The sequence below is a fragment of the Ranitomeya imitator genome, chromosome 2 (assembly GCF_032444005.1).
Source record: "Ranitomeya imitator isolate aRanImi1 chromosome 2, aRanImi1.pri, whole genome shotgun sequence".
NCBI lineage: Eukaryota > Metazoa > Chordata > Amphibia > Anura > Dendrobatidae > Ranitomeya > Ranitomeya imitator.
Window position 1 is genome coordinate 269,880,123 of NC_091283.1, and position 118,273 is coordinate 269,998,395.

The window sequence follows — 118,273 nt, forward strand, 5'->3', positions numbered from 1 at the left end:
TCACACTTCCTGTCTCCCCGTCCCTCTCACACTTCCTGTCTCCCCGTCCCTCTCACACTTCCTGCCTCCCCGCCTCTCTCACACTTCCTGTCTCCCCGTCCCTCTCACACTTCCTGCCTCCCCGCCTCTCTCACACTTCCTGTCTCCCCGTCTCTCTCACACTGCCGGTCTCTCTCTCTCATACTTCCGGTCTGTTCTCGTTTCTCCCATTCTTTTTAGTCACTTCCGGTCCTCGGTCTTCTTTTTTCCGGTCCCCGTCCCTCGCACTTCCGGTCCCCGTCTCTCGCACTTCCGGTCCCCGTCTCTCGCACTTCCCGTCGTGCTCTGCGGCTCTTGACAAGTCGGATCCAAGATGGCGTAGAAAGTAATGACAGGTAGGAGCCGACCCCCCCGCCGTCCCTGGCCTCTCGCGACCCTGGCACCTCCCGCCGCTCCTCCCGAGCTCCCGGCGTCACCCGGGGCCTGCACACAGCCGGCGGCTCCGCGGGAGTCAGCGGGGAGGCCTTCAGTGCCAGTGTTTACATTCCCGGCCTGCGGGAGTAGGAGAGCGCCCGGCGCCGAGGACACAGCGAGCCGCGAATACAGGACAGTACACGGGAGCAGCAGCGGCCGCCGGGGGTGTGCGACCCGCTGTCCGGGGGCGACGTCATATACCGGGAGAGGCGGAGCCGGGAGAGGGAAAGAGAGGAGACACCGGGGAGGGGGAAAGAGAGAGGAGACACCGGGGAGAGGGAAAGAGAGAGGAGACACCGGGGAGAGGGAAAGAGAGAGGAGACACCGGGGAGAGGGAAAGAGAGGGGAGACACCGGGGAGAGGGAAAGAGAGAGGAGACACCGGGGAGAGGGAAAGAGAGAGGAGACACCGGGGAGAGGGAAAGAGAAAGGAGACACCGGGGGGGGGGGGGGGGGGGGGGAGAGGGAAAGAGAGAGGAGACACCGGGGGGGGGGGGAGAGGGAAAGAGAGAGGAGACACCGGGGGGGGGAGAGGGAAAGAGAGAGGAGACACCGGGGAGAGGGAAAGAGAGAGGAGACACCGGGGAGAGGGAAAGAGAGAGGAGACACCGGGGAGAGGGAAAGAGAGAGGAGACACCGGGGAGAGGGAAAGAGAGGGGAGACACCGGGGAGAGGGAAAGAGAGAGGAGACACCGGGGAGAGGGAAAGAGAGAGGAGACATCGGGGAGAGGGAAAGAGAGAGGAGACACCGGGGGGGGGGGGGGAGAGGGAAAGAGAGAGGAGACACCGGGGGGGGGGGGGGGAGAGGGAAAGAGAGAGGAGACACCGGGGGGGGGGGAGAGGGAAAGAGAGAGGAGACACCGGGGAGAGGGAAAGAGAGAGGAGACACCGGGGAGAGGGAAAGAGAGAGGAGACACCGGGGAGAGGGAAAGAGAGAGGAGACACCGGGGAGAGGGAAAGAGAGGGGAGACACCGGGGAGAGGGAAAGAGAGAGGAGACACCGGGGAGAGGGAAAGAGAGAGGAGACACCGGGGAGAGGGAAAGAGAAAGGAGACACCGGGGGGGGGGAGAGGGAAAGAGAGAGGAGACACCGGGGGGGGGGGGGGGGGGAGAGGGAAAGAGAGAGGAGACACCGGGGAGAGGGAAAGAGAGAGGAGACACCGGGGAGAGGGAAAGAGAGAGGAGACACCGGGGGGGGGAGAGGGAAAGAGAGAGGAGACACCGGGGGGGGGAGAGGGAAAGAGAGAGGAGACACCGGGGAGAGGGAAAGAGAGAGGAGACACCGGGGGGGGGGGGAGAGGGAAAGAGAGAGGAGACACCGGGGGGGGGGGGAGAGGGAAAGAGAGAGGAGACACCGGGGAGAGGGAAAGAGAGAGGAGACACCGGGGGGGAGAAGGAAAGAGAGAGGAGACACCGGGGAGAGGGAAAGAGAGAGGAGACACCGGGGAGAGGGAAAGAGAGAGGAGACACCGGGGAGAGGGAAAGAGAGAGGAGACACCGGGGAGAGGGAAAGAGAGAGGAGACACCGGGGAGAGGGAAAGAGAGAGGAGACACCGGGGAGAGGGAAAGAGAGAGGAGACACCGGGGGGGAGAGGGAAAGAGAGAGGAGACACCGGGGAGAGGGAAAGAGAGGAGACACCGAGGAGAGTGAAAGAGAGAGGAGACACCGGGGAGAGAGGGGACATAGGGGAGAGGGAAAGAGAGAGGAGACACCGGGGAGAGGGAAAGAGAGAGGAGACACCGGGGAGAGGGAAAGAGAGAGGAGACACCGAGGAGAGGGGAGACACCTGGGAGAGGGAAAGAGAGAGGAGACACCGGGGAGAGGGAAAGAGAGAGGAGACACCGGGGAGAGGGAAAGAGAGGAGACACCGGGGAGAGGGAAAGAGAGAGGAGACACCGAGGAGAGGGAAAGAGAGAGGAGACACCGAGGAGAGGGAAAGAGAGAGGAGACACCGAGGAGAGGGAAAGAGAGAGGAGACATCGGGGAGAGAGAGGGGACACCGGGGAGAGGGAAAGAGAGAGCAGCCACCGGGGAGAGGGAAAGAGAGGAGACACCGGGGAGAGGGAAAGAGAGAGGAGACACCGGGGAGAGAGGGGACACCGGGGAGAGAGAGGGGACACCGGGGAGAGGGAAAGAGAGAGGAGACACCGGGGAGAGGGAAAGAGAGAGGAGACACCGGGGAGAGGGAAAGAGAGAGGAGACACCGGGGAGAGGGAAAGAGAGGAGACATCGGGGAGAGGGAAAGAGAGAGGAGACACCGGGGAGAGGGAAAGAGAGAGGAGACACCGGGGAGAGGGAAAGAGAGGAGACACCGAAGAGAGGGGACACCAGGGAGAGGGAAAGAGAGGAGACACCGGGGAGAGGGAAAGAGAGAGGAGACACCGGGGAGAGGGAAAGATAGAGGAGTCACCGGGGAGAGGGAAAAAGAGAGGAGACACCGGGGAGAGGGAAAGAGAGAGGAGACACCGGGGAGAGGGAAAGAGAGAGGAGACACCGGGGAGAGGGAAAGAGAGAGGAGACACCGGGGAGAGGGAAAGAGAGGAGACACCGGGGAGAGGGAAAGAGAGAGGAGACACCGGGGAGAGGGAAAGAGAGAGGAGACACCGGGGAGAGGGAAAGGGAGAGGGAAAGAGAGAGGAGACACCGTGGAAAGGGGGAGAGATAGAAGACGAGGGGGAGAGGAGACCTCTAGAAGAGGGGAAGAGAAAGGAGACACCGAGGGAAGGGGATGAGAGGAGACCGGGGAGAATAGTAGAGAGATAAAAGACCGGGGCAAAGGGGAGACAGGAGATGCCTGGGAGAAAAGAGAAGGGGAGAGAGTGGAGCCACTGGGGGGGGGGGGGGACACTTAGAAGAGCGAAAGAGAGAGAGGACATCGGGGACAAGGGGAGAGAGAGAGGAGACACCGTGGAGAGAGCGGAGACACCTAGAAGATGGGGAGAGGAGACACAAGGGAGAGGACACACTGGGGAGAAGGGGAGAGAGGAGACACCGGGGAGAGGGGAAGATCGAGTAGACACCGGGGAGAGAGAGGAGACACTGAGGAAAGGGAGAGAGAGAGGAGACTCTTAGAAGAGGAAAGAGAGAGGACACCAGGGACAGGGGAAGAGATGAGACACAGGGGAGAGGACACACTGGGGAGAGAGAGAGGAAACACCAGGGGGAGAGAGGAGATGCCGGGGAGAGGGAAAGATCGAGTAGAGAGCGGGAGAGAGAGGACACACCAAGGAAGGGATAGAGAGGAGACACTGAGGAAAGGGAGAGAGAGAGAGAGGAGACACTTAGAAGAGGGAAAGAGAGAGGACATCGGGGACAGGGGAAGAGAGGAGACACATGGAAGAGGACACACTGGGGAGAGGGAGGAAACACCAGGGGGAGAGAGGAGATGCCGGGGAGAGGGAAAGATCGAGTAGAGAGCTGGAGAGAGAGGAGACACTTAGAAGAGGGAAAGAGAGAGGACATCGGGGACAGAGGAAGAGAGGAGACACAGGGGAGAGGACACACTGGGGAGAGAGGGAGAGGGAGGAAATGCCAGGGAGAGAGAGGAGATGTCGGGGAGAGGGAAAGATCGAGTAGACACCGGGGAGAGAGGAGACACATAGAAGAGTTAAAGAGAGGACACTGGGAACAAGGGAATAGAGTGGAGACAGCAGGGAGGGGGAAAGAGAGAGGAGACACCTGGATGAGAGAGGAGGATATGTGAACGGCCTCGCTCCCTTCCCTGTGGGGGACGTCCTTGTGTGAGCAGCCTCACTGTCCTTCCCTGCGGGGGACGTCCTTGTGTGAGCAGTCTCGCCCTCTGCCCTGCGGGGGACGTCCTTGTGTGAGCAGCCTCTGCCCTGCGGGGGACATCCTTGTGTGAGCAGCCTCGCCCTCTGCCCTGCGGGGCACGTCCTTGTGTGAGCAGCCTCTGCCCTGCGGGGGGACGTCCTTGTGTGAGCTGCCTCTGCCCTGCGGGGGACGTCCTTGTGTAAGCAGCCTCGCCCTGCGGGGGACGTCCTTGTGTGAGCAGCCGCACCCTCTGCCCTGCGGGGGACATCTTTGTGTGAGCTGCCTCGCCCTCTGCCCTGAGGGGGGACGTCCTTGTGTGAGCAGCCTCGCCCTGCGCGGGACGTCCTTGTGTGAGCAGCCTCGCCCTGCGGGGGACGTCCTTGTGTGAGCAGCCTCGCCCTCTGCCCTGCGGGGGACGTCCTTGTGTGAGCAGCCGCGCCCTCTGCCCTGCAGGGGACATCCTTGTGTGAGCAGCCTCGCCCTCTGCCCTGCGGGGGACATCCTTGTGTGAGCGGCCTCGCCCTCTTCCTTGTGGGGGACATCCTTGTGTGAGCAGCCGCGCCCTCTGCCCTGCAGGGGACATCCTTGTGTGAGCAGCCTCGCCCTCTGCCTTGCGGGGGACGTCCTTGTGTGAGCAGCCTCGACCTCTGCCCTGCGGGGGATGTCCTTGTGTGAGCAGCCTCGCCCTCTGCCCTGCGGGGACATCCTTGTGTGAGCAGTCTCGCTCTCTGCCCTGCGGGGGACGTCCTTGTGTGAGCAGCCTCTGCCCTGCGGGGGGACATCCTTGTGTGAGCAGCCTCGCCCTCTGCCCTGCGGGGGACGTGTTGTGAATTCTGCTCTTGGGCTCCCTCCAGTGGTTATGAGTGGTAGTGCTGCGGTAGTTGGATCGCAGCATTTATCAGGTGTATCTATTTTTTGCAATTTGGGCTGGGCTATATAGCCTTGCTTGATCCTTTAGTCAGTGCCAGTTGTCCATTGTTTTTGGAGGATTCACATCCCTTCTGGTCTCTCCTGTTTGCTGTGCTTTTCTTCAAAGATAAGTCCTGGCTTTGATTTTGCAGTCCACCTGCTGTGGACCTTATAGTTCTGTGCATTTTCATGTTTTTGTCTTGTCCAGCTTAGTCTGTGAAGGATTTTTTGCAGCCTAGCTATTTCTCTGGAAATGCAGATATACCCTCCATGTCTTTAGTCAGATGTGGTGTTTTGTATTTTCTGTGGTGGATATTTTCTAGTGTTTTAATACTGACCGCATAGTACTCTGTTCTATTCTTTCTTTTTAGCTAGTATGGCCTCCTATGCTAAATCCTGATTTCATTTCTGCGTATGTTATTTCCCTCTCCTCTCACAGTCAATATTTGTGGGGAGCTGTCTTTCCTTTGGGGATTTTCTCTGAGGCAAGATAGTTTTCCTGTTTCTGTCTTTAGGGGTAGTTAGTTCTTAGGCTGTGTTGAGGGGTCTAGGGAGTGTTAGGTACCCCCCACGGCTACTTCTAGTTGTGCTGTTAAGTTCAGGGTTTGCGGTCAGTACAGGTTCCACCTTCTCCAGAGTACATCTCATGCTGCTCCAAGGCCACCAGATCATAACAGGACGTCCTTGTGTGAGCAGCCTCGCCCTCTGCCCTGCGGGGGACGTCCTTGTGTGACCAGCTACGCCCTCTGCCCTGCAGGGACATCCTTGTGTGAGTAGCCGTGCCCTCTGCCCTTCAGGGGACATCCTTGTGTGAGCAGCCTCGCCCCCTGCCCTGCGGGGGACATCCTTGTGTGAGCAGCCTCTGCCCTGCGGGGGACATCATTGTGTGAGCAGCCTCGACCTCTGCCCTGCGGGGGACGTCCTTGTGTGAGCAGCCTCGCCCTCTGCCCTGCGGGGGGACGTCCTTGTGTGAGCAGCCTCGCCCTCTGCCCTGCGGGGGACATCCTTGTGTGAGCAGCCTCGCCCTCTGCCCTGCGGGGGGACGTCCTTGTGTGAGCAGCCTCGCCCTGCGGGGGACGTCCTTGTGTGAGCAGCCTTACCCTCTGCCCTGCGGGGGACGTCCTTGTGTGAGCAGCCTCTGCCCTGCGGGGGACGTCCTTGTGTGAGCAGCCGCGCCCTCTGCCCTGCAGGGGACAGCCTTGTGTGAGCAGCCGCGCTCTCTGCCCTGCGGGGGACATCCTTGTGTGAGCAGCCTCGCCCTCTGCCCTGCGGGGGACTTCCTTGTGTGAGCAGCCTCGCCCTGTGTGGAGATGTCCTCATGTGAGCTGCCTCGCCCCCTGCCCTTTGTGGGGACGTCCTCATCTGAGCTGCCTCCTGCCCTGCGGGGGACGTCCTTGTTAGTGGCCCTTCATGTGCCGTCCTCACCTGAGTGGTTTTTCCTGTCCTGGCGTGGTTGTCTCTGAGTGTTCCTGCCCAGCGGGGTATCTCTCTCTCTAGTGCCTGGCTGGGGATGTCTGTTGCCCTGTGGGGGGATATATCTCTCTGTGTGGCCCTTCCTGGCGAGGGATGTCTCTCTCTGGCCTTGCCCGGCGAAGTTTGTGTCTCTCTGTTTGGCCGTGCCCGGCAAGGGTTGTCTTTCTGTGGCTCTGCGAGGGTTGTCTCTCTTGTCTAAGTGGCCTTGCCTGGCAGGGGATGTCTCTGTGTGAGTGACCCTGCCCGGTGGGGGATGTCTCTGTGTGAGTGACCCTGCCCGGCGGGGGATGTCTGTGTGAGTGGCCCTGCCCGGGGGGGATGTCTCTGTGTGAGTGACCCTGCCCGGCCGGGGATATCTCTGTGTGAGTGACCCTGCCCGGTGGAGGATGTCTCTGTGTGAGTGACCCTGCCCGGTGGAGGATGTCTCTGTGTGAATGACCCTGCCCGGTGGAGGATGTCTCTGTGTGAGTGACCCTGCCCGGTGGAGGATGTCTCTGTGTGAGTGGCCCTGCCCGGTGGAGGATGTCTCTGTGTGAGTGACCCTGCCCGGTGGGGGATGTTTCTGTGTGAGTGGCCCTGCCCGGCGGGGATGTTTCTGTGAGTGACCCTGCCCGGCCGGGGATATCTCTGTGTCAGTGGCCCTGCCCGGCGGGGGATGTCTCTGTGTGAGTGGCCCTACCCGGCGGGGGATGTCTATGTGAGTGACCCTGCCCGGCGGGGGATGTCTCTGTGTGAGTGGCCCTGCCCGGTGGGGGATGTCTCTGTGTGAGTGGCCCTGCCCGGCGGGGGATGTCTATGTGAGTGACCCTGCCCGGCGGGGGATGTCTCTGTGTGAGTGGCCCTGCCCGGTGGGGGATGTCTCTGTGTGAGTGGCACTGCCCGGCGGGGGATGTCTCTGTGTGAGTGGCCCTACCCGGCGGGGGATGTCTCTGTGTGAGTGGCCCTGCCCGGCGGGGGATGTCTCTGTGTGAGCGGCCCTGCCCGGCGGGGGATGTCTCTGTGTGAGCGGCCCTGCCCGGCGGGGGATGTCTCTGTGTGAGCGGCCCTGCCCGGCGGGGGATGTCTCTGTGTGAGCGGCCCTGCCCGACAGGGGATGTCTCTGAGTGGTCAATACACTATTATTAACCCCTTTACCCCCAAGGGTGGTTTGCATGTTATGGACCGGGCCAATTTTTGCAATTCTGACCACTGTCCCTTTATGAGGTTATAACTCTGGAACGCTTCAACGGATCCCGGTGATTCTGACATTGTTTTCTCGTGACATATTGTACTTCATGATAGTGGTAAAATTTCTTTGATATTACCTGCGTTTATTTGTGAAAAAAACGGAAACATGGCGAAAATTTTGAAAATTTCGCAATTTTCCAACTTTGAATTTTTATGCAATTAAATCACAGAGATATGTCACACAAAATACTTAATAAGTAACATTTCCCACATGTCTACTTTACATCAGCACAATTTTGGAACCAACATTTTTTTTTGTTAGGGAGTTATAAGGGTTAAAAGTTGACCAGCAATTTCTCATTTTTACAACACCATTTTATTTTAGGGACCACATCTCATTTGAAGTCATTTTGAGGGGTCTATATGATAGAAAATACCCAAGTGTGACACCATTCTAAAAACTGCACCCCTCAAGGTTCTCAAAACCACATTCAGGAAGTTTATTAACCCTTCAGGTGTTTCACAGGAATTTTTGGAATGTTTAAATAAAAATTAACATTTAACTTTTTTTCACAAAAAATTTACTTCAGCTCCAATTTGTTTTATTTTACCAAGGGTTACAGGAGAAAATGGACCCCAAACCTTGTTGTACAATTTGTCCTGAGTACGCCAATACCCCATAAGTGGAGGTAAACCACTGTTTGGGCGCATGACAGATCTTGGAAGCGAAGGAGCGCCATTTGACTTTTTAATGCAAAATTGACTAGAATTGAGATGGGACGCCATGTTGCGTTTGGAGAGCCCCTGATGTGCCTAAACATTGAAACCCCCCACAAGTGACACCATTTTGGAAAGTAGACCCCCTAAGGAACTTATCTAGAGGTGTGGTGAGCACTTTTACCCACCAAGTGCTACACAGAAGTTTATAATGCAGAACCGTAAAAATAAAAAATCATTTTTTTTCACAAAAATTATCTTTTCGCCCCCAATTTTTTATTTTCCCAATGGTAAGAGAAGAAATTGGAACCAAAAAGTTGTTGCACAATTTGTCCTGAGTATGCTGATACCCCATATGTGGGGTTAAACCACTGTTTGGGCGCATGGGAGAGCTCGGAAGGGAAGGAGCGCCGTTTGACTTTTCAATGCAAAATTCACAGGAATTGAGATGAGACGCCATGTTGCGTTTGGAGAGCCACTGATGTGCCTAAACATTGAAACCCCCCACAAGTGACACCATTTTGGAAATTAGACCCCCTAAGGAACTTATCTAGATGTGTGGTGAGCACTTTGACCCACCAAGAGCTTCACAGAAGTTTATAATGCAGAGCCGTAAAAATAAAACAAAAATTTTTTCCCACAAAAATTATTTTTTAGTCCCCAGTTTTGTATTTTCTCGAGGGTAACAGGAGAAATTGGACCCCAAAAGTTGTCGTCCAATTTGTCCTGAGTGCGCTGATGCCCCATATGTGGGGGGGATCCACCGTTTGGGCGCATGGGAGGGCTCGGAAGGGAAGGAGCGCCATTTGGAATGCAGACTTAGATGGAATGGTCTGCAGGCGTCACATTGTTTTTGCAGAGCCCCTAATGTACCTAAACAGTAGAAACCCCCCACAAGTGACCCCATATTGGAAACTAGACCCCCCCACGAACTTATCTAGATGTGTTGTGAGAACTTTAAGCCCCCAAGTGTTTCACTACAGTTTATAACGCCGAGCCGTGAAAATAAAAAATCTTTTTTTTTCCCACAAAAATTATTTTTTAGCCCCCAGTTTTGTATTTTCCCAAGGGAAACAGGAGAAATTGGACCCCAAAAGTTGTTGTCCAATTTGTCCTGAGTACGCTGATACCCCACATGTTGGGGTAAACTCCTGTTTGGACACACGGGAGAGCTCGGAAGGGAAGGAGCACTGTTTTACTTTTTCAACACAGAATTGGCTGGAATTGAGATCGGACGCCATGTCGCGTTTGGAGAGCCCCTGATGTGTCTAAACAGTGGAAACCCCCAAATTATAACTGAAACCCTAATCCAAACACATCCATAACCCTAATCCCAACGGTAACCCTAACCATACCTCTAACCCAGACACACCCCTAACCCTAATCCCAACCCTATTCCCAACCGCAAATGTAATCCTAACCCTAACTTTAGCCCCATCCCTAACTGTAGCCTTAACCCTAGCCCTAACCCTAGCCTTAACCCTAGCCCTAGCCCTAACCCCAGCCCTAACCCCAGCCCTAACCCTAACCCTAGCCCTAACCCTAATGGGAAAATGGAAATAAATACATTTTTTTAATTTTTTTTATTTTTCCCTAACTAAGGGGGTGATGAAAGGGGGTTTGATTTACTTTTATAGCGGGTTTTTTAGCGGATTTTTATGATTGGCAGCCGTCACACACTAAAAGACGTTTTTTATTGCAAAAAATATTTTTTGCGTTACCACATTTTGAGAGCTATAATTTTTCCATATTTGAGTCCACAGAATCATGTGAGGTCTTGTTTTTTGCGGGACGAGTTGACGTTTTTATTGGTAACATTTTCGGGCACGTGACATTTTTTGATCGCTTTTTATTCCGATTTTTGTGAGGCAGAATGACCAAAAACCAGCTATTCATGAATTTCTTTTGGGGGAGGCGTTTATACCGTTCCGCGTTTGGTAAAATTGATAAAGCAGTTTTATTCTTCGGGTCAGTACGATTACAGCGACACCTCATTTATATCATTTTTTTAATGTTTTGGCGCTTTTATACGATAAAAACTATTTTATAGAAAAAATAATTATTTTTGCATCGCTTTATTCTGAGGACTATAACTTTTTTATTTTTTTGCTGACGTTGCTGTATGGCGGCTCGTTTTTTGCGGGACAAGATGACGCTTTCAGCGGTACCATGGTTATTTATATCTGTCTTTTTGATCGCGTGTTATTCCACTTTTTGTTTGGCGGTATGATAATAAAGCATTGTTTTTTGTCTCGTTTTTTTTTTTTTTTTTCTTACGGTGTTTACTGAAGGGGTTAACTAGTGGGACAGTTTTATAGGTCGGGTCGTTACGGACGCGGCGATACTAAATATGTGTACTTTTATTGTTTTTTTTTTTTTATTTAGATAAAGAAATGTATTTATGGGAATAATATTTTTTTTTTTTTTCATTATTTAGGATTTTTTCTTATTTTTTTTTTTTTTTTTTACTCACACACTTGTAAAAATTTTTTTTTTACTTTTTTACTTTGTCCCAGGGGGGGACAATACAGATCGGTGATCTGCCAGTTTGCACAGCACTCTGACAGATCACCGATCTGTCTGAGAGCAGTGCAGCGTTACCAAGTGCCTGCTCTGAGCAGGCACTTGGTAAGCCACCTCCTTCCCTGCAGGACCCGGATCCGCGGCCATCTTGGATCCGGGACTTTCTGCAGGGAGGGAGGTAGGAGACCCCCGGAGCAACGCGATCACATCGCGTTGCTGCGGGGGTCTCAGGGAAGCCCGCAGGGAGCCCCCTCCCTGCGCGATGCTTCCCTGCACCGCCGGCACATCGCGATCATGTTTGATCGCGGTGTGCCGGGGGTTAATGTGACGGGGGCGGTCCGTGACCGCTTCTGGCACATAGTGCCGGATGTCAGCTGCGATAAGCAGCTGACACCCGGCCGCGATCGGCCGCGCTCCCCCCGTGAGCGTGGCCGATCGCCTATGACGTACTATTCCGTCCGTGGGAAGTAAAGCCCACCCCACATGGACGGAATAGTACGTCTAATGGCAGAAAGGGGTTAAATAGGGTAAAGATGTGATACGATGTTTCTTTTGCTCGGATACAGTGGAGATACGATGCTGGTGTAGATACACTGTGTCTGCAGCGTTGTCACCGGCACTCAGTGTAATTACTGGGATCATCGGTCACTTGTCATCTCTGGTCACATTCCAGATCTTTGTGATCCTGTGTGTAATCCCAGTATCATCTATGGATCCCTTCGGAGTGTCTGCCACACTTGTCACATCTCATCCTCCAGGTCTTTTATTAAATAAAATAAAAATACTTTACATGACAATAACTGTGATACATTACAAATAAAACACAACAGAACATAAGAACAAAGCTCCAATCAGACGACAACAAACGACAAAAGCCACAAAGTAATAAACCGGAAATGGAACAAAAATGGAGAAAGTTCATGACCTACAAATCAAGGACGTGAAAGAAAAATTCCAATAACATAAAAAAAACAAAACTAAAAGTCAACAAACAAAATACTCATAACTTACGTGAATACCTGTAAAAAATTATAAATAATAAATAGTATAAAATCATGTAAGACCCCCGGCCCAGCTTCATTCATACTACTATATACAACCCGAACTACATTCACACCGTCCTATATACAATATTATATACAATATATACACTGTAAACACATTATACTAAACCAAACACTATACAACACCACAAACACAACAAAACCCTGCTGGTCCCACTGCCTTACCTTACAGCCCCCCTTACACCACCACATTCACCCTACAACAAACCTAAACACAACATAGTGTACAACATTAACATTTGCTTTTTTTTTTTTTTTTAAATATATATACACACACCTACTCTAACTATCCCGCCACCCCTGATCCAGCTCTGGCCAAAAAGTTCAGGAATCATCCGAGCTAGGATCAGGCCCCAAAGTTTTTCCCCAGACGGGGCCTGGGCCAGGCCAGATCAGTCTCTTATCACCGCCGTTGAACCCCCCAATCCCCCACCCAACCTAAGACACTCTATTATACACACTATATACAATATATACAATACACTATATACAATATATACATAAACCAACATCACAGAACACAACCTACATTCTCACCACCCGAGGCTCAAGTTCGATGCCTGCAAACCTTCTATTCAGGGAACAGAAATACAAAACAAAAGTCTAGGGTGTTAAGACATCAGCCCACCACCAGGATATAGGAGCGCTAATGGACTAAGGCACCCTGAAGGAGAAACCCTTCCAGAGATGGGCTGCCCTCCGGGCACCCAGTCTTTCGCACTCCAGAGAACGCACCTTCACCAGGGCACCTAGGATGCTGCTACAAACTTCATCTACATGGAGGATTTTACTCTGCGTCGAAACTAAAACTCGTGCGTTCCACGTGAAATACCTGACCACTGCGCTGACTAAGAATAAAGTGGCTCGGTCCCTTCTCCCGAGGTCTCTGAACGCTCCATAGGCCCACTCGGCATAGGACAGAGTGGCCAGCCGCGGCCAACCAATGGAAGCGCCCACCCCGTTGTACACCTCTGTATTAAAGGGACAATGAAGCAGGAAGTGCTCCATGCTTTCCAGCATGGTAGCGCAAGCCTCACGGGGACAATTCCTGTCCACGGAGCTCCTGTGTTTCAAATGGTCCCTCACATACAACTTACCTTGGAAGCAGCGCCAAGTCAAGTCCCAATACTTCTTGGGGATCCTGCTAGAATTTAACAAACTCAACCCAACCTCTAGATCCCGACTCGGGCAGTCCTTGAGGACCAATGGTCTCTGAAAATGCGAAAGCAAGACCCGCATGTCGAGGAGTTTCCTCGGGAGGGACCTCACTTCCCACATTCCCAGACCCCACCGGCGCATCATTTTCAGAACCGGGGTAACATAAGCCGGGAGATGCCCGTGGGGTGTGCGAAGATCCTTCAATCTTCCCCCTGTCTCCCATTCCTGGAAGAAAGGCTGAAACCATCCTTTACAGGAGAATACCCATGGAGGAGCCCTCTCTTTCCAGAGGTTTGCCACGTTAACTTTCAAAAAGGTGTTCACTAGAAACACCACGGGGTTCACCATATTCAACCCCCCTAGTCTCCTCGTGCGATAAGTGACCTCCCGTTTGACTAGGTTTAGTCTATTCCCCCATAATATCTGGAAGAACAGACTGTAGACCCGTGTCCAGAGAGGCTCCGGCAAGACACAGACGCTGCCCAGGTAGATTAGCAAGGGGAGCAGGAAAGCTTTGCACAGGTCACCCCTTTCCCTCAGGGTCAAAGACCAACCCTTCCATTGGTCCACTCTTTGGGCGACACCTTTGATTCTGCCTTCCCAGTTTTTCGTGGGGTAATCACCCTGGCCAAATTCGATGCCTAGGACTTTGGCATGTTCTTGGGGTTCGGGGAGGGTGTCCGGAAGATCAAACGTGGGATCCCCGCCTCCCAGCCAGAGACTCTCACACTTGTCCTGGTTGAGCTTGGACCCGGATGCCTCCGAGTAGCTCTCCACTTCTGACATCACCACCATCGCCTCCTCTTGCGAAGAAACAAAGACTGTAACGTCGTCGGCGTAGGCCACTACCCTGAGGATAGCCTCTGGCGCCAACCCGCCCATCCCCCCCCCCCCCCGCCAACGGTCCACAATCAACCCTTCTGAGGAAGGGATCGATCGCAAACGCGTAAAGTAAAGGGCTAAGAGGGCAGCCCTGGCGGACACCAGATCCCACCCCGAAAGGTTGTCCAATCCACCCGTTTACCAGAGGGAAAGTCTCAGCCCCTGCATATAAGGTCTTAAGCCAGTCCACAAACCCTCCAGGCAGACCATGCCTCAAAAGAGTGGACCAGAGGTACTCGTGGTCGACCCGATCAAAGGCTTTTGCCTGATCCAGGGTCAGCAAAAACCCCTTCCAAAGGCGTGCCCTGCCCCGCTCCACGGCCTCTCGGACACCCAGAACAGCACTGAAAGTGCTACGGCCAGGAACGCAACAGTGCTGGGCCTCCGAAAGGAGCCGTGGCGCAAACTTCACCAGCCTGTTGAAGAGTATCTTAGCCAAAACCTTCCTGTCCACATTGAGAAGTGATATGGGACGCCAATTCTCAATGCGTGACAGGTCCTTACCCTTTGACAAAATGATCAAAGCCGACCTCCTTAACCCCTTTACCCCCAAGGGTGGTTTGCACGTTAATGACCGGGCCAATTTTTACAATTCTAACCACTGTCCCTTTATGAGGTTATAACTCCGGAACGCTTCAACGGATCTCAGTGAATCTGACATTGTTTTCTCGTGACATATTGTACTTCATGACAATGGTAAAAATTGTTTGATAGTACCTGCGTTTATTTGTGAAAAAAACGGAAATTTGGCGAAAATTATGAAAATTTCGCAATTTTCCAACTTTGAATTTTTATGCAATTAAATCACAGAGATATGTCACACAAAATACTTAATAAGTAACATTTCCCACATGTCTACTTTACATCAGCACAATTTTGCGCCAAAATTTTTTTTTGTTAGGGAGTTATGAGGGTGAAAAGTTGACCAGCAATTTCTCATTTCTACAACACCATTTTTTTTTAGGGACCACATCTCATTTGAAGTCATTTTGAGGGGTCTATATGATAGAAAATACCCAAGTGTGACACCATTCTAAAAACTACACCCCTCAAGGTGCTCAAAACCACATTCAAGAAGTTTATTAACCCTTCTGGTGCTTCACATGAATTTTTTGAATGTTTAAATAAAAATGAACATTTAACTTTTTTTCACAAAAAATTTAATTCAGCTCCAATTTGTTTTATTTTACCAAGGGTAACAGGAGAAAATGGACCCCAAACATTGTTGTACAATTTGTCCTGAGTACGCCAATACCCCACATGTGGGGGTAAACCACTGTTTGGACGCATGGCACAGCTCGGAAGCGAAGGAGCGCCATTTGACTTTTCAATGCAAAATTGACTGGAATTGAGATGGGACGCCATGTTTCGTTTGGAGTGCCCCTGATGTGCCTAAACATTGAAACCCCCCACAAGTGACACCATTTTGGAAAGTAGACCCCCTAAGGAACTTATCTAGAGGTGTGGTGAGCACTTTGACCCACCAAGTGCTTCACAGAAGTTTATAATGTAGAACCGTAAAAATAAAAAATCATATTTTTTCACAAAAATTATCTTTTCGCCCCCAATTTTTTATTTTTCCAAGGGTAAGAGAAGAAATTGGACCCCAAAAGTTGTTGTACAATTTGTCCTGAGTACGCTGATACCCCATATGTGGGGGTAAACCACTGTTTGGGCGGATGGGAGAGCTCGGAAGGGAAGGAGCGCCGTTTGACTTTTCAATGCAAAATTGACAGGAATTGAGATGGGACGCCATGTTGCGTTTGGAGAGCCACTGATGTGCCTAAACATTGAAACCCCCCACAAGTGACACCATTTTGGAAAGTAGACCCCCTAAGGAACTTATCTAGATGTGTGGTGAGCGCTTTGACCCACCAAGGGCTTCACAGAAGTTTATAATGGAGAGCCGTAAAAATAAAACAAAAATTTTTTCCCACAAAAAATATTTTTTAGCCCCCAGTTTTGTATTTTCCCGAGGGTACCCCATATGTGGGGGGAAACCACTGTTTGGGCGCATGGGAGGGCTCGGAAGGGAAGGAGTGCCATTTGAATGCAGACTTAGATGGAATGGTCTGCAGGTGTCACATTGCTTTTGCAGAGCCCCTAATGTACCTAAACAGTAGAAACCCCCCACAAGTGACACCATTTTGGAAACTAGACCCCCTAAGGAACTCATCTAGATGTGTTGTGAGAGCTTTGAACCCCCAATTGTTTCACTACAGTTTGTAACGCAGAGCCGTGAAAATTAAAAAAAAAATCTTTACCCCAAAAATTATTTTTTAGCCCCAGTTTTGTATTTTCCCGAGGGTAAGAGGAGAAATTCGACCCCAAAAGTTGTTGTCCAATTTGTCCTGAGTACGCTGATACCCCATATGTTGGGGGGAACCACCGTTTGGGCGCATGGGAGGGCTAGGAAGGGAAGGAGTGCCATTTGAATGCAGACTTGGATGGAATGGTCTGCAGGCGTCACATTGCATTTGCAGAACCCCTAATGTACCTAAACAGTAGAAACCCCCCACAAGTGACCCCATATTGGAAACTAGACCCCCCAGGTAACTTACCTAGATGTGTTGTGAGAACATTGAACCCCCAAGTGTTTCATTACAGTTTATAACGCAGAGCCGTAAAAATAAAAAATCTTTTTTTTCCCACAAAAATTATTTTTTAGCCCCCAGTTTTGTATTTTCCCAAGGGTAACAGGAGAAATTGGACCCCAACAGTTGTTGTCCTATTTGTCCTGAGTACCCCATATGTTGGGGTAAACCCCTGTTTGGGCACACGGGTGAGCTCGGAAGGGAAGAAGCACTGTTTTACTTTTTCAACGCAGAATTGGCTGGAATTGAGATCGGACGCCATGTCGCTTTTGGAGAGCCCCTGATGTGCCTAAACAGTGGAAACCCCCCAATTATAACTGAAACCCTAATCCAAATACTCCCCTAACCCTAATTCCAACGGTAACCCTAACCACACCTCTAACCCTGACACACCCCTAACCCTAATCCTAACCCTATTCCCAACTGTAAATGTAATCTAAGCCCTAACTGTAACTTTAGCCCCAACCCAAACTGTAACCCTAGCCCTAACCCTAGCCCTAACCCTAGCCCTAATGGGAAAATGGAAATAAATACATTTTTTTAATTTTTCCCTAACTAAGGGGGTGATGAAGGGGGGTTTGATTTACTTTTATAGCAAGTTTTTTAGCGGATTTTTATGATTGGCAGCCGTCACACACTGAAAGACGCTTTTTATTGCAAAAAATATTTTTTGCGTTACCACATTTTGAGAGCTATAATTTTTCCATATTTTGGTCCACAGAGTCATGTGAGGTCTTGTTTTTTGCGGGACGAGTTGACGTTTTTATTGGTAACGTTTTCGGGCACGTGACATTTTTTGATCGCTTTTTATTCCGATTTTTGTGAGGCAGAATGACCAAAAACCAGCTATTCATGAATTTCTTTTGGGGGAGGCGTTTATACCGTTCCGCGTTTGGTAAAATTGATAAAGCAGTTTTATTCTTCGGGTCAGTACGATTACAGCGACACCTCATTTATATCATTTTTTTATGTTTTGGCGCTTTTATACGATAAAAACTATTTTATAGAAATAATAATTATTTTGGCATCGCTTTATTCTCCGGACTATAACTTTTTTATTTTTTTGCTGATGATGCTGTATGGCGGCTCGTTTTTTGCGGGACAAGATGACGTTTTCAGCGGTACCATGGTTATTTATATCTGTCTTTTTGATCGCGTGTTATTCCACTTTTTGTTCGGCGGTATGATAATAAAGCGTTGTTTTTTGCCTCGTTTTTTTTTTTTCTTTCTTACGGTGTTTACTGAAGGGGTTAACTAGTGGGCCAGTTTTATAGGTCGGGCCGTTACGGACGCAGCGATACTAAATATATGTACTTTTATTGTTTTTTTTTATTTTAGATAAAGAAATGTATTTATGGGAATAATATATATATATTTTTTTCATTATTTAGGAATATTTTTTTTTATTTTTTTTTACACATTTGGAAAATTTTTTTTTTACTTTGTCCCAGGGGGGGACATCACAGATTGATGATCTGACAGTTTGCACAGCACTCTGTCAGATCACCGATCTGATAGCAGTGCAGGCTGCTTCACCGTGCCTGCTCTGAGAAGGCTCTGTGAAGCCACCTCCCTCCCTGGAGGACCCCGATCCGCGGCCATCTTGGATCCGGGCCTGGAGCAAGCAGGGAGGGAGGTAAGACCCTCGCAGCAACGCGATCACATCGGGGGGCTCAGGGAAGCCCGCAGGGAGCCCCCTCCCTGCGCGGTGCTTCCCTGCACCGCCGGCACATCGCGATCATCTTTTATCGCGGTGTGCCAGGGGTTAATGTGCCGGGGGCGGTCCGTGACCGCTCCTGGCACATAGTGCCGGATGTCAGCTGGGATAGGCAGCTGACACCCGGCCGCGATCGGCCCCCGTGAGCGCCGCCGATCGCGCTGGATGTACTATCCCGTCGGTGGTCATAGGGGCCCACCCCACCTCGACGGGATAGTACGTCCGATGTCAGAAAGGGGTTAATGATCTCGGCAGAGTGCCCGAGGAGAGACACTCATTAAACACCTGAGTCAAGAGGGGGACCAAGGAGTCCCTAAAGGTCTTAAAGAACTCGGATGTTAAGCCATCCGGACCTGGCGATTTTTTTTGGGCCGGAGCCCATCGATCGCCAGTCTCACTTCCTCTTCCTTGATCGCTTCTGTCAAACCGCCCAGCGAGAGGTCAGCCCCTGGCTCTGGAACAGCTTCAGCCAGGAAAGCCGACATCCTGTCACGATCCAGTTCCTTCCTTCCCAAGAGGTGCGAGTAGTATGAACTGACGACCTCCAATATCCCTGATCTGGACCTTCTCAAGGATCCCGTACTGTCCATCAGCCCTTTCACTATCTTACTATTCACTGACATCTTGCAGCTTCTGTAAGGGTCGGGTGAGTAGTACTTCCCGTAGTCCCTCTCAAAAACCAAAGATGTGTGCCTATCGTACTGACACCTCTTTAGCAAGGATTTCACACTGGAGATCGCCTCGCGGCTACCCCCAGTCGAGACAAGATGCTCGAGTTTCCTCCTCAGGCTCTGATACAGGCGATCCCTGTTCAGGCTTCTGAGGTTCGAGAGTTGCCGGAAGAATCTCGCCACCCGATGTTTGAACATCTCCCACCACTCAGACTTAGTGTTACTTAGGCCCAGCAGCGGTACCTGGCTCTGAAGAAATTCCTCAAAGGACCGTCTTACAGCTTCTTCCTCAAGGAGTGACGAATTGAGCTTCCAATAACCTCTTCCCATCCGAGGAGTCTCTATAACGCTCAGAGAAAACCTAATCAAACAGTGATCGGAGAATTCCACAACCGACAACGGCGAGGAGACTGCCTCCTCCTTCAAATAAAACCTGTCTATCCTAGACCTGCACTGACTACCTCTAAAAAAAAAGTGAACCCCGCGTGGCCTGTGTTGTGCCGGATGTGGACATCCACCAGGCGTGCCTCACTTACTATCCTATTTAGCGCGACGCAATCATAAGCCAGCCGGTCTCCGGAACCTCCTCTATCACAGGGTCTTGTGACGTTTTTGAAATCCCCTCCAAAGACCACCTGTCGGCTCGAAAATAAGAAAGGTTTGATCTTCATGAAGAGACACTTGCGGTCCCACTTGGACTGGGGACCGTAGATGTTAATGAGCCGAAGCTCCTGTCCCCCCATGGAGACATCTAGGATCAAGCATCTCCCCATTTCTAACTCGATCAATCGTCTGCATTCAACCGCTGCGGTCTTAAAAAGGACCGCCACCCCGCTATACGGCTCGGCCGCAAGAGACCAGTAGGAGGGCCCGTGCCTCCACTCCCGCCTTGCCTTATGCATGGTTGATAGGTCGGTCAACCTGGTCTCCTGCACAAACAATATGTCGGCATCAAGTTGGCCGAGAAAATGAAAGGCCATGTACCTTGCCGCTTCTGACTTTATGCTGGCAACATTAATGGTTGCCAGCGTCAACGGGGTGGGTGCCGCCATCATGATTGATTGAATTATATAGCCTTTTTCTTCCCACCCCCAACAGTTTCACCCTCTTCCTCTGACAATGATGAGTTTTTAGTGCGCTTAAGACAAACAGACTCATCCATTCTCTCCTTACATACACTCTGGCCCCTGTCTGGTGGTCCTGAGGTAGCCCCCCCCCCCCCCCCAGAAGGCTTTGTATTTGCCCCCTGAGAAGAAGACCCAGCGACCTCCTGAGCCCCAACAACCTTGTCCGCAACCTCCGGCCCCGGGTCCCCATCGCCCACCTCTGGAGGGGAGTCCTGGAGGGCCCGGAACCGGTTAGAGAGATCCACCAGAGGGGGGGGGCGGCTGGACCTTCCAATGGCATCTGGATAATGGCTACGGAGTCAGAGGGGTCGCACTCCGAGGAGGAGGCTCGAGGCCCGGACCCCCTCTTATCCTTAGTTGTTTTCCTGTTACCCTTTTTCTTTTGCTGTGACCACTCGCCCTCTCCCTCATCCAGACTGTCACCGGATGAAGGTTCCTGGGCAGACATGGCGTCCTTTTGCTCCTCCCTTTCAAGTCTCTTGACTTCCTCGCTCAATTCGCTGTCTCTAGGATCCCCAGCTGCAAGTGAAGCACCCGGGTCAGAGTTTAGGGTCATTACTCCCTGCCCCCTGTTACCATGGCGCTGCTCCTGCCGCCTGATATTGGATGGCGGCAGCCTGCTCCTCACCGGTTCCCTGCCTCCTCCGCCTCTGCTGGTCCCTTCACCGGCGAGATTAGTCCCGGCTTTCGCCTGTCCCGCACTCGCCGCTTTCAGGACCGCATTGGCAAAGGAACGCAGACAGCGACTGAACGGGTGACCGAGGTCACCACACAAGTTACACCTAATCCTGCCACAGGTCGCAGCGAGATGGCCGAGGTCCCCACACAGTGCGCATTTCTGGGTGGTACACTGCGCACTGAAGTGTGTGGGGCTGCCGCACCTGTGACAGACCTTAGGCTGCCCCCGGTAGAAAATCAAGATCCTGTCCCTCCCCAAAAATGTTGAGGAAGGGATATGGGTAACGGTGTTTCCTGAAACCTTCAATTTCGCCATGAAGGTCCAGGCTCCTGACCAAATACCATGCTCATCGAGGGTCTTCTCGGGAATACCGACGATGTCGCCGTATCGTCCAACCCAGGTGGAGATGTCGACACAGGAAAGTGACTCGTTACTGGTCAAAACGGTCACCTTCCTGACTGAGTTCTGGCGGGATATTGCTACAGCGAGGAAACCCCGCCATTTGGGGCAACCCCAAGCCAGCTCGTGGTGAGACCAGAAAAGCTCAAGGCCCTCCGGTCTCACGAAGCTGACATCGAAGTAGGAGGTCTCATAGGGATGGATCAAGACAAAGATGTCATATGCCGTGAAGCCCATCCCCAGAAGGAGCTCAGCAACCTTTGCCCGATCAGGACAGGCATCCTTGCTTACCCACTGGAGACTGGCCACGTTCCTACGGTTACTCCTCTGCCCCGTTGTCGGCAGAGACCAGACAGTCTCTGCCCCTCTATCTCAGAAGGCGGAAAGACCGTGTCTCTCTATCCAGAAAGACAGATCAACCTCCCTCCCCTCTACATTGATGGAACTCTCCCCTTTCCTCAGGGCGTCCAGGAAGCGCTGTTGCAAGTCACCAGACAAGGGCGCACTACTACCCCCAGCAGTGACAGCTCCTGAATAGCTTGGGGCTGAAGCCCCCGCCACCGCTGGGGGGGCAGCGGGACCACTACCTGCTTCCCCTCCACCAACACCAGTAATGCTCTCCTCATTCACTCCACCACTACTCCCATCATTTGCAACATCACTACTCCCATCATTCACTCCACCACTACTCCCATCATTCACTCCACCACTACTCCCATCATTCACTCCACTACTCCCACCCTTCACTCCACTACTACTCCCATCATTCCCCTTACCATTGCCACCACTTCCCGTCACTTTTTTACCAGTATTCTCACCACCATTTGTCCCAGTGTTCTCTGCACCTTCCACAGTAACATCCATTCCTTCCTCACTTGTGTCTGGCTTCTCTGCACTCACGCCTGCTGGACCGGGGGAGGGGTGCAGCACCACACCCGGTTTCCCTTGATTGGTGCTGTGTTGTGTCTCTGGAGCTCCTTGCCCCCCCACTGCATCAGTTTGTATTTTATTATTCTGGGCCCGCTGCTTGTTGGGGGGCGCCGCCTGCCCCGCACCCACAGACTTCGGGGTCCTGGTGTCACATTTGGGCGCTGGAGCACTCTGTCCCCCCGTTGCAGCAGGGCGCCCAGTGTTCCCTGCAGTTGATTTTTCCTGCTTTTTTTGTCCTTTTTGGACTCGCTGCTCTCCTGTCGCAGCCGCATGCCTCTTCTCTGCTGAGGCGCACTGCTCCGCTGTCACAACCATGCGCACCATGTTTCTCGGACCTGCCCCCCACAGCCCCGGCGTCGGCCGGCTCAGCCGTAGTGAGCAGGGATGGAGTCTGCCCACACCGTCCCCCTTTCGCAACGGCGTGGACATCCCCCTCGCCCCCCTCAGCCCGGTCATAACCGGCTTAGCCGCAGAGGGCAGGGAGGGAAACTCCTCGGGGTCCCCTATGTCCGGCGCCATGAGTACCACCACAGCCTCGCCCCCTGCACTGTTCCCCGCACAGATGGCAGCACAGCCGGACGTCGTCCTCCTCTCCCCACCTTGCCTATGCCCCGGACCCACTGCAGAGCCCGTGCCTTTAGGTTTGGTGGGGTTTACACAGGAGGTGGTAGGTGTAACATCATCCATCAGTACATATCTGTAACTCACCACCTCCCGTGCGGTCTCCTTCGTTGTCTTCTTCCTCTTCTTGGATTCCTCTGCTGGCTCGTCCTCACCAAAGGAAAAGCGGTCCAGGTTCACTGGAGACTCCAGCTGTCGGATCTCCTCTAGCAGACCGCCCTCCTCCTCTTCCTCCGCTGACACTCCAGCCTGTGCTGTCGGAGTCCTCTGCCGTGTCGGGAGGCCGCTCCCCTGTTGTCGGCTCTGCGACTCACTCTCCCGGCTGGTTCTAGCTTGTAGGACTCCAGTCACAACCACATTGGCGTCCTCCTCCTCCTCGTCGCTTAGGACGCCGGCTGGCGGCTCTCCTGAGGTATTTAACCCCTTCATTTCTGAGAACCGCCGCTGGTTCCTAAACCTTTCCAGGAAGGGACCTGTGCTTTTCTCAATCCCCTCCCGGAGGAGCACTAACCGGACCACCTCATCTCTGAGAGCTCTGAACCTCTGGGAGGTTGCAGGTTTCTCTTTGTTAGAGGCTCGGGTGTTCAGGATCCGAGCACCCGCATCTCCTCCTTCAGCCCGGTCAGTGCTTTGCCGGTGTCCTCGTACTCACGTAGCATGGCGACCACTTGGGAGGAGAAGGTACTCGTGGACTTGCCGGAGCTCCTCTCCCCCCAGGATGTTCCTGGGCTCTCCTTCCTGGGGCCTCGGGTGCCCCTGGCTCCCTCTCTGGGCGGACGATGAGCCGTCTCAGGGTTGGTGTAGGTGGGTATGGTTCTTCTCACCCGTCCCGACCTCCTCAGTCCCTCTTGGGCCGGTTGCTGCTGCTGCTCTCTGTCCCCCGCCGGCACAGACCGGGGAACAGAAGCCTGGGAAGCCATGCCGGCCTCCCAGGAAGCCTGCCTCTCCCTGGAGAGAAGAGAGGCCGACTCTGGGCCTCCTGCTGGAAGTGCTGGAGCTCACAAGACAGGTGCTGCTCCTAGCAGGGTGTGACTGATTGTGGGCACCTGTCCTCCAGTCACCTCCAGAGCTGCACTCACTATTCTGCAGTTACATCGTGTCTTATCCTCCAGTCACCTCCAGAGCTGCAGTCACTATTCTACTGTTCCATCGTGTCTTATCCTCCAGTCACCCCCAGAGCTGCAATCACTATTCTGCTGTTGCATCATGTCTTATCCTCCAGTCACCTCCAGAGCTGCAGTCACTATTCTGCTGTTACATTGTGTCTTATCCTCCAGATCCTCTGCTGCCCCCTTGTGTTTGGGGTACAGTGATCAGATTTCACCACACCCCTTACGCTCCTGCATGGGCCCCTCATCTATCACTGCTGACCACCCGCTTGTATATATAGTGAGGTTGTCGGCCCCGCCCACGGTGATGACATCACTGGTGTAATGACGGCTACTTTCCTCCTGCAGGTGCTCTGTCCTGAGTCATGGCAGACAGAAGATTGGCTCATCCGTGTGAACAAGCATGTGACTCCTTCCGGAGACTGGACTATGAGGCGGCCGTGCAGCACTGCACAGAATGTCTGCTGACCATCGGCCGCTACAAGAGCGGCGGCAGCGGTGCGGCCCACCCCGCCCAGGTCACCCACATCACCCGCATCAAGATCGAGAGCCTGCTGTACCGTATCGCCTCATTCCTGCAACTGGTGAGTGCGCAGGAGGGGCCACTGGGGCGAGGGGGGTGCTGCTCAGGAAGGGGCCACTGGGGCGAGGGGGGCGCTGCTCAGGGAGGGGTCACTGGGGCGAGGGGGGGGCACTGCTCAGGGAGGGGCCACTGGGGCGAGGGGGCGCTGCTCAGGGAGGTGCCACTGGGGCGAGGGGGGCGCTGCTCAGGGAGGTGCCACTGTGGCGAGGAGGCGCTGCTCAGGGAGGGGCCACTGTGGCGAGGGGGGCACTGCTCAGGGAGGAGCCACTTGGGCGAGGGGGCGCTGCTCAGGGAGGGGCCACTGGGGCGAGGGGGTGCTGCTCAGGGAGGTGCCACTGGGGCGAGGGGGTGCTGCTAAGGGAAGGGCCACTGGGGCGAGGAGGCGCTGCTCAGGGAGGGGCCACTGGGGCGAGGGGGGCGCTGCTCAGGGAGGGGCCTCTTGGGCGAGGGGGCGCTGCTCAGGGTGGGGCCACTGGGGCGAGGGGGTGCTGCTCAGGGAGGTGCCACTGGGGCGAGGGGGGCGCTGCTAAGGGAAGGGCCACTGGGGCAAGGGGGCGCTGCTCAGGGAGGGGCCACTGGGGCAAGAGGGCGCTGCTCAGGGAGGGGCCACTTGGGCGAGGGGGCGCTGCTCAGGGAGGGCCCACTGGGGCGAGGGGGTGCTGCTCAGGGAGGGGCCACTGGGGCGAGGGGGTGCTGCTCAGGGAGGGGCCACTGGGGCGAGGTGACGCTGCTCAGGGAGGGGCCACTGGGGCAAGGGGGCGCTGCTCAGGGAGGGGCCACAGGCACGAGGAGGGGCGCTGCTTATGGAGGGGGCGAGGGGGCGCTGCTCAGGGAGGGGCCACTGGGGCGAGGGGGGCGCTGCTCAGGGAGGGGCCACAGGGATGAGGGGGTGCTGCGAGGGGGGCCACAGGAGCGAGGGGGGCGCTGCTCATGGAGGTACCACAGGGGCGAGGGGGACGTTGCTCATGGAGGGGCCACAGGGGCGAGGGGGCGCTGCTCAGGGAGTGGCCACAGGCACGAGGAGGGGCACTGCTTATGGAGGGGCCACAGGGGCGAGGGGGGCGCTGCTAAGGGTGGGACAATGGGTCGAGGGCGTGCTGTGCGGGCAGGGGCCTCGGGGGAGTGGGCATGCTGCACGGGGAGGGGCCACGGGAACGAATGTGCGGAGAAGGGCCCCTGGGGGATTTGGCATGCTGCACGGGGAAGGGCCACGGTGGGTTAAATGGGGAGGAACCGCAGGGTATAGGGCACGCTGCGTGGGGAGGGGCCACTGGGGATAGGGCACGCTGCGTGGGGAGGGGCCACGGGGGTAGGGCACGCTGCATGGGGAGGGGCCACGGGGGATAGGGCACGCTGCGTGGGGAGGGGCCACGGGGGATAGGGCACGCTGCGTGGGGAGGGGCCACGGGGGATCGGGCACGCTGCGCGGGGAGGAACCACTTGATTGTTTAGTGTCTGCACAGACTTATTTCTGGCGCTTTTCCAATATTGACAGCGTCTTGTTTGTGGTTACTTGGAGTGTTCATATAGAAGTGCACGACTTCTGCTCCGTCAGTCATTATTTGTTTCTTTTTTGTAGAAAAACTATGATCAGGCGGATGAAGACTGTAAGCTGGGTAAGTGTCTGCCTCCCCGCCGCCTGCCTCCCTCCCTCCCAACCGCCTCCCTCCCCACCGCCTGCCTGTCTTTTCTGCCTCCTTGCTTCTCCACCCAACACCTGCCTCCCTCCACACCACCTGCCTGTCTCCCCGCCGCCTGCCTGTCTTCCTTCCGCCTGCCTGTCTTCCTTCCTGCTTCCTTGCTTCTCCACCCGCCACCTGCCTCCCTCCACACCGCCTGCCTGTCTTCCTTCCTGCCTCCTTGCTTCTCCACCCGCCACCTGCCTGCCTCTCCGCCACTCTCCAATATTGGGGATTCCATGTATCGTCCGGGGGTGACCCCCGGCCCTGCGGTGGTATTTGTACATTTCTGGTTTACTCTTGAGATGGTGGTTGGGATGTATTATAGAGCCTGCCTGCTGACGGTCTCCTCCTCTGTCCCTGCAGTCCTGGGGCCGGGCCGCTCACAGTTGGACGCCTCTGTTCATGCCGTATTGTGCTGTCTGCACCTGGAGGGGAAACTGCAGATCGTGTCCAGTGTATTATCTAAGACCCTCATTGGAGAACCGCTGGTAGGAAGAAATCGGGCATCAGCCATCAGTATGGGGGGAGAGGGTGACCCATCCCTGGGGGAGGGGGTATCGCCCATCACTGTCGTGGGGTAGGTATCGCCGATCACTGGCGTGGGGTAGGTATCGCCGATCACTGGCGTGGGGTATCGCCCGTCATTGGCGTTGGGTAGGTATCGCCGATCACTGGCATGGGGTATCACCCATCACTGGTGGGGCGGTGTCACCCATCACTGGCGGGGGGTGTCACCCATCACTGGCGGGGGGTGTCACCCATCACTGGTGGGGGGTGTCACCCATCACTGGTGGGGGGTGTCACTTATTCGTCACGTGCCTGCTCTCTCACGTGACTTGGCGTTGTGCCTACAGGGGTTAATCTATCTCCCCACTCTCAGTCCAGCATTCAACCTCTGTCCTAATGCTGTAATGGGAGCATAAATCACACACCGACCCAGGCCACACACCCGCTCATACGCGCTGCCACCACTCATCGAATATACGGGCGATGAGTTCCGGAACTAATAATACTAATAATGTCTATCACTCATAAGGCTCACACACCTTTAGGCTATGGATTCTTTTAGAACATTCAAGGTTCAACTTGTTAAAGTTTTATACTTTAATTACAAAAGGGTCAGTTATTACAATAAGAAAAAGGTATAAAAAATATGATAATAAAAAGACATACAACTTATTCAAAACAGTATAAAATAAAGAGGAGAACTTACAGAAATTATCTAACTGGTAGTTGCTTCTGCTCCCTGAGGGTAGGAAGAATGTAGATTGGATCACACCAGCCTCTCAGGCTGCCCTCATCATGTGAACACAATTTTCTGTCTGCAGCCTAAATTTATAACTTTGGTCTGAGGTCAGGTTTCTAGACCGGCCCCCCAGATTAATATCATAACTGCGGTCTGTTTGATTGGGCACGGCCGCTCTACTAATGAATATATATTATTTTCCTCTGGAGACACTTGTGAGATGGTTCCCAGGAATAGCTAACCTCAGGCCGCAATTAGCATCTCACCACCAAGACCTAGGAGGTGCCAAATGTTACTTTTCTTCTTGGCCTTAGCTAGACCTCCTGGTGAGATATGGAGACACAATTCTACTAGTCCCAAGGAAGTACCTATTAACACCTTGGTGCGACTTGCCTTCAAGACAGATGTTACATTATCACTAGTCACACATATAACCCTAGACATATATCACTACACACATATAGATATATATACACATATCTCACCACAGGGGGTGTCACCCATCACTGTCGGGGGGTGTCGCCTATCACTGGCGGGGGGTGTCGCCCATCACTGGGGGTATCTGCCTGCTTGTTGCCTCTTCTATTCCGTACCTTACACACACCTGCACTGTAGCGATGGGCCCCCTGTGAGAATTTGCGCAGCGCCCCTGGCCCCCTGTGAGGATTTGTGCAGCTCCTCCGGGCCCCCTTTGAGGTTTTGTGCAGCCCCTGTGGGTCCCCTGTGAGGTTTTGTGCAGCCCCTCCGGACCTCCTGTGAGAATTTGTGCAGCCCCTCCAGGCCCCCTGTGGTGATTTGTGCAGCCCCTAAGACCACCTGTGAGGTTTTGTGCAGTCACTCCGGACCTCCTGTGAGGTTTTGTGCAGCCCCTCCGGACCTCCTGTGAGGATTTGTGCAGCCCCTCCAGGCCCCCTGTGATGATTTGTGCAGCCCCCCTGAGATGTATCTGCTGAAGATCAGAGCATACTAATACAGTGGGACTAAACCTCAGCTGTGAGCAGCATGAAGGCCATTCACTGTCAGTAAGCAGAGACCTCCAGGGAGTTAACAGCAGTTATTAGACAATCACTGAGCTGCTCTCCCTGGGGGTCTGCAGACCCTGTGACCGTTGGTTCTGTCTGCCCCTATGTTATCTGGTATGTCAGGGGTCCGGACCCCATCACCTCTGGGAGGGTCTAGGGGTCTCATACTGACGGCTGCCGTCTCATGTGGTCTTTCTCCTCCACTAGAATGGGATGGTGACCAAGGACCTGTCACGGCTGAAGATGCTGCTTGCAGAGATCGAGGTAAGGAGACTTGCTGGGGGTTGTAGTCGGGTAGCAGAGCTCGGCCCTCAATATTTACTGCCCTCCAACACCGTACTCGGACCCCGTTATTTGCCATGTCCACTGACGCCAACCCCCTTTATGTGCTGCCCTCTTGGACGCCGACACCTGTTACGCGCCGCGCCCCCAGACGCCGGACCTTTTTATGTGCCGCGCTCCCGGATGCTGACGCCCTTTACAGGTTACGCCCCTGGACGCCGGACCCCTTTATGTGCCATGCCCCCGGACGCCGACGCTCTTTACGTGCCGTGCCCCCGGACGCCGGTCCCAATTATTTGCTGCACCCTCTGACTCTCCTCTTCTGATTACAGAATGTTGCCTCCTCCGTTCAGTCCGGTTTCCACGTGGAGGACTTGGATGACGGTAAGACGTCCTGTACTGATACTGGGCCGCTCCACATGGGCTATTGCTGTAAACTGGGAGCACTGGGGGTCTCTGGTCTGGAGAAAACGGGTGGCCAGTCCTGTGTGTGGCACAGTGCGATTCTGAGGGAGTACGGTACCTATCATTCAAGGTCAGAGGAGCCATGTTGCGCTGTCGTGTGCATAACAGTGCGGCAAACACCGCTTCTGATCGGTGGTGATATCATCACTGCCGGTCAGACAGCCATGGTTCCCACGCTGTCAAATGACAGCATGAGTGCGCCGCTGCCATCGGAGGTATAAAGTGTACATTCGGTCACTGGCGTCAGCTGATGGGGCTACTGCTCTCATCAACCGACGCCTGCTTCCGCTAATAACATGGAGAGATGCGAGTATTCATCAGCCGGCGCCTGTGCTCTAAATAAATTTAAAAAAAATGGTGTGGGTTCTCTTGTATATTTGATAACCAGCCAGGCAAAACTGACAGCTGGGGGCTGCAATTCTCAGCCGTCAGCAAGGTTGGGTTATCAAGAAAAGAGGGGTCCCCGCCCTGATATTTTTAAATTATTTAAATAATTAAAAAAAAAAATGGGATCCCCCCAATTTTTGACAACCAGACAAGCTAAAGCAGACGGTAAGGGGCTGGTATTCTCAGGCTGGTAAGGAGCTATGGATATTGACCCCCACAGCCTAAAAATAGCAGCCCGCAGCAGCCCAGAAAAGCCTTATCTATTACATGTGCCATTTCTGGCGCTTTGCCAGTCTCTTCCCACTTGCCCTGTAGCGGTGGCAAGTGGGGTTCATATTTGTGGGGTTGATGTCACCTTTGTATTGTCAGGTGACATCAAGCCCATGGCTTAGTAATGGAGAGGCGTCTATAAGACACCTCTCCATTACTAATCCTCTAGTTATATGGTAAATAAAGACACGGCCAGAATAAAGTCTTTTATTAGAAATCAAACAAAACACACTTACTTACAATCACAGTTATACTCACCTAACACCTATTCCACTGAATCCCTCGTCTCCTGTAATGAAACAATAATAAAAAAAACGATATCCCTCATCACCTGTCCTTCGTTCTGTACCACACCGTAATCCATGTGGGATTAATAGTTTTCAACCTGGATGGTGCCAAGATGGGACTGTCTGGGTTGAGAACCACAGGGGAAGGGGAATGAGCTGCTGCGGGCGCAGTGTCAGAAAGCAGGGGTGATGTCATTGAGGTTACCGCCAGTCACTGAATCTGCATTTTCAGCTGGTCCACTGAACTTCGGTGACCTCGGTGAGATCACCATTGGCATAGTGAGAAAAAGTCTCATGGTGCAGAGGCGAGTCCACTGCAGTTCACCTGGAGAATTTCTCTGCATTGAATTTGAAGTGTGGTGAACTCGCCTCTGCACCGTTAGACTTTTTCGCACTGTGATAGCTGTCATCTCACTGGAGGGAGGTCACTGCAGTTCATTGGCCCGGCTGGGAATGCAGCCTCAGTGACAGACAGTAACCTCAATGACGTCACTGCTTCTCACTGATGCAACTGTTCAGTCACCGGTGGTTCTCAGCCTGGATGTTTGCATCTTGGCACCGTTCAGGTTGAAAACTATTAATCCCCTGATATGGATTACGGCATAAGAGAGAACGACGGGACAGGTGAGGGATAGTGTTGTTTATTACAGGAGACGAGGGATTCGGTGGAATTAGGCATTAGGTGAGTATAACTGTTTATCTACTATATAATTGTCTACGGGTCACTTCCGTCTGTCTGTCTGTCACGGAAATCCCAAGTCGCTGATTGGTCACGGCAAAACGGCCACGACCAATCAGCGACGGGCACAGTGCGGCGACAAAATGGCTGCTCCCTACTCCCCTGCCGTCATTGCCCGTTCCATACTCCTAACCCCCCAACCCCCCTCCCCCAGTCAGCGCTCACACAGGGTTAATGGCAGCGTTAACAGACCGTGTTATGCTGCGGTGTAACGCACTCCGCTGCTATTAACCCTGTGTGACCAACTTTTTACTATTGATGCTGCCTATGCAGCATCAATAGTAAAAAGATCTAATGTTAAAAATAATAAAAAACATAAAAAATCATTATATACTCACCTCCCGTCGGCCCCCTGGATCCAACCCAAACCTTTCCCGCTCCTCGCGACGCTCCGGTGACCGGTCCATGCATTGTGGTCTCGCGAGATGATGACGTAGCGGTCTTGCGAGACCGCTACGTCATCATCTCGCGAGACCGCAATGCACTCTTGGGACCTGAGCGTCGCGAGGAGCATCGGTAAATGCCTCGGCCGGATCCGGGGGGCCGACGGAGGGTGAGTATATAACCATTTTTTATTTTAATTCTTTTTTTTTTACGGGGATATGGTGCCCACATTGTTATGTACTATGTGGGCTGTGTTAGATACTGTGTGGGCTTTGGTATATACTACATCTCTGTGCTATGTACTATGTGGGCTGTGCTATATACTACGTGGCTGTGGTATATAATACGTGGCTGGGCAATATACTACATTGCTGTGCTCTATACTACGTGGCCTGGGTTATATACTGCATGGGCTGTGCTATATACTACGTGGCTGTGCTATATACTACGTGGCTGTACTATATACTACGTGGCTGTGCTATATACTACGTGGCTGTACTATATACTACGTGGGCTGTGCTATATACTACGTGGCTGTGGTATATACTACGTGGCTGGTATATATTGCGTGGCTGGGCAATATACTACATTGCTGTTCTCTATACTACGTGGCCTGGGATATATACTGCATGGGCTGTGCTATATACTACGTGGCTGTGCTATATACTACGTGGCTGTACTATATACTACGTGGGCTGTGCTATATACTACGTGGCTGTGCTATATACTACGTGGCTGTGCTATATACTACGTGGCTGTGCAATATATTACGTGGCTGTGCAATATACTACATGTCTGTGCTATATACTACGTGTCTGCAATATACTACGTGACTGCAATATACTATGTGGCTGGGCAATATACTACGTGTCTGCTGTATACTACGTAGATGTGCTATATAATATGTGTCTGCTATATACTACGTGGCTGGGCAATATACTATGTGGCTGGGCAATATACTAAGTGGCTGGGCAATATACTACGTGGCTGGGCAATATACTACGTGGCTGGGCAATATACTACGTGGCTGGGCAATATACTACGTGGCTGGGCAATATACTACGTGGCTGGGCAATATATTACGTGGCTGGGCAATATACTACGTGGCTGGGCAATATACTACGTGGCTGGGCAATATACTACGTGGCTGGGCAATATACTACGTGGGTGGGAAATGTACTACGTGGCTGGGCAATATACTATGTGGCTGTGCTATATACTAGGTGGCTGTGCTATATACTACGTGGCTGTGCTATATACTGCGTGGCTGTGTTATATACTACGTGTCTGTGCTATATTTCTCTGCTGTATCTGTGCATCATGAATCGCGGTATGTGTTAAAGAGGGGGGCCCACTGAGACTCTTTTGCCCGGGGCCCTCAAAAACCTGGAGCCGGCCCTGGCTTCACTGATTGGTCACGCCCGGCCGCGAACAATCAGCGACAGGCGCAGTCCGCCCGCTAATTGGCGCGGAATTTGAACCATGCTTCGCTAATTGGTCACGGCCGGCCGGCCGAATCCTGTGTATAAAATGCATAATTCTGAAAACTTCATAAATAAACTACATAAATATTCTAGAATACCCGATGCGTTAGAATGGGGCCACCATCTCGTTCTTCATAACCAGCCTTGCTAAAGCTTACAGTTTAGGGTTGCAGCCCCCAGCTGTCAGTTTTGCCTGGCTGGTTATCAAAAATACAGTGAAACCCACGCCATTTTTTCTTTTTTAATTATTCAATGCATCGGCTGATGAATACACCCATCAGCTGCTCCTGCTATCACTGCTATTAGCATCAGCAGGCGTCTGCTGATGGGAGCAGTAGTCCCTCCAGCTGACACCAGTGACGGGATGTGAACTTTATACCTTTAATCACAGCTGCAGGCTCAAATGATAACGTGGGAACAGTGGCTGTCTGACTGGCGGTGATGATTCTACCGTTGATCAGAATCAGTGTTTGCCGCGCTGTCATGCACATAACAGTGTGGCAGATACTGGATGTTCGGGCCCCCCATTCAAGTGCATGGGGTTCTAGTTCGGGTACTGTTCTGGTAGCTGTACATCCAGACCCAAACATCCATGGGTCCACCCATCTCTACTCACGTTACCCCCTATGTGATTGTACTGATTATGTGCCGTCTATTACTGCCCAGGTACACAGGATGGATGGCAGTTCCGGCCTCCGCCCCGAGGTGTCACCAGCAGCGAAGAGTACACGCTGTGTAAGAGGTGAGTGACCCCCGAACCATCATTTCTGTCCAGTGTCAGTACAGGTGTCCCCCAGGATCAGTACACAGTGACTGCACCAGCAGAATAGTGAGTGCAGCTCTGGGGTATAATACAGGATGTAACTCAGGATCAGTAATGTAATGTGTGTACACAGTGACTGCACCAGCAGAATAGTGAGTGCAGCTCTGGGGTATAATACAGGATGTAACTCAGGATCAGTAATGTAATGTGTGTACACAGTGACTGCACCAGCAGAATAGTGAGTGCAGCTCTGGAGTATAATACAGGATATAACTCAGGATCAGTAATGTAATGTATGTACACAGTGACTGCACCAGCAGAATAGTGAGTGCAGCTCTGGGGTATAATACAGGATGTAACTCAGGATCAGTAATGTAATGTATGTACACAGTGACTGCACCAGCAGAATAGTGAGTGCAGCTCTGAAGTATAATACAGGATGTCACTCAGGATCAGTAATGTATGTACACAGTGACTGCACCAGCAGAATAGTGAGTGCAGCTCTGGGGTATAATACAGGATGTAACTCAGGATCAGTAATGTAATGTGTGTACACAGTGACTGCACCAGCAGAATAGTGAGTGCAGCTCTGGGGTATAATACAGGATGTAACTCAGGATCAGTAATGTAATGTGTGTACACAGTGACTGCACCAGCAGAATAGTGAGTGCAGCTCTGGAGTATAATACAGGATATAACTCAGGATCAGTAATGTAATGTATGTACACAGTGACTGCACCAGCAGAATAGTGAGTGCAGCTCTGGGGTATAATACAGGATGTCACTCAGGATCAGTAATGTAATGTATGTACACAGTGACTGCACCAGCAGAATAGCGAGTGCAGCTCTGGGGTATAATACAGGATGTAACTCAGGATCAGTAATGTAATGTATGTACACAGTGACTGCACCAGCAGAATAGTGAGCGCAGCTCTGGGGTATAATACAGGATGTCACTCAGGATCAGTAATGTAATGTATGTACACAGTGACTGCAACAGCAGAATAGTGAGTGCAGCTCTGAAGTATAATACAGGAGGTAACTCAGGATCAGTAATGTATGTACACAGTGACTGCACCAGCAGAATAGTGAGTGCAACTCTTTAGTATAATACAGGAGGTAACTCAGGATCACTAATGTAATGTATGTACACAGTGACTGCACCAGCAGAATAGTGAGTGCAGCTCTGAGGTATAATACAGGATGTCACTCAGGATCAGTAATGTATGTACACAGTGACTGCCCCAGCAGAATAGTGAGTGCAGCTCTGGGGCATAATACAGGATGTCACTCAGGATCAGTAATGTAATGTATGTACACAGTGACTGCACCAGCAGAATAGTGAGCGCAGCTCTGGGGTGTAGTGCAGAATGAAGGGCAGGTATGCACACTCTGGTGTAGCTGCATGCTCTGAGCGTCCATCCTTCCTTCGCAGGTTTTTGGAGCAGGGTATCTGTCGGTACGGGGCTCAGTGCACGTCGGCGCACTCGCAGGAGGAGCTGGAGGAGTGGCAGAAGCGTTACGCCTCGCGCCTCATCCGCCTGAAGCAGCAGAAGGAGAACACGCAATGTTCGGGTAGCTACATGGAGTCCCTGATTGAGAAGTGGATGAATTCCCTGTCACCGGAGCGAGTGGTGAGTGAGGAGCGGGGTTCTGGTCCTTACGGGGTGATGTGCAGAGTTACATAGAACATTGTCTAGTGCAGCGCAGAGCATTTCAGGAGCAGATTGTTCCTCTGTGTTACCGCCTGTGCTGCTTCTTCCCCAGCTCAGTGAGTGTGTGGACGGCGTGCACGTGGAGTTCAGCCCGGATCTGTCTGTGACCGTTACCACCAAGAAGTCTCAGCAGACGTGGACGTTTCTCCTGACTTGTAAGGTAGGAGAATTTTGGGGTCATCCGCTGTGCCGGCCCCTCGCGAGTTCATCCGCTGTTCCGGCCCATCTTGGGGTTGTCCGTCCGCTGCATCGGCCCCTCTCGGGGGTTTTCCGTCCGCTGCGCCGGCTCCTGGCGGGGTCGTCCTTCCGCTGCGCCGGCTCCTGGCGGGGTCGTCCTTCCGCTGCGCCGGCTCCTGGTGGGGTCGTCCTTCCGCTGCGCTGGCTCCTGGCGGGGTCGTCCTTCCGCTGCGCCGGTCCCTGGCGGGGTCGTCCTTCCGCTGCGCCAGCTCCTGGCGGGGCTGTCCGTCCACTGCGCCAGCCTCTCTGAACCGCCATCTTTCTCCCCGCAGCCGGCGAGGACGCTGCAGCGCGTGGCTCTGCTGTACGACGCTCACAGACCTCACTTTAGCATCGTGGCGATATCGGCCGGTGACGGAAACACGCAGGCGTTGCAGGAGGTGCCCGACAGCTGCCAGGAGTGGGTCGGGGAGAAGATGTCGCAGAACGGCCTGGACCACTGCCTGTATACAGTGGTCATCACCTTCACCACCGAGATATTCGGCACCTTCCGCCAGACCGTGGTGTTCGACTTCGGAGTAGAGCCGGTGCTGATGCAGAGGATCATGGTGGACGCTGCTTCAACTGAAGGTGATTGGGGTCCGAAGAGCCGATCTGGGTCAGGGGTCTGTGCTCCAGTCAGCTCCGGAGCTGCACTCATACTTCTGAATCTGCCCTCAGATCTTGAATACTTGATGCACGCCCGGCAGCAGCTGCTAACCACGGCGAAACGCTGGGACTCCATGTCTAAGACCATCGTGGAGTTCGAGCCCAACGAGACTACTGAGCTGGAGAGGAGCCTCCTCGGCCGATACCAAATCCCTCTCTCAGCCGACCAGCTGTTTACACAGTCCGTCCTGGACAAGTCGCTGACCAGGACCAACTACCAGTCCCGGCTGCACGACCTGCTGTATATCGAGGAGATCGCCCAGTACAAGGAAGTCAGCAAGTAAGTGCGGCCCGGCGGGGGGTAAAGTGGTCTGACGCTCGACAGGTGTCCAGCGGTTCATCCACCACAGGGCGCCATTGCTGCTAGATAACTAGCGGGTGATGTGACCCGCGATCATATGCCGGGTTATACTGGCACATCGTCACTTTAATGTCATTGCGAGGACATCTAATATCTCGCTGCAGCTCTCTGTTGTCAGCCATTAATCCCTCCTTTACCTGCAGGTTTAACATCAAGGTGCCGCTGCAGCTGGTGGCGAGCTTCATGTTGACGGGCGTCTCTGGAGGAGCCAAATATGCCCAGAACGGGCAGCTGTTTGGACGCTTTAAGCTCACCGAGACGCTCTCTGAGGACACCCTCGCTGGCCGACTGGTGATGACCAAAGTCAATGCTGTGTTCCTGCTGCCGGTGTCCAAGGAGAAGTCGACGCAGGGCCAGGGGGGCAAGGAGAAGGTATACGAGGCTGTGATTGAGGAGAAGACCAAGGACTACATCTTCCTGAGGATATGCAAGGACTGCTGCGAGGAGCTGCGGCTGCGGGCCGACCGGGAAATGCAGGTGAGGAGCCAAGGAAAGGGGCATGTCCTCCAGTCTCCCCGCTCACCCGTGTCGGGGCCTCTGACCTCCTCTGTCTCCCCTCTGCCCGTGTCGGGGCTTCTGATCTCCTTTGTCTACCCGCTATCTGTGTCGGGCCTCTGACTTCCTCTGTCTCCCCTCTAGCCCATGTCGGGGCCTCTGACCTTTTTTTTCGCCGCTCGTCCGTATCGTGGACTCTGACCTTTTCTGTCTCCCAGCTTGCCTGTGTCGGGGCCTCTGACCTTTTTTCCCCCGCTCCTCCGTGTCGTGGACTCTGACCTTTTCTGTCTCCCAGCTTGCCTGTGTCGGGGCCTCTGACCTCCTCGGTCTTCCCACTGACCTACTTTGCCTCCTCTCTCCAAGGTCGAGCTCCAGTTCCAACTGAACCGGCTGCCGCTGTGTGAAATGCACTTCGCCTTGGACCGGATAAGGGATAACGGAATTCTCTTTCCAGATCTAAGTGCGACACCCCCGATACCCTGGAGCCCCAACAGGTACATCCCCTCGGCACTCTGCTCCGCCACACCCCTTCTCGCCCCTCCTTTCCTTTCTCCCGACTCCTCCCGGCGCCCCTTCCTGGCTCATCCCTGCTCCCCTTCCTGGCTCATCCGTGCTCCCCTTCTTGGCTCGTCCCAGCGCCCCTCTGGGGGGGGGGCACAAGGGGCCATACAGGGTCAAGAGGTGGCACAAGGTACCGTACAGGGTTAGGAGGGGGCAGAAGGTACCGTACAAGGGGCAGGAATCTGTCAGGTCTCCTCAGACGTGGAGGGGTTACTCTGCTGTCCTGCCCCTACCTTTTGCCCTTCACATTGCCTTCATGCCGCTTCTTCCCCCTTTCTCCTGCACCCATCTTTTTACTTTCACACCCCCAGTGCTCCTCAGCTGTGCCCCTCTCTCCTCGCGGGGATGTGACCTCTCTCCTCACGGGAATGTGACCTCTCTCCTCACCTGTGCCCCTCGCCCTCTCTCCTCGCAGGGATGTGACCTCTCTCCTCGCGGGGATGTGATGTCTCTCCTCGCGGGGATGTGACCTCTCTCCTCGCGGGGATGTGACCTCTCTCCTCGCGGGGATGTGACCTCTCTCCTCGCGGGGATGTGACCTCTCTCCTTCTCTACAGACAGTGGGATGAGCTGTTAGACCCCCGGCTGAACGCCAAACAGAAAGAAGCCATCCTGGCCATCACCACCCCGCTGTCAGTGCAACTGCCCCCCATCCTAATCATCGGGCCTTACGGCACCGGCAAGACCTTCACCCTGGCCCAGGCTGTGAAGCACATCCTCAAACAGCAGGACACCAGGTAAGACGCAGCAGTACTCCCTTTGAAAGCAAAGCACCTCTGTTGGCGACTGTCTCTTGTGACCCCCCTCTTGGCGCTCGCCCCCTCAGTGACGCCCCTCTTGGCGCTCGCCCCCTCAGTGACGCCCGCTTTCTCTTTCAGGGTCCTGATTTGCACCCACTCTAACAGCGCTGCCGACCTTTACATCAAGGATTACTTGCACCCATACGTGGAAACGGGGAACCCCCAGGCCCGGCCGCTCAGGTATTGCAGACATCCTTGCCCCCCACGTCTTACAGGGAGTATGGCACAGGGTGCCGCCTGCAGGGTAAAGAATGGGGGCTTTCATTCTGTTAGTTGCTCCCTGGGTCTGGTCTTCATCTACTCATGTGTATTCTTCTGCACGTACAAGGAGTTTGTGGATGTGACCAGGTCATTAAAGGTGAGACCACCATTCTTTACAGTGCAGGCTGCACCCCGACACAAGGTTTGTGTTACAAAGTGATAAGTCTTCATTGACTGAACGGTGGAAAAAGAGGAATCGGGGGCTTATCCACCATTACATCCTCGTAATCCAACCAGCGGATGCCCCCGCAATGTACAGACACAAACGATAGGGAGTGGTGGTTGGTACTGAACGCGTACAGCAAGCATGGGGACCCCTGCGGTCAGAAGATGTGGGGGGCCTTGCGGATGGAGGACGTGTGGGGTCCCTGTGGTCGGAGGACGTGGAGGGCCCTGTGGTCGGATGATGAGGGGCCCTGCGGTTGGAGGACGTGGGCGCCTTGTGGTTGATGCACTACAGTCAGTGACGTTCATGCTTCTGCTGTTTTTCAGGGTGTACTTCAGGAACCGCTGGGTGAAGACGGTGCACCCGGTCGTGCACCAGTACTGCCTGATCTCCAGCACACACTCCACCTTCCAGATGCCTCAGAGGGAAGACGTGCTGCGGCACCGAGTGGTGGTGGTGACTCTCAGCACCTCGCAGTATCTCTGCCAGCTGGACCTGGAGCCCGGTGAGTAGAGGCGGCGGAGATCCTGAGTGATCGAAACGGCGACAGACTGCCATTCCCTATTTCTGTATCTCTGTCAGGTCTTATACTCTGGCTACATGCAGAGCTGCACCGAGCCTTGTACACCGGCCACATGCAGAGCTGCACCGAGCCTTGTACACCGGCCACATGCAGAGCTGCACCGAGCCTTGTACACCGGCCACATGCAGAGCTGCACCGAGTCTTGTCCACCGGCCACATGCAGAGCTGCACTAGCCTTGTACTCCGGCCACATGCAGAGCTGCACCAGCCTTGTACTCCGGCAACATGCAGAGCTGCACCATCCTTGTACTCCGGCCACATGCAGAGCTGCACCGAGCCCTGTACTCCGGCCACATGCAGAGCTGCCCTGAGCCTTGTACTCTGGCCACATGCAGAGCTGCCCCGAGCCTTGTACTCCACGCACATGCAGAGCTGCACCAGCCGCACACATGCAGAGCTGCACCGAGCCTTGTACTCCGGCCACGTGCAGAGCTGCACCAAGCCTTGTACTTCGGTCACACCCAGAGCTGCACTGAGCCTTGTGCTTTGGTCACACCCAGAGCTGCACCGAGCCTTGTACCTCGGTCACACCCAGAGCTGCACCAAGTCCTGTACTTCGATCACACCCAGAGCTGTACCGAGCCTTGTACTTCGGTCACACCTAGAGCTGCACCGAGCCCTATACTTCGGTCACACCCAGAGCTGCACCAAGCCTTGTACTTCGGTCACACCTAGAGCTGCACCGCACCATGTACTTCGGTCACACCCAGAGCTGCACCGAGCCCTGTACTTCGGTCACACCCAGAGCTGCACTGCCTGTTCCCTCGGTCACCCCTGGTGGTGTCGCTGCCTCAGACTGTTAGGAGGGGTGAACACTACATGTTGCCCATGCAGCGACGGATCATGCAGTGGGGGGAAGGGGCGGCTGCAGCAGTGCGGCACTGATGGCGGACCTGTGATTTCTGCCTTTCAGGCTTCTTTACCCACATCCTGCTGGATGAAGCGGCGCAGGCCATGGAGTGTGAGACCATCATGCCTCTGGCCCTGGCTAGTAAGAGCACGCGGATCGTCCTGGCTGGTGATCACATGCAGGTAATTGTGCTCAGGGTCGCCCCCGTGCTGCAGGTGGCAGTACAGCGCTGTGGACCGGTGTCACCTCTGCATTTCTGTTGCAGCTCAGTCCATTCGTGTACAGCGAGTTCGCCCGAGAGCGGAACCTGCACGTGTCGCTGCTGGACCGCCTGTACGAGCACTACCCACCCGACTTCCCCTGCAGGATCCTGCTGTGCGAGAACTACCGCTCCCACGAGGCCATCATCAAGTAAGTGACCCCAGAATGGCGCCGAGCCCCCCGGGGGCCCAGAATCTGTACAAGTCATAGTTTATAGGAGGGTGCTCACATTTATGCAACCACATTATTGTAGTTTTGTTAGTTTGTTTCTCATTGGATTTGTACTGATAACGGAGCGACGTTAAAGGGGGAAACGGTTCAGTCTCTTCCTGCGACGCAGCCCGTCCTCGCGGTGACGCACGTGCTAATGTACAAGGTGTCACCGCATCTGTGAATTATCGGCTCTGAGCATTTCACGGTGATGAACCTCACAGCTGAGACTGCAGATCAGCATTTACATTACACATCACAGCTCTGCTCATAATCTGCGAGCGGCCCCCCGTCATCACTGCAGCACACTGGAGAATCTAGGTCACACATCACTGACAAGATGGGACCACCACCCCCATCATCTGCACCATGGCATTGTGAGCAGCAATGTATGTACACACATTTGTAACTCCACAGCTGCACTCACTATTCTGCTGGTGCAGTCACTGTGTGTATACATTACTGATCCTGAGTTACATCCTGTATTATACTCCAGAGCTGCACTCACTATTCTGCTGGTGCAGTCACTGTGTACATACATTACATTACTGATCCTGAGTTACATCCTGTATTATACTCCAGAGCTGCACTCACTATTCTGCTGGTGCAGTCACTGTGTACATACATTACATTACTGATCCTGAGTTACATCTTATATTATACCCCGGAGCTGCACTCACTATTCTGGTGCAGTCACTGTGTACATACATTACATTACTGATCCTGAGTTACATCCTGTATTATACCCTAGAGCTGCACTCACTATTCTGCTGGTGCAGTCACTGTGTACATATATTACATTACTGATCCTGAGTTACATCCTGTATTATATCCCAGAGCTGCACTCACTATTCTGCTGGTGCAGTCACTGTGTACATACATAACTGATCCTGAGTTACCTCCTGTATTATACCCCAGAGCTGCACTCACTATTCTGCTGGTGCAGTCACTGTGTACATACATTACTGATCCTGAGTTACCTCCTGTATTATACCCCAGAGCTGCACTCACTATTCTGCTGGTGCAGTCACTGTGTACATACATTACATTACTGATCCTGAGTTACATCCTGTATTATACCCCAGAGCTGCACTCACTATTCTGCTGGTGCAGTCACTGTGTACATACATTACATTACTGATCCTGAGTTACATCCTGTATTATACTCCAGAGCTGCACTCGCTATTCTGCTGGTGCAGTCACTGTGTATATACATTACATTACTGATCCTGAGTTACATCCTGTATTATACTCCAGAGCTGCACTCACTATTCTGCTGGTGCAGTCACTGTGTACATACATTACTGATCCTGAGTTACATCCTGTATTATACCCCAGAACTGCACTCACTATTCTGCTGGTGCAGTCACAGTGTACATTACATTACTGATCCTGAGTTACCTTCTGTATTATACCCCAGAGCTGCACTCACTATTCTGCTGGTGCAGTCACAGTGTACATACATTACTGATCCTGAGTTACCTCCTGTATTATACCCCAGAGCTGCACTCACCATTCTGCTGGTGCAGTCACTGTGTACATACATTACATTACGGATCCTGAGTTACATCCTGTATTATGCCCCAGAGCTGCACTCACTATTCTGCTGATACCCGAGTATAAGCCGACCCCCCTAATTTTGCCACAAAAAACTGGGAAAACTTAATGACTCGAGTATAAGCCTAGGGTGGGAAATGCATCAATAAAAGTAAAAATAATTGAGACATCAGTAGGTTGTGTTTTTGAATATCCATATTGAATCGGGAGCCCCACATAATGCTCCATTCAGTTCAATGTGGTTCCCATAAGATGCTCCATACGAAATACACCCCATATAATGCTGCACAAATACTGATTATGGCCCCATAAGATGCTCCATACAGTCATTGGCCCCATATGCTGTTGCTGTGATAAAAAAAGAATCATATACTCACCTCTCGTCGCCCAGGTCCCTGCCTTATACTCACCTGCTCCTGGTGCGGTCCTCGCTTCCCCGGCGCCGGCAGCTTCTTTCCTGTATTGAGCGGTCACATGGTACCGCTCATTACAGTAGTGAATATGTGGCTCCACCCCTATGGGAGTGGAGTGGGGTCCATATTCATTACTGTAATGAGCGGTACCATGTGACCGCTCACTGCAGGAAGAAGCTGCCGGCGCCGGGGAACACACGTGCAAGGACCCCGCCAGGAGCAGGTGAGTATGCTTAGACAGCTGCTACTCCACCTCCCCTGCCGACCCCTGGGTATTACTCAAGTATAAGCTGGAGGGGTAGTTTCAGCCTAAAAAATGGGCTGAAATTGTGAGCTTATACTCGAGTATATACGGTAATTGTTGTTCCCGCCTGAGTGGGAGTATTTATATCACCCTCGCTGCAGTGTGCCAATTAGCCAGTACAAAGTAAGGCAGCCTTTCTGGTGACTAATTACCCCAGGTACAGTACTCTGACGACTGACCTGAGGGTAAGGGGGGTGCCAGAGAGGCCGAGAAGAAAAGCAACATTTGGCACCTTCCAGGTCTTGGAGGGGAGACGCTAATTGCGGCCTGAGAGCTAGCTATCCCTGGGACATCTCACAAGTGTCTCCAGAGGAAAATAATATATTCATTAGTAGAGTGGCCATGCCCAATCAAACAGACCGCAATTATGATATTAACCTGGGAGGCCGGTCTAGAAACCTGACCTCAGACCAAAGTTATGAATTTAGGCTGCAGACAGAGAATTGTGTTCACATGATGAGGGCAGCCTGAGAAGCTGATGTGTTCCACCAACTACATCCACCGCCCCCTCAGGGAGCAGAAAGCAAACTACCAGTTAAATGATTTCTGTAAATTTTCTCCTGTTTATTTTGACACTGTTTTGCATAAGTTGTATGTCTTTTTATTATTATATTTTTTTTTACCTTTTCCTTATTGTAAGCATTGAACTTTTTGCTATTAAAGTATAAAACTTTAACAAGTTGAACCTTGAATTTTCTAAAAGAATCCATAGCCTAAAGGTGTGTGAGCCTTATGAGTGATAGATATATTTTTCTTAGTATTATTAGGTCCGGGACTCATCGCCCGTGTATTCGATGAGTGGTGGCAGCGCGTATGAGCAGGTGTGTGGCCTGGGTCAGTGTGTGATTTATGCTCCCATTACAGCATAGGACAGAGGTGGAATGCTGGACTGAGAGTGGGGAGATTAACCCTTGCAGGCACAACCCCAAGTCACGTGTGAGAGCAGGCACGTGACGAATAAGTGACACCACGGAGAAGGGATCCGTGACACCCCTTCAGTAAGAACCGGGGCAACCAAACAACCCCGGTTCATGACAAATTGGTGTGAGTGGTAGGGATGATAAAGGTATCCTCCCCGGGAACCGTGACACCCAGTATATAGGTGATGAGTAGAGCGCAGAGAGTTTCCTGGTTCCTCTCATTGCCAGGAAGAGTTGCAGGAGGGAAGAGTGAGATAAGAGGTGACAGGAAGTTGTGAGGAATCTGCTTCCTGCCCTGTAGTGTGATGGAGGTGATGGGAGGGTGATCTCAGCGCTTTCCCTCGCACCACTGACGTGTTTGTCTCTGTTGCTTGCAGTTACACATCGGAGCTGTTCTACGAGGGGAAGCTGATGGCGAGCGGCAAACAGCCGGCCCACAAGGACTTCTACCCCCTGACCTTCTTTACTGCACGAGGGGAGGACGTCCAGGAGAAGAACAGCACCGCCTTCTACAACAACGCCGAGGTACGCGGGACGGCAGCATGACTGACAGCCAGTCACTTGTATTTCAGAGCTGGCATTGCCCTGTGTGTGTGCACCGCGCTCATGTGTTCACTGTACACCTCGTCCATTAGTGCATCCCAGCCATGATGCTATGCTGGTCGATCCTCCTCTGCTTTCCCCCGCCACGCTTGCCAGTCTCCCTCTGCTTTCTCCCGCTCGCCAGTCCCCCTTTGCCTCCTCCCGCTCGCCGATCCCTCTTTGCTTCCTCCCGCTCACCGATCCCTCTTTGCTTCCTCCCGCTCTCCGATCCCTCTTTGCTTCCTCCCGCTCGCCGATCCCTCTTAGCTTCTTCCTCTCGCTCGCTGGTCCTCCTTTGCTTCCTTCCGCTTGCCAGTCCTCCTTTGCATCCTCCCGCTCGCCGGTCCCCCTTTGCTTCCTCCCGCTCGCCGGTCCCCCTTTGCTTCCTCCCGCTCGCCGGTCCCCCTTTGCTTCCTCCCAGTCCCCCTTGGCTTCCTCCCGGCCCACCTTTTCTTCCTTCCGGTCCACCTTTGCTTCCTCCCTGTCCACCTTTGCTTCCTCCCGGTCCACCTTTGTTTCCTCCCAGTCCACCTTTGCTTCCTCCCGCTCGCAGGTCCCTCTTTGCTTCCTCCCGCATGCTGGCCCCCCTTTGGTTTTTCCCGCCCGCCAGCCCCCCTTTGCTTCCTCCCGCACGCCGGTCCCCCTTTGCTTCCTCCCGCACGCCGGTCCCTCTTTGCTTTTTCCCGCACGCCAGCCCCCCTTTTGCTTAATTTTTCCTTGACTTATGCCCGCACGCCACATTAGGTGGTTCTCCTTGGCTTTCCCCTGCACTCTGCATTGGCCGGTTCCCTGCGGCTTTACTCCGCATTGGCCGGTTCTCTCCTCGGCTTTCCCCCGCACTCCGCATTGGCCGGTTCTCTCCTCGGCTTTCCCCCGCACTCCGCATTGGCTGGTTCTCACCTCGGCTTTCCCCCGCACTCCGCATTGGCCGGTTCTCTCCTCGGCTTTCCCCCGCACTCCGCTTTGGCCGGTACTCTCCTCGGCTTTCCCCCGCACTCCGCATTGGCCGGTTCTCTCCTCGGCTTTCCCTCGCACTCCGCTTTGGCCGGTTCTCTCCTCGGCTTTCCCCGCACTCTGCATTGGCCGATTCTTTGCAGCTTTCCCCAGCCCCTCCGCTTCAGCCGTTTTTTCTCGGCTTTCCTCCCCATTGGCCTGTTCTTTGCAGCTTTCCCCAGCCCCTCCGCATTGGCTGTTTTTTCACAGCTTTCCTCCCCATTGGCCGGTTCTCTCCTCGGCTTTACCCCGCACTCCGCGTTGGTCAGTTCTGTTCTTGGCTTTCCCCCGCACTCCGCGTTGGTCTGTTCTGTTCTTGGCTTTCCCCCGCACTCCGCATTGGCTGGTTCTCTCCTCGGCTTTACTCCGCACTCCGCATTGGCCGGTTCTGTCCTCGGCTTTCCCCCGCACTCCGCATTGGCCGGTTCTCTCCTCGGCTTTCCCCCGCACTCCGCATTGGCCGGTTCTCTCCTCGGCTTTCCCCCGCACTCCGCTTTGGCCGGTTCTCTCCTCGGATTTCCCCCGCACTCCGCTTTGGCCGGTTCTCTCCTCGGCTTTCCCCCGCACTCCGCTTTGGCCGGTTCTCTCCTCGGCTTTCCCCCGCAGTCCGCATTGGCCGGTTCTCTCCTCGGCTTTCCCTCGCACTCCGCTTTGGCCGGTTCTCTCCTCGGCTTTCCCCGCACTCTGCATTGGCCGATTCTTTGCAACTTTCCCCAGCCCCTCCGCTTCGGCCGTTTTTTCTCGGCTTTCCTCCCCATTGGCTGGTTCTTTGTGGCTTTCCCCAGCCCCACCGCATTGGCTTTCTTCCCCATTGGCCGGTTTTCCTTGGCTTTCCCTCGCACTCCGCATTGGCCGGTTTTCCTTGGCTTTCCGCCACAGTCCGCATTGGCCGGTTTTCCTTGGCTTTCCTCTGCCGGTTCTCCTTGTCTTTTCCCTGTATGCCACGCTCGCCATTTCTCCTCGACTTCCTCCTGCATGCCCCGATCACCAGTCTTTCGACCTTCTCATTTTCAGCCCACTTTCTCTCTTTCCAGGTGTTTGAGGTCGTGGAACGAGTAGAGGAGCTGAGGAGGAAATGGCCTGTGGCCTGGGGTAAGCTGGATGACGGAAGCATCGGGGTGGTGACGCCTTACGCTGATCAGGTGTTCCGGATCCGGGCCGAGCTGCGGAAGAAGCGACTGTCGGAGGTCAGCGTGGAGCGGGTGCTGAACGTCCAGGGTGAGTCCCATAGTTCGGGGGCGGGTGTAGTCCCTGGCCGTCCCACAGAGTGATGGGGGTTGCTTGCCCCCTGACATCCTGCCATCTCGCCCTCCAGGGAAGCAGTTCCGGGTCCTGTTCCTCAGCACGGTCCGCACACGCCACACCTGCAAACACAAGCAGACACCCATCAAGCGCAAGGAGCAGCTGTTGGAGGACTCCACCGAGGACCTGGACTATGGCTTCCTGTCCAACTACAAGCTTCTGAACACTGCCATCACACGGGCCCAGTCCCTGGTGGCCGTGGTGGGAGACCCCATCGCCCTGTGCTCCATCGGGAGGTGCAGGTAGGTCGGCCCTTCCCCCGAGGCATGGTCACTGTCCCCCGGAGATGACTTCCCTAGGCTCCACTTTGAGGCCTCTCAGGTCCTTCTTGGTGTTACTGAATGGAGGCATCCGTGTGTCTAGCTATTACTCGCAGCAGAGGGTTTGTTACATTGGCTTCCAGTGTAGACAGTCTCCTATCAGTTGAAGGGGAGATGTGTTTGGCTCCCAGTGGAGTATACACTGGCACACTGTTACAAGCCCCCAGCTGTGAGCACCGTCCTTTCTGTAGTGGCTCTCAGCCTCTGGATGTAAGATGCGGGCGCTGACAGCAAGCAGAGGTGGTAGCGGCTGCCGGACATCCAAGATACAAAGTGGTCTCACGGCCTGTGATTGGGCAGAGGAGTCCTGCACTCCTATGCTGCGATCAGTCGGGGGGTCTCGGCTGGTGTCGGACCCTCTGTAACACCTCCTGTCTCTCCGCAGGAAGTTCTGGGAGCAGTTCATCACCATTTGCCACGAGAATCGCAGTCTTCACGGTATCACCTTTGAGCAGATTAAGTCCCAACTGGAGGCCTTAGAGCTGAAGAAAACCTACGTCCTGAACCCGCTGGCACCAGAGTTCATCCCGCGGGCGCTGCGGCAGCAGGCGGCAGGAAGCAGCACCGCCAAACAGCAGCAGTCACCGCCAAAGGTACACGTGTCTCCTGGCCGCACAGCTCAGTCACTGATAGCAAGCAGAGCTCCTGACCTGCTGTGCAGAGCATGCAGCTGTGAGCCGGGGACGCTGCTTTGCTTATGCATTTACTGTTTCCATTCACTGACAGCAAACATGCAATGTGATTTGGGCCCTAAATTTGCACCAACTTACCAGCACCCCTTGTGTTCACAGGGCAAAGGTCATCACAATCAGAGCGAGCACTTTCAAGGGGATGGAATGGGTAAGTGTGATGGATGAGCTGCAGTGTAAAGCATGGAGGAGGCACTGAGCCTCTGACAGGCGGAGTTAAGATCACCCGTGCCTCCAGTCTGACTCTTGTCGTCCTTTGTTTCCCCCCAGTTCAACCCAATCCATCAGTGCTGATCGGCAATCCCATCCGGGCGTACACCCCTCCCATGGGGCCGCACAGCAGCCTGGGCAAATCCCCCAGCCCAGTGCAGAGGATCGACCCCCACACCGGCACCAGCATCCTCTACGTGCCCGCCGTCTACGGGGGCAACATGGTCATGTCTGTGCCTTTACCCGTGAGTATGCCCCTGGGGGAGGGGCGGTGCGGAGGATGAGTCCCGCCCTCATTTCACCCTGCCTGCTCGTCCGTACTTGCCTTTCCATGCTTGTCCCCCAATCTCGCCCTGCCCACTCTTGCCCAGCCCACGCTCGCCCTACTTTCCCACTGATCCCTTCATGCACGCTGCATTCCTGCATTGATGCGATGTGAGCGGCACACACCTGGAGCTGCAGCGAGCACTGCACACACACCCAGAGCCACAGCGAGCACTGCACGCGCATCAGGAGCCGCAGCGAGCACTGCACATCCTGTCTCCCGCTCTCAGCCCTGGCCACCTCCTGTCCCCCACACTCCGTCGCGGCCGCCTCCTGTCCCCCACGCTCCGTCGCGGCTGCCTCCTCTCCCCCGCGCTTTGTCACGGCTGCCTCCTGTCCCCCACGCTCCGTCACGGCCGCCTCCTGTCCCCCACGCTCCGTCACGGCCGCCTCCTGTCCCCCACGCTTCGTCACGGCCGCCTCCTGTCCCCCACGCTCCGTCACGGCCGCCTCCTGTCCCCCACGCTCCGTCGCGGCCGCCTCCTGTCCCCTACGCTCCGTCACGGCCTCCTCCTGTCCCCCACCCTCCATCGCGGCCGCCTCCTGTCCCCCCCGCTCCGTCACGGCCGCCTCCTGTCCCCCCCGCTCCGTCGCGGCCGCCTCCTGTCCCCCACGCTCCGTCGTGGCCGCCTCCTGTCCCCCACGCTCCGTCGCGGCCGCCTCCTGTCCCCCACGCTCCGTCGCGGCCGCCTCCTGTCCGCCATGCGTGCAATGACCGCCTCTCCCCTCTCTATAGGTTCCGTGGCCGCCAAACTACCAGAGTCGCTTTTCAGTGGACCCGCGGCTCATGACGCACCCTGCGATGGCCTACAACATGAACCTCCTGCAGGGCCACGGCCGCGGATCTCCCATCCCTTTCGGCCTGGGTCACCACTCACCAGTCAATGTCGGCCAGCAGATCCCGCACACAGACAAAGATCAGCACGAGCTCAGCCGCAACGGTGAGAACCGCCATCATCTGATCGCGGGGGCTGCACATCACAGCTGAGAGCTTGTTACAGTGGGTCAGTGCAGACACAAACCGTATCAGTGACCTCTTTTTCAGCTGCTGCAGAACGTCTTTATGAATAGCATGAAGCTCCCATACGTGGTGCCAGTCATGGTTACCCCCCTATATACAGTATACGTCATGGTGAACCTCCCCTTGATATATGGGCACGGTCTCAGAGGTTCCCCTTACATGCAGTATCAGTCAGGGTGACCCCCCCCCCATATACAGTGACTGCTTCTCCCTATATAAGAAGTATATACCACCACTAGATCAGCGTGTGTGTACATGATGCTGCGGAGCCAATCCTGTTAACCCTTTGTCTTTTTCCTCTCCTCCAGGTAAAGGTGAGAACAATCCAGCAGCTGATATGACTAAGCAGCGGACCCCCGAGAAGAAGCCCCCAGACTGCAAACCGGTAATTTGGGCTTTTCCATCCTGTGCCCCCTGTACTGTCCTCTGTGGGGACCAGGTTTACACTCAGGAGCGGCATTGCTCTCCCGGGGTCCCGTGAGGGCAATGGCTGATGGGGATTGTACTCAGTGCACATGCTCAGGAGAGGCCCTCCTCTCCTCTGCCCTCCTTGGGGGTCCGTGGGATCAATGGCTGATGGGGATGGGGCTTACACTCAGTGCACATGCTCAGGAGCGGCCCTCCTCTCCGCTCCCCTCCTGGGGGTCCGTGGGATCAATGGCTGATGGGGATGGGGCTTACACTCAGTGCACATGCTTAGGAGCGGCCTTCCTCTTTGGTCAATGGCTGACGGGTCTTTGTTTTCCAGGTTGACTTGGACCCGAATGCCCAGACAAGAAGTCCGGAGTCCCGCCCCAACCTCGCGTTCCCCAACCCTAAATTTCATCGTAAGGATAATCCCACCCAGAGGCCGATGAACATGCACCTGACGCCCCCACATCCGCAGTACCCCATGCCCGGCCGCCACTTTCCCCACGTGCCCCCTCTACAGCGGCCGCAGTTCACCCTTCAGCAGCAGCAGAACCACCTGTCTGACCTGCAGAGCCAGATCCCCCCTCCGCAGGGGGCGGTGGTCCCGCAGCATAACCACCTGATGCAGCCGCAGCCTCCCCCACAGGCCTCCCAGCTGTCCCCTGCCTTCCAGCCCAACCAGTCCTTCTTCAACACCCCCATTCCTCATCGGCCCCCATCGCCCGGTGTGGACGGCATGATCCCAGAGCAGCCCCCGGCCGCCATGTTGCAGGATGTCACCAACCCGCTGCGCTCCGTGGCCCATAATAACCAGCTGATGTCATCGCACCTGAACACCTACATGGAGGACGGACCCCCAGCCATGAGCGCCGGGGAGGCTCTGGGTGAGTGCCGGGGACTGGGGGATGGGTCCTGACTACCATGTGGCACCTCTGACGCCTCGTCCTTCTCTGCAGATCGCCTGCACGGTAACGTGGCGCTGGAGACGCTGAGGCAGCAGCAGACGCGGATACAGCAGTGGAACGAGCACAACGCGTTTCTGAGCCAGGCCAACCTGCCGTACCCGCACCACCCCCACCTGCAGGCAATGGGTCTGGCCCAGCAGCAGCTGATCAGGCCGGGCTGGAAGATCCCAAGCAGTGGAGAGGAGGAGCCGGAGATCACGTACTCCAGGTACTGGCCGCTCCGTGCAGCGCATGCTGAGGGTTGTGCTCCTGCATCATTTCTTCTGTTCTTCTCCCTCCAGGTTTCAGGAGTTTCTGCGGGAACTTTCTCAGCATGAGCAGAGCGGCGATAATCGGGGCGATATGGCGGAGATGCCCCCTCCGCAGTCCAGACTGTTACAGTACAGACAGGTCCAGCCCCGGAGCCCCCCGACCCTCACCTCCCCCTCCTCCAACCACAGCGGACACTTCCCCAACTTCAGCGAGAGCAGCCGAGACATGGACATGAGCGCCAGCCCGGCGTACCCGCAGCACATGGCCGCCGGCGTGTACAACAGCCCCTACACGGTGCCCCCCGAGCACATGACGCCCCCGCCGCCCATGAAGTACCTGCAGCACGACGGCTCTTGGGCCTATGCCAGCCTGCAGCAGAACCCGCTGATGGGGCAGGGCTTTCACTACGGCATGCCCCCACTACCGCACAGACCGCCACAGAACCCCTTCATCCATGTACAGAACCACCAGCCCCCCGCCGGGCAGGAGACATTTCACCCGGCCACTGCCCGCGCAGTGTCCGCCTCTTCACTCCACAACCTAGAAGAGGTAAGGGCCGACCATCCATCGGCGGGTAATGAGCGTGTCTTGAGGGGCTATGCTGTTCCCCCCGCTGGTGTATCCTGTGTCCCCCTGGTTTGTGTCCTGTGCCCCCCCCCCCCCCCTCCCCAGTTGTGTATCCTGTCCCCCTGCGGGTGTGTCTGGGCTGTATCCTGTCCCCCTGCTGGTTTGTCCCGTGTCCCTCCGATCACCGCTGGGCCTTGTGGTGTATCCTGTTCCCCCTGCTGGTGTATTCTGTTCCTCCACTGGGCCCTGTGGTGTATCCTGTCCCCCCTGCTGGTGTATTCTGTCCCACTGCTGGGCCCTGTGGTGTATCCTCTTCCCCCGCTGGGCCCTGTGGTGTATCCTGTCCCCCCTCCCACCCCTGCTGGGTCCGGTGGTGTATTCTGTCCCTCCACTGGGCCCTGTGGTGTATCCTTTCCACCCGCTGGGGCCTGTGGTGTATCCTGTTCCCCTCTGGGTCCTGTTATGTATTCTGTCCCCCCCTGGGCCCGGTGGTGTATCCTGTTCCCCTCTGGGTCCTGTTATGTATTCTGTCCCCCCGCTGGGCCCGGTGGTGTATTCTGTTCCCCTCTGGGTCCTGTTATGTATTCTGTCCCGCCGCTGGGCCCGGTGGTGTATCCTGTTCCCCTCTGGGTCCTGTTATGTATTCTGTGGTATAGAAAATACTTCAGCACAGCCTAGAGGAGGAGGTGCATAATCATGGGTTCCCAAACCCCGGTATATATAGTGCAGGTGACTAGCACACTCCAAGATATCGTGATGCAAACGGGGGTTTATTTACATACAGTAAATCAAACGTTTCGGTCAATATAGGACCTTCATCAGTGTACTAGAGATAGCTGTAAGTCATAATAGAGCCCCCAATAAAGAGATAATTGCATCTAAGACAACAGGCCCTGGAAAGTTTGTGGGCCACAAAGCACAGTGGAGTCTGCCCACTGGTGTATGAAACTGGAATACACGCGGTGTCCACCGCAAGTGTAATAGCACTATTACACTTGCGGTGGACACCGCGTGTATTCCAGTTTCATACACCAGTGGGCAGACTCCACTGTGCTTTGTGGCCCACAAATTATCTCTTTATTGGGGGCTCTATTATGACTTACAGCTATCTCTAGTACACTGATGAAGGTCCTATATTGACCGAAACGTTTGATTTACTGTATGTAAATAAACCCCCGTTTGCATCACGATATCTTGGAGTGTGCTAGTCACTTGCACTGTTATGTATTCTGTCCCGCCGCTGGGCCAGTGGTGTATCCTGTTCCCCCGGTGGTGTATCCTGTTCCCCCGCTGGGTCCTGTTATGTATTCTCTCCCCCCGCTGGGCCCGGTGGTGTATCCTGTTCCCCTCTGGGTCCTGTTGTGTATTCTGTCCCCCCCTTCTGCTGGGCCCGGTGGTGTATCCTGTTCCCCCGCAGGGCCCGGTGGTGTTTGCTGTTCCCCCGCTGGGCCTGGTGGTGTATCCTGTTCCCCTCTGGGTCCTGTTGTGTATCCTGTTCCCCCGCTTCGCCCGGTGGTGAATCCTGTTCTTCTCTGGGTCCTGTTGTGTATTCTGTCCCCCCGCTGGGCCCGGTGGTGTATCCTGTTCCCCTCTGGGTCCTGTTGTGCATTCTGTCCCCCACCCCGCTGGGCCCGGTAGTGTATCTTGTTCCCCCGTTGGGCCCGGTGGTGAATCCTGTTCCCCCGCTGGGCCCTGTAGTGTATCCTGTCCCCCAACGCCAAGAACCCCCCCAAACACCCCCCCGCTGTGCCGGTGGTGTATCCTGTTCCCCTCTGGGTTCTGCCGTCTATTCTGTCTCTCTCTCTCTCTCTCTCTCTCTCTCTCTCTCTCTCTCTCTCTCTCTCTCTCTCTCTCTCTCTCTCTCTCTCGAGAGAGAGAGAGAGAGAGAGAGAGAGAGAGAGAGAGAGAGAGAGAGAGAGAGAGAGAGAGAGAGAGAGAGAGAGAAGACATGGTTTACTGTATGTAAACCATGTCTCAAATCATGTCGGGTTTAGGAAGGAGAAAGCAAAAGCCGGTAATTGAATTACCGGCTATAAAGCTATCTAGCGCTGGATGAAACATTAATATATATACATATATGTGTCTCACTGTCATATATATATACCTATTCTAATGTAAGCTGTCAGTGTGATTTTACTGTACACCGCACTGAATTACCGGCTTTTCTCGCTAACACTGCTGCGTATTCCTCGCAAGTCACACTGCTGGTCCGTGTGTAATCCGTATTTTTGGGGCTTCCATAGACTTTCATTGACGTTTTATTTGCGCAATACAGTGACAAACGCAGCATGCTGCGATTTTCTACAGCCGTAGAAATCCGTATAATACTGATCAGTAAAATACGGCAGATAGGAGCAGGGGCATAGAGAATAATTGGGACATATGTTATGCGAGTTTTACGGATGTAGTTTCTGCGCTCTTACGTCCGTAAAACTCGCTAGTGTGAGGCCGGCCTTATTCATTTTATTTCCATGTTTTTGTTTTAGTACTTGTTCCTTTCTATTTCCATTTTCATTGAATTTTCCTGTTTTCTTTACCTTTTTCTATTTTATTTTTTTATTGTCCATTTTTTATTCTACCTTTTTTCTGTTTCCTATTTTATTTTCAATGTATTATTGTTATTCTGTTATTTTTATTTCTACTTTGTTCTTTTCATTTTCCTTTCCATTTTGACTACTTTTTTCCTTTCTATTTCCATTTTTTCATTGTATCTTTTTTTCTTTTTCTTTTCCTTTACCTTTTTTAAGTTTATTTTTTCCATTTTTTTGTTTTACTACTTTTCCTTTCTATTTCCATTTTTTTATTGTTAACTTTTTCTTTTTTTCCTTTAACTTTTTTTCCCATTTTTTTTTCTTTTTCTATTCCTACTTTGTCTTTTCATTTTATTTTCCATTTTTTTGTTTTACTACTTTTTTCCTTTCTATTTCCATTTTTTTATCTTAACTTTTTTCTTTTTATTTTCCTTTACCTTTTTTTATTCTATTTTTTCATTTTATTTTTTTCAATTTTTTCTTTATTTTTTTCCATTTTTGCTATATCTTTTTTTATTTCTACTTTATTGTTTTCTTTATTCATTTTATTTCCATGTTTTTGTTTTACTACTTTTTGCTTTCTATTTCTATTTTCTTTGTATTTTCCTTTTTTTTTTTTTTTACCTTTTTCTATTTTTTATTTTATTGCCCATTTTTTATTCTACCTTTTTTCGGTTTCCTATTTTATTTTCAGTTTATTAATTGTTATTCTGTAATTTTTATTTCTACTCATTTTCCTTTCCATTTTTACTACTTTTTTCCTTTCTATTTCCATTTTGTCTTTATGTTTTTTCTATTTTATTTTATTTTTTTTCCTTTTTTTTCAGTTTTTAAACTAATTTTATCCTTTGTTTATTGTATAATTTTCCATTTTTTATTTCTACTTTATTCTTTTCATTTTCTTTTCTACTTTTTTTTTTTCGGTTTCCTTTTTTTATTTTTCATTTTTTTATTTTTTTTTAGCTGCTTTATTTTTCCTTTTTATTTTATTGTTCTCTTTCGATCTGCAGTTTTTTTGGGATGGGAATAATTTTTCCTTTTTTTTTTTGTCAGTATGAACCTCGAGGACCCGGCCGGCCACTCTACCAAAGAAGAATCTCGGCCAGCTCGGGGCACGCAGGTCCGGAGGAATTAGCCTCTTGTCCAGAAGCCCTCGGTCAGTGTAAAGAAATCCAAGACCCCAGCAAACCCCCGTCATATAACTACTCATCTCCCGAGCTCTGGGTGAACGCTGCATCGTCAGTCCCGTACCAGAACATTCCCTGTAATGGCGCCAACCCATCAGCAACGCCCAGAGACATGTTAGGTATGAAGGATGGATTTTTTTTTTCTTCTTCCAAGAACAGTACCACCCATTCTTACAGGTCAGGTCTGGTATTGCAGCGTCGCTCCATTAAAGTTTATTGCAATTTAGCTGCAATACCACACGTGACCTGCAGACTGTGGGTGGCGCTGTTTGTGGAGGACTGTTGATCGTTCTTTCTGCGATTTACGCCCATCATTAACCCTTGATTATCCAGTTGCTCCACAGAAAATGGCGAAGCCTCCGGACGAGCATCTGAAGGCGGAGAACATGCAGATGTCCAACTCCTTCAATTACAACGTCCTGCAGCACCTCGGCCAGTTCCCTCCTCTCATGTCCAACAAGCAGATTGTAGAACCCAACGGAAGCGGAGGCGCCCCACCCAACACGGGGGGCGCCAATAAGCCCACCATGTCCTACGCTAGCGCCCTGCGGGCTCCTCCCAAGCCCAAGCCCCCGCCCGAGCAGGCAAAAAAGAATAGCGACCCCTTGTCTTTATTTCAGGAACTTAGCTTAGGGAGCTCATCAGGTAACAATGGCTTCTATTCCTATTTTAAGTAGACCCCCCGACCTTCGCTTTTATCATTTTATTTTTTGCCTTTTTTTGTGTTTTTGTTTTTATCCTTTTTTTTCTTTCCGATTTTTGTAGAAAGAGCCTGTTTTAGATTTCGAGTAAACTAAACTATAGCCTCACTAATTTTAAGCTTTTTTTTTTCTTCTTATTTTTATATTAACTTTTTTTTTTTTTTCTTGTATGGGTGTGCCTAAAAAAAAAAAAAAAATGCGTCCTTGTTTGTGTGTCCTCAGCGATTATGCACATATGTCACTTACGGCTCGTAGCCGACTTCAATCTCCAAAACTTTTCAGATTGTTCTTTTTTTTTTTTTTTTTTTATTCAATTTTAAAAAATGTAAAAAAAAATAAATAAAAAAAAAACTTTAAAAAATTTTGCAGACACACTAACAGCGACGCAAACATAAAAAAAATATATAAATTAAAATATAAAAGTATGTGAATGTATATTTACAATAGATAAGTATACATCTGCCGGTAACAGTTTGTAGCAACTGTTAAAATAAAAAAAATAAAATAAAAAATGGAAAAAATTTCTCCCCCCAAAAAATAAAAAATAAAAAATTTTCTGCCTTTTGCCGTAGGGCCGGTTTACGACCGTTTTTATGTATAACTTTTTTTTTAATGTGTCATAAATGTCTCATTACAGTTAGCTGCTTCGACAATTATATCTTTAAGAAAAAAAAGACAAAGTAAAAAAAAAAAATATTAAAAACTCAGAGGAAAAAAAAATTATTAAAATTTTGTCAAAGTTGTATTTAAAAAGAAAAAAAAAATAATGTAAGTAGTCTTTACATTTATTCGATGGACGTTGGCATCCAATACTGGTTTTCTGTACCAGAAAAGTCCAGGTATTGTGAAAACCTTACTGCATTTTTTTTTTAATTATTGCTATAAAAATCTTTTTTTTTTAATATAGTTACTATAAAAATCATTTTTTCCCATTTTTATTGCTATAAAAGTCAATATTTTATTTTACTTTTTTTGGTCTGGTTTTAGGTTTTTAATCTTTTTTTGTCTCGGGGGGGGGGGGGGGGGGGAGGGAGTGGGGAGGTCCTTAATAAATAATTGAAATTACAAGGATTACAATGTATATAATAAATGAAATTTTTTTTTTTGGGGAGAAAAAAAAAATGAAAAAAAAAAATCACTCCAAATAAAAAGGTGACGGCCCCACGTACCGATATATTAAATATTGGCTTTTTTTTTTTTCCCAGGCCGTGGAGCTCCGCTTTATTCTAAGCTGCCCCCTTAAGTGCTGACAATAGGAGCTGCCACCTGTGCTTTTTTGCTATTTCTACCTTTTATTATTTTAGGATGGTATCAACCTTTCTGGAAAGCTGCGCTGACATTTTTTCTAAAATTGTTTCAATCGGGGGAAGCAAAAAAAAAAATATAAAAATTAGCAAAAAAGGCCTAAAAAAAATATTTTTTCTTTTTTTTTTTTGTAAAGCAGTAGCATGTACTTTGTACTTTTTTTTTTTTTTTTTTGTACAATTTGTGATTTATTTTTTTTCTATACTCTTCGCTTGGGTTTGTTACTCTTCGGACACCTCTACGAGGCGATCCGGCGACACTGCTTTCTGTACAGAATAATGTGTCAACATTTTAAACTTGCAAAAAAATTTTAAAAAAATAGTAAAATTAAAAAAGAAAAAAAAAAGAAAAATTATATTTAAAAAATATGAAAATAAATAAAAGCATAAAGTTTATCAGACAGGAGCGGGATCCGATGTGCAGCTCTCACCCTCCGGCCGGCTGCAGCATCACACTTGTAGCTTGTTGGTTGCAATGATTTGATAGATTTTTTTTTTTTTGTAACCGCATTATGAAAGGCAAAAATCCGATGATTTTTCGGAGCGTCTGTGCTCAGTAGATTTAATAACTCTTTCACCAGGAGACGTGGATTTCTTTTCTCTGCATGCATAAATGTTTGTAATCCGGCTTTAATCTTTCCCCCACCTTCAATGATACTGGGAAGAAAAAAAACTACTATAAAAGAAATGGAAAAAAAAAAAAAAAGATCCAAACTTTTCTTGTTCCGCTTCCAGTTTTTTCCTTTCTTTTTTTTTTCTTTTCCCCCCGTACATATTTTGGTACATTATTTGATGTTTACATTAAAATGTGACATTACTCAAGAAACCGCAAGTGCCCTGATGTTTTATTGGTACAGCCGCATGGTCAGAACTACCTCCTCCTGGGGTGGTCGGAGCCCCCACACATGTCTCACCCGCATGGTCAGAACTACCTCCTCCTGGGGTGGTCGGAACCCCCACACGTGTGTCTCACCCGCATAGTCAGAATTACCCCCTCCTGGGGTGGTCGGAGCCCCCACACATGTCTCACCCGCATGGTCAGAACTACTTCCTCCTGGGGTGGTCGGAGCCCCCACATGTGTGTCTCACCCGTATGGTCAGAATTACCCCCTCCTGGGGTGGTCGGAGCCCCCACACATGTCTCACCCGCATGGTCAGAACTACCTCCTGGTGTGGTCGGAGCCCCCACACGTGTGTCTCACCTGCATGGTCAGAATTACCTCCTGCTGGGGTGGTCTGAGCCCCCACACATGTATCACCCGCATGGTCAGAATTACCTCCTCCTGGGGTGGTCTGAGCCCCCACACATGTATCACCCGCATGGTCAGAGTTACCTCCTCCTGGGGTGGTCGGAGCCCCTACACGTGTGTCTCAGCAGCCGCATTGTCAGAATTACCCCCTCCTGGGGTGGTCTGAGCCCCCACACGTGTGTGTCAGCAGCCTCATGGTCAGAATTGCCCCCATCTGGGGTGGTCTGAGCCCCCATACGTGTGTCTCAGCAGCCTCATGGTCAGAATTACCCCCTCCTGGGGTGGTCTGAGCCCCCACACGTGTCTCAGCAGCCTCATGGTCAAAATTGCCCCCACCTGGGATGGTCGGAGCCCCGACACGTGTGTCAGCAGCCTCATGGTCAGAATTGCCCCCTTCTGGGGTGGTCTGAGCCCCCACACGTGTGTCTCGGCAGCCGTTCTTGCGAGTATTCTGTGCAGAGTTTTGAGGAATCAGACTCTTTTTTTACCTGGGACATTATGTGTAGCAGTTACACCCCTCCTCTTTTGTTTTTCTGTCCTATCTTTGGTTTGGCAATGATTGCTACATTGGAAGAGCCCTGGTATAACCAGCAGACCAAGGACACCCTTATTGCCCTCTGTACAATAAGACAGATTGACTCCATGGGCAAAACCAGGCCCCAAATGATTGCTGGACTGTTGCAAGGTGCCGCAGAGCCAGTCCATCACCTGAGCCCTTATGAAAGGTAGGCCGCCCAGGTGCAGGTGGCGCTGCTGCAGAGGTTCACCTGTGCCAGCCATACCAGCAACCAGAATAGTGAGGACCCCCTCCTGCAGATGGCCTTGCAGCAACTCGACATAGATGCTTGAGGGTCATCTACCTCATTCAGCAGTACCGAGAGTCTGAGCGTCAAGACGAGCGACAGGACCAGCTGCCATCAGCCCGAATCCAGAAGGAGACATCTATGCCATAGTACAGTGAGTCCAGCCATGCCAACAGCGTTAAACCCCGTCTTGAGCATTTGCGGGATTGTGAAAGAGCCTGCCGACAGTAGCAGCTGCCTAATGACTAGTGGACCCCATGGTTAACCCCAGGACTTTGAAGAAAAGCTCTCAAGGTGTTTGCTTGTCTTGCTCAAGACTAAGATGGAGACTACAAGCCCATCAAACGACCCTAATAAAAAAAAAGTCCCAGCTAACACCAGAGGTGTACCAGAAAAAGTTCTGATCTTCCAGCATGGACCTTATGACAGCTACAGTGATGTGGTGGACGGGCTCAGAACCAACTTCAGGTAATGGATCCAGGGACTATCGGTCACCTTCAAGGAATTCGAGAGCCTGATGGTGAAGGACCAGTTCCTTCATCTTTGCCCTGTGGAAGTGCGACTGCTGGACTGTGAACCAAAGGAGGCCACTAAGATTGCACAGATTGCAGACGCCTACGAGGCCAACCATACGCCTGAGGTGTGGAAGTCAGTCGTCGCTTGCTGGAAAGGTGGTAAGCCGACAACCACCCCCACTGCCCCTGCCAGCCAGCCTTCGTCCTGCCCTGTCAACCAGCACCCGGCCTGCATCTGACTCCTGCTGGTCCTATAGCCGCGACCAAACTGATCACATCAGCCTCGTCTTCCCAGAGAGGCAGAAGATGAACCCCACACCTGAGGACTCAGGGCCTAATGCAGCTATTTTTGTGGGTGGGACGGTTGGCAGAGCTCGTGAGAATTTGCAACTAGTTACTGTGAGTGACACCATTACTATTGGGCTCAACGACACCGGCGCAAAACGAACCCTCATCCACCCTGAGTTTGAGCTACCAGAAGACCTCATCCCTGAGAAGGCTCACCAGGTTTGGGGGTGTTCACGATCTCTTACTGATGGCCCTGGTTTTCCTGGATGGAGGGTGAGGAGGAGAAGAGAAGTTGGCATGTCCGAGAACCTCTCCACAAATGTGTTATTGGGGACCGATCTGGGATGGTTGGTTGCCCAATACATCCTTGACAACCTTCCCAGGTCTGATCTGTCATGTGATGCCACTGTCCATAATGTGATGGATGATTTTATGTTCTGTGGTACAGGAGGACTCGGCCATGTCACACTGCTGGGTGATGTCACTGAGGACCCCCTAAATGGAGCCAGCAAAAGTGCTAAGGGCAATGGGAGCAGAGGTGGTCCCAATGAGCTGACCAGTGTCACAATGGACTGACATGAGCGGTGGTAGCTACCTCATAATTAGCATGGCTCCAGAGGTAAAAGGGGAGGATGGGGAGAAGCACAGGGATCACAAGGAAGGTGGTCCCATGCAGCCTGACCAGTGACACGACAGATGGTGACATGGTCAGTGGTGGCTGCCCCATGATGAGCACTGCTCCCAAGGTAACACGGGGGCAGGGAAAGTCTTATCCCTAGCCTGTCCACGAGGTGGGAAGGTGTGTCCCACAATCGGTCAGAGTAAGGGAAAAGTGGGTCCCACCCTCTGTCATGATGATGGGAAATGGGTACTCATGGCCTTTCAGAGGGGTGGGAAAATTGGACTTCAAGTCTGTCAGATTGGTAGGAGAGTATGTCCCACAACCTGTCAGGACGATCAGAAAGCAGGATCCCCCTGGGAGACAGTCTACCTAGGCGTTGTCACCCATGGTCTGAGAGCCCAGGTAGTGACCTGCCTTCTGGACCCTCATCACCCAGATGGATAATAGGACTAGTGACTGACCCAGAACAGGTCCCGGAGGGTTACTGTGAGGTAGGGGCATTAGCGTCAGTTATGGCTACCTCTAGTCAAACCTCTCTGGCGGTGCCGATTGGCCCCTCGGAGAAGCCCAACTCCAAATCCCAGAAGGAGAGGGTATTGTGCGATCCAGGTAGGGTGGACGTGAGGTGATCTGCGAATCAGCCCCCCACAGTACCTCAAAAAGGGGGAGGTGTCAGAAAATAGTAAGAAATTTTAAAAAAAACTTACCGTCACATCCAAACATAGACCAAGTGTGAACAGGTCCTGAACCTAGAGTCACCAACTCGTATACAGTCAAATAAATAAGGCAGCACACTGCAGCGCTAAAACATGAAAACTGAACTGCATTACTGCACTAGAAATAAAAAATGAGAGCGTTTAGCGCATAAATTGGCCAAATCATGTGTACCTGGTAGCCACATTAAGGCATCTCTCATATACCGGGTCCTTATTTATTTGACTGTATATGAGTTGGTGACTCTAGGTTCAGCACCTGTTCACACTTGGTCTATGTTTGGATGTGACGGTCAGTTTTTTGAAATTTGTATTCATTAGCCTTCTGACTGAGCACTCCTACACCTCTTAGCCACAGGTGTATTAATCGCAGCAGGTCCATTACCCCTCCACAGAGAGAGAGAAATTTAGTCTTAGAAGAGGATTCACAGTAGGTTCCCATTCAGATGAAGACGTTTATTCTCAGCAAGGAAAGGAAAGTTTAGGTCCTGGTATACGAGAGATGCCTTAATGTGGCTACCAGGTGCACATGAATTGGCCAATTTATGTGCTAAACGCTCTCATTTTTTCATATTTCTAGTGCAGTAATGCAGTTCAATTTTCATGTCTGCATGTTTTAGCGCCGCAGTGTGCTGCCTTATTTATTTTATAGAAAATATTAAGAACTTGTGATGGTGGCATTCACCACCCTCCCTCTTACCCTCTCACGCAGATTTTAAGTACAGAAGCAAGAGCTGATATCCTGAGTCTCTTAGAGATAGACTGGTACAATGGACATAAGTAGAAAATTTGGGTATAGTTGGATAGTGACAATCTTAATTAACATGCAGGCAGCCACTTTTTGAAAAAACTACAACAGGAAGAAAAAAAAAAAAAAAAGGAAAAAACCTCCACTATTCTAGAAAAAACACCCCAGAAGAATAGGCAAAGGTGCTTACCTGTCTAGGCCTCAAATCAAATGCACTCTCATGGTGCAGTGGGCCCAAGTAAAGATGGCGACTACACAGGTGTGATAATACCAAATAAGACAGCCAGCCTACAATCAGGGAATGGCTGCTTGGCACACCAGTGCAAATAAATAATCTGCAGCAGTGTTCACACAGAGTATGCACAGCAACTGGATCCAGTTTTGTGCAACATGTTTTTAGTTTTGTGCCATGTCTGTGATGTGCCTTTTTTCTATAAAAAAAAACAACAAAAAAAAACAACTGAATGAACATCCTCCAAGGCCGGTGATTACATAATTTTTGCCAGGGGTTGTAGATTGGATAGGTAATTAAGGCAGGAATGGTCTTTTCAGAGGGTTGGATAACAAAGGGACATGTGTTTTCACATAGATCAAGAAGTGGAAGAAGCTGTTGTTCCCCCCAGACTTGGGGTCTCTGATAGAAAATTATGAATATTTGGGCTTATATAGATCTGACAGTGATGGGACATAAATTTTCAGCTTCAGGATGAATCGGGGATGAAGTTGCATATTTTTTCATAACTGTAACCCCTGCCTATAAACCACAAATCAATAGTGGACAGATCGATGACAACAGCCATGTCATATTTGGTCTCTGAGTCAAGGTAAAATCCCAATAAAGTTTGGTGATGATCTCAAACTTATGCGATCATCAGGAATGAAGATATCATAATATCATATAAGTTGGGAATTTCATAAAATCCTGAAGGGTTGACCTGGCATGACATGGCACACATGAGGTAATCATGGGTGTGTGTGGGGGTAACTCAGATGCTGATAAAAGGTCAAGACACATGACCTTTGTTCCTGTAGAGAGATACATATCAGCGCATGCATGAATCCTGTTCACTGAACATCTCCAATCGAAGTGCTCTCATTTGGCTAAACTAAATCATCTCTGTGATATGTAACCGGTCTGTTAGTGGAAGTAGCCGTGGCCTCCTCTGTTGATCGCTGGTCAATCGTGTAATTGTCTGGATGATAGGGGGCAGCAGAGAGCTTTTCAACACAAAGATCAGTGGGTGAATCTATGCGACCTCCCAGGCTGCGATTTTTAACACTGTGTTTCATGGAGAAGCATTGTGCTATACACTACATAATACAATTCTGTGCAGTGTGGAGAGGCAGCACACTATACAGTATATAACAGTTCTGTATATAGAGGCAGCATATGGCACAGTAGATAGTACAGGTCTGTGCAGTATCGAAAGACAGCACACTGCAGTAGATAATGGGTCTGTATTATATAGAGGCAGCATATAGCATAGTAGTACAGGTCTGTGTAGTATGGAGAGGCAGCACACTGTATAGTAGATAGAACATTTATTACAGCTCCTTGTGTCTCTTGGAGACTTGATATCCCACCGCTTGTGCCCCTAGTACAGTGTCGAGAGTGCGTTGGTGGGTCGGGAAAGCTGAGTCAGGAGGGTGGGAGTGTGTCAGGAAAGTGTTGAGTGGGTGGAGTGTCCAGTGGGATTAGTGTGTTAGGAAAGCGTAGTGTGTTGGGCAGAGCATGTCGGGTGAGTGGAGTGTTTTGAGTGGGCACAGAGTACGTCTGGTGGGTGAGTGTAGTGTATCGAAAGGGCGAAGTAGGTCTGGAGGGTAGAGTGCGTCAGGAGGGTGGGGTGTCAGGTGGGCAGAGTGTGTCGGGTCGTTTGGAGACACAGCATTGTATCTTAATTAACCAGATAACTATTTTTTTCAAGCCAGAAAGAATAGCCTTATCTATATGTTGACTTTTGAATTTATGTGTGTGTTTCTGGTTCGTCAAAAAAAAAAAAAGACTTTTGCTTGTGTAAGACTGTGATATTGACTTGTATTTTGACATTTCATGTAACATATTGTGCTCTTATCCTTGATGACTAGTGATGTTTACTAATATGCTAATTACGCATTGTCTAGGCCGGACAGTTGGCATTCGAAACAGGAGGAAAATCTATGAAAATAGACTACAAAATCAAACAATGCGAGTTGGTCGTCAACATTCTTCCCCTTATCTGTGATGCTGGATTGAAGGACACTTGTTAATTATAAAAAGAGGTTACATGCCTCTATATAGAGAGACACAGAGAGAGAGAGACAGCCAGAGATTCAGCCAAGACATCCAAACATCCAGGGACTCTACTGGACTGCAGCCAAGACATGGCTCCATAACGAGGGACACAGATTTATCATTCTACAGGATCCCAGCTTAGGGGACTTCAGCCCCCGGGTTGGAGGAATACAGATCTGCTCCATTGACCATTACTGAACCATGGATACGTTTGGAGAACGCCAGGATTGGGACTCGCTGGTTGCCTGGCTCCATGGAGATGTCCGGAGAAGCCAGGTTGGGACCCTCCGGTCACCTGGCCACGCACCTCAATGGACTGTCATCTTCCTACGCTGTATGTGTGCCACAGGTGGGGAAGACGACCCTGGGAGCTCTGACGTAACAGCTGGCATTATCCTGGTGAGTCAACGGAAGGGTGAGACTATGTAATGTGCACCATATTGGTGCTGGGACTATTCTATGTGTTATTTGCCTGTTTTGTGGTACAATAAAGCTTTGCCACACTGTTACCCTTACCCTATGTTGTCTGAATAGCGTTACACCCACGTTAAAATGAGAGCGGGCGTTCTGCGGGACGATCCCTGGTCCATGTGGTCCAGGCTAGCGGATCGGGGCTCTTGCTGACCTCCCCCCCTCCCGTGTCTCCACAGGTGGACAGAGTGGGTCTGGAGGGCGGGGTGTGGCGGGAGGGTGGGGTGTGTGTCAGGAGGGCATAGTGTGTCAGGTGGGTCTGGAGGGCAGAGTAGATTAAGAGGGCAGGGTGGGTGTCAGGTGGGTGGAGTGGGTCAGGAGGGTGGAGCCTGTCAGGTGGTCAGAGTGGGACTGGAGGACAGAGTGGGCCTGCAGAGCCGTATGTGGCAGGAGGGCAGAGTGGGTCTGGAGGGCAGGGTCGGTGGAGTGGGTCAGGAGGACGGGGTGTGTGTCAAGCAGCTGGAGTGTATCGGGTGGGTGGAGTACATCTGGAGGAAGGCTGCATGAGGAGGGCGAGACGTGTATCGGGTGGGTGAAGTGCAGCAATCACTGCTGTCCCCAGGATTTCCTGTTTTCTGATATTTCTCTTTACTGACAGATCCCCCTTATCCTCCCCCTCCGCCCAGTGCTGGACTATCACCCCCATTATCTGCAGAAACCTGTTGGGTGCAGTGATTGGCGTGTGGTCATCAGGCAAGAATGAAATAATAAAACTCCAAAGACATCACGTTTACTGATACAGCAGGGCTGATATCACACCAGCAGGGGGCAGTGCGGACCCCACAAGTCAACGGCTGGCTGTACTGTTCATTCATCGTTAGACTTCTCATTGGCAATATCAGTGACCTCAGCAGGAAATGGGAGGAGCTTGCTCAGCCTGTCCAGGGGTGTGGCACTGTGAGTTGCCTGCCTATGTATGGGAGGAGCTTGCTCAGTATGTCCAGGGGTGTGGCCCTGGGAGCTGCCTGCCTATAGATGGGAGGAGCCTGCTCAGTATGTCTATGGGTGTAGAACTAGGAACTGCCTGCCGATAGATGGGAGGAGCTTATTCAGCATGTCTGAGGGTGTGGCTCTAGGAGCTGCCTGCCTATAGATGGGAGGAGCTTATTCAGCATGTCCAGGGGTGTGGCACTAGGAGCTGCCTGCCTATAGATGGGAGGAGCTTATTCAGCATGTCCAGGGGTGTGGCACTGAGTTGCCTGCCTATAGATGGGAGGAGCTTATTCAGCATGTCTGGGGGTGTGGCACTAGGAGCTGCCTGCCTATAGATGGGAAAAGCTTGCTCAGTATTTCTGGGGGTGTGGCACTGGGAGCTGCCTGCCTATAGATGGGAGGAGCCTGCTCAGTATGTCCAAAGGTGTGGTACTGGGAGCTGCCTGCCTATAGATGGTAGGAGCTTGCTCGGCATGTCCGGGGGTGTGGCACTGGGAGCTGCCTGCTTATAGATGGGAGGAGCTTGCTCAACATGTCCGGGGGTGTGGCAATGGGAGCTGCCTGCCTATAGATGGGAGGAGCTTGCTCAGTATGTCCGGGGGTGTGGCAATTGGAGCTGCCTGCCTATAGATGGGAGGAGCTTATTCAGCATGTCTGGTGGTGTGGCACTAGGAGCTGCCTGCCTATAGATGGGAGGAGCTTGCTCAGCGTGTCTGGGGGTGTGGCACTGGGGGCTGCCTGCCTATAGATGGGAGGAGCTTGCTCAGCGTGTCTGGGGGTGTGGCACTGGGAGCTGCCTGCCTATAGATGGGAGGAGCTTTCTCAGTATGTCTGGGGGTGTGGCACTGGGAGCTGCCTGCCTATAGATGGAAGGAGCCTGCTCAGTATGTCCGAAGGTGTGGTACTGGGAGCTGCCTGCCTATAGATGGGAAAAGCTTGCTCAGTATTTCTGGGGGTGTGGCACTGGGAGCTGCCTGCCTATAGATGAGAGGAGCTTTCTCAGTATGTCCGGGGGTGTGGCACTGGGGGCTGCCTGCCTATAGATGAGGAGCTTTCTCAGTATGTCCGGGGGTGTGGCACTGGGAGCTGCCTGCCTATAGATGGGAGGAGCTTATTCAGCATATCTGGGGGTGTGGCACTGGGGGCTGCCTGCCTATAGATGGGAGGAGCTTGCTCAGTATGTCTGGGGGTGTGGCACTGGGAGCTGCCTGCCTATAGATGAGAGGAGCTCCTCAGTATTTCTGGGGGAGTGCCACTGGGAGCTGCCTGCCTATAGATGGGAGGAGCTTGCTCAGTATGTCTGGGGGTGTGGCACTGGGAGCTGCCTGCCTATAGATGAGAGGAGCTCCTCAGTATTTCTGGGGGAGTGCCACTGGGAGCTGCCTGCCTATAGATGGGAGGAGCTTGCTCAGTATGTCTGGGGGTGTGGCACTGGGAGCTGCCTGCCTATAGATGAGAGGAGCTTTCTCAGTATGTCCGGGTGTGTGGCACTGGGGGCTGCCTGCCTATAGATGGGAGGAGCTTGCTCAGTATTTCTGGGGGTGTAGCACTGGGAGCTGCCTGCCTATAGATGGGAGGAGCTTGCTCAATATTTCTGGGGGTGTGGCACTGGGAGCTGCCTGCCTATAGATGGGAGGAGCTTGCTCAATATTTCTGGGGGTGTGGCACTGGGAGCTGCCTGCCTATAGATGGGAGGAGCTTTCTCAGTATGTCTGGGGGTGTGGCACTGGGAGCTGCCTGCCTATAGCTGAGAGGAGCTTTCTCAGTATGTCCGGGGGTGTGGCACTGGGAGCTGCCTGCCTATAGCTGAGAGGAGCTTTCTCAGTATGTCCGGGGGTGTGGCACTGGGAGCTGCCTGCCTATATATGGGAGGAGCTTATTCAGCATGTCTGGGGGTGTGGCACTGGGGGCTGCCTGCCTATAGATGGGAGGAGCTTGCTCAGTATTTCTGGGGGTGTAGCACTGGGAGCTGCCTGCCTATAGATGGGAGGAGCTTCCTCAGTATGTCTGGGGGTGTGGCACTGGGAGCTGCCAGCCTATAGATGGGAGGAGCTTGCTCAGCATTTCCGGGGGTGTGGCACTGGGAGCTGCCTGCCTATAGATGGGAGGAGCTTTCTCAGTATGTCTGGGGGTGTGGCACTGGGAGCTGCCTGCCTATAGATGAGAGGAGCTCCTCAGTATTTCTGGGGGAGTGCCACTGGGAGCTGCCTGCCTATAGATGGGAGGAGCTTGCTCAGTATGTCCGGGGGTGTGGCACTGGGAACTTCCTGCCTATAAGTGGGAGGAGCTTGCTCAACATGTTCGGGGGGGTTGCAATGGGAGCTGCCTGCCTATAGATGGGAGGAGCTTGCTCAGTATTTCTGGGGGTGTGGCACTGGGAGCTGCCTGCCTATAGATGGGAGGAGCTTGCTCAGTATGTCCGGGGATGTGGCAATTGGAGCTGCCTGCCTATAGATGGGAGGAGCTTATTCAGCATGTCTGGTGGTGTGGCACTAGGAGCTGCCTGCCTATAGATGAGAGGAGCTTTCTCAGTATGTCCGGGGGTGTGGCACTGGGGGCTGCCTGCCTATAGATGGGAGGAGCTTGCTCAGTATTTCTGGGGGTGTGGCAATGGGAGCTGCCTGCCTATAGATGGGAGGAGCTTGCTCAGTATGTACGGGGATGTGGCAATTGGAGCTGCCTGCCTATAGATGGGAGGAGCTTATTCAGCATGTCTGGTGGTGTGGCACTAGGAGCTGCCTGCCTATAGATGAGAGGAGCTTTCTCAGTATGTCCGGGGGTGTGGCACTGGGAGCTGCCTGCCTTTAGATGGGTGGAGCTTGCTCAGCATGTCTGGGAGTGTGGCACTGGGAGCTGCCTGCCTATAGATGGGAGGAGCTTGCTCAGTATTTCTGGTGGTGTGGCACTGGCAGCTGCCTGCCTATAGATGGGAGGAGCTTGCTCAGTATGTCTGGGGGAGTGCCACTGGGAGCTGCCTGCCTATAGATGGGAGGAGCATGCTCAGTATGTCTGGGGTGTGGCACTGGGGGCTGCCTGCCTATAGATGGGAGGAGCTTGCTCAGTATGTCTGGGGGTGTAGCACTGGGAATTTCCTGCCTATAGATGGGAGGAGCGGGGCAGACTGTTTTCGAGAAGGTAACTGGCTGGCATGTAAGACATAAACACATTAACGCCCGGACTCCTGGAATCGCTCAGTGTCGCCCCCACGCTGTCCGGGGAACCTACTGACATTTTTGATGAGGTCTCTTAAGAATTGTGAGCTTATGGCTTGGAGCTATTAAATATCCTGGAGGAGACGGAGGTCATTGCTTTTTCGGGTCCTGTAGGGGTCCACATGCTGTATCCTTCACATAAAACCTTTATATACAGTAAAAAACAGATAAAAGCGGAGGAGGGGGAGTCGCGGTCCTTGGGGCTCGGGGTCCAGAGCGTCTCTTGCCCCCAGACTTTTCTTCGTTCCCTCCCCCTCATCTCTCCCGTCGTCCTGGGGGGATTGTGGGGTCTTCTTACATTTCGGGTTCTGCGTCCATACAAGTTTCCCATGGATTCCGGGGCATCCGGGGAAGAGAGATGATCACAAGGGCGATGCCGCAGATGAAGAGCAGAGCGAAGGCCGAGCAGGCGCAGGCGAAAGACCAGGAGTAGTAGTACTCAATCCACACCGTTTCCTTGCTGTCAATCATCCGATGCACAGACTGACGGATCACCTCCGCCGAGATGATGATACACAAGCCTGCAAGAAACAGAGCAATGATCTGCAGGTGTCACCACAGGGAAGATCAATGGTCTGCAGGTGTCACTACAGGGAAGAGCAATGGTCTACAGGTGTCACCACAGGGAAGAGCAATAGTCTACAGGTGGTGTCACTACAGGGAGGAGCAATGGTCTACAGGTGTCAATACAGTGAAGAGATGGTCTGCAGGTGTCACCACAGGGAAGAGCAATGGTCTACAGATATCACTACAGGGAAGAACAATGGTCTACAGGTGTCACTACAGGGAAGAACAATGGTCTGCCAGTGTCACCACAGGGAAGAACAATGGTCTACAGGTGTCACCACAGGGAAGAATGTTATGATCTGGTGGTTAAGGAGCAACATGGAACGAGCTCAGAAGGAAGTGGTATCTGTACTGACCGCAGTCCCTAAGCTCAACACAACACTAGAAGTAGCCGTGGGATGCTTCTGACACTCCCTAGGCACCTCGTCACAGCCTAAGCTCTAACTACCCCTAATGATAGAAACAGAAAAGCTATCTTGCCTCAGAGAAAATTCCCAAAGGATAGATTAGCCCCCCACAAATAATGACTGTGAGAGGAGAGGGAAAAAGACATACACAGAATGAAACCAGGATGAGCACAGGAGGCCAGTCTAGCTTGATAGAAAGGACAGGATGGAATACTGTGCGGTCAATATAAAACACTACAAAAAGTCCACACAGAGTTTACAAAAATCTCCACACCTGACTAAAGGTACCGTCACACTCAGCGACGCTGCAGCGATACCGACAACGATGTCGATCGCTGCAGCGTCTCTGTTTGGTCGCTGGAGAGCTGTCACACAGACAGCTCTCCAGCGACCAACGATCCCGAGGTCCCCGGGTAACCAGGGTAAACATCGAGTTACTAAGCGCAGGGCCGCGCTTAGTAACCCGATGTTTACCCTGGTTACCAGCGTAAAAGTAAAAAAAACAAACACTACATACTTACCTTCTGCTGTCTGTCCCCGGCACTCAGCTTCTCTGCACTCCACCTGCACTGACTGTGAGCACAGCGGCCGGAAAGCAGAGCGGTGACATCTGCTTTCTGGCTGACCGACGCTCACAGCCAGTGCAGGAGGAGTGCAGAGAAGCACAGCGCCGGGGACAGACAGTGGTAGGTAAGTATGTAGTGTTTTGTTTTTTTTACTTTTACGCTGGTAACCAGGGTAAACATCGGGTTACTAAGCGCGGCCCTGCGCTTAGTAACCCGATGTTTACCCTGGTTACCAGTGAAGACATCGCTGGATCGGTGTCACACACGCCGATCCAGCGATGTCTGCAGGGAGTCCAGCGACGAAATAAATTTCTGGACTTTAATCAGCGACCAACGATCTCCCAGCAGGGGCCTGATCGTTGGTCGCTGTCACACATAACGATTTCCTTAACGATATCGTTGCTACGTCACAAAAAGCAACGATATCGTTAATGATATCGTTATGTGTGAAGGTACCTTAAAGGTGTGGAGGGTAAATCTGTTTCCCAGAGCTTCCAGCAACACAGAATTAATCCATACTGATAAGCTGGACAAACATTGAATGCACAGAACGGATAAGTCCACAATCTGTGGACAGAAAAGAGCAAGCAAGGACTTAGCTTTGCTGAACTGGTCAGGATAACAGGGAAATCCAAAGAGATGTGAATCCAACCAGGAACCATTTACAAGTGGCACTGGCTGAAGGAAAGAGCCAGGCATAAATAGCCGAGCAGAAAAGACAATCAGTGGAAGCAGCTGCTGACAGCTAAATCCAAGGAGCAGCCATACCACTTGAAACCACAAGAGGGAGCCCAAGAGCAGAACTCACAAAAGTGCCACTTACAACCACCGGAGGGAGCCCAAGAGCGGAATTCACAACAGAAGAGCAATGGTCTACAGGTGTCACCACAGGGAAGAGCAATGGTCTGCAGGTGTCACTACAGGGAAGAACAATGGTCTACAGGTGTCACCACAGGGAAGAGCAATGGTCTACAGGTGTCACCACAGGGAAGAGCAATGGTCTACAGGTGTCACCACAGGGAAGAGCGTCTACAGGTGTCACCACAGGGAAGAGCAATGGTCTACAGGTGTCACTACAGGGAAGAGCGATGATCTGCAGGTGTCACCACAGGGAAGAGCAATGGTCTACAGGTGTCACTACAGGGAAGAACAATGGTCTGCCGGTGTCACCACAGGGAAGAGCAATGGTCTACAGGTGTCACCACAGGGAAGAACAATGGTCTGCCGGTGTCACCACAGGGAAGAGCAATGGTCTACAGGTGTCACCACAGGGAAGAGCAATGGTCTACAGGTGTCACTACAGGGGAGAGCAATGGTCTACCGGTGTCACCACAGGGAAGAGCAATGGTCTGCAGGTGTCACTACAGGGAAGAGCAATGGTCTACAGGTGTCACCACAGGGAAGAGCAATGGTCTGCAGGTGTCACCACAGGGAAGAGTAATGGTCTACAGGTGTCACCACAGGGAAGAGCGATGGTCTGCAGGTGTCACCACAGGGAAGAGCAATGGTCTACAGGTGTCACCACAGGGAAGAGCAATGGTCTGCAGGTGTCACCACAGAGAAAGCAATGGTCCGCAGATGTCACCACAGGGAAGAGTAATGGTCCGCAGGTGTCACCACAGGGGAGAGCAATGGTCCGCAGGTGTCACTAGAGGGGAGAGCAATGGTCCGCAGGTGTCACTACAGGGAAGAGCAATGGTCTGCAGGTGTCACCACAGGGAAGAGCGATGGTCTACAGGTGTCACCACAGGGAAGAGCGATGGTCTACAGGTGTCACCACAGGGGAGAGCAATGGTTCGCAGGTGTCACCACAGGGGAGAACAATGGTCCGCTGGTGTCACCACAGGGGAGAGCAATGGTCTACAAGTGGTCACCACAGGGAAGAGCAATGGTCTGCAGGTGTCACCACAGGGAAGAGCGATGGTCTGCAGGTGTTACCGCAGAGAAGAGCGATGGTCTGCAGGTGTGACTACAGGGAAGAGCAATGGTCTGCAGGTGTCACCACAGGAAAGAGCGATGGTCTGCAGAGAGGACACAGGGAGTAATGATCTACACATGTACAAGTCATTCTCACAAAATTAGAATATAATCAAAAAGTGAATTTATTTCAGTTCTTCAATACAAAAAGTGAAACTCCTATATTATATAGAGTCATTACCAACAGAGTGATCTATTCCATGTGCTTATTTCTGTTAATGTTGATGATTATGGCTTACAGCCAATGAAAAAACAACAGTCATTATCTGAGTAAATTAGAATAATTAACAAAAAACACCCACAAGGCTTCCTAAGAGTTTATAAAGGTCCTTTAGTCTGTTTCAGTAGCTCCACAATCATGGGGAAGACTCTGACCTGACAGATGTCCAGAAGGTCGTCATTGACACTCCACAAGGAGGGGAAGCCACAAAAGGTCATTGCTAAAGAAGCCGGCTGTTCACACAGTGCTGTATCCAAGAATATTAATGGAAAGTGTAGTGGAAGGAAAAAGTGTGGTAGAAAAAGGAGCACAAGCAACCGGGATAACCGCAGCCTTGAAAGGATTGTTAAGAAAAGGCCAGTTCACTTCATGCTTCCCTCTGCCGACAAGCTTTTTTGGAGATGGAAATGTCATTCTCCAGCAGGACTTGCCCCTGTCCACACTGCCAACTGTACCAAGACCTGGTTTACAAACAACAGTATCACTGGGCTTGATTGGCAGCAAACTCGTCTGACCTTAAACCCATAGAGAATCTATGGATATTGTCAAGAGGAAGATGAGAGACATCAGACCCAACAATGCAGACGAGCTGAGGGCTGCTATCAAAGTAACCTGGGCTTCCATAACCCACCATCGCCTCCATGTCATGCCGTATTGATGCAGAAGGAGCCACGACCAAGTACTGAGTGCATCATTTTTCAAGCTGGTGTTATAAAGTATTCTAATTTACTGAGATAATGACTTTTGGGTTTTCATTGACTGTAATCCATAATCATCAACATTAACAGAAATAAACACGTGAAATAGATCACTCTCTAATGACTCTATATAATATAGGAGTTTCACTTTTTGATGATATTCTAATTTTGTGAGAAGCATCTGTATATCTGTGTCTGTCAGGAGGAGGAACCATGTGTGGGGGGGCCATGACAATGTATATTAAAAGGGATCCCACAAACAGGTTACCGCCCCTTTAAGTAAGATGTTTTGGACAGTGGGACTGCTTGCCTTATGCCAGGGGCCTGTACAGCGCCCCACCTTACAGACTACTTGGTGCAGGTTAGGAGTCCTGTGGGTGTAGCCTTCCTGGACGTACCTGAGAACATGTAGAAGAGTCCGGCCGGCTTCAGGAGGTAGTCCAGCTTCTGCTTGAAGGACAGCAGCGTGCAGACTGTGCCGATGGTCATGAAGCCCACCCCGATGATGGCGATGGCGGCTGCCGAAATGCTGTACTCTGCAGAGAGAAACCCCGCAGGGCGGTCAGCGCAGCTCACTGGTGGTCTCCCCTCCAGCACAGCAAATTGTCTTGCTCACAGCTGAGGCACTGTTACAATGTATCAGCGTGGTGTAGGTAGCAGGAGAGATGATATTGTCTTTGTCTGCACTGAAACACTGTAACAAACCCTCAGCTGTGTAAGGAGGACCAGGTCAGGAGAGCAATTTACACTTCTGACAGCAAGCGGAGATCCCGAGAGAAAAAAGAATGAAGACGGCTAACAGACAGCTGCTGCCAACAGGAATGTGACAGCCGGGAATTGTGTGCCCACTCCGGGGTCAGTGAGGTGATAATCCCGCAGTGCCCAGTGGAGATTATTGTCCTGTCCTCACCGCAGATAATGCCATCCCTCAGCGAAGACGATCCTGCCCCGCAGGCAACACTGGGGGTAACCACCACTGTTACCTGCCCTGCCTGCTGCCACCTTTACCTGCTTATGCACCCTGCACCCTGCTGCCACCTGTACCTGCCCATGTACCCTGCACCCTCTTGCCACCTGTACCTGCTCCTGCACCCTGCTGTCACCTGTACCTACTCGTGCACCCTGCTGCCACTTGTACCTGCCCCTGCACCCTGCTGCCACCTGTACCTGCCCATGCACCCTGCTGCCACCTGTACCTGCCCCTGCACCCTGCTGTCACCTGTACCTGCCCCTGCACCCTGCTGCCACCTGTACCTGCCCATGCAAACTGCTGTCACCTGTACCTGCCCCTGCACCCTGCTGCCACCTGTACCTGCCCATGCACCCTGCTGTCACCTGTACCTGCTCATGCACCCTGCACCCTGTTGCCACCTGTACCTGCCCATGCACCCTGCACCAAGCTGCCACCTTTACCTGCCCATGCACCATGCACCCTGCTGCCACCAGTACCTGCCCATGCACCCAGCACCCTGCTGCCACCTTTACCTGCCCATGCAACCTGCACCCTGCTGCCACCTGTACCTGCCCATGCACTCTGCTGCCACCTGTACCTGCCCTTGCACCCTGCTGCCACCTGTACCTGCCCGTGACCTGCTGCCACCTGTACCTGCCCATGCATCCTGCACCCTGGTGCCACCTGTACCTTCCCCTGCACCCTGCTGCCACCTGTACCTGCCCATGCACCCTGCTGCTACCTGTACCTGCCCATGTACCCTGCACCCTCTTGCCACCTGTACCTGCCCCTGCACCCTGCTGCCACCTGTACCTGCCCATGCCCCCAGTTGCCACCTGCAACTGCCCCTGAAACTTGCTGCCACCTGTACCTGCCCATGCACCCTGCTGTCACCTGTACCTGCCCCTGCACCCTGCTGCCACCTGTACCTGCCCATGCACCCTGCTGTCACCTGTACCTGCTCATGCACCCTGCACCCTGCTGCCACCTGTACCTGCCCCTGCACCCTGCTGCCACCTGTACCTGCCCATGCACCCTGCTGTCACCTGTACCTGCCCATGCACCCTGCACCCTGCTGCCACCTGTACCTGCCCATGCACCCTGCACCAAGCTGCCACCTTTACCTGCCCATGCACCATGCACCCTGCTGCCACCAGTACCTGCCCATGCACCCAGCACCCTGCTGCCACCTTTACCTGCCCATGCAACCTGCACCCTGCTGCCACCTGTACCTGCCCATGCACCCTGCTGCTACCTGTACCTGCCCATGTACCCTGCACCCTCTTGCCACCTGTACCTGCCCCTGCACCCTGCTGCCACCTGTACCTGCCCATGCACCCTGCTGTCACCTGTACCTGCCCATGCACCCTGCTGTCACCTGTACCTGCTCATGCACCCTGCACCCTGCTGCCACCTGTACCTGCCCCTGCACCCTGCTGCCACCTGTACCTGCCCATGCACTCTGCTGTCACCTGTACCTGCCCATGCACCCTGCACCCTGCTGCCACCTGTACCTGCCCATGCACCCTGCACCAAGCTGCCACCTTTACCTGCCCATGCACCATGCACCCTGCTGCCACCAGTACCTGCCCATGCACCCAGCACCCTGCTGCCACCTTTACCTGCCCATGCAACCTGCACCCTGCTGCCACCTGTACCTGCCCATGCACTCTGCTGCCACCTGTACCTGCCCTTGCAACCTGCTGCCACCTGTACCTGCCCGTGACCTGCTGCCACCTGTACCTGCCCATGCCCCCAGCTGCCACCTGCAACTGCCCCTGAAACTTGCTGCCACCTGTACCTGCCCATGCATCCTGCACCCTGGTGCCACCTGTACATGCCCATGCACCCTGCTGCAACCTGTACCTGCCTATGCACCCTGCTGCCACCTGTACCTGCCCCTGCACCCTGCTGCCACCTGTACCTGCCCATGCACCCTGCTGCCACCTGTACCTGCCCATGCACCCTGCTGCCATCTGCACCTGCCCTTGCACATTGCTGCCACCTGTACCTGCCTATGCATCCTGCACCCTGCTGCCTCTTGTACCTGCGCCCTACTTGCACCTGCACTTGCATCTGCACATTGCTGCCACCTGTACCTGCTCATGCATCCTGCACCCTGGTGCCACTTGGACCTACCCCTGCGCCATGCTGCCATCTGTACCTGCCTATGCATCCTGCACCTTGGTGCCACCTGTACCTGCCCATGCACTCTGCTGCCACCTGCTCCTGCACCGTGCTGACACCTGTACATGCCGCTGCAACCCGCACCCTCCTGCTACCTATACATGTCATCGTACCACGCACCCTCCGGCCCCCTTTACCTGCCCTTGCACCCTACTGCCACCTGTACCGGCCCTTGCATCCTGCTGCCACCTGCACCTGCCCCCGCACCCCTCTCCCTACTGCTATCTGCACCCCTCTCCCTGCTGCCATCTGCACCTGCCCCAGACCGCCACACTTACCTTTCTGGGTGGTGACTTCTAGGATTTCGGCATTTTCTCCGGAGGTGAAGTGTTTAAAATATGAGCAGTTCACATCTGGAAGAGAAATCTGCAGTTATTATCACAGACATTTAGTCACCAACCAACCTGCTGATAAATAGCATGCCCCCTAGAGGTCACAGCGCCCCTTAGAGGTCACAGAGCCTCCACAAAGGGAACAGGTAAGTTCTGCCACCAAAACAGCACCACCCAGAGGTGACAGGTAAGTACTGCGGCCGGCACAGCGCCCCACAGAGTTGACAGGTAAATACTGCAGCCGACACAGCACCCCTAGAGGTGACAGGTAGGTACTACAGCTGGCACAGCCCCCACAGAGGGGACAGGTAGATACTGAGGCTGGCACAGCCCCCACAGAGGGGACAGGTAAGTACTGCAGCCAGCACAGCACCCCACAGATGTGACAGGTAAATACTGCAGCCGGCACAGCGCCGCACAGAGTTGACAGGTAAGTACTGCAGCAAGCACAGCCCCCTAGAGGTGACAGGTAGGTACTACAGCTGGCACAGCCCCCACAGAGGGGACAGGTAGGTACTGAGACTGGCACAGCCCCCACAGAGGGGACAGGTAAGTACTGCAGCCGGAACAACGCCCCACAGAGGGGACAGGTAAGTACTACGGCCGGTGTAGCGCCCCACAGAGGGGACAGGTAGGTACTGCAGCCGGAACAACGCCCCACAGAGGGGACAGGTAAGTACTACGGACGGTATAGCGCCCCACAGAGTGGACAGGTAAGTACTGCAGCCAGCACAGCGCCCCACAGAGGTGACAGGTAAGTACTGCATATGGCACAGCACCCCACAGAGAGGACAGGTAGGTACTGCAGCCGGCACAGCGCCCCACAGAGCGGACAGGTAAATACTACGGCCGGTGTAGCGCCCCACAGAGGGGACAGGTAGGTACTGCAGCCGGAACAACGCCCCACAGAGGGGACAGGTAAGTACTACGGACGGTATAGCGCCCCACAGAGGTTACAGGTAAGTACTGCAGCTGGCACAGCCCCCACAGAGGTGACAGGTAACTACTACGGCTAGCACAGCCCCACAGAGGTGACAGGTAAGTACTGCATATGGCACAGCGCCCCACAGAGAGGACAGGTAGGTACTGCAGCCAGCACAGCGCCCCACAGAGTGGACAGGTAAGTACTACGGCCGGTGTAGCGCCCCACAGAGGGGACAGGTAGGTACTGCAGCCGGAACAACGCCCCACAGAGTGGACAGGTAAGTACTACGGACGGTATAGCGCCCCACAGAGGTTACAGGTAAGTACTGCAGCTGGCACAGCCCCCACAGAGGTGACAGGTAACTACTACGGCTAGCACAGCCCCCCACAGAGGTTACAGGTAAGTATTGCAGCTGGCACAGCGCCCCACAGAGGTGACAGGCAGGTACTGCAGCCGGCAAAGCGCCCCCCAGAGGTGACAGGCAGGTACTGCAGCTGGCACAGCGCCCCCCATAGGTGACAGGCACGTACTGCAGCTGGCACAGCGCCCCCATAGGTGACAGGCAGATACTGCAGCTGGCACAGCACCCTCCAGAGGTGACAGGCAGGTACTGCAGCCAGCACAACACCCTCCCCAGGTGAATATATGTTTTATACAATCTTTCAGACCTTTTATTTCTAGAACAGCATTCGAACGCTTATGATCTCCAGCACCATGGCTGCCGCCCTGGTATCGTCTGTGTATTTCTGGGGGGCAGCGCAGACCGTCATTCTCACCGCTCCCAGCAGCTGCCACATCCCAACACATTTCCTGCAGGTTTTCTGCTTCATTACTGCGATTCCTGGACTGCTGGCCGCAGAAAACAGGAGCTGTCACCTCGTATCACGTCGCCATCGCCCCTGCGCTGACAGCGCCGCTGCCTCGCTGTATTTATAGCTTTCATAAAGAGCAGAATAAAAGCAGAGAAGGTTAAAGGGGTTGCGGAAAACGAGCGGGAGACGGCGACTTCACCTGCACGGACGACCCGCGTCCAGCTACATCATAGTGGGAAACCATACAAGCGGGCTGTGGGGGGAGGTTTCTGCTGCAGCAAGCTGCCCCCCAGCCACACATCGGTGTGAAGAGCGTTCTGGGGGTCTGATGGTGGCCGATATCTCCTGACTGCTCCGTGCCACCTGTGTACAGCGGCGGTCTCCTCTCACTCACTTCTCCGTCCTGGGACCCCCCACTGTCACTGACCCCTCACATTCCGCCACCTCCAGATTTCTTCCTAATCCCATTATATCAGCTGCAATCCAGATTCATTAGCAGGATATCATCTTCCACTCGCCACTGTCCTGGGTGGGAAAGCAGCTGCCGGGGGAGGGGTGGTATAATGGGGGTCTCTTCCATAGATGCCTCGGATGGATAAACATTATCATTTCTGGGTCCCTTCACCATTAAACAGGCAATGAAGCTGCGCCCCCGGTGGCAGATCAGGTGTATTGCACTGAAACTTGTGACTTTTTCTGCGCGTCTTGTGCGCCATGTTTAGTACAGCGATCGAATATTACGGGTGGAACACATCGCGTATCAGAATAAATCCGCCAAACCCACAGTATTATATCACGACCGTCACTAACGTGAGAGAAAACACCGTGTGCACAGCTATACTGTGGTGCTTAGACTAGGTTCCCAGACCTTCAATATAAATATAAAGAAGTCTAGCACTCAACTTAAGCGGCGATAGATTTGTCACTAACGGACAGACTGCAGCATTTCGGGTATGACCCAACCTCCGACATGGGGTATTTATATCTGGAGTGTAATGAGTCGGGGGATGGGGTGGTGGGGACCCCCGTTCGGGGCCCTCGTCTGCCGCTGTCAGTCAGAGGTGTGGACAGCTGGCTGTTTATGAGCGGCCATCGAACGACGATCCCTCTGTTTTATGTGAGCGGATTATTATTAGAGTGAGTGACATTTGCTGCAATAAATTCTGCTCCACATGGACGTGTGTCAGCTTCAGATCAGCGAGACCCCAGAGCAGAGAATGGTTTGGGGTCCACATCACTTGTGCGCTACGGTGGTCCGTCCGATTCTGAGTTGTTGGGGGCTGTGATACTGGCAGTCGAGCAGCTGTCGGATTCTGTGTTCAGGTCTAAAGAGGGTGCGGGCAGGACCATCCAAAATAGGCTCGGAGTATGGAGGGGCTCAAGGCATGTCACCCCGCACCTGCCCGGAGTCACCCGTACGGGGGCTGCACAGTGTAAGTGATCCCATACAGACCGGCAGGTGCCACCCGGAGCCTGAGAGAAGTGCACAACGTCTTCTGTTACAGGGTTAATGAGCGAAGCCGCCGAGCAAAGGAGAATTTTCATGACCCTGAATAATGTATATTCTAGGGTGACCCTATGTGGCCCCCAAAGAGAGACAGAACTTCAATACTCTCCTGAAATACTCTGTGCTGCCGGGAAAAGGACTGCTACCACAATGCAGCGCTAAAAATAATTTACATAAGGAAAATCTCATTATTTTACTCAGGTACATTTATTACACCGTCCTACTGACAATCTAATATTGTAGTCAGTACCCAGTCACCACTAGGGGAGCTCCTTGTATGCTGAGATACATGATAAGATCCTGTCTGCAGCCACCACTAGGGGGAGCTCCTTGTAAACAGAGATGCATGATAAGATCCTGTCTGCAGCCACCACTAGGGGGAGCTCCCTGTAAACAGAGATACATGATAAGATTCTGTCTGCAGTCACCACTAGGGGGAGCTCCCTGTATACAGAGATACATGGTAAGATTCTGTCTGCAGTCACCACTAGGGGGAGCTCCCTGTATACAGAGACACATGATAAGATCCTGTCTGCAGCCACCACTAGGGGAAGCTACCTGTATACAGAGATACATGATAAGATCCCGTCTGCAGCCACCACTAGGGGAGCTCCCTGTATACAGAGACACATGATAAGATCCTGTCTGCAGCCACCACTAGGGGGAGCTCCCTGTATACAGAGATACATGATAAGATCCTGTCTGCAGCCACCACTAGGAGGAGCTCCCTGTATACAGAGATACATGATAAGATTCTGTCTGCAGTCACCACTAGGGGGAGCTCCCTGTATACAGAGATACATGATAAGATCCTGTCTGCAGTCACCATTAGGGGGAGATCCCTGTGTACATAGATACATGATAAGATCCTGTCTGTGGTCACCACTAGGGGGAGCTCCCTGCATAAAGAGATACATGATAAGATCCTGTCTGCAGCCACCACTAGGGGGAGCTCCCTGTATACAGAGATACATGATAAGATCCTGTCTGCAGCCACCACTAGGGGGAGCTCCCTGTATACAGAGATACATGATAAGATCCTGTCTGTAGCAACCACTAGGGGGAGCTCCCTGTATACAGAGATACATGATAAGATCCTGTGTGCAGCCACCACTAGGGGGAGCTCCCTGTATACAGAGATACATGATAAGATCCTGTCTGCAGCCACCACTAGGGGGAGCTCCCTGTATACAGAGATTCCGGTGCCCCTATATATCACGTTAATAGAACAAAGGATCTCATGCAGCTTGGAAGGGGTTATACCAATTTTGGCTGGTATCATGCGGGAGGAGGGAAGGAGTAGTTTTCACATAGTCTGGTATTTGCAGCGTAGAACCATATAAATTCTTGTGGGAGGAGGGAAACTGTGGGGTTTTGAATAAAACACACCGGCAGCAGGCAGAGTGAGAAGAGGTGGGTCGGAATGGCCGACAGTGTGTCTGTTCTCTCGTCTTGGATGTAGCAAAGCTCAGTGTGCGTGATCATAGACAACCAAATGCCTCATGTTCCTGACACCTCCCCTTTTAGACTGTGCTATGGAGGCAGGACCTCTCAGTACTCCTCCAGGCGCACCTCAGCAGGTTCACCCTGGCGGGACAACCCATCTGCATTGCCATGCTCTCTGCCCGTTTTGCATTTGATTGTAAAGTCGTACTGCTGGAGGGCAAGGCTCCAGCATAGCAACCTTCCGTTGGTTCCACACATGGCTTGCAGCCTACGCAGAGGGTGGTGGTCCGTCACCACAGTGAAGGTGCGACCATACAGGTAGGGCTGCAAACATTGCAGGGCCATACTATGGCCAGGCACTCCTTCTCGATGGTGGAATAGGCAGAAGCTTCCGGCTCAGGTACAACACAGGGTGCTTGGGGTTCCCCAAGTCGACCTGGCTGAGCACAGCACTGAGGCCAAACTCGCTGGCGTCGGTCTGCACCAAGAACGGTCAACTGCTTTCAACACCGGCGCGTTGCACAAGGTTGTTTTCAACGCCTGGAAGGCCACCTCACAGCGGTCGGTCCAGTCGACTATGTGGGGTAGCTTCTTCCTGGTGAGGTCCGTCAAGGGATTTGCCAGGCTACTATAGTTCTGTATGAAGTGGCTTGATGGTCAGAGCGGCTTGGTGAATTCACCTGAGCACCTCCTGAAGATGCTGCAGGTGTTTATTCCAGGAGGAACTGAAGATGGCAATGTCATCCAGGTACGCCACCACGTACTTCTCCAGTCCCTGAAGCAGGTGGTTGATCATCCGCTGGAAAGTGCAGGGGCATTCTTCATGCCGAAGGGAATGACTGGGGACTCGTACAGTCCGAAGGGTGTAATAAAAGCAAACTTCTGAGCCTTGGGGCCCAGGGGAATCTGCCAGTATCCTCGACTCAGATCTATTATGGTCAGATATTTTGCACCAGCTAACCGCTCAAGCAGCTCTTCGATGTGCGGCATTGGGTGCATGTCAGAGGGTGTGATGGCGTTGATCCCCCTGTAGACCACACAGAATAGGGTGGTTCGATCCTTCTTTGGCACGAGAACTACAGGTGAGGCCCACGCGCTCTTTGACAGTTGAATCACCTCAAGCTGTAACATCTCATCGATCTCCTTGCGCATAACCTGCTGCACCTGGTCAGAGATTCGATGGGGTGTTTGCCGTAGTGGGGCATGATTCCCGGTGTCCACCTCGTGGACGCTAACTCAGTCCTTTCAGGTCGGTTGGAGAAAATGGCCCAAAAGGGTTCCAGTGTGGTCCGCAACTGCGACTGCTGGGGTTCGGTTAACAAGGCGCTTACCTCCACTTCCTCGATGGACCCACCGGCCTTGGCTTGGGCCAGCATGTCCAGGACGGGGTCTTCCTCTCCGTCTTCAGGCAGGCTGCAGACCGGTAGGACTTAAGCTTCACATTCGTGATGAGCCTTCATCATGTTGACGTAAAAGGCCTTTTGCCTACCCTAGTCACAAAGGTGACTAGGTTGAGCTGTTGGTGGGCGACGTACTGGCCCTCCCAGCTGCCTGACACTTATCCTTTGGTATGGGGACCAGCACCCACACCTTTTGATCCACCTGGTAGGTCCGTTCCCGGGCGTTCTGGTCGAACCAGTGCTTCTGGTCAGCCTGAGCCTGCGTCATGTTGTCATGCATCAACTGCATCAAGGTCTGCATTTTGTCACGGAAGCGCATGACATTCTCCACTATGGACACTTCAGAAGGGTTCGGCTCCTCTTCCCAGGATTCCCTTACCAACCCAAGGGGTCCCTGGACTCGCTTTCCGTACAGGAGCTCGAAGGGGGAGAACCCCGTTGAGGCCTGCGGAACCTCTCGGTAAGCGAATAGCAAGTGTGGGAGGTACTACTCCCAGTCGTGCTCTTGGGTATCAACCAGCATGCGTAGCATCTGTTTGAGAGTACCATTGAAGCGCTCACACAAACCATTGGTCTGTGGGTGATACGCACTTGATGCCAGACGCTTCACCTGCATTTTCTTACAGAGAGCTTCCGTTAGGCGAGACATGAATTGGGTCCCTTGATCGGTAAGCATCTCCCTGGGAAATCCTACCCGTGAAAAGATGGCCAACAGTACATCCGCCACCTTATCTGCCCTAGTTGACGACAGAGCTACTGCCTCTGGATACCGGGTAGCGTAGTCTACCACAGTAAGGATATATCGCTTTCCAGAGCTGCTGGAGACGGCCAGCGGGCTCACAATGTCCACCGCGATTCTCTGGAAAGGCTCCTCTATCACTGGCAAAGGGATTAGGAGAGCCTTAAGACCAGGCCCCGCCTTCCCCAATCTTTGACAGGTGATACAGGAGCGGCAGTAGTTTGTCACATTTGTCCCCATTTTTGGGCCAATAGAAGTGTTTAGACAGCCAGCCTTAGTTTTGCTGATCCCCAAGTGTCCAGCGAGTGGGATCTCATGGGCAATCCGTAACAACTCACCCCTGAATTGATGTGGGACGACCAGCTGTCTTTCCTTCAACCACTCCTTTTGGGATTTTTAGGGTACTGTCTCCCGGTATAACCTTCCTCGTTCTTAGAACACCCTCTCCTTATCCATCACGGAGGTGGAAGTCTCGGCGAGGTGTCTCAAATTCTCCAGGCTCGCATCTGTGCGCAGAGCGGCCTGGAACTCCTGACTAGGGGAAGCCAGAAGCGACATCAGGGTCCCTTCCCCACGGGAACCCTCTTGGACCTGCTCTGGGTCCATCTCTGGTTCAGTCACGCCTGTGACTGAGGAGGGTCCAGAAGGCAGAACGTTATCTGCGTTCCGGGCACTCTGACTGCGGGTGACAGCAGCTACGTAGGCTGTCTCCTCGGGGATTTCCACAGACCTATCAGCCGGTGTTGCTATGGGCTATACCTCCCCATCCACCCCCAACATCCCAGGAGCAATGCTACTTATGGGGCAGTTACCTTCCTCTGTGGCACTGGTCAGTTGCACGGCATCACCTTCCTTACGGTTCCCATGCATCTCCCCATTTCCCTGAGCACCATGACTTGCTCCTGTTAGGGGTTCCTCAGCCATCCCACCCCGCAGAGTGCCGTGGCTGAGCAGCCCTGCATCTGTAAATACGTCATTCTTGGTACACAAATGGTTATCAGGTACCACATGCGCATTTTCATCATCGGCATCATCAGTATTACCTTCGGCATTTTCAGAAAAATAATTAACAGGTACATCATTAAGTGGTAAAGCATTGTCAGGTAACACATGCAATTTCCCATCGCTATCATCAGCATGCAATTGGGGAGGGGTGTCAGGAACGTAGTATGCAACCATCCTCCCCAAATCAGTCCCCAATAAAACATCAGTGGGCAACTTATCAGATAGCCTCACTTCCTTTACCCCGCCCCCAGCACCCCAATCTATATACACCCTCGCCATTGGCAGGGACAGCTGATGCCCCCAATCCCAGTGACAGTCATGGTTTTCCCCGGAATAATCTCTTCCCGGGCCACCAGTTCGGGTCGGATGAGGGTTCGTTCAGCCCCGATGTCCTTGAGGGTATGTGCACACGTCAGGATTTCTTGCAGAAATTTCCTGAAGAAAACCGGAAATTTTCTGCAAGAAATCCGCATTTTTTTTTGCGTTTTTTTCACGTTTTTTTCACGTTTTTTTTTAGCATTTTGCAAGCGAAATTAGCTTGCAGAATGCTAAAGTTTTCCAAGCGATCTGTAGCATCGCTTGGAAAACTGACTGACAGGTTGGTCACACTTGTAAACATAGTGTTTGACAAGTGTGACCAACTTTTTACTACAGATGCTGCCTATGCAGCATCAATAGTAAAAGATAGAATGTTTAAAAATAATAAAAAAAAGGTTATACTCACCTGCAGACAGCCGATCTCCTCAGCGGCGTCCGTTCCTATAGATGGTGTGTGTGTGTGTGCAGGACCTTCGATGACGTCGCATGAGCGGTCACGCGACCAATCACAAGACGGCGACGTTTTCGCAGGTCCTTCACACAGAACATCTATAGGAACGGAAGCCGCTGAGAGGCGGGAAGACTCCGGGGCCATCAGAGGGTGAGTATATCACTATTTTTTATTTTAATTCTTTTTTTTTTTTTACCAATTATATGGTGCCCAGTCCGTGGAGGAGAGTCTCCTCTCCTCCACCCTGGGTACCAACCGCACATAATCTGCTTACTTCCCGCATGGTGAGCACAGCCCCATGCGGAAAGTAAGCAGATCAATGCATTCCTAGGTGTGCGGCATACCCGCAATTCCGCAAATTTAATGAACATGTTGCTTTTTTTTCCGCAATGCGATTTTTTTGCGGAAAAAAATGCAACATTTGCACAAGAAATGCGGAATACACTGTAAATAATAGGAGGCATATGTAGGCGTTTTTTTTCGCGTTTTTATCACGTTTTTATAGCGAAAAAAACGTGAAAAATACTGAACGTGTGAACATGGCCTTAGGCCTGTAGCGACATGGCCCCCCATGGTGACGTGCAGCACGTTGTCACACACCCTCCCAACTGCCCCACCCACCAAAATAACTGCTGCATTAGGCCCTGGAGCCTTGGCTGGGGGGTTCCTCTGCTTCTCCGGACAGTTGACGCTGATATGAGCAGTCTGTTTTTAGGAAATACACTGGCGAAGGTCGGTGGTAGGTCTGGTGTTGTTGACAACGGGAACAGGGCCTCTGGTGAGTTGGCTGGCAGGGGTACTGGCGTTAGATGCAGGCTTACCCCCTCTCCAGCTGGTGGTGACTGGCTTCCGCACTCCCGATTTCCAGTTGGCCTCATAGGCATCGGCAATCTGCGTTGCTTTAGTCACATCTTTGGGTTCTCTGTCCATCACGAACTGTCGCACCTCAGCTGGGCAAAGATGTAAGAACTGGTCTTTGATCATCAGGTCTTGCAGCTGTGCAAAGGTGGTCACTGACAGTCCTTGGGTTCACTGGTCAAAGTGGGTCCTGAGTCCATGTGCCACATCTCCATAGCTGTCATGTGGGCCACGTTGAAGGTTCTGGAACTTTCTACGGTAAACCTCAGGTGTAAGCTGGTACTTGGTTATCAAGGCCTGCTTGATTGCCTCATAGTCGTCATCTTGGTCTGACAGAAGAGAAGCAAACGCCTCCAGAGCTTTGCTTTTTAGCCCTGGGGTCAGGTATCGGGCCTATTGGTTCCCAGGCAGCCGATACTGTCTGTAGGCTTTCACAAAGGCCCGCAGAAAAGTGTCCAATTCCCCGTCCTTTTCCATCACAGGAAAGTGCTCTGGCATGGGGTTTTGAGAACTGCGCGTTGCTGGACCCACTGCTCTGCGTAGTATATAGTTGGCTCTGAGTTGGGCCAGCTGCAGTTCATGGTCCCTCCGAGCTTGGGCATCTCGCTCAGCTCTCTCGTATTATTGCTGGATCAGCTGCAGACGTCCCTCCCCGTCATCGGCAGGGAGTTGTTCCAAGGCCGCCAGCAGGTGGGGGTCCCATCCGCCCTGGTTGCTAGTAGGGCCGGAATTCAGTGGTTGGAACTCGGCCGCAGCACCATTTTCGCTTGGGCCGGCTTCTGTACCCGCTGTGCTCTGAGAAAGGTCTGGAGTAGCTTCCCATTGCACCAGATCCGCGACCAGTTGGTCTTTGTTTTTGCCCGCAAAGTCAATCTGCTGTGACATGCACAAGGCAATAAGAGTGTCCTTGGTCTGCTTCTTATAAAAGGTTTCTCCCAGCATAACCATGGTTGCCAAATAAAAGATAGGATAGAAAAACGAAGAGAGGGGTAGGGGGTAATCGCAAGTACACACTATTGTCTCAAGACTAGTAACAACTGAGCTTGTTCTCCCAAACTTTTTTTGCACCAAGTCCTTGTAAGAACTGTGCAAGTTTTTAGTGAGAGGAATGAGTGCTCAAACCAGATCACTAATGCTCTATGATCCCACCACTCTGCCACCAATATGTCACAAATCCCACCGGGATCCCACCAATATGTTACGGATCCACTGGATATGTTAGGGATCCCACCAATCTGTCACGGTTCACGGGGAAGATACCTTTATCATCCCCACCATTCACACCACTTTGTCATGAACCAAGGTTGTTTGGTTGCCCCCTGGTTCCTTCTGAAGTGGATTTATCTATATCCCACTTCCCAGTTCCGGTTTGGAACTTGCAGCTCTCTCGCCCACTTACCCTCAGGTCAGTCAGGGTACAGTACCTAGGGTAATTAGTCACCAGAAAGGCTGCCTGCTATGTACTGGCTATTGGGCACACTGCAGCGAGGGAGCTATAACTACTCCCACTCAGGCGGGAACAGTAACTATCAATGCCGCCGTCGCTACAAAGCTTCCCAATTGCACAAGACAATTCCACTGCCACCAGCTCCGATTTTCCAAGTATTATCGGGTCCGGAGCCAACCCAAATTAGCAGCGTAATTCACCTCAGAGAACACGACAGTTCATAATAGAGCAAGGAGAGACAAGCTAGTAATTTTATATTTTACTCCAAAAAAGGTAGTCAGTGTTTACAAAGTATGAAAAGATATTATAAAGGAGACAAATTTCATATGTACAATACAATTACAAATAAAAAAGGAGTAACATTGAAAACAACAAGTACATGTCGTTATATCATGCTATCACATGGCTGGCCGTGTGCTGAGGAGGAGAAGGACTATATATCCAGATGCATCATACATAGTATTTGCAGCGTAAAACCATATCAATTCTTGTGGGAGGGAAATTGAGGGGTTTTGAATTACACACACCGGCAGCAGGCAGAGAGAGAAGAGGGGGGTCAGAATGGCCCACAGCGTGTCTGTTCTCTGCTCTTGGATGTAACAGAGCTCAGTGTGCGTGATCATAGACAATCAAATACCTCATGTTCCTGACAGGAACTTCCTGTACAGAGATACATGATAAGATTATGTCTGTAGCCACCACTAGGGGGAGCTCCCCGTATACAGAGATACATGATAAGATTCTGTATGCAGTCACCACTAGGGGGAGCTCCCTGTATACAGAGATACATGATAAGATTCTGCCTGCAGTGACCAATAGGGGGCGCTCCCTCTATACAGAGATATATGATAAGATTCTGTCTGCAGTCACCACTAGGGGGTGCTCCCTGTATAGAGAAACATGATAAGATCCTGTCTGCAGTCACCACTAGGGGGAACTCCCTGTATACAGAGATACATGATAAGATCCTGTCTGCAGACACCACTAGTGGGAGCTCCCTGTATACAGAGATACATGATAAGATCATGTCTGCAGCCACCACTAGGGGGAGCTCCCTGTATACAGAGATGCATGATAAGATCCTGTCTGCAGCCACCACTAGGGGGAGCTCCCTGTATACAGAGATACATGATAAGATCCTGTCTGCAGACACCACTAGGGGGAGCTCTCTGTATACAGAGATACATGATAAGATTCTGTCTGCAGCCACCACTTGGGGGAGCTCCCTGTATACAGAGATACATGATAATATATGTCTGCAGCCACCACTGGGGGGTATACAGAGATACATAATAAGATCCTGTCTGCAGCCACCACTAGGGGGAGCTCCCTGTATACAGAGATACGTGATAAGATCCTGTCTGCAGTCACCACTAGGGGGAGCTCCCTGTATACAGAGATACATGATAAGATCCTGTCTGCAGCCACCACTAGGGGGAGCTCCCTGTATACAGAGATACATGATAAGATCCTGTCTGCAGCCACCACTAGGGGGAGCTCCCTGTATACAGAGATATATGATAAGATCCTGTCTGCAGCCACCACTAGGGGGAGCTCCCTGTATACAGAGATATATGATAAGATCCTGTCTGCAGCCACCACTAGGGGGAGCTCCCTGTATACAGAGATATATGATAAGATCCTGTCTGCAGCCACCACTAGGGGGAGCTCCCTGTATACAGAGATATATGATACGATCCTGTCTGCAGCCACCACTAGGGGAGCTCCCTGTATACAAAGATACACGATAAGATCCTCCCTGCAGTGGTACTGTTGTACTGTGCAGTGTATATATACAGGACAAGAGGAGTGGTACTGTGCAGTGTATATATACAGGACAGAAGTGGTACTGTGAAGTGTATATATATATATACTGTATATATATATATATATATATATATATATATATATATAGGTCAGGAGTGGTACTGTGCAGTGTATATACACTGCTTAAAAATTAAAGGGAACACTTAAACAACAGAATATAACTCCAAGTAAATCACACGTCTGTGAAATCAAACTGTCCACTTAGGATCCAACACTGATTGACAATCAATTTCACATGCTGTTGTGAAAATGGAATAGATGGAAATTATTAGCAATTATCAAGACCTCCTCAATAAAGGAGTGGTTCTGCAGGTGGGGACCACAGACGACATCTCAGTACCTATGCTTTCTGGCTGATGTTTTCGTCACTTTTGAATGTTGGTTGTGCTTTCACATTCGTGGTAGCATGAGACGGACTCTACAACCCACACAAGTGGCTCAGGTAGTGCAGCTCATCCAGGATGGCACATCAATGTGAGCTGTGGCAAGGAGGTTTGCTTTGTCTGTCAGCGTAGAAGTCCAGAGGCTGAAGGCACTACCAGGAGACAGGCCAGTACACCAGGAGATGTGGAGGGGGCCATAAGAGGGCAACAACCCAGCAGCAGGACCGCTACCTCAGCCTTTGTGCAAGGAGGAACAGGAGGAGCACTGCCAGAGCCCTGCAAAATGACCTCCAGCAGGCTACAAATGTGCATGTGTCTGAACAAACTGTTAGAAACCGATTCCATGAGGATGGTCTGAGTGCCCGACGTCGACAGATGGGGGTTGTGCTCACAGCCCAACACTGTGCAGGATGCTTGGCATTTGCCACAGAACACCAGGATTGGCAAATTTGCCACTGACACCCTGTGCTCTTCACAGATGAAAGCAGGTTCACACTAAGCACATGTGACAGACGTGGCAGAGTCTGGAGATGCTGTGGAGAGCGATCTGCTGCCTGCAACAACCTTCAGCATGACCAGTTTGGCAGTGGGTCAGTAATGGTGTGGGGTGGCATTTCTTTGGAGGGCCGCACAGCCCTCCATGTGCTCACCAGAGGTAGCCTGACTGCCATTAGGTACCGAGATGAGATCCTCAGACTCCTCGTGAGACCATATGCTTTTGCGGTTGGCCCTGGGTTCCTCCTAATGCAGGACAATGCCAGACTTCATGTGGCTGGAGTGCGTCAGCAGTTCCTGCAAGATGAAGGCATTGAAGCTATGGACTGGCCCGCCTGTTCCCCAGACCTGAATCCGATTGAACACATCTGGGACATCATGTTACGCACCATTCACCAACGTCACATTGCACCACAGACTGTCCAGGAGTTGGCGGATGCTTTAGTCCAGGTCTGGGAGGAGATCCCTCAGAAGAACATCAGCCACCTCATCAGGAGCATGCCCAGGCATTGTAGGGAGATCATACAGGCACGTGGAGGCCACACACACACTACTGAGCATCATTTCCTTGTCTTGAGGCATTTCCACTGAAGTTGGATCAGCCTGTAACTTCATTTTTCACTTTGATTTTGAGCATCATTCCAACTCCAGACCTCCGTGGGATATCAGTTGTGTTTTACGTTGATCATTTTTAGGTTTTATTGTTCTCAACACATTCCACTATGTAATGAATAAAGATTTACAGCTGGAATATTTCATTCAGTGATATCTAGGATGTGGGATTTTAGTGTTCCCTTTATTTTTTTGAGCAGTGTGTATAGGACAAGAGGAGTGGTACTGTGCAGTGTTTATACAGGAGGAGTGGTGCTGTGCAGTGTATATATACAAGAGGAGTGGTACTGTGCAGTGTATATATACAGGAGGAGTGGTACTGTGCAGTGTATATATACAGGAGGAGTGGTACTGTGCAGTGTATATATACAGGAGGAGTGGTACTGTGCAGTGTATATATACAGGACAGGAGGAGTGGTACTGTGCAGTGTATATATACAGGACAGGAGGAGTGGTACTGTGCAGTGTTTATACAGGAGGAGTGGTACTGTGTAGTGTTTATATACATGGGAGAGGAGAGGTGGTAATGTGCAGTTTATATATACAGGTTAGGAGGAGTGGTACTGTGCAGTGTATATATATATATACGGGAGAGGAGAGGTGGTACTGTGCAGTGTATATACAGGACAGGAGGTGTGGTACTGTGCAGTGTATATATACAGGACAGTAGGAGGGGTACTGTGCAGTGTATATATACAGGACAGGAGGAGATGTACTGTGCAGTGTATATATACAGGACAGGAGGAGCGGTACTGTGCAGTGTATATATACAGGAGGAGTGGTACTGTGCAGTGTATATATACAGGAGGAGTGGTACTGTGCAGTGTATATATACAGGACAGGAGGAGCGGTACTGTGCAGTGTATATATACAGGAGGAGTGGTACTGTGCAGTGTATATATACAGGAGTGGTACTGTGCAGTGTATATATACAGGAGGAGTGGTACTGTGCAGTGTATATATACAGGAGGAGTGGTACTGTGCAGTGTATATATACAGGACAGGAGGAGCGGTACTGTGCAGTGTATATATACAGGAGGAGTGGTACTGTGCAGTGTATATATACAGGAGGAGTGGTACTGTGCAGTGTATATATACAGGAGGAGTGGTACTGTGCAGTGTATATATACAGGAGGAGTGGTACTGTGCAGTGTATATATACAGGACAGGAGGAGTGGTACAGTGCAGTGTATATATACAGGACAGGAGGAGCGGTACTGTGCAGTGTATATATACAGGAGGAGTGGTACTGTGCAGTGTATATATACAGGAGGAGTGGTACTGTGCAGTGTATATATACAGGAGGAGTGGTACTGTGCAGTGTATATATACAGGAGGAGTGGTACTGTGCAGTGTATATATACAGGACAGGAGGAGTGGTACAGTGCAGTGTATATATACAGGACAGGAGGAGCGGTACTGTGCAGTGTATATACAGGACAGGAGGAGTGGTACTGTGCAGTGTATATATACAGGAGGAGTGGTACTGTGCAGTGTATATATACAGGACAGGAGGAGTGGTACTGTGCAGTGTATATATACAGGACAGGAGGAGTGGTACTGTGCAGTGTTTATACAGGAGGAGTGGTACTGTGCAGTGTATATATACAGGACAGGAGGAGTGGTACTGTGCAGTGTTTATACAGGAGGAGTGGTACTGTGTAGTGTTTATACAGGAGGAGTGGTACTGTGTAGTGTTTATACAGGAGGAGTGGTACTGTGTAGTGTTTATACAGGAGGAGTGGTACTGTGTAGTGTTTATATACATGGGAGAGGAGAGGTGGTAATGTGCAGTTTATATATACAGGTTAGGAGGAGTGGTACTGTGCAGTGTATATATATATACGGGAGAGGAGAGGTGGTACTGTGCAGTGTATTGTAGCATGGCTAAAGGGTGTGTAGTTGATGGGAGGTATGTGCCACATAAGTGCCTTGTTGCTGTAATGTAGCCCGGAATATTGCGTTGTTTTATATAACCATATGTTTGTGTTTCAGGACCTGTGGTGATGTCAGACCACATGGCTAATCATGTGATAGATTACTGGGTGTGGTTAGTCCTATATAAGACTGGCTAATCCTTTACACAGGAGATATGTGTGGAGGTGAAACCCTCCTGAGTGTGTTCGGCTTCAGGACTGAGCCGGATGAACTGGACACTTGTTTTCCTTTGCCTGAACCAAAGGCTATTTTGCTTTCTGTTGTTTTGCCTCATGGTTTATGAAGCAATAAACCCAGTGAACTTTAAAGGAACACGTCTCCTGAGTGTCAGCCTTCGCAGCTGAGTGAGTGAAATCGCTACAGTATATACAGGACAGGAGGTGTGGTACTGTGCAGTGTATATATACAGGACAGGAGGAGTGGTACTGTGCAGTGTATATATACAGGACAGGAGGAGATGTACTGTGCAGTGTATATATACAGGACAGGAGGAGCGGTACTGTGCAGTGTATATATACAGGAGGAGTGGTACTGTGCAGTGTATATATACAGGAGGAGTGGTACTGTGCAGTATATATACAGGACAGGAGGTGTGGTACTGTGCAGTGTATATATACAGGACAGTAGGAGGGGTACTGTGCAGTGTATATATACAGGACAGGAGGAGATGTACTGTGCAGTGTATATATACAGGACAGGAGGAGCGGTACTGTGCAGTGTATATATACAGGAGGAGTGGTACTGTGCAGTGTATATATACAGGAGGAGTGGTACTGTGCAGTGTATATATACAGGACAGGAGGAGTGGTACAGTGCAGTGTATATATACAGGACAGGAGGAGCGGTACTGTGCAGTGTATATATACAGGACAGGAGGAGATGTACTGTGCAGTGTATATATACAGGACAGGAGGAGTGGTACTGTGCAGTGTATATATACAGGACAGGAGGAGCGGTACTGTGCAGTGTATATACAGGACAGTAGGAGGGGTACTGTGCAGTGTATATATACAGGACAGGAGGAGATGTACTGTGCAGTGTATATATACAGGACAGGAGGAGCGGTACTGTGCAGTGTATATATACAGGAGGAGTGGTACTGTGCAGTGTATATATACAGGAGGAGTGGTACTGTGCAGTGTATATATACAGGAGGAGTGGTACTGTGCAGTGTATATATACAGGAGGAGTGGTACTGTGCAGTGTATATATACAGGACAGGAGGAGTGGTACAGTGCAGTGTATATATACAGGACAGGAGGAGCGGTACTGTGCAGTGTATATACAGGACAGGAGGAGCGGTACTGTGCAGTGTATATATACAGGAGGAGTGGTACTGTGCAGTGTATATATACAGGAGGAGTGGTACTGTGCAGTGTATATATACAGGACAGGAGGAGCGGTACTGTGCACTGTGTATATACAGGACAGGAGGAGTGGTACTGTGCAGTGTATATATACAGGACAGGAGGAGTGGTACTGTGCAGTGTATATATACAGGACAGGAGGAGTGGTACTGTGCAGTGTATATATACAGGACAGGAGGAGTGGTACTGTGCAGTGTATATATACAGGACAGGAGGAGCGGTACTATGCAGTGTATATATACAGGACAGGACTTGTGATCCTGGTGACTATCGTTCTTTTTTGCCCCCAGAATTCATGTATTATTGCTTGGCTTTTTCATTTTAGCCACTCCCGGGTTTCGGCACCCTTCCTTCTGCACGGCATTGCATGTGATTAATATTCCTGGCATGCTTCTTGGCAGGTGCACGTGAATATTGAGACGTCTCGGCAGCTGTTAGGGGCCACGTTCCAAGAGTCTTTCCCAATTTGTGCTTGGGATCTGGGTAACGTTTATTTCTGTGAGGTTTCGTTCTGCTCTTTTCCTGCTGTCGGTGTCCGGTGATGTAGTGTGGATGTTACGCGCTGAGATGCTGCTTCGTGTGACGAAAAGCAGTGTTAACGGTGTCTGATCACACCACTATCGAGCCCCTCTCCCATTTTCCATACATAAAACTTCTTCAGTGCAGTGCTGCAACTTTATAACAGATTTTATTCTTCTATTTCTCACCATTTTCATGAAATCTGATTGCTGTAAATGAGTGGAAACATTGTAATCAATATCCAGAGGTTACACAGAAATCCTTTCACACAGTTGAGGGTTTGCTGCCTTTGTATCCAGTGTAGATAAAAAAAAAAGAAAGAGCAGCAGAGGCAGTAGAAGGCAGGAAAGGGCAGGAGATGGCAGAAGAGGGTAGGAGAGGGCAGGATAGGAAAGTGCAGGAGATGGCAGAAAAGAGTAGGAGAGGGCAGAAAATGACAGAAGATTGCAGGAAAGGGTAGGAGAGGGCAGGAGATAGCAGAAGAGGGTAAGAGGGAGCATGGAAGTCTAGGAGATGGCAGAAGAGGGTAAGAGAGGGCACGAAATGACAGGAGAGGGTAGGAAATGGCATCATTGGCAGTAGATGTCCAGAAAAGGCAGGACATTGCAGTAAAGGTCAGAAGACGGCAGAAGAGGGTAGGAGAAAGCAGGAAAGGGCAAAAGAGGAAGTAGATGGCAGGAAAGGACAGGAGATGGCAGACGAAAGTAGGAGAGGGCAGGATAGGAAAGTGCAGAAAAGGGTAAGAGAGGGCAGGAAATGACAGGAGGTGGCAGGAAAGGGCAGGAGATGGTAGGAAAGTGTAGGAGAGGGCAGGAGATAGCAGAAGAGGGTAAGAGGGAGCATGAAAGGCCAGGAGATGGCAGAAGATGGTAAGAGGGAAGGACATGACAGGAGAGGGTAGAAAAGGGCATAATTGGCAGTAGATGGCCGGAAAAAGCAGGAGATTTCAGTAAAGGTCAGAAGATGGCAGAAGAGGGTAGGAGAAAGCAGGAAAGGGCAAGAGAGGCAGTAGATGGCAGGAAAGGGCAGGAGATGGCAGAGGAAGGTAGGAGAGGGAAGGATAGGAAAGTGCAGGAGATAGCAGAAAAGGGTAGGAGAGGGTAGGAAATGACAGGAGATGGCAGGAAAGGGCAGGAGAAGGTAGGAAAAATCAGGAGATAGCAGAAGAGGGTAAGAGAGAGCATGAAAGTCTAGGAGATGGCAGAAGAGGGTAAGAGAGGGCAGGAAATGACAGGAGAGGGTAGGAAAGAGCATCATTGACAGTAGATTGCCGGAATAGGCAGGAGATTGCAGTAAAGGTCAGAAGACGGCAGAAGAGGGCAGGAAAAAGCAGGAAAGGGCAGGAGAGGCAGTAGATGGCAGGAAAGGGCAGGAGATAGCAGAATAAGTAGGAAAGGGCAGGATAGGAAAGTGCAGAAAAGGGTAAGAGAGGGCAGGAAATGACAGGAGGTGGCAGGAAAGGGCAGGAGATGGTAGGAAAGTGTAGGAGAGGGCAGGAGATAGCAGAAGAGGGTAAGAGGGAGCATGAAAGGCCAGGAGATGGCAGAAGATGGTAAGAGAGAGCAGGAAATGACAGGAGAGGGTAGGAAAGGGCATAATTGGCAGTAGATGGCCGGAAAAGGCAGGAGATTTCAGTAAAGGTCAGAAGACAGCAGAAGAGGGTAGGAGAAAGCAGGAAAGGGCAAGAGAGGCAGTAGATGGCAGGAAAGGGCAGGAGATGGCAGAAGAAGGTAGGAGAGGGCAGGATAGGAAAGTGCAGGAGATAGCAGAAAAGGGTAGGAGAGGGTAGGAAATGACAGGAGATGGCAGGAAAGGGCAAGAGAAGGTAGGAAAGATCAGGAGATAGCAGAAGAGGTTAAGAGAGAGCATGAAAGTCTAGGAGATGGCAGAAGATGGTAAGAGAGGGCAGGAAATGACAGGAGAGGGTAGGAAAGAGCATCATTGGCAGTAGATGGACGGAAAAGGCAGGAGATTGCAGTAAAGGTCAGAAGACGGCAGAAGAGGGCAGGAAAAAGCAGGAAAGGGCAGGAGAGGCAGTAGATGGCAGGAAAGGGCAGGAGATAGCAGAATAAGTAGGAGAGGGCAGGATAGGAAAGTGCAGAAAAGGGTAAGAGAGGGCAGGAAATGACAGGAGGTGGCAGGAAAGGGCAGGAGATGGTAGGAAAGTGTAGGAGAGGGCAGGAGATAGCAGAAGAGGGTAAGAGGGAGCATGAAAGGCCAGGAGATGGCAGAAGATGGTAAGAGAGGGCAGGAAATGACAGGAGAGGGTAGGAAAGGGCATAATTGGCAGTAGATGGCCGGAAAAGGCAGGACATTGCAGTAAAGGTCAGAAGACGGCAGAAGAGGGTAGGAGAAAGCAGGAAAGGGCAAAAGAGGAAGTAGATGGCAGGAAAGGACAGGAGATGGCAGACGAAAGTAGGAGAGGGCAGGATAGGAAAGTGCAGAAAAGGGTAAGAGAGGGCAGGAAATGACAGGAGGTGGCAGGAAAGGGCAGGAGATGGTAGGAAAGTGTAGGAGAGGGCAGGAGATAGCAGAAGAGGGTAAGAGGGAGCATGAAAGGCCAGGAGATGGCAGAAGATGGTAAGAGGGAAGGACATGACAGGAGAGGGTAGAAAAGGGCATAATTGGCAGTAGATGGCCGGAAAAAGCAGGAGATTTCAGTAAAGGTCAGAAGATGGCAGAAGAGGGTAGGAGAAAGCAGGAAAGGGCAAGAGAGGCAGTAGATGGCAGGAAAGGGCAGGAGATGGCAGAGGAAGGTAGGAGAGGGAAGGATAGGAAAGTGCAGGAGATAGCAGAAAAGGGTAGGAGAGGGTAGGAAATGACAGGAGATGGCAGGAAAGGGCAGGAGAAGGTAGGAAAAATCAGGAGATAGCAGAAGAGGGTAAGAGAGAGCATGAAAGTCTAGGAGATGGCAGAAGAGGGTAAGAGAGGGCAGGAAATGACAGGAGAGGGTAGGAAAGAGCATCATTGACAGTAGATTGCCGGAATAGGCAGGAGATTGCAGTAAAGGTCAGAAGACGGCAGAAGAGGGCAGGAAAAAGCAGGAAAGGGCAGGAGAGGCAGTAGATGGCAGGAAAGGGCAGGAGATAGCAGAATAAGTAGGAAAGGGCAGGATAGGAAAGTGCAGAAAAGGGTAAGAGAGGGCAGGAAATGACAGGAGGTGGCAGGAAAGGGCAGGAGATGGTAGGAAAGTGTAGGAGAGGGCAGGAGATAGCAGAAGAGGGTAAGAGGGAGCATGAAAGGCCAGGAGATGGCAGAAGATGGTAAGAGAGGGCAGGAAATGACAGGAGAGGGTAGGAAAGGGCATAATTGGCAGTAGATGGCCGGAAAAGGCAGGAGATTTCAGTAAAGGTCAGAAGACAGCAGAAGAGGGTAGGAGAAAGCAGGAAAGGGCAAGAGAGGCAGTAGATGGCAGGAAAGGGCAGGAGATGGCAGAAGAAGGTAGGAGAGGGCAGGATAGGAAAGTGCAGGAGATAGCAGAAAAGGGTAGGAGAGGGCAGAAAATGACAGGAGATGGCAGGAAAGGGCAGGAGAAGGTAGGAAAGGTCAGGAGATAGCAGAAGAGGGTAAGAGGGAGCATGAAAGTCTAGGAGATGGCAGGAGAAGGTAAGAGAGGGCAGGAAATGACAGGAGAGGGTAGGAAAGAGCATCATTGGCAGTAGGTGGCCGGAAAAGGCAGGAAATTGCAGTAAAGGTCAGAAGACGGCAGAAGAGGGCAGGAAAAAGCAGGAAAGGGCAGGAGAGGCAGTAGATGGCAGGAAAGGGCAGGAGATGGCAGAAGAAGGCAGGAGAGGGCAGGATAGGAAAGTGCAGGAGATAGCAGAAAAGGGTAGGAGAGGGCAGGAAATGACAGAAGATTGCAGGAAAGGGCAGGAGATGGTAGGAAAGGGCAGGAGATAGCAGAAGAGGGTAAGAGGGAGCATGAAAGTCTAGGAGATGGCAGGAGAAGGTAAGAGAGGGCAGGAAATGACAGAAGAGGGTAGGAAAGAGCATCATTGGCAGTAGATGGCCGGAAAAGGCAGGAAATTGCAGTAAAGGTCAGAAGACGGCAGAAGAGGGCAGGAAAAAGCAGGAAAGGGCAGGAGAGGCAGTAGATGGCAGGAAAGGGCAGGAGATGGCAGAAGAAAGTAGGAGAGGGCAGGATAGGAAAGTGCAGAAAAGGGTAAGAGAGGGTAGGAAATGAAAGGAGGTGGCAGGAAAGGGCAGGAGATGGTAGGATAGTGAAGGAGAGGGCAGGAGATAGCAGAAGAGGGTAAGAGGGAGCATGAAAGGCCAGGAGATGGCAGAAGATGGTAGGAGAGGGCAGGAAATGACAGGAGAGGGTAGGAAAGGGCATCATTGGCAGTAGATGGCCGGAAAAGGCAGGAGATTTCAGTAAAGGTCAAAAGACAGCAGAAGAGGGTAGGAGAAAGCAGGAAAGGGCAAGAGAGGCAGTAGATGGCAGGAAAGGGCAGGAGATGGCAGAAGAAGGTAGGAGAGGGCAGGATAGGAAAATGCAGGAGATAGCAGAAAAGGGTAGGAGAGGGCAGGAAATGACAGGAGATTGCAGAAAAGGGCAGGAGATGGTAGGAAAGGGCAGGAGATAGCAGAAGAGGGTAAGAGGGAGCATGAAAGGCCAGGAGATGGCAGAAGAGGGTAAGAGAGGGCAGGAAATGACAGGAGATGTCAGGAAAGGGCAGGAGATGTTAGGAAAGTGTAGGAGAGGGCAGGAGATCGCAGAAGAGGGTAAGAGGGAGCATGAAAGGCCAGGAGATGGCAGAAGATGGTAAGAGAGGGCAGGAAATGACAGGAGAGGGTAGGAAAGGGCATAATTGGCAGTAGATGGCTGGAAAAGGCAGGAGATTTCAGTAAAGGTCAGAAGACAGCAGAAGAGGGTAGGAGAAAGCAGGAAAGGGCAAGAGAGGCAGTAGATGGCAGGAAAGGGCAGGAGATGGCAGAAGAAGGTAGGAGAGGGCAGGATAGGAAAGTGCAGGAGATAGCAGAAAAGGGTAGGAGAGGGTAGGAAATGACAGGAGATGGCAGGAAAGGGCAGGAGAAGGTAGGAAAGATCAGGAGATAGCAGAAGAGGTTAAGAGAGAGCATGAAAGTCTAGGAGATGGCAGAAGATGGTAAGAGAGGGCAGGAAATGACAGGAGAGGGTAGGAAAGAGCATCATTGGCAGTAGATGGACAGAAAAGGCAGGAGATTGCAGTAAAGGTCAGAAGACGGCAGAAGAGGGCAGGAAAAAGCAGGAAAGGGCAGGAGAGGCAGTAGATGGCAGGAAAGGGCAGGAGATAGCAGAATAAGTAGGAGAGGGCAGGATAGGAAAGTGCAGAAAAGGGTAAGAGAGGGCAGGAAATGACAGGAGGTGGCAGGAAAGGGCAGGAGATGGTAGGAAAGTGTAGGAGAGGGCAGGAGATAGCAGAAGAGGGTAAGAGGGAGCATGAAAGGCCAGGAGATGGCAGAAGATGGTAAGAGAGAGCAGGAAATGACAGGAGAGGGTAGGAAAGGGCATAATTGGCAGTAGATGGCCGGAAAAGGCAGGAGATTTCAGTAAAGGTCAGAAGACAGCAAAAGAGGGTAGGAGAAAGCAGGAAAGGGCAAGAGAGGCAGTAGATGGCAGGAAAGGGCAGGAGATGGCAGAAGAAGGTAGGAGAGGGCAGGATAGGAAAGTGCAGGAGATAGCAGAAAAGGGTAGGAGAGGGTAGGAAATGACAGGAGATGGCAGGAAAGGGCAGGAGAAGGTAGGAAAGATCAGGAGATAGCAGAAGAGGTTAAGAGAGAGCATGAAAGTCTAGGAGATGGCAGAAGATGGTAAGAGAGGGCAGGAAATGACAGGAGAGGGTAGGAAAGAGCATCATTGGCAGTAGATGGACGGAAAAGGCAGGAGATTGCAGTAAAGGTCAGAAGACGGCAGAAGAGGGCAGGAAAAAGCAGGAAAGGGCAGGAGAGGCAGTAGATGGCAGGAAAGGGCAGGAGATAGCAGAATAAGTAGGAGAGGGCAGGATAGGAAAGTGCAGAAAAGGGTAAGAGAGGGCAGGAAATGACAGGAGGTTGCAGGAAAGGGCAGGAGATGGTAGGAAAGTGTAGGAGAGGGCAGGAGATAGCAGAAGAGGGTAAGAGGGAGCATGAAAGGCCAGGAGATGGCAGAAGATGGTAAGAGAGGGCAGGAAATGACAGGAGAGGGTAGGAAAGGGCATAATTGGCAGTAGATGGCCGGAAAAGGCAGGAGATTTCAGTAAAGGTCAGAAGACAGCAGAAGAGGGTAGGAGAAAGCAGGAAAGGGCAAGAGAGGCAGTAGATGGCAGGAAAGGGCAGGAGATGGCAGAAGAAGGTAGGAGAGGGCAGGATAGGAAAGTGCAGGAGATAGCAGAAAAGGGTAGGAGAGGGCAGAAAATGACAGGAGATGGCAGGAAAGGGCAGGAGAAGGTAGGAAAGGTCAGGAGATAGCAGAAGAGGGTAAGAGGGAGCATGAAAGTCTAGGAGATGGCAGGAGAAGGTAAGAGAGGGCAGGAAATGACAGGAGAGGGTAGGAAAGAGCATCATTGGCAGTAGGTGGCCGGAAAAGGCAGGAAATTGCAGTAAAGGTCAGAAGACGGCAGAAGAGGGCAGGAAAAAGCAGGAAAGGGCAGGAGAGGCAGTAGATGGCAGGAAAGGGCAGGAGATGGCAGAAGAAGGTAGGAGAGGGCAGGATAGGAAAGTGCAGGAGATAGCAGAAAAGGGTAGGAGAGGGCAGGAAATGACAGAAGATTGCAGGAAAGGGCAGGAGATGGTAGGAAAGGGCAGGAGATAGCAGAAGAGGGTAAGAGGGAGCATGAAAGTCTAGGAGATGGCAGGAGAAGGTAAGAGAGGGCAGGAAATGACAGGAGAGGGTAGGAAAGAGCATCATTGGCAGTAGATGGCCGGAAAAGGCAGGAAATTGCAGTAAAGGTCAGAAGACGGCAGAAGAGGGCAGGAAAAAGCAGGAAAGGGCAGGAGAGGCAGTAGATGGCAGGAAAGGGCAGGAGATGGCAGAAGAAAGTAGGAGAGGGCAGGATAGGAAAGTGCAGAAAAGGGTAAGAGAGGGTAGGAAATGACAGGAGGTGGCAGGAAAGGGCAGGAGATGGTAGGATAGTGAAGGAGAGGGCAGGAGATAGCAGAAGAGGGTAAGAGGGAGCATGAAAGGCCAGGAGATGGCAGAAGATGGTAGGAGAGGGCAGGAAATGACAGGAGAGGGTAGGAAAGGGCATCATTGGCAGTAGATGGCCGGAAAAGGCAGGAGATTTCAGTAAAGGTCAAAAGACAGCAGAAGAGGGTAGGAGAAAGCAGGAAAGGGCAAGAGAGGCAGTAGATGGCAGGAAAGGGCAGGAGATGGCAGAAGAAGGTAGGAGAGGGCAGGATAGGAAAATGCAGGAGATAGCAGAAAAGGGTAGGAGAGGGCAGGAAATGACAGGAGATTGCAGAAAAGGGCAGGAGATGGTAGGAAAGGGCAGGAGATAGCAGAAGAGGGTAAGAGGGAGCATGAAAGGCCAGGAGATGGCAGAAGAGGGTAAGAGAGGGCAGGAAATTACAGGAGAGTGTAGGATAGGGCATCAGAGGCAGTAGATGGCCGGAAAGGGCAGGACATTGCAGTAAAGGTCAGAAGACGGCAGAAGAGGGTAGGAGAAAGCAGGAAAGGGCAGAAGAGGCAGTAGATGGCAGCAGATGGGAGAAGGTAGGAGAGGGCAGGATAGGAAAGTGCAGGAGATGGCAGAAAAGGGTAGGAGAGGGCAGGAAATTACAGGAGATGTCAGGAAAGGGCAGGAGATGTTAGGAAAGGGTAGGAGAGGGCAGGAGATAGCAGAAGAGGGTAAGAAAGAGCATGAAGGTCTAGGAGATGGCAGAAGAGGGTAAGAGAGGGCAGGAAATGACAGGAGAGGGTAAGAAAGGGCATCAGAGGCAGTAGATGGCCAAAAAAGGGCAGGAGATTGCAGTAAAGGCCAGAAGACGACAGAAGAGGGTAGGAGAAAGCAGGAAAGGGCAGGAGAGGAAGTAGATGGCAGCAGATGGGAGAAGGTAGGAGAGGGCAGGATAGGAAAGTGCAGGAGATGGTAGAAAAGGGTAGGAGAGGGCAGGAAATTACAGGAGATGTCAGGAAAGGGCAGGAGATGTTAGGAAAGGGTAGGAGAGGGCAGGAGATAGCAGAAGAGGGTAAGAGGGAGCATGAAGGTCTAGGAGATGGCAGAAGAGGGTAAGAGAGGGCAGGAAATGACAGGAGAGGGTAGGAAAGGGCATCAGAGGCAGTAGATGGCCGGAAAGGGCAGGAGATTGCAGTAAAGGTCAGAAGACGACAGAAGAGGGTAGGAGAAAGCAGGAAAGGGCAGGAGAGGAAGTAGATGGCAGCAGATGGGAGAAGGTAGGATAGGGCAGGATAGGAAAGTGCAGGAGATGGTAGAAAAGGGTAGGAGAGGGCAGGAAATTACAGGAGATGTCAGGAAAGGGCAGGAGATGTTAGGAAAGGGTAGGAGAGGGCAGGAGATAGCAGAAGAGGGTAAGAGGGAGCATGAAGGTCTAGGAGATGGCAGAAGAGGGTAAGAAAGGGCAGGAAATGACAGGAGAGGGTAGGAAAGGGCATCAGAGGCAGTAGATGGCCGGAAAGGGCAGGAGATTGCAGTAAAGGTCAGAAGACGACAGAAGAGGGTAGGAGAAAGCAGGAAAGGGCAGGAGAGGAAGTAGATGGCAGCAGATGGGAGAAGGTAGGAGAGGGCAGGATAGGAAAGTGCAGGAGATGGTAGAAAAGGGTAGGAGAGGGCAGGAAATGTCAGGAGATGTCAGGAAAGGGCAGGAGATAGTAGGCAAGGGTAGGAGAGTGCAGGCGATGGTAGGAAAGGGTAGGAGAGGACAGGAAATGACAGCAGAGTGCAGGTAAGGTCAGCAGAAGTAGTAGATGGCAGGAAAGGGCAAACACAGATGGAGATGTGAGTATTGGTCAGTGAGGGTCCAAATGCTGAGACCCCCACCAATAAATTAAAGCAGTAGAGTTCAGCTGATCAATGAGACACAGATAGTGGCGGGAGCACCTCTTCTTTTTAGCGATCAGTGGGGTCTCAGCATCTGGACCAACGCCAACCAAAACTTCTGAAGTGTCTCTGAGTCACTTTAACCCCTCAGCTGTGATTATAAGGATGTTCTTTCCCTCTGACAGCAAACAGCGATCCTGAAACTGTAGGGTGAGGAGTAAAAAGATAAAGTTCATTAGAAAGGTGGAGACCGTTTGATTACTCTGTTATGAACTCCAGTGAGATGCAGGCAGTGATGGCGCCGCTTATCTCAGGAGTAGACAATCTGATCAGCAGTGAAAATCAATCATGGTGGATCTGACCTTAACACTATACATACAGAATATGTGTCTGTGGAATTGTCACTCTCATCATTTCCCCCATGTTAGAATGTCCCTTTCTGGATGACCGATTCCTTGTCCGAAGAGCTAGCGCTCATAAGAGGAGATGTCACTGAAATCAGTGCAGATGCTCATAGTGACCAATCACATTCCAGTAAAGACACTGAAACAATGTATCATGCGTTGCCACGGAGACCCGGTAGTAATTGTTACATGCTGACCCTCATTGTATGAACAGAGAGTTACAGATTTGGGGATTCAGGGAGGGACATGGTGGTCTGTGTGACCAAAAATGTGTAGGTTTATGACAGCCACTCATTAGTGGTCTCGCTGCTTACCTCCGGGAAGACTGAGGGGGCCGCATGGTTTGCTGATCACGTCGTTCCATTCCACGAAAATTTTCTTGGTGCACAAGCGCCATAAGCCAAAGTGCGCCATCTCGCACAGCTCCTCGTGGTTGTCCACTTTGGGGCTCATGACGGCCCAGTGATCGCTCATGACGGCGGCCAACATCAGAGAAACCCCAATGAGGATGATGCAGAAGGTGATCCGAATCTTCAAGGCTTTCAGTTCCATCATGGTGGCGGTTCAGTGGGGTGTCGGGGGTCTTGTTGTCAGCTTGTCCTGTTGCCTCCTTAGCTCTGCCGTGTCTGAGGCTATGGCTGAGACTGGAGAAGGGGCTGGGCCGGACCCCGCAGCTGTTGGGATCTGTCAGTGTGGGTTACACACAGAGCAGAGGATGCTGGGACGTGCTATTACTGCCGGACCCTTTGGTTTTCTCTTTGGCCGCAGTGAAGTTGCTGCTGTAAATAATTACGTTGTCGCTTCCTGACGATTGTTTGTTTGTGGCCAAAAACAAGAAGAAAAAGGAAAAAAGTTTCTAAAAATATTTTTACCACGCAATTAAAAAAGTCACTAAAGGCCGAAGAAAGGCAGAAGTAGTCCATCATCCAACGAGCGCAGAGCCTGGGGGTCACCAGGATTCATGGCCAGTGATGTGCAAAGATACAATGTTTGGTATTTACAAACATTTGTTACAAAGTTCCAGGTGTGAACAATGGTCTCTGGAGCATTATAATGGGGTCTGTGATGGGTGGTGGGTGGTCTCTTAGGCCCCTTCCCCACATCAGTTTTTTGCCGACAGTCACAATCCCTTGGCTCAATTGATGCGACGGATCCGTTTTTTTTGGCTGGATCTGGCTAATTAGATCCTAAAAAAATTGGAGCATGCTCAGTTTAAAAAAAAAAAAAGGAATCCGTCGCCGGATTCTGTCATTTGACGGATCCTGTGCCCATAGGCTTCCATTTGAGCAAACGACGGATGGTGACGGATGCGTCGCTCTCCTTATTTTTCGACGTACACTAAAAACATTACTATGTACGTTGTCCCCGGCCAACGGATAAACAATTTTCGACGGATACGGGGAACGACGGATGAAACTTGAGGCCATCCATCGCAATCCGTCACTAATACAAGTCTATGAGAAAAAAAAGGATCCAGCGGCATCAGTCGCTGGATTCGGTTTTTTTCAAATTTCGACGGATTGCGACTGATAGCAAAAAAATGATGTGTGAAAGGCGCCTTATATTGGGTTATCGGGTGCATGGGTGGTGGGTTCTTATATTGGGGTATGGGGTGTATGATGGGCTCTTATATTGGGTTATGGGGTGTATGATGGGTGGTGGACTCTTATATTGGGATATGGGGTGCATGATGAGTGGTGGGCTCTTATATTGGGGTATGAGATGTATGGTGAGTGGTGGGCTCTTATATTGGGGTATGGGGTGCATGATGGGTGGTGGGCTCTTATATTGGGGTATGAGGTGTATGGTGAGTGGTGGGCTCTTATATTGGGGTATGGGGTGCATGATGGGTGGTGGGCTCTTATATTGGTAGATGGGGTGCATGATGGGTGGTGGGTTCTTATATTGGAATATGGGGTGTATAGTGACTGGTGGGCTCTTATATTGGGATATGGGGTGCATGATGGGTTCTTATATTGGGATATGGGGTGTATGGTGAGTGGTGGGCTCTTATATTGGGGTATGGGGTATATGATGGGTGGTGGGCTCTTATATTGGGGTATGGGGTGCATGATGGGTGCTGGGCTCTTATATTGGCATATGGGGTGTATGATGGGTGGTGGGCTCTTATATTAAGTTATGGGGTACATGATGGGTGGTGTGCTCTTATATTGGGTTTTGGGTGTATGATGGGTGGTGGGCTCTTATATTGGGATATGGGGTGCATGATGAGTGGTGGGCTCTTATATTGGGTTATGGGGTGCATGATGGGTGCTGGGCTCTTATATTGGCATATGGGGTGTATGATGGGTGGTGGGCTCTTATATTGGGTTATGGGGTGCATGATGGGTGCTGGGCTCTTATATTGGGTTATGGGGTGTATGATGGGTGGTGGGCTCTTATATTGGGATATGGGGTGCATGATGTGTGGTGGGCTCTTATATTGGGTTATGGGGTGTATGATGGGTGGTGGGCTCTTATATTGGGTTATGGGGTGCATGATGGGTGCTGGGCTCTTATATTGGCATATGGGGTGTATGATGGGTGGTGGGCTCTTATATTGGGATATGGGGTGCATGATGAGTGGTGGGCTCTAAAATTTGGTTACGGGGTGTATGGTGAGTGGTGGGCTCTTATATTGGGGTATGGGGTGTATGATGAGTGGTGGGCTCTTATATTGGGGTATGGGGTGCATGATGGGTGGTGGACTCTTATATTGGCATATGGGGTGTATGGTGAGTGGTGGGCTCTTATATTGGGGTATGGGGTGTATGGTGAGTGGTGGGCTCTTATATTGGGTTATGGGGTGTATGATGGGTATTGGGCTCTTATATTGGGTTATGGGTTGCATGATGAGTGGTGGGTTCTTATATTGGGGTATGGGGTGAATGATGAGTGGTGGGCTCTTATATTGGGGTATGGGGTGTATGATGAGTGGTGGGCTCTTATATTGGGGTATGGGGTGAATGATGAGTGGTGGGCTCTTATATTGGGGTATGGGGTTAATGATGAGTGGTGAGCTCTTATATTGGGGTATGGGGTGTATGATGAGTGGTGGGCTCTTATATTGGGGTTTGGGGTGTATAATGAGTGGTGGGCTCTTATTTTGGGGTATGGGGTGAATGATGAGTGGTGGGCTCTTATATTGGGGTAAGGGGTGCATGATGAGTGGTGGGCTCTTATATTGGGGTATGGGGTGAATGATGAGTGGTGGGCTCTTATATTGGGGTATGGGGTGTATGAGTGGTGGGCTCTTAAATTGGGGTTTGGGGTGTATAATGAGTGGTGGGCTCTTGTATTGGGGTATGGGGTGTATAATGAGTGGTGGGCTCTTATATTGGGGTATGGGGTGTATGATGAGTGGTGGGCTCTTATATTGGGGTATGGGGTGCATGATGAGTGGTGGGCTCTTATATTGGGGTTTGGGGTGTATAATGAGTGGTGGGCTCTTGTATTGGGGTATAGGGTGCATGATGAGTGGTGGGCTCTTATATTGGGGTATGGGGTGTATGATGAGTGGTGGGCTCTTATATTCGGTTATGGGGTGCATAATGAGTGGTGGGCTCTTATATTGGGGTATGGGGTGTATGATGGGCTCTTATATTGGGTTATGGGGTGTATGATGGGTGGTGGGCTCTTATATTGGGGTTTGGGGTGTATGATGAGTGGTGGGCTCTTATATTGGGATATGGGATGTATGGTGAGTGGTGGGCTCTTATATTGGGGTTTGGGGTGTATGATGAGTGGTGGGCTCTTATATTGGGGTTTGGGGTGTATGATGAGTGGTGGGCTCTTATATTGGGATATGGGGTGTATGGTGAGTGGTGGGCTCTTATATTGGGGTTTGGGGTGTATAATGAGTGGTGGGCTCTTATATTGGGGTATGGGGTGTATGATGAGTGGTGGGCTCTTATATTGGGGTTTGGGGTGTATGATGAGTGGTGGGCTCTTATATTGGGTTATGGGGTGCATAATGAGTGGTGGGCTCTTAAATTGGGGTATGGGGTGTATGATGAGTGGTGGGCTCTTAAATTGGGGTATGGAGTGTATGATGGGCTCTTATATTGGGTTATGGGGTGTATGGTGAGTGGTGGGCTCTTATATTGGGTTATGGGGTGTATGATGGGTGGTGGGCTCTTATATTGGGTTATGGGTTGCATGATGGGTGGTCGGTTCTTATATTGGGGTATGGGGTGAATGATGAGTGGTGGGCTCTTATATTGGGGTATGGGGTGAATGATGAGTGGTGGGCTCTTATATTGGGGTATGGGGTGAATGATGAGTGGTGGGCTCTTATATTGGGGTATGGGGTGTATGATGAGTGGTGGGCTCTTATATTGGGGTATGGGGTGAATGATGAGTGGTGGGCTCTTATATTGGGGTATGGGGTGAATGATGAGTGGTGGGCTCTTATATTGGGGTATGGGGTGTATGAGTGGTGGGCTCTTATATTGGGGTTTGGGGTGTATAATGAGTGGTGGGCTCTTATATTGGGGTATGGGGTGCATGATGAGTGGTGGGCTCTTATATTGGGGTATGGGGTGTATGATGAGTGGTGGGCTCTTATATTGGGTTATGGGGTGTACGATGGGTGGTGGGCTCTTATACTGGGTTAGGGGGTGTATGGTGAGTGATGGGCTCTTATATTGGGGTTTGGGGTGTATGATGAGTGGTGGGCTCTTATATTGGGGTATGGGGTGTATGATGAGTGGTGGGCTCTTATATTGGGTTATGGGGTGCATAATGAGTGGTGTGCTCTTATATTGGGGTAAGGGGTGTATGATGAGTGGTGGGCTCTTAAATTGGGGTATGGGGTGTATGATGGGTGGTGGGCTCTTATATTGGGGTTTGGGGTGTATGATGAGTGGTGGGCTCTTATATTGGGATATGGGGTGTATGGTGAGTGGTGGGCTCTTATATTGGGGTTTGGGGTGTATAATGAGTGGTGGGCTCTTATATTGGGGTATGGGGTGTATGATGAGTGGTGGGCTCTTATATTGGGGTTTGGGGTGTATGATGAGTGGTGGGCTCTTATATTGGGGTTTGGGGTGTATGATGAGTGGTGGGCTCTTATATTGGGATATGGGGTGTATGGTGAGTGTTGGGCTCTTATATTGGGGTTTGGGGTGTATAATGAGTGGTGGGCTCTTATATTGGGGTATGGGGTATATGATGAGTGGTGGGCTCTTATATTGGGGTTTGGGGTGTATGATGAGTGGTGGGCTCTTATATTGGGGTACGGGGTGTATGATGAGTGGTGGGCTCTTATATTGGGTTATGGGGTGCATAATGAGTGGTGGGCTCTTAAATTGGGGTATGGGGTGTATGATGAGTGGTGGGCTCTTAAATTGGGGTATGGAGTGTATGATGGGCTCTTATATTGGGTTATGGGGTGTATGGTGAGTGGTGGGCTCTTATATTGGGTTATGGGGTGTATGATGGGTGGTGGGCTCTTATATTGGGTTATGGGTTGCATGATGGGTGGTCGGTTCTTATATTGGGGTATGGGGTGAATGATGAGTGGTGGGCTCTTATATTGGGGTATGGGGTGTATGATGAGTGGTGGGCTCTTATATTGGGGTATGGGGTGAATGATGAGTGGTGGGCTCTTATATTGGGGTATGGGGTGAATGATGAGTGGTGGGCTCTTATATTGGGGTATGGGGTGTATGAGTGGTGGGTTCTTATATTGGGGTTTGGGGTGTATAATGAGTGGTGGGCTCTTATATTGGGGTATGGGGTGCATGATGAGTGGTGGGCTCTTATATTGGGGTATGGGGTGTATGATGAGTGGTGGGCTCTTATATTGGGTTATGGGGTGTACGATGGGTGGTGGGCTCATATACTGGGTTAGGGGGTGTATGGTGAGTGATGGGCTCTTATATTGGGGTTTGGGGTGTATGATGAGTGGTGGGCTCTTATATTGGGGTATGGGGTGTAAGAGTGGTGGGCTCTTATATTGGGGTTTGGGGTGTATAATGAGTGGTGGGCTCTTATATAGGGGTATGGGGTGTATGATGAGTGGTGGGCTCTTATATTGGGGTTTGGGGTGTATGATGAGTGGTGGGCTCTTATATTGGGTTATGGGGTGCATAATGAGTGGTGGGCTCTTAAATTGGGGTATGGGGTGTATGATGAGTGGTGGGCTCTTATATTGGGGTATGGGGTGCATGATGAGTGGTGGGCTCTTATACTGTGTTATGGGGTGTATGGTGAGTGGTGGGCTCTTATATTGGGTTATGGGGTGTATGGTGAGTGGTGGGCTCTTATATTGGGTTATGGGGTGTATGATGGGTGGTGGGCTCTTATATTGGGTTATGGGTTGCATGATGGGTGGTGGGTTCTTATATTGGGGTATGGGGTGAATGATGAGTGGTGGGCTCTTATATTGGGGTATGGGGTGTATGATGAGTGGTGGGCTCTTATATTGGGGTATGGGGTGAATGATGAGTGGTGGGCTCTTATATTGGGGTATGGGTTGCATGATGAGTGGTGGGCTCTTATATTGGGGTTTGGGTGTATAATGAGTGGTGGGCTCTTATTTTGGGGTATGGGGTGCATGATGAGTGGTGGGCTCTTATATTGGGGTATGGGGTGAATGATGAGTGGTAGGCTCTTATATTGGGGTATGGGGTGCATGATGAGTGGTGGGCTCTTATACTGGGGTATGGGGTGAATGATGAGTGGTGGGCTCTTATATTGGGGTATGGGGTGTATGAGTGGTGGGCTCTTATATTGGGGTTTGGGGTGTATAATGAGTGGTGGGCTCTTGTATTGGGGTATGGGGTGTATAATGAGTGGTGGGCTCTTATATTGGGGTATGGGGTGTATGATGAGTGGTGGGCTCTTATATTGGGGTATGGGGTGCATGATGAGTGGTGGGCTCTTATATTGGGGTTTGGGTGTATAATGAGTGGGCTCTTAAATTGGGGTATGGGGTGTATGATGAGCTCTTATATTGGGTTATGGGGTGTATGATGGGTGGTGGGCTCTTATATTGGGTTATGGGTTGCATGATGGGTGGTGGGCTCTTATACTGGGTTAGGGGGTGTATGGTGAGTGATGGGCTCTTATATTTGGTTATGGGGTGTATGGTGAGTGGTGGGCTCATATATTGGGGTATGGGGTGAATGATGAGTGGTGGGCTCTTATATTGGGGTATGGGGTGTATGATGAGTGGTGGGCTCTTGTATGGGGTGAATGATGAGTGGTGGGCTCTTATATTGGGGTATGGGGTGAATGATGAGTGGTGGGCTCTTGTATTGGGGTATAGGGTGCATGATGAGTGGTGGGCTCTTATATTGGGGTATGGGGTGTATGATGAGTGGTGGGCTCTTATATTGGGTTATGGGGTGCATAATGAGTGGTGGGCTCTTATATTTGGGTATGGGGTGTATGATGAGTGGTGGGCTCTTAAATTGGGGTATATGATGGGCTCTTATATTGGGTTATGGGGTGCATGATGAGTGGTGGGCTCTTATATTGGGGTTTGGGGTGTATGATGAGTGGTGGGCTCTTATATTGGGATATGGGGTGTATGGTGAGTGGTGGGCTCTTATATTGGGGTTTGGGGTGTATAATGAGTGGTGGGCTCTTATATTGGGGTATGGGGTGTATGATGAGTGGTGGGCTCTTCTATTGGGGTTTGGGGTGTATGATGAGTGGTGGGCTCTTATATTGGGTTATGGGGTGCATAATGAGTGGTGGGCTCTTAAATTGGGGTATGGGGTGTATGATGAGTGGTGGGCTCTTAAATTGGGGTATGGAGTGTATGATGGGCTCTTATATTGGGTTATGGGGTGTATGGTGAGTGGTGGGCTCTTATATTGGGTTATGGGGTGTATGGTGAGTGGTGGGCTCTTATATTGGGGTATGGGGTGTATGAGTGGTGGGCTTTTATATTGGGGTTTGGGGTGTATAATGAGTGGTGGGCTCTTATATTGGGGTATGGGGTGCATGATGAGTGGTGGGCTCTTATATTGGGGTATGGGGTGTATGATGAGTGGTGGGCTCTTATATTGGGTTATGGGGTGTACGATGGGTGGTGGGCTCTTATACTGGGTTAGGGGGTGTATGGTGAGTGATGGGCTCTTATATTGGGGTTTGGGGTGTATGATGAGTGGTGGGCTCTTATATTGGGGTATGGGGTGTATGAGTGGTGGGCTCTTATATTGGGGTTTGGGGTGTATAATGAGTGGTGGGCTCTTGTATTTGGGTATGGGGTGCATGATGAGTGGTGGGCTCTTATATTGGGTTATGGGGTGTATGGTGAGTGGTGGTCTCTTATATTGGGTTATGGGGTGTATGATGGGTGATGGGCTCTTATATTGGGTTATGGGGTGTATGGTGAGTGGTGTGTTCTTATATTGGGGTATGGGGTGAATGATGAGTGGTGGGCTCTTATATTGGGGTGTGGGGTGTATGATGAGTGGTGGGCTCTTATATTGGGGTATGGGGTGAATGATGAGTGGTGGGCTCTTATATTGGGGTATGGGATGTATGATGAGTGGTGGGCTCTTATATTGGGATATGGGGTGAATGATGATTGGTGGGCTCTTATATTGGGGTATGGGGTGCATGATGAGTGGTGGGCTCTTATATTGGGGTATGGGGTGAATGATGAGTGGTGGGCTCTTATATTGGGGTATGGGGTGAATGATGAGTGGTGGGCTCTTATATTGGGGTATGGGGTGTATGAGTGGTGGGCTCTTATATAGGGGTTTGGGGTGTATAATGAGTAGTGGGCTCTTATATTGGGGTATGGGGTGCATGTTGAGTGGTGGGCTCTTATATTGGGGTATGGGGTGTATGATGGGTGGTGGGCTCTTATACTGGGTTATGGGGTGTATGGTGAGTGATGGGCTCTTATATTGGGGTTTGGGGTGTATGATGAGTGGTGGGCTCTTATATTGGGGTATTGGGTGTATGAGTGGTGGGCTCTTATATTGGGGTTTGTGGTGTATAATGAGTGGTGGGCTCTTGTATTGGGTGTATAATGAGTGGTGGGCTCTTGTATTGGGGTGTAGGGTGAATGATGAGTGGTGGTCTCATATATTGGGGTATGGGGTGTATAAGTGGTGGGCTCTTATATTGGGGTTTTGGGTGTATAATGAGTGGTGGGCTCTTATATTGGGGTATGGGGTGCATGATGAGTGGTGGGCTCTTATATTAGGGTATGGGGTGTATGATGAGTGGTGGGTTCTTATATTGGGTTATGGGGTGCATAATGAGTGGTGGGCTCTTACATTGGGGTATGGGGTGCATGATGAGTGGTGGGCTCTTATATTGGGGTATGGGGTGCATAATGAGTGGTGGGCTCTTATATTGGGGTATGGGGTGTATGATGAGTGGTGGGCTCTCAAATTGGGGTATGGGATGTATGATGGGTGGTGGGCTCTAACATTGGGGTTTGATGTGTATGATGAGTGGTGGGCTCTTATATTGGGATATGGGGTGTATGGTGAGTGGTGGGCTCTTATATTTGGGTATGGGGTGTATGGTGAGTGGTGGGCTCTTACATTGGGGTATAAGGTGAATGATGAGTGGTGGGCTCTTATACTGGGGTATGGGGTGTATGATATGTGGTTGGCTCTTATATTGGGGTATGGGGTGCATAGTGAGTGGCGGGCTCTTATATTGGGGTATGGGGTGTATGATGAGTGGTGGGCTCTTAAATTAGGGTATGGGGTGTAAGATGAGTGGTGGGCTCTTATATTGGGATATGGGGTGTATGGTGAGTGGTGGGCTCTTATATTGGGATATCGGGTGTACGGTGAGTGGTGGGCTTTTATATTGGGGTATGGGGTGTATGGTGAGTGGTGGGCTCTTATGTTGGGGTATGGGGTGTATGGTGAGTGATGGGCTCTTATATTGGGGTATGGGGTGTATGGTGAGAGGTGGGCTCTTATATTGGGATATGGGGTGTATGGTGAGTGGTGGGCTCTTATATTGGGGTATGGGGTGTATGATGAGTGGTGGGCTCTTAAATTAGGGTATGGGGTGTAAGATGAGTGGTGGGCTCTTATATTGGGATATGGGGTGTATGGTGAGTGGTGGGCTCTTATATTGGGATATGGGGTGTATGGTGAGTGGTGGGCTCTTATGTTGGGGTATGGGGTGTATGGTGAGTGATGGGCTCTTATATTGGGGTATGGGGTGTATGGTGAGAGGTGGGCTCTTATATTGGGATATGGGGTGTATGGTGAGTGGTGGGCTCTTATATTGGGGTATGGGGTGTACGGTGAGTGGTGGGCTCTTATATTGGGGTATGGGGTGTATGGTGAGTGGTGGGCTCTTATGTTGGGGTATGGGGTGTATGGTGAGTGGTGGGCTCTTATATTGAGGTATGGGGTGTATGATGGGTGGTGGGCTCTTATATAGGGATATGGGATGTATGATGAGTTGTGGGCTCTTATATTGGGGTATGGGGTGTATGGTGAGTGGTGGGCTCTTATATTGGGGTATGGGGTGTAAGTGGTGGGCTCTTATATTGGGTTATGGGGTGCATGATGGGTGATGGGCTCTTATATTGGGATTTGGGGTGTATAATGAGTGGTGGGCTCTTGTATTGGAGTATAAGGTGCATGATGAGTGGTGGGCTCTTATATTGGGGTATGGGGTGTATGATGAGTGGTGGGCTCTTATATTGGGTTATGGGGTGCATAATGAGTGGTGGGCTCTTATATTGGGGTATGGGGTGTATGATGAGTGGTGGGCTCCTAAATTGGGGGTATGGGGTGTATGATGGGCTCTTATATTGGGTTATGGGGTGTATGATGGGTGGTGGGCTCTTATACTGTGTTATGGGGTGTATGGTGAGTGGTGGGCTCTTATATTGGGGTAGGGGGTGTATGATGAGTGGTGGGCTCTTATATTGGGGTATGGGATGTATGATGAGTGGTGGGCTCTTATATTGGGGTATGGGGTGTATGGTGAGTGGTGGGCTCTTATATTGGGGTATGGGGTGTATGGTGAGTGGTGGGCTCTTATATTGGGGTATGGGGTGTATGAGTGGTGGGCTCTTTTATTGGGATATGGGGTGTATGGTGGGTGGTGGGCTCTTATATTGGGGTATGGGGTGTATGGTGAGTGGTGGGCTCTTATATTGGGTTATGGGGTGTATGGTGAGTGGTGGGCTCTTATTTTGGGATATGGGGTGTATAATAAGTTGTTGGCTCTTACATTGGGGTAGGGGGTGTATGATGAGTGGTGGGCTCTTATATTGGGGTATGGGATGTATGATGAGTGGTGGGCTCTTATATTGGGGTATGGGGTGTATGGTGAGTGGTGGGCTCTTATATTGGGGTATGGGGTGTATGGTGAGTGGTGGGCTCTTATATTGGGGTATGGGGTGTATGAGTGGTGGGCTCTTTTATTGGGATATGGGGTGTATGGTGGGTGGTGGGCTCTTATATTGGGGTATGGGGTGTATGGTGAGAGGTGGGCTCTTATATTGGGATATGGGGTGTATGGTGAGTGGTGGGCTCTTATATTGGGGTATGGGGTGTATGATGAGTGGTGGGCTCTTAAATTAGGGTATGGGGTGTAAGATGAGTGGTGGGCTCTTATATTGGGATATGGGGTGTATGGTGAGTGGTGGGCTCTTATATTGGGATATGGGGTGTATGGTGAGTGGTGGGCTCTTATGTTGGGGTATGGGGTGTATGGTGAGTGATGGGCTCTTATATTGGGGTATGGGGTGTATGGTGAGAGGTGGGCTCTTATATTGGGATATGGGGTGTATGGTGAGTGGTGGGCTCTTATATTGGGGTATGGGGTGTACGGTGAGCGGTGGGCTCTTATATTGGGGTATGGGGTGTATGGTGAGTGGTGGGCTCTTATGTTGGGGTATGGGGTGTATGGTGAATGGTGGGCTCTTATGTTGGGGTATGGGGTGTATGGTGAGTGGTGGGCTCTTATATTGGGGTGTGGGGTGTATGAGTGGTGGGCTCTTATATTGAGGTATGGGGTGTATGATGGGTGGTGGGCTCTTATATAGGGATATGGGATGTATGATGAGTTGTGGGCTCTTATATTGGGGTATGGGGTGTATGGTGAGTGGTGGGCTCTTATATTGGGGTATGGGGTGTAAGTGGTGGGCTCTTATATTGGGTTATGGGGTGCATGATGGGTGATGGGCTCTTATATTGGGATTTGGGGTGTATAATGAGTGGTGGGCTCTTGTATTGGAGTATAAGGTGCATGATGAGTGGTGGGCTCTTATATTGGGGTATGGGGTGTATGATGAGTGGTGGGCTCTTATATTGGGTTATGGGGTGCATAATGAGTGGTGGGCTCTTATATTGGGGTATGGGGTGTATGATGAGTGGTGGGCTCCTAAATTGGGGGTATGGGGTGTATGATGGGCTCTTATATTGGGTTATGGGGTGTATGATGGGTGGTGGGCTCTTATACTGTGTTATGGGGTGTATGGTGAGTGGTGGGCTCTTATATTGGGGTTTGGGGTGTATGATGAGTGGTGGGCTCTTATATTGCGATATGGGGTGTATGGTGAGTGGTGGGCTCTTATATTGGGGTAGGGGGTGTATGATGAGTGGTGGGCTCTTATATTGGGGTATGGGATGTATGATGAGTGGTGGGCTCTTATATTGGGGTATGGGGTGTATGGTGAGTGGTGGGCTCTTATATTGGGGTATGGGGTGTATGGTGAGTGGTGGGCTCTTATATTGGGGTATGGGGTGTATGAGTGGTGGGCTCTTTTATTGGGTTATGGGGTGTATGGTGGGTGGTGGGCTCTTATATTGGGGTATGGGGTGTATGGTGAGTGGTGGGCTCTTATATTGGGTTATGGGGTGTATGGTGAGTGGTGGGCTCTTATTTTGGGATATGGGGTGTATAATAAGTTGTTGGCTCTTACATTGGGGTTTGGGGTGCATGATGAGTGGTGGGCTTTTATATTGGGGTTTGGGGTGTATGATGAGTGGTGGGCTCTTATATTGGGGTATGGATGAATGATGAGTGGTGGGCTCTTATATTGGGGTCATGGGGTGCATGATGGGTGGTGGGCTCTTATATTGGCATATGGGGTGTATGGTGAGTGGGTGGCTCTTATATTGGGGTATGGGGTGTGTGAGTGGTGGGCTCTTTTATTGAGGTATGGGGTGTATGATGGGTGGTGGGCTTTTATATTGGGGTATGGGGTGTATGATGGGTGGTGGGCTTTTATATTGGGTTATGGGGTGCATGATGGGTGGTGGGCTCTTATATTGAGGTATGGGGTGTATGATGAGTGGTGGGCTCTAATATTGGGTTATGGGGTGCATAGTGAGTGGTGGGCTCTTAAATTGGGGTATGGGGTGTATGATGAGTGGTGGGCTCTTAAATTGGGGTATGGGGTGTATGATGGGCTCTTATATTGGGTTATGGGGTGTATGGTGAGTGGTGGGCTCTTATATTGGTGTATGGGGTGTATGGTGAGTGATGGGCTCTTATATTGGGGTATGGGGTGTATGGTGAGAGGTGGGCTCTTATATTGGGATATGGGGTGTATGGTGAGTGGTGGGCTCTTATATTGGGGTATGGGGTGTACGGTGAGTGCTGGGCTCTTATATTGGGGTATGGGGTGTATGGTGAGTGGTGGGCTCTTATGTTGGGGTATGGGGTGTATGGTGAGTGGTGGGCTCTTATATTGGGGTATGGGGTTTATGGTGAATGGTGGGCTCTTATGTTGGGGTATGGTGAGTGGTGGGCTCTTATATTGAGGTATGGGGTGTATGATGGGTGGTGGGCTCTTATATTGGGATATGGGATGTATAATGAGTGGTGGGCTCTTATATTGGGGTATGGGGTGTATGGTGAGTGGTGGGATCTTATATTGGGTTATGGGGTGCATGATGGGTGGTGGGCTCTTA

The 118,273-nt window shown here is 51.5% G+C and overlaps 2 protein-coding genes across 2 annotated transcripts; one reads left to right on the forward strand and one right to left on the reverse strand.

Moving 5' to 3' along the window:
- The first annotated feature begins 277 nt into the window (after window positions 1–277).
- Window positions 278–56,325, forward strand: HELZ (helicase with zinc finger). The gene is made up of 31 exons (XM_069749174.1): window positions 278–374; window positions 24,313–24,548; window positions 26,127–26,163; window positions 26,593–26,717; window positions 28,705–28,761; window positions 29,112–29,163; window positions 33,462–33,537; window positions 34,994–35,192; window positions 35,326–35,433; window positions 35,783–36,080; window positions 36,171–36,438; window positions 36,663–36,996; window positions 37,378–37,508; window positions 38,133–38,312; window positions 38,454–38,555; window positions 39,129–39,307; window positions 40,299–40,417; window positions 40,501–40,646; window positions 44,278–44,425; window positions 46,510–46,693; window positions 46,791–47,019; window positions 47,483–47,690; window positions 47,889–47,937; window positions 48,057–48,241; window positions 49,057–49,261; window positions 49,650–49,726; window positions 50,090–50,636; window positions 50,709–50,925; window positions 50,999–51,518; window positions 55,121–55,373; window positions 55,588–56,325. Exons 2-31 carry the CDS (start codon window positions 24,330–24,332, stop codon window positions 55,929–55,931), a joined length of 5,796 nt encoding a protein of 1,931 aa, XP_069605275.1. The 5' UTR covers window positions 278–374; window positions 24,313–24,329; the 3' UTR covers window positions 55,932–56,325.
- A 12,948-nt stretch (window positions 56,326–69,273) lies between these two features.
- CACNG1 (calcium voltage-gated channel auxiliary subunit gamma 1) lies at window positions 69,274–105,021 on the reverse strand. The gene is made up of 4 exons (XM_069749176.1): window positions 104,717–105,021; window positions 76,939–77,013; window positions 73,920–74,057; window positions 69,274–69,607 (listed from the first exon to the last, which is right to left on the reverse strand). Exons 1-4 carry the CDS (start codon window positions 104,955–104,957, stop codon window positions 69,381–69,383), a joined length of 681 nt encoding a protein of 226 aa, XP_069605277.1. The 5' UTR covers window positions 104,958–105,021; the 3' UTR covers window positions 69,274–69,380.
- Between the last annotated feature and the right edge of the window lie 13,252 nt (window positions 105,022–118,273).

Coding starts and splice junctions, on each gene's coding strand:
- HELZ (XM_069749174.1), top strand. CDS start 24,330: ATGGCAGACAGAAGATTGGCTCATCCGTGTGAACAAGCATGTGACTCC. Junction 38,313..38,453: donor CTCAAACAGCAGGACACCAG/GTAAGACGCAGC, acceptor TTTCTCTTTCAG/GGTCCTGATTTGCACCCACT. Junction 49,727..50,089: donor AGCCCCCAGACTGCAAACCG/GTAATTTGGGCT, acceptor TTTGTTTTCCAG/GTTGACTTGGACCCGAATGC.
- CACNG1 (XM_069749176.1), bottom strand. CDS start 104,957: ATGATGGAACTGAAAGCCTTGAAGATTCGGATCACCTTCTGCATCATC. Junction 77,014..104,716: donor CCCCCTCAGTCTTCCCGGAG/GTAAGCAGCGAG, acceptor TTTCTCTTCCAG/ATGTGAACTGCTCATATTTT. Junction 74,058..76,938: donor AGAAGTCACCACCCAGAAAG/GTAAGTGTGGCG, acceptor TTCTCTCTGCAG/AGTACAGCATTTCGGCAGCC.